General features: G+C 51.5%; 29 protein-coding genes across 29 annotated transcripts; 15 read left to right on the plus strand and 14 right to left on the minus strand.

Annotated features, from left to right (window-relative positions):
- Positions 1-1,537: 1,537 nt before the first annotated feature.
- Positions 1,538-3,324, minus strand: UCRPA7_5380 (putative acetyl-coenzyme a transporter 1 protein; the record flags this gene model as incomplete). The annotated part of the gene is made up of 2 exons (XM_007917927.1): positions 1,538-1,871; positions 1,925-3,324. The coding sequence occupies 2 exons, from the start codon at positions 3,322-3,324 to the stop codon at positions 1,538-1,540; spliced, it is 1,734 nt and encodes a 577-aa protein (XP_007916118.1).
- A 901-nt stretch (positions 3,325-4,225) lies between these two features.
- On the plus strand, positions 4,226-5,135 carry UCRPA7_5381 (putative cenp-o kinetochore centromere component protein; the record flags this gene model as incomplete). Its single annotated transcript, XM_007917928.1, has 2 exons — positions 4,226-4,274; positions 4,333-5,135. The coding sequence occupies 2 exons, from the start codon at positions 4,226-4,228 to the stop codon at positions 5,133-5,135; spliced, it is 852 nt and encodes a 283-aa protein (XP_007916119.1).
- Positions 5,136-6,432: 1,297 nt separating this feature from the next.
- UCRPA7_5382 (hypothetical protein) lies at positions 6,433-7,173 on the minus strand (the record flags this gene model as incomplete). Its single annotated transcript, XM_007917929.1, has 1 exon — positions 6,433-7,173. One exon carries the CDS (start codon positions 7,171-7,173, stop codon positions 6,433-6,435), a length of 741 nt encoding a protein of 246 aa, XP_007916120.1.
- Positions 7,174-10,048: 2,875 nt separating this feature from the next.
- UCRPA7_5383 (putative myosin class ii heavy chain protein) lies at positions 10,049-15,277 on the minus strand (the record flags this gene model as incomplete). The annotated part of the gene is made up of 1 exon (XM_007917930.1): positions 10,049-15,277. The coding sequence occupies one exon, from the start codon at positions 15,275-15,277 to the stop codon at positions 10,049-10,051; it is 5,229 nt and encodes a 1,742-aa protein (XP_007916121.1).
- A 3,636-nt stretch (positions 15,278-18,913) lies between these two features.
- On the minus strand, positions 18,914-19,463 carry UCRPA7_5384 (putative neurofilament medium polypeptide protein; the record flags this gene model as incomplete). The annotated part of the gene is made up of 2 exons (XM_007917931.1): positions 18,914-19,008; positions 19,109-19,463. The coding sequence occupies 2 exons, from the start codon at positions 19,461-19,463 to the stop codon at positions 18,914-18,916; spliced, it is 450 nt and encodes a 149-aa protein (XP_007916122.1).
- Positions 19,464-20,593: 1,130 nt separating this feature from the next.
- On the minus strand, positions 20,594-21,418 carry UCRPA7_5385 (putative cell wall protein; the record flags this gene model as incomplete). Its single annotated transcript, XM_007917932.1, has 1 exon — positions 20,594-21,418. The coding sequence occupies one exon, from the start codon at positions 21,416-21,418 to the stop codon at positions 20,594-20,596; it is 825 nt and encodes a 274-aa protein (XP_007916123.1).
- A 3,051-nt stretch (positions 21,419-24,469) lies between these two features.
- UCRPA7_5386 (hypothetical protein) lies at positions 24,470-25,858 on the minus strand (the record flags this gene model as incomplete). Its single annotated transcript, XM_007917933.1, has 1 exon — positions 24,470-25,858. The coding sequence occupies one exon, from the start codon at positions 25,856-25,858 to the stop codon at positions 24,470-24,472; it is 1,389 nt and encodes a 462-aa protein (XP_007916124.1).
- A 9,421-nt stretch (positions 25,859-35,279) lies between these two features.
- UCRPA7_5387 (putative amidohydrolase domain containing protein) lies at positions 35,280-36,646 on the plus strand (the record flags this gene model as incomplete). Its single annotated transcript, XM_007917934.1, has 2 exons — positions 35,280-35,509; positions 35,572-36,646. The coding sequence occupies 2 exons, from the start codon at positions 35,280-35,282 to the stop codon at positions 36,644-36,646; spliced, it is 1,305 nt and encodes a 434-aa protein (XP_007916125.1).
- A 1,059-nt stretch (positions 36,647-37,705) lies between these two features.
- UCRPA7_5388 (putative glycoside hydrolase family 35 protein) lies at positions 37,706-40,821 on the plus strand (the record flags this gene model as incomplete). Its single annotated transcript, XM_007917935.1, has 5 exons — positions 37,706-37,848; positions 37,899-38,148; positions 38,560-38,688; positions 38,862-39,450; positions 39,506-40,821. 5 exons carry the CDS (start codon positions 37,706-37,708, stop codon positions 40,819-40,821), a joined length of 2,427 nt encoding a protein of 808 aa, XP_007916126.1.
- A 282-nt stretch (positions 40,822-41,103) lies between these two features.
- UCRPA7_5389 (hypothetical protein) lies at positions 41,104-41,654 on the minus strand (the record flags this gene model as incomplete). The annotated part of the gene is made up of 2 exons (XM_007917936.1): positions 41,104-41,345; positions 41,627-41,654. The coding sequence occupies 2 exons, from the start codon at positions 41,652-41,654 to the stop codon at positions 41,104-41,106; spliced, it is 270 nt and encodes an 89-aa protein (XP_007916127.1).
- Positions 41,655-50,225: 8,571 nt separating this feature from the next.
- UCRPA7_5390 (putative protein kinase rad3 protein) lies at positions 50,226-53,881 on the plus strand (the record flags this gene model as incomplete). Its single annotated transcript, XM_007917937.1, has 6 exons — positions 50,226-50,540; positions 50,590-51,073; positions 51,127-51,241; positions 51,587-51,607; positions 51,655-51,827; positions 51,879-53,881. The coding sequence occupies 6 exons, from the start codon at positions 50,226-50,228 to the stop codon at positions 53,879-53,881; spliced, it is 3,111 nt and encodes a 1,036-aa protein (XP_007916128.1).
- A 721-nt stretch (positions 53,882-54,602) lies between these two features.
- UCRPA7_5391 (putative protein kinase rad3 protein) lies at positions 54,603-55,833 on the plus strand (the record flags this gene model as incomplete). The annotated part of the gene is made up of 6 exons (XM_007917938.1): positions 54,603-54,618; positions 54,778-54,919; positions 55,044-55,091; positions 55,156-55,231; positions 55,283-55,773; positions 55,827-55,833. 6 exons carry the CDS (start codon positions 54,603-54,605, stop codon positions 55,831-55,833), a joined length of 780 nt encoding a protein of 259 aa, XP_007916129.1.
- A 3,341-nt stretch (positions 55,834-59,174) lies between these two features.
- UCRPA7_5392 (putative conserved glutamic acid rich protein) lies at positions 59,175-61,123 on the plus strand (the record flags this gene model as incomplete). The annotated part of the gene is made up of 3 exons (XM_007917939.1): positions 59,175-59,358; positions 59,964-60,835; positions 60,896-61,123. 3 exons carry the CDS (start codon positions 59,175-59,177, stop codon positions 61,121-61,123), a joined length of 1,284 nt encoding a protein of 427 aa, XP_007916130.1.
- An 853-nt stretch (positions 61,124-61,976) lies between these two features.
- On the minus strand, positions 61,977-63,806 carry UCRPA7_5393 (hypothetical protein; the record flags this gene model as incomplete). The annotated part of the gene is made up of 3 exons (XM_007917940.1): positions 61,977-62,947; positions 62,996-63,404; positions 63,513-63,806. 3 exons carry the CDS (start codon positions 63,804-63,806, stop codon positions 61,977-61,979), a joined length of 1,674 nt encoding a protein of 557 aa, XP_007916131.1.
- Positions 63,807-67,659: 3,853 nt separating this feature from the next.
- On the plus strand, positions 67,660-69,038 carry UCRPA7_5394 (hypothetical protein; the record flags this gene model as incomplete). Its single annotated transcript, XM_007917941.1, has 2 exons — positions 67,660-68,272; positions 68,371-69,038. 2 exons carry the CDS (start codon positions 67,660-67,662, stop codon positions 69,036-69,038), a joined length of 1,281 nt encoding a protein of 426 aa, XP_007916132.1.
- A 276-nt stretch (positions 69,039-69,314) lies between these two features.
- On the minus strand, positions 69,315-71,782 carry UCRPA7_5395 (putative 6-phosphofructokinase protein; the record flags this gene model as incomplete). Its single annotated transcript, XM_007917942.1, has 3 exons — positions 69,315-70,493; positions 70,545-71,012; positions 71,066-71,782. 3 exons carry the CDS (start codon positions 71,780-71,782, stop codon positions 69,315-69,317), a joined length of 2,364 nt encoding a protein of 787 aa, XP_007916133.1.
- A 1,207-nt stretch (positions 71,783-72,989) lies between these two features.
- UCRPA7_5396 (putative mediator of rna polymerase ii transcription subunit 17 protein) lies at positions 72,990-75,110 on the plus strand (the record flags this gene model as incomplete). Its single annotated transcript, XM_007917943.1, has 3 exons — positions 72,990-73,276; positions 73,343-73,711; positions 73,775-75,110. The coding sequence occupies 3 exons, from the start codon at positions 72,990-72,992 to the stop codon at positions 75,108-75,110; spliced, it is 1,992 nt and encodes a 663-aa protein (XP_007916134.1).
- Positions 75,111-75,939: 829 nt separating this feature from the next.
- On the minus strand, positions 75,940-78,424 carry UCRPA7_5397 (putative swi snf family dna-dependent atpase protein; the record flags this gene model as incomplete). Its single annotated transcript, XM_007917944.1, has 2 exons — positions 75,940-78,039; positions 78,101-78,424. The coding sequence occupies 2 exons, from the start codon at positions 78,422-78,424 to the stop codon at positions 75,940-75,942; spliced, it is 2,424 nt and encodes an 807-aa protein (XP_007916135.1).
- A 7,097-nt stretch (positions 78,425-85,521) lies between these two features.
- On the minus strand, positions 85,522-86,714 carry UCRPA7_5398 (putative ectonucleotide pyrophosphatase phosphodiesterase family member 1 protein; the record flags this gene model as incomplete). The annotated part of the gene is made up of 3 exons (XM_007917945.1): positions 85,522-85,576; positions 85,804-86,440; positions 86,513-86,714. The coding sequence occupies 3 exons, from the start codon at positions 86,712-86,714 to the stop codon at positions 85,522-85,524; spliced, it is 894 nt and encodes a 297-aa protein (XP_007916136.1).
- A 2,075-nt stretch (positions 86,715-88,789) lies between these two features.
- On the minus strand, positions 88,790-89,954 carry UCRPA7_5399 (putative zinc-binding oxidoreductase protein; the record flags this gene model as incomplete). The annotated part of the gene is made up of 2 exons (XM_007917946.1): positions 88,790-89,146; positions 89,205-89,954. 2 exons carry the CDS (start codon positions 89,952-89,954, stop codon positions 88,790-88,792), a joined length of 1,107 nt encoding a protein of 368 aa, XP_007916137.1.
- A 2,652-nt stretch (positions 89,955-92,606) lies between these two features.
- UCRPA7_5400 (putative ribosomal protein l14 protein) lies at positions 92,607-93,115 on the plus strand (the record flags this gene model as incomplete). Its single annotated transcript, XM_007917947.1, has 2 exons — positions 92,607-92,735; positions 92,801-93,115. 2 exons carry the CDS (start codon positions 92,607-92,609, stop codon positions 93,113-93,115), a joined length of 444 nt encoding a protein of 147 aa, XP_007916138.1.
- Positions 93,116-93,804: 689 nt separating this feature from the next.
- UCRPA7_5401 (putative nascent polypeptide-associated complex subunit alpha protein) lies at positions 93,805-94,539 on the plus strand (the record flags this gene model as incomplete). Its single annotated transcript, XM_007917948.1, has 2 exons — positions 93,805-94,044; positions 94,168-94,539. The coding sequence occupies 2 exons, from the start codon at positions 93,805-93,807 to the stop codon at positions 94,537-94,539; spliced, it is 612 nt and encodes a 203-aa protein (XP_007916139.1).
- A 539-nt stretch (positions 94,540-95,078) lies between these two features.
- UCRPA7_5402 (putative atp synthase d mitochondrial protein) lies at positions 95,079-95,857 on the plus strand (the record flags this gene model as incomplete). Its single annotated transcript, XM_007917949.1, has 4 exons — positions 95,079-95,087; positions 95,222-95,617; positions 95,683-95,769; positions 95,828-95,857. The coding sequence occupies 4 exons, from the start codon at positions 95,079-95,081 to the stop codon at positions 95,855-95,857; spliced, it is 522 nt and encodes a 173-aa protein (XP_007916140.1).
- Positions 95,858-99,969: 4,112 nt separating this feature from the next.
- On the plus strand, positions 99,970-100,473 carry UCRPA7_5403 (putative rna recognition domain-containing protein; the record flags this gene model as incomplete). Its single annotated transcript, XM_007917950.1, has 4 exons — positions 99,970-100,144; positions 100,192-100,241; positions 100,349-100,400; positions 100,451-100,473. The coding sequence occupies 4 exons, from the start codon at positions 99,970-99,972 to the stop codon at positions 100,471-100,473; spliced, it is 300 nt and encodes a 99-aa protein (XP_007916141.1).
- A 639-nt stretch (positions 100,474-101,112) lies between these two features.
- On the minus strand, positions 101,113-102,039 carry UCRPA7_5404 (putative beta-lactamase-like protein; the record flags this gene model as incomplete). The annotated part of the gene is made up of 1 exon (XM_007917951.1): positions 101,113-102,039. The coding sequence occupies one exon, from the start codon at positions 102,037-102,039 to the stop codon at positions 101,113-101,115; it is 927 nt and encodes a 308-aa protein (XP_007916142.1).
- Positions 102,040-112,402: 10,363 nt separating this feature from the next.
- Positions 112,403-113,281, plus strand: UCRPA7_5405 (putative fmn-binding split barrel-related protein; the record flags this gene model as incomplete). Its single annotated transcript, XM_007917952.1, has 1 exon — positions 112,403-113,281. The coding sequence occupies one exon, from the start codon at positions 112,403-112,405 to the stop codon at positions 113,279-113,281; it is 879 nt and encodes a 292-aa protein (XP_007916143.1).
- A 5,838-nt stretch (positions 113,282-119,119) lies between these two features.
- UCRPA7_5406 (hypothetical protein) lies at positions 119,120-119,645 on the minus strand (the record flags this gene model as incomplete). Its single annotated transcript, XM_007917953.1, has 3 exons — positions 119,120-119,224; positions 119,283-119,570; positions 119,628-119,645. 3 exons carry the CDS (start codon positions 119,643-119,645, stop codon positions 119,120-119,122), a joined length of 411 nt encoding a protein of 136 aa, XP_007916144.1.
- A 206-nt stretch (positions 119,646-119,851) lies between these two features.
- Positions 119,852-121,073, plus strand: UCRPA7_5407 (putative pre-rrna-processing protein ipi1 protein; the record flags this gene model as incomplete). Its single annotated transcript, XM_007917954.1, has 4 exons — positions 119,852-119,865; positions 119,947-119,983; positions 120,043-120,115; positions 120,166-121,073. 4 exons carry the CDS (start codon positions 119,852-119,854, stop codon positions 121,071-121,073), a joined length of 1,032 nt encoding a protein of 343 aa, XP_007916145.1.
- A 1,636-nt stretch (positions 121,074-122,709) lies between these two features.
- On the plus strand, positions 122,710-124,900 carry UCRPA7_5408 (putative atp-dependent rna helicase ded1 protein; the record flags this gene model as incomplete). Its single annotated transcript, XM_007917955.1, has 5 exons — positions 122,710-123,077; positions 123,129-123,322; positions 123,380-123,817; positions 123,867-124,358; positions 124,407-124,900. The coding sequence occupies 5 exons, from the start codon at positions 122,710-122,712 to the stop codon at positions 124,898-124,900; spliced, it is 1,986 nt and encodes a 661-aa protein (XP_007916146.1).
- Positions 124,901-128,969: the final 4,069 nt, after the last annotated feature.

Genomic DNA, 128,969 nt, shown 5'->3' on the forward strand with positions numbered 1-128,969 from the left:
GTCTCCTGCATTGCCCACGGCTCGGATGCCCCCGCCACCACCACCCCTACCGCCACCATCGAGATTCCTGAGACCAGCGTCTTACTACGGCAATACACTACCACCAAGAGTGCCGAGACCAGTCTCTTACTATGGCGATACACGACCACAACGGCGCACTTCGGTCAGCAACATGAGAGATGTTGTGACAGAAGTGGGGAGATCTCAAGGTTCCGAAGACACTCGAGACCGCAGAGAATTTCCAACTCCTTACGCATGGAGTGCAGCAGGTCCACCGTATCCGCCGCCGCCACCACCCACAATACCGAGAGCTGTAACGTACGGGAGACCAGCAACGTACAGCGATATACAGCCACGCCGGCACAACTCAGTGGACGATATCCGGGGTGCTGTGTCAGAAGTTGGAAGATCTCAAGCCACTAGAGACACTCGAAGCCAAAGACCACCTACATATTATCCCCCTCCACAACCTCATGACTGGGATACAGCCCAGGTGCCACCTCCGCTACGACCGCTGCGGAAATCAGTAGTGTTCGATGATGATCTGGAGCCCCAAAAGCGCCGGTCGGCTATCTCTCTGAACGAACTGTACTCATCGCTTGAGCCCGAGACAAAGGAAGCGAAATCCCCCTTACCGGCGCAAATTTCTGAAACAATGCCTGCCCCCCAGTCACTCAGCGAATATCAACGCCCACTACAATCGGACCTCATAGCCGGAGGCATACCGAGTTCGTCAACGGAGACTCTCCCCCTGACCGCGGAAGCGCTGCGGCAGTTCACCAGGAAGTATCACCACAACAAGAGCCGAACAAATCCCGTCGTCCATCAGGAGTCATCTCGGTCTAGCACGCGTGGAACGATCAATACAAGCTCATCGAGAGCGACAAGGACGTCGGCAACAACCGCGGCGACGACCCGGTCAGGCATTGGCGACGAGGACATCGCGATACGTGTGTCGGGGACCGGCGTGCTCCAGATAGGCGGTGCGGAGATTGCATACAAGGATGGCGAAGAAATCAACATCAGCCAAGCAAGAGCAAGTGGCGCAGTTGACGAGGAAGACGCCACTAGACCTGACGACCGACGAGTAGAACAGATGTTTTTGGACATGATGTGGAGACGTGGTTGGAACCATTTTCCCGAACGTGTTCGCCGACATATGCTCGCCTACCCGCCCGCAAGGAAATGGACGTTGATCAATGCGTATCGCCTTTCCCAGTCCCGACGACCGGCAGTGCGGCGGTTTGAACGAGCGCGACAAACCGCAACGGACGGCGATAATGTTGTCGAGGCACGAGTGATGATTGATGAACACAGTAATGACTATATGAAAAAGGTATCAGACAGGGGCTTGGACGATATGAAGTACAAATAAGTCTTGTGACAGCCTATCTAGTGTCCGATCAAGTCAGATGAATTTAAGTCTAGTTAACTACACCAACGTATACACATATCGATATGCTCAATGATATTTACATTTCGTATACATTATCTTATTTATACATGCTTTAGCTGCCACCTTGAGCGTATAGTAGCTTTACTTGGCCCCTGATAACCTCCATGCCCTCAGGGGCAGACTTTGTAGTTGTAGCACCTTCGGCTTGATGAACATCAGGAAGGTCACAACGCCAATGAGAACGCAGATGATGTTGACGGTGTAGTACCCGTCCCGAATCGTCTCGCATGTCCCGCCTCCGTTTATACATCTCTCCTTGTCAGCCTGAATGGCGCAAGAGAATGCCTCTGTTACAAGGGGCGCAGTCAGCTCCTTTGCGGGATCCGGTTTGCCAGGGTGGCAGGTCGCTGCTGTGAAAGCGTCCACCATTTTCAGCACAAAGAACCGCGGGAAAGTACCGCCAAGATTGGAGACGCTGCATACGGTTAGCATCTCGTCGTATGATTATGTAGAGGAAGTTAGACTTACGTTGCAAGCAAGGTCATGTAGGTGCCACCAATGACGGGATCTGCAATCCTAGCGTGGAAAGCCGCCACGGCGACGAACATGACCGTGTTCATGAAGGTGGAGAAGATGTGCTCGAGAATAACCACCACCAGATACCACGGCGTCACACCTTCAGCGGGGAAGATGATGACCGTGAACTGAGCAAAGAGCGCCGCTACCAGCCGTCCTGCAAAGCCCCAGCACCATAGCCGCATGGGCGTGTACTGCTGCGACCATTTGCCCGCATAGTAACCCAAACTCATCTCGAAGGGAAAGTCGATGAGAACCGTCAGCGCCATGTTATCCGTGCCAAAGCCCTTGTCGAGAAGTTTGAGATTTGTAACGCCGTCGTTTGCCTGGAAGCCGATCTTTGCAATAAGATGCACGATGATGATGGTTTGAATGTTCTTCAACTTCAAGACGCCCCACATGATCTTGTACACATCCCAGATACCGTCTTCGTTTCGAGTCTTTTCCTCACGCTTCATGATCGCCAAACCGATCGTCACGACGATGTACGCCCAGCCTGCAAAGGTCAGGTATCCACCCAGGCTGATCAGACCGTAATCCAAGGGTTCAGTGCGGAAATAGCGATTCGCAAAGTCTTTCGAGTTGAAAGCCAAGAAGATGGTATACGAGAGGAATTGACCAGCAGTCAGGCCAACAGTCTGCGCGGTGGAAGCATAGGAAATGTTACCCGGAGTCAAAAGAGTAAGAGCCCAGCCATCGACCGCGATATCCTGAGTGGCGCACATGAGCACCAGGAAGAACCACCAGCCCGTAAAGTTCCACACTGTTGGTCCACCCGGCTTGCCTACAGCAGCCATCATACCCTCTACCACAGACCCCAGGTAGAGCATCCCGATACCAGAGAGGAATTGAATTGGCAAAATCCAACTCTTCCGTCGACCGACCTTGGGGCTCCATATCGCATCCACAATGGGACTCCATAGAAGTTTTAATGAGTAAGGGTATGAAGCCAGACTGAAGACTCCAATCTCGCCGTAAGACATATGATTCTTAAGTAAAAATGGTACAGAGCCGGTCGCCAATCCCAGCGGTACACCTTGGAGGAAGTACAGCAGTACTAGCAGACCAAAATTCCTCTGGTCGTGTATCGGAAGGTCCCAGAAGCCATGGTTGTTCACCGTCGGCGTCTTCGGCACAGCGTCATCCAGACTGAAAGAATCTCGCGCCATGAGGTTCGCCGTGACCGTATCCGAGTCGTGCTGTGCGGCGCCCTTGCGTCGATATTCGATGTTGCTCATCTTGCCGTTTCCGTTGCCGTTGGCGTGGCCGTTCGCCTCGTCTCCTGGCGTGGAGATGGAGAGCGAGGTCCCGTTTTGCTTGGGGGATTTGGCACGTCGAGTTCGGACACCCATTAGGGTATTGTGAGGGTCGTCGTCGTCCGGGTCGGATGAAGCTTCGTCAAAGTCGTCAGCGCCGAGGAGGGCTCGCGTATCTTGCGGATCTGAAGAGAGCTTGGCTTTCTGCCGTGAGGTGGAGCTCTCGCCGTGGTTGAAGACAGGGTACAGATTATCGAGTTCTTGAGCTTCGCCCGAGTGAGTTGGGAGTATATTGTTGTTACTGCGTGAGAACGTCCTTGAATGAGCGACAAAGTTTTCGTTGAATGATGTAGGCATCCATGTAAGTCAAGGTCGCCGAGGTCAAGAGGTCTTGGTGGCCTCTTCAGATCGGCGAACGGAAGCTCAGGGCTAGAGAATATCGGAACAACTAAGGCGATGTCTGCCTCGTGATTGGGAAATGCACGGAGCCACACAGGTGTCGAGCAACAATAGGCAGTGACCGGGGACGGAAGCAAGCGAAGCTCTGTCGGGCGCGGGCAGGGATAGGGCTACCGTGGCCTTTTTGCGACCAGCCGAAGTGGCAAAACTTTGAACGAAGGGACGACACGAAAACGTCAATATCACAATAATCGGCGAACTGAAGAGCCCGCCAAGAATGGAAGAAAGTGAAGAAACGAAAATGCTCCTCCAAGGATTGTGACCGGAGCTCTCTGCGTTGAGATGAGCCTTTCCAGCACTTCTCGCAAATTATCAATCTGGCTTACTTCAGATCCGATCCCACCTTGATAACTTTAATGGTCCGGAGAAAAATACGCCGCCCTCCGCCCTGTCCTCACAGTCTCAGGGGCTTCCTTGTTAGCCAGGAACCAACCGAAAGGCGGGGTGTGCAGTGCAGCCGGGCTGGCGGTTGTTAGCGGCCTAAGCCTAGACGCGTCGAACGCGTCCCCTAGGCTTGCCAGATGCCACCAACACAATCATGGCATCGACAGACTTAGACGACGAAATCGCCGCGCTCGAGGCGCGAGGTAAGAGAAGATGACCAATTGAGAGATAGAGATAGCATCAATTGCTAATGCATCGCAGCCGAGACCCTCAAGAAGCAAGTCAAACTCGAGGCATCAACACTCCTATCAAACATCACCGCGAGCGAGCTCCTCAACGGTCTGTCAAAGCGTGCCCTCAGAGACCATAAGGATGTCCAGGCCTACGCACAGCAGCAGGAAGCCTACAAACAGCAGTGCCTCTACCGCGCATGCGCCAGCATCACCACCTTCAAGGTGCGCGACCCGGATCCGAACGCGGTGGACGGCGGCAAGGTGCTGGGCGTGCGCATCGAGGTCATGAACCGCGCAAAGTTCATCCGGCCTTACTATGTGCTCCTGAACCGACCGTACGGCGACAGTCGCGGCTTGCGTGTGCACAGGCACACAGTGCCGCCGTGCATTCCGCTCTCGGGACTCGCGGCGCGGTACCTGCCGCCTCCTGCGAGAGCGGATGATGGCGAGCAGCAACGGAGCGCAAAGAAGCAGGATCTCGCGCGGTTTGTGAGGACGCTGAGACGGGAGATTGTCAGATATCACAATCGCATTGCGGTCATTGCAGATCTCCGCAAGGCCGTTGGACTCGACGCCAAGAAGAAGAAGGGCAGGAAGAGCCTCGATGAGAGCCCATTGGTGGACATCAGCGCCGCAGACCCGGAGGCAAAGCAAATCAAGGTCGAGTGGAGAGACGGCCGGACAGGACGTCTCATTATCGGCGACGATGGAGAGGTTGTCAAGCTGCTCGTGTTTGAAGGACAAAGCCGTGATCGCGATGCAACACGGGAGCTGCTGGGCGAAGGCACAGCAAGGTTGGAGGACTTGGCCAAGAAGATGGGGGCTGTTTGAGAGGAATGATGTGCCAAACAGACCTCCCACGACATGGTAACGGATTCCTGTGCAAAGCACTGATAACGCGAGCATCTGTTCACTTACGGCTCCGAGCCATCCGACACCATTGGGCGCATCGGGTCCACAGGTTGAGAATCCAGGATATCAAGGGTCTCAGCATCAAAGCCAAGCATTTCGCCCGTGCTTTGGACGATCACCCGATAATTCCGACAATATCCCTACAACTAGGAGTGGTTTGACCGGCACAGGATCCTGGGGACATGGCTCACAGCCCATGACGACACATCCTGTGTACAAAACATCTGGCTCATGCTATATGCCATGCCGTCCAAGCTATAGCAACCGCGTAGGCGAGCTCAACAGGAGAAACGCGTGCGAGTCGTGCCCCATAGCTTAATATACCACGTCATGCGGTAATGCAGCGACCCACGACCCAGTGACGCGGCACACCACCACATCAGGGCCTCTGGAATGGCGGGGGCGGGTCGGGAGCGGACGGCGGATAAGTGTCTGAGGAGGGAGAGGCGGCGAAGCGAGATCAGCTCCCAGCGCGGCTATTCTTGCAGGATCGACCGCCGTCCAAACGAACGGACTCCCTCGCGTCACGATGTGTCATGTTTAATATCAATATTGAGAGCACGCAGACTCTTCAGTTCAGCCCCAAGCGATTCACACGTTCGGTGCGTCTGTAGTCAATGTATGTCTCCTGGGGAATTTGATGAACGCGCTTTCATTACACGATGCATTACTATTATTACAATGCCGAGCCTTCGAACCGACCAAGCAAGAGTCCCAGCTGGTGGGCCACCGATTCCTGTTGGCCCCCTGGATGTGCCTTTCCCGTCCCGTGCTCTCATATATCGTCACAGTCTGTTTTGTCCAACGCCTACCACCGACCATCCAACCAAGAGAATCATACACGCAACACCGATATATTATCCAAGTTAATTACAATCAGGCGAGGGCCCCATCAGACACCGTCCCGCATGGGACACAGGTCTCGCGGCACTCTCTCGCCTCACACCACTGGCCTGTCATCTTGCAAGGCAGCGGGTAGAAATCTGACAGAAATGGGAACAGCGTATGTCGATGCTCTTCGATCGGCTCACCGGTGTTTTCCCGGTGCCATGATGAAGCGAGAAGAAGAAAAAGGTGTGTGTAAATGGTGTGCACAAGATGAAGGGAAATGTGTGTGTGTGGTGTGTGTGTTTTGCTTTCCAGTGACCGAACCGGAAACCCATGCAATTTTTACCATCCCGTTATGCCCTTGGCTGCCTGAAGCCCCTGAATGGGTTTAGATCAGGGCAGCAACGAGCGCCGCAGCAGCAGCCAGCGCACCGCCGGCACGCTGAGCATTCAGCGCCGCACCGGCCGTGACGACGGCGCCCGTCGTGGTGGTGGGCGCAGCGCTGATGGTGCCGACCTCCGTGGTGGTAGGCACGGGCGTCGCCGTGATGACTGGCGGAGTGACGACGGTGGTGGCCGAGACGATCGGCACGCTGGACACGGGGGTCTCGATGCTCACGCTGACGACGGGCGAGCTCTCGACGGGCGGTAGCGAGTACGAGGGCACCTCTGACGACGAGGGCAGCGGGGCATATGTGGTGATCTCCTCTGCTGTCGTCGTCGGGGCCGGCGCCTCGGAGTAGCTGATGACGACGGTGGAGGTGGATGGGGCAGGGGTTGCGGTGACTGTCTCCTCTGTCTCTGTCTCTGTGACGGGGCAGATGGTGGTGCTGACGGGGACGACGACGGTGGTCAGGACTGTGCTGTGGGCGGGGCAGAGAGTCACGGTGGGTGCGCAGCTTGTGACGGTCTGGGTAGAAGTGGCATAGACGGTGCTGGTCGTCCACTTGGGCTTGTGGCCCCAGGTCTTGGTCTTCCAGACCTTTGTGGTGGTAGAGTCGCAATCCTCAGTCGGCTGCGACCAGGTAGGCCAGTGCTTTGGCTTGTGACCATCGTAGTCGTCGTCGTGATCACCGCCAGCCATGGCGAGCGCCGTGAAGGCGGTGAAGGCGAGGATTGTGGACTTCATGGTGATGATGTTGGAGCGTATGTATGATATTATTCTATGTAAGTGAGGTGTATGTCCGGTATGAGAGCAGTTATAATAGAGTTAAGAGATGATGATGCACGGGAAGTCTTCTTCTGTTTTCAGCGAGAGACGAGAACGAATGTGGTGGTATCAATGATACGTGAAGAGAGAGGAAGAAGAAGAAGGACCAGACCTGGTGTTGAAGAGGGCCGGGCTTCCTATTTGAGTGTTTCTTGATCCTCTTTCCTCTCTCCTCTCTGCATCCGCTGCCCACTGGGACAGGAACAGGAACAGGAGACACCGTTGAGCAGGTTGTGGCCATGCGGCCATGCTCTCCAGGCCAAGTCATGCAACGCCCGAACAGGACAGGGGTAGTGTACAAGATACGTACACCTTGCAGGCCACCCGGCTGAATGACGGCAAGGAGGAGGAGCCAAGGAGGGAGACCCCCAGCAGCCTTGTCCAGGGGATGGTGGAAGAAGGGGCATGTTTCCCTACTCGCCCACCAAACACCCACCGGTAGTCGATCAATGTGGTTGTACGCTGCTCCCGTTCTTGTCGTCCCCTGGGCACGAGCGACCACCGAGACAGATCTCAAAAATAGACCGAGGAAAAAGCAAGCGTTTACTCCTAGGAAGGAGGGGACCCTGCGAGCCGCCCGTCTTTCCATGGTGTTCCTCCTCGAACGGCTAAACAAAAGCTAGATGTGATTATTTAGTAGGGAGCAGTATAGCGTTCGATCCCTTGCTTGCCGCACGATCCCCCAGACACAGAGTCTAGATGAAGCTGCGGCTGGTCTCTGGCTGCCGTCACAGCGGCGGGCGGGAGAGAGACTCGTCTAATCCACTCCAGCTAAGACGTCAGTCAGTCTGTGGATCAGTCAGTCAACCTGCGGTATAGTACAATACCGGTATAGTAGAGCACGCCTGTTTCTCGCAAGCATCATCACAGGAGGAAGAGGAAGAGGACAGCGACATCGGTGTTTCGAAATGGGAGCACCGCCACCAGTGCCCTCCCTCCTTCCTTTGGGCTGTACCGGTACTCGAGTAAGGGTCCTCATCAGTGTTCCTGGCCTACGGTATGCGCTGGCCTGGCGGTGAGAGGGTTGATCAATGATCAACGATCAATGATCGGTGCATGGAGCATGGAGCATTGGTGATTCCCCCCTCGTCCCAATCCAAAAGGTGAGGATGCACGAGGCACCGCATCTTCAATGCGACCCCGCCGCGCGAAGAGTGACAAGCACCACCAACCAGCACCGCCCACCTCCCAAGACTCAAGACTCATGCAAAATGCAGAGCCCATGCACGCAACCGCATCGTCGATGGGTACCTGCATTGACGGCACCCCACCCAGCTCACCTTGCTTTATCTTACCTACTACGTACGGACCTTGCCTGCCTGCGCCCATCGCAAATCAGGGTTATCTTAGCGTCCTCTCTCCTTTCGATAGGGGGCCGTAGGGAGCCGTAGGGGGGTCTGCGATCGCAGCTAGAGTCGCTAGAACACAGCGACTCGACGCACCCTGCATAACACTAGCCCACCTTACGCAGTACTAGGCGGCACATATACAGCGAGGAGGCCCAGCACAGCACAGCCTCGGGGGTGCGTGTTTCAAAATCAAACCCAAACCCCAGGCTTGGCTTGGGAAAGTGACTCGCAACTTGCTTCTTTCTTTTCCTGCTCCTCCTTTTCTTGTGCCCAGCCAAGGACACCCTTACCGGTAAACTCGATGGCGATCCCGCCCACAGGAAAAGGAAACGCCGGCTCTTGCACCACCTTGCACCATCTTGGACCATCAACACACACAGACTTCCAAGGAAGGGGGTTTGAGTTGAGTCGGCCAAAGCAGTTCAGTGACACCACATCCCATTTCCTGTGGCCCCAATTGCCGGCGGGATCGCCCATGATGTCAGGAGCCAGGAGCTTTTGCTTGCTTGCCTGCCGTACGTAGATTGCCTCTCTGTCTACTTGACTGTACCTATACTGTATTTCCTTTTGGTCTTGGCCGATTTGCGGCACGAAACACCGGTGCACGGCAGAGCAGGGGGAGCAGAAGGTGAGTCGAGAGACCATTAAGATGGCCACTTAAGGGACAATCAACACCTTATTTTCCCTTGTGTGGTGCGGTGCGAGCTGGGTCTCGTTATTATCCTGAACCCCCGGTCCAACCGAACTTGTCGCCAAAACATCCCTCTTTCTGATTCCAGGTGCTACGTAATAGGGGGCGTCGTCGAAGATCTCGTCCCGTTTCCAAGATTTGGCATCTCACCCCTTCTGTGTTCGACAATTCATTGTTGTTGGGCAAGAACTGCTCGGCTGTCTCCCCATGTTACGACACACTGCATTGCTGTCGATTAAATATTCGCCACTACAACATGGGACAGGATCACGACATGCAGTATGAGGCACAACTGACTGAAACGAGTTTTTGACGATAATTTATTACATGCTATTAGATCTAGCTAGATAGACGGGCCTTCGACGCTTTCACACCAGCATCGAAGCACGGGTAAGAACGAGCGTAAAATCTTTTTCGAGTCCTCCCTCCTCCTTTTTTCCGCTATGCAAATGTGCGTCGTGACGACTTCTCTCAAAAAGACAAAGGAAATAATGGGTGGTTTAAATAGCTTTGTGGGTTCCAATCTTGTGTGGTCATTGGGTTGTGCTGAAAAAAGCAAACTGAATTGCTGAAGGGGGTATCATTCTAGTGCAGTGTCCTTGTGCAAAAGGTCGAAAAAATATTCAAGCAACATGTAATGCGTCGTGAGATCTGCCCCAATTCGCTTCTCATATAACAAAGGAAAATGGTGGCTCGGGTCGTCGCCCGAACCAGATATTCGAGCTCGTGTAAGTGCCAAGCTCGACAGTAGCACCTAGTCATCCTCGAAGAAACCAGCATCATCAAACTCCTCGGCGTGAGCATCAGAATCATAAGCCGAGGATCGCATCATCGGTGGAGTCGACGGCATGCCTCTGCTCTGCCGCCGAGGCGGTGTGCTACGAGAAGGCATCTTCTCCTGTTGTCTGAGGCTTGCAGAAGGGCCGCGCGGGCGGTTGGCAAGGTCCTGGGCTGTAAAGCGCCGGCCAGTGCTCGAGAACGCCGTCGGCTGACCCTGTGATGGCGGGGTTTGTCGTAGCCCGGAAGCGGGCGGCGTCAGTAGGCCACCGAGAAAGCTGCTCTGAGAGGCAGGGCTGTCTCTTCGAGGAGTCGAGTTCTTAGCCGGTGCGGGTGATGACAAGACACTAGAGATGTTTCCAAAAGTGCCTTGGTTGCCGCTCTTTCTCCAATTACCCCATGCAGCTGCAAGAGGTCCAACAGCTTGCGCAACTCTCGGTGTTGCGGCGTCACGGATTGTGGAAGCAATGTTGGGAAGGTTGATTGAGGAGCCGCCGTTCATAGCCCTCTCGCGCTCTTGCTCCTCCATTTGCAGATTGGCCTTCAGCCGGATAGCTGCGTCCTTGACAGCTTCCTTGTCAAAGTCCTCCCGAGCGAGGGCTGCAATTATGTCCTGAAGATCAGAGTGTCTCACATCGAGAAGCTCACGAAGCCAGATGATCTCATCATCACGCTTAGAGATCTTTGTCTCGGCGTCAGGATCAAGCTTGGCAATGAGTTGCTCAAGTTCCTCGATCTTCTGCTCACGCTCTTGCAGCTGCTCCTGTAGAACCATGATAGATTCTCGAAGAGCCTGTGGGGAGATCTTCTCCGGCAGTTCCATGGCCTTCGAAACAGCCTTAGGCTGGGCTAGAGCAGCGGTCTGAAGAGCAGCTTGAACCGGCGACACTGCCTTTGCAGCTAGTGCAGCTGCCCGTGCAGCTTCTTGAGCGATTTCGAGCTTCTCTTCAAGGTGAGCGACACGGTCCTGCAGGTGTTCCGACTTGGATGTCGAGATGCTCAAGCGCTCTAGGAGATTCTGCTCAGCTCGTTGAGCATCCTCGGCAGTGTTGCTAAGTTGGCGCTCATAACGAGCCTGTAGATCTTCCAGCTCGTTCTGATGCTTTCGAGCAAGGTCCTCAAGATCAGAGTTCTTTGTATTTTGCGCCTCTTCCAAAAGCATTTCGTGACGGGCCTTAGCCGTATCAGCATCGAGCTTCACCTGGTCGAGTTGCGAACGCAATTTCGAGATTTGGTCCTCAAGCTCCTCGCGAACGACATTGACTTCATGGTTAGCGTCTTCAAGCTCGGCTTGCATGGTATCACGTGTGCGTTGGACTTCTCGGGCGCCAGACTCTCTTGCTTCCTCGAACTCAGCTTGGTAGCGCAGAGCAGTCTGCTGTAGCTTATGGTTTTCTGTGCGAAGTTCTCCGAGAAGGTTCTCAAGTCTCTTGCTTTCATTAACAGCTCTCATGCCTTGACGTTCACCGTTCTCGAGCCTCTCAATCTCCTTTTCGAGACGCTCACGCGTAGCAGCTTCGGCTTGGAGCCTGGCATCAAGAACTTCCTGTCGTGCAAGCATAGCTTGTTCCTTCTTAGTACGACGGGCGTTCTCCTCGGTGATCTCCCGAGCAGCGCGGGATACGTCTTCCTGAACAGCAACGAGCTTGCTGCGATAGTTGTCACGCAGACGCTCGTTTTCTTGCAGCTGTGTGCCAAGAGTATCGATCAACTTCTTCATGTGCTTGTTCTCCTCAAGAGCCTGGGCGAGGTCATCACCCTGGCGACGAGACACATCAATGGCGCGCTCAGCTTCTGAGCGCCAGTGACGGGCTTCTTGGCGGGCGTCGCGGAGATCGACTTCAGTAACATTGACACGGTTTTGAAGGTCACTCTGTGTTTTCTGGGCGTTCGCAGCCGCTGCCTCCAGCAGTGACAAGCGCATCGTACTCTTGCCACGACCTTCTTCAGTCGACCTGAGCTTAGCCTCCTTCTCCTCGAGTGTCTCGCGAAGACGGTTTTCTTCTTCGGATGAGATTCGGAGAAGGCGTTGGACCTCCGAAAGCCTGTCTTCAGCTGTTCGACGGTTGCTCACCTCCTCCTCTGTCCGATCTTCTTGGTGCTTCAGTCTATCCTCAAGATCGGCAACCCGCTGATCGTAAGCGCTTCTGTTCATGATCTCAACCTCGATCCTTGTCTCGGCCATCTGCAATTTTCTTTCAAAGTCGGCAGCAAGGTCTTCAGCAGTTCTCCTGGATGATATTTCGGTCTCATTCTTGGACTCTTCAAGACGGAGACGCTGCTCAAGCTCGGCAAACTTAGCCTGTAGCTCATTGTATTTGTTGCTTAGATCCTCTTGGCCTTCCAACATGACTGGCTGGGGTGGAGTGGCAGGCATGCGCTTTTCAACAGCGTCTTCAACGATGTTGCGAAGATCCTCGCCTCGGAAATCAAGGTGCAGAGATTGGCTAAATTGCTCCTTCATCTCCTCCATAGCCTTCAGAAGTGGCGCTATGGATTCATTTGAGCCTGGTTGGGTAGCAACAGGTGCCGGCGCATTGCGCTGCTGGTTGGCAAATGCCTCCATGACAGCAACCCGGATTTGCTCCATTTTCTTGTCGCGCCGTGGGCTCATAGAACGACGTGGAACGGGCATCTCGTCGTCTTCATCATCCGCGTCACTATGTTGAAGCTCTGCCGACATGCTTCTTCGCTCACGTCGGCTTGAGGGTGTGCCTCGGGACATAGCAGCAAGCACATGCTGAATGCCATCCAAAGTTTTCTCCATGGGACCCAGTCGAGCAGCCAACAGTCCCCCGACGACTTCATTAACACGGCCATCAAAGAAGTTTGCGCGCGCATCAAGCTTGAGCTGTTCGTCATCACTGAAAGCGCCTTCCCAGTCACTAGGAGGTAGGCTCTCGCTGGTGTTAATGCGATTGACCCCGTTCTCAGAAAACTGAGCACTCTGTGGTGGATCGACAAAAGGGTCTTCGAGCTCTGTCGAAGGCATAGGCTGATGTATCTCTCCGGGCAAAGCGCGGTATTCTCGCGGCGGATGTAGTTGCAGATTCGCCTCGTTGGTGACGGCGGCAAGGGGAATATGGCGTGTAGGACTCGGCTGGTGCCAGCGAGGTGATGCCATAGTCTTATTGACTCCCATGGTTGGATCTTGCTCGTTAAGGTGCTGCATGATAGCATCGATTTCCTCGAAAGAAGGAGAGATATCTCTGCCAGGAGCATCTTCCCCTTCAACAGCCAGAGCTGGTGGTTCCTCAAATTGCGGAATACTGTCTTGTGTATTATCCAGCTCTTCGGTCTCGACAGGGGACACGATTGGTGCTTCTGCATCGCTCTGGTTCGAGATTTGCTCCTCCTCGGGCTCAGCCGGCGGTGATACAGCATATCGTGAGGCAGAAAGACCAGCCGGTGGAGGAGAAGGAGTAGCCGCGTATCTTGATGCTGACAGGCCCTTGGCGACAGGTGAAGGGGAAGCAGCAAATCTTGATGACGATAATCCGGGGGCAGGATCTGCGACTGGAGTTGCCACCCGAGGGGGTTCCGGCTCGTCATGCTGAACCACAACTTCCTCTTCGACCGGTTCCTCGATGGCCTCCTCAGTGGGCTCCTCGAAGGATGCTGGCACAGGAGTTTGTTCCTTCTCGTCCTCGGACTGGGCCCCGAAGAAGGATACCCCAGGCATGAATGGTTTAGCTGTTGCCGAAAGAGTCTTCTTGTGGCGTGGCTTAAACTTGTCTTCACCAAATGGTCTGGCGATATCAAAGTTTTGTACCTCAACTTCGGACTTGAGCTCGAACGGTGCCCAGTTCATAGTGCTCTGGTCAGGGGAAATCTCTGAAGGACTTGTAGTATCCTTGAGATCTGTAGACTCCGAAACCATGGTAGATGACAGTGCCATCTCGGGAGCAACATGTTCCTCCTCCTCTTCCTCTGCCGGTTTATCATCAGCGCTAGCTTGCTCAACTTCGATACTAGGCTCGGGCGTAGCTTCGGAGAAAGAAGGTTCCGGCGTTGGCTCGGCAAACATTGGCACGTCATCACCATCTGCGTTGTTGCCTCTGAATCTCTTGGCCCGAAATTCACCAATGATTCTTCCATTCTCGTCCTCTTGTAGGACTTCGACAGGAGGTGATTTCTCGCGGCTAGGCGGACGGACAATCGGGACAGCCTTGCTCTCCTTGGCAGGCTTGACGATATCTGGAAGGTTAAGGTCAATGTTGCCGAAGATTGAGCTTGCTCTGTTTCCAACACTTTCGCTTCCTGACTGAGGTGGTGTTGTTATAGAAGGCGTAAAGGCAGGGGCATCTGCACGGAACTTGGGACCCGATGCAGAGAAGTTGAAGTTTGTCTGGCCCGGTGAGAACGCAGGCGCATTGACATTGATCTTCGAGCTGGAAACTGTAGTAGGAATACTGAACTGGCTCGAATTGGCAGATAAGGGAGGTTGTGGCACTGATCCAGCCTGGAAAGGTTGAAAAGTGTTGCTCGAGAAAACAAACTGTGAGGGCTTGAAACTGCTTGTTGGGTTGAACTTGAACTCTGGAGCTTCCACATTCAGCTTAGATAGTGAAGGTTTGCTACCATGGCTGGGGCGTCGCGAACCGCCTGCAACGGAACCGCCTTCAGACCAAGGATTGCTCGTTGTCGAGAAAGATCTCTGATGTGGAAGCTTACTGAAGCTAGATGTGAGCACAGGCGTGCCTAGATTGCTGGGGTTTGTCTCGATTTCATCGTCCACTCTCGGAGAACCTCTCTCTTGCGCCGGCTTTGGCTTGTTGAAGCTTCCCTCGTCAGTGCTATCTCTCACTTCATCCTGGTCGAAATACTTCTGAGACAGCGAATGACCTCTACTGTGAGGCTGGGGGTGATGCAAGACCAGATCATCGCCAGCAGCATTAGTACGGTGCGGTAGTTCTGGCGCGAACTGAACAGAAGCTTCTCTGGCATGAACAGGCCCAGCATTCTCAGTTTCGTTGGGAGGGCTATAGTCCTCGTCATGGTCAATCTGAGATCGAATCTGTTCTTCGAGGTGATACTCGGCTTCGTCAATCTCCTTCTGCAGGCTAGCACTCGCGTTGTGGCTGACGAATCGAGGAGGCTCGGGAGTTTTGGATGGGCTCTTGCTTGGTGGTTCCTCTTCAACCTCTCGCAATTCCTGAAGACGAGGTGATGCCCTAGCAGATTGGAAGTGTTGGTGTGGCAGCATAGGATACTGGAGTGACTGGTGGCGCTGGTGCAAGTTCATTCCAGGTTGGAATCCATCCGGCGAGAATGGTGATGTAGGCGACATCATGGAGCTCAAATTAGCAAGAGACGGCGAGCCACCGCGGTGCATCGATTGTTGTTGAAGCAGCATTGCTTGAGGGGAGAAGGGGGAGGTCTGCTGTTCCGGGAAGCCAAAGGGGCTTTGGCCCGCTGAAATCGAAATAGATTGGCGGGGATTGTACTTTCCGTTGAAGGAAGCAGGCGAAGCAATCGAGGTGATCCCCGGGCTCTGAGTTGGGAAAGGGAACTGCTGGATGTGCGCGCTTGATGCGGATGATGTCGGGATCGGAGGTGAGAATGGCAGTGGAGGATACTGTGTGACCGAAGCCTGGCGGCTCATGGCTGATGTCGCTGGCGAGATAGATGGTGGTGGCGCTGGATCGTCATCGCCCATCGATACTCCAAGAGCTCGCAGCTTGGCCTCCAGGAGCTCATTTTGATAATCTTTCCATGCATTCAGATCCGGAAGCATGACCTTATATTTCCGCTCCGATCTTTCTCGTATCATATCTGTCATGCTAGGCCACTCATCTCTGCTCTGAGAGCGGTGCTCGATAGGGAGTGGTGAGTAACCGATCGGGGCATCCAGATCAAACCCATCAATGTTATAGCCCAGCTGCTCCCAGGATCTCAGCATGCTGGTGACAGCAGAAGAGTTAAGAGGCATCGGAGCCTTCCCCGGCCGTCCTCTTTCATCATCTCGTGGGAGCAAAACCAATATGTTCTTGCCTTTCCACGGTACCTTCTTCTTCAGACGCGGCGTTACAGCTGGTTCTTTCTTAACTGCCGCCTTTTGCGGTGTACTCGGTAGTGGTACATTGACGTCGGCGGAGCCATTCAATGAAGCATACTCCTTTTGGGGCGTTCCCGGGACTGCTACAGGAGCCTGGACAGATTCTCCAATACTCTGCTCCATTGCCACGTCAGTGTTAGCCTTCTCTACATCAGGGTTAGACATGTTTGCAACTGCTCTGTTTGACAGAGATGCAAGATTGCCTTGTTTGAGTGTTTCGGTGCTCGATCGTTTCCGCGGATGCCGTCGAGAAACGCGTCGAGAGTGAGCTGCCGAAACAAGTCTTGCTCTTGGAGTTCTAAGATCGTTCTCCTCAAGCCACGGGGCTTCGTCTCCTGAAATTGAGCCGCTCAGTGAAGAGTGCTCACTACCTGTGCCGTCGCTAAGCCAATGGCGACGTTCAGCGTTCTCGTCAGCGGCCGTGTGCTGACGGATCCAATCTTCCGTCAGTCCGCGTACCGGTCTTCGAGCGCGATTAGCAAGGACAGCCGCGCTAGTTAGAACCTGTGGTTGTTCCTCCGATTCCTCGTGGTCCAGCAATGGCGCAGGGCGAAGAAAAGGGGTGTGAAGTTCGAGACGATGAATAGGCGAGTCCTCCGATGGCTCACTACTAAAGCTCTGCCGACGAAGATGGCCTCTGTCAGATCGAGGATACGGAGATCCCCAGCTGGCAGTGACGTATGGGTTGTCTTCGTTCTCAGCCTCAGGGGGCGGTGTCCTCAGGAATTCCAACGCTCGCGCAGGCAACTGAGGCGCAGGGAGCGGCGGGAGAACTGGAGACTGCTCGCCGTCGTCTGCAGTGGATGTGGTTGACAGTGCCGGGGAGCTCGGCGGCGATTGGAGTTGAGACCGAGTCTCTTGAGGACCGTCCTGTGCAGATGCACGAGGAGGAAGTGGAGGCGACGAGTTGGGAGACGACGTTTTTACTTCAACCTTGATGGCGGCAGGGGTCAGTAAGGATGTGAGACAAAAATGCTGGGGTGCGGCCGGTGGTGCCAGACACGGACGGCACCAGCGCAACGATGGGTGAATTCTTACCACGAGGAGATCAGCGCAGACGAGAAACTCGCCGTCTGCAGCTAGATCTCTATTAAATCACGGTGCCCAAAGCTCTTTGCCGCCCCGAGAATATCTCTCTCGTTTTCGGGGAAGACAAAGGAGTTGTTGTCGTCGTCGCCGGGGCTGCCTTTTGGTCGCGATGCCGACGCGTTCCCAGTAAAACGGCGCGCGGGTGTCTGCGTGGCCCTTTTTGCTGGCGACGGAGCTGGTACGTAGACGTGCAAGTCTAGTGACCGCGGGGGTGTTGCATTAAAATAAAGGGGGGGAGAAGAAAGAAGAATTAAAGGAGCGACAGGAAGACAGAAAACGAACAACTCGTCGTAGCCGAAAACATCGGATCGCCGTTCGCGCTGCCAGAAAAGGGGAGACTTCGAGATGAGAGATACTGAAGAGGGCCTCGAAGGTCAGGCTCGGCAGGAGAAGACAGCGAGCGGAAAGACACGCGAAGGACAGCAGCACCAGGGTGGAGGAGGTAAGGTAAGGTTGAGAAGAGAGGTAGGGATCCGGTCGTGAGACAGAGGGAAGAAAAGAGTCGTGGGCCAGCTAATCTAATTATTTTTCTGCTGGGATGTCTGACTGAGAATGGCTGAGTGGCAGCTAGCAGCAGGTCGCTCTTTCTTCATTTGATCCATGCAGCGAGGAGGCGGCGGTACCTACCTTAGCAGTTAGACAGGCCAATTTGACGGGAGCCCTGCCTGCTGGTCGTGGCCAGCGCATTGGCCCAGGCAATCTCGCTCATTCGCCCGATGGAGAATACCCCTTGACCGATGCATGTGCAAGTAGACGACGCGCTCATTTCCGCGTCGAAGGATACCCCGCTCTCAAGTACCCTCTATCAAATGACTTGTTCCTACCCACCGATCCAAAAAAGACCTTCCAGAATCCTGCCATCGTTTGCTGTCATTTTAATAGAGCAGGGTAGCATCACAACCTTGAACGGTTTGCCTCCTTTGACTATACAGGCCCACCGGTTCATGTTCGCGATGCTGTCGGAGAATGACACGACACGACGACACGATAGAGAGACTCTCCAATTGCGGGGCCTTCCCAAGGGACCTCCCGACCTAGGCCGAGTCTAACGGACGGGGCCTAGGATAGACCCTTTCTTTTTGAGCGGTCCGTCTGTTGCTGCACGTGCGAAACGACTCTATTCAACGTTTACAAAGAAAGTTAAACTGACTTCACTTTGTCTACACTTCGTGTCAGCTTGGTCCATATGTTTATTGACATCTCATCCCCTCAAATGTATTCAATGCCATGGCAATTGATAACTTGACAATTTAGTGGGATGTCGAGAATGCTTCGTAGTGGGGCAGCGTAATTTGTCTCTGGTCCCCAGCCTTCCCCAGTCTGGCGGTCGCGTTCCTTGCTCCATATCAACCAAATCTCTTTGAACATAAGCTAAGTTAGCTCCTTAATTGACTTTCGGCCCGCCAGTTCATAAGAGCCCGGAGAACAACAACGCATTGCAATCGTAACTGTTAGATTTGGGTTTGCACAACTATTCAGTGTTTTTTTTTGACAGAATTCATACCTACTCCTCGACTACGAGGTAGTCTAGAAGGCCCACCGTCACTCATATCGCAGGCCTCCATGTTATGTCCCTCGCATTTTGCCAGAACCAAAGACGCTCCAAAACTCCAAGAATCACAACGTAGCCGCTCTTCAGCCAAACCGCAGGGCTCTGCCCTTCTGTATCCCTTTCATCTGACCATCGTGATAAAATTAACTCTCGCAGAAGAAGTCAAAGTCAGCATTCGAGCTAACAAGCGACGTAAACGCCGTCTCCGTCGAGCTCGTTGCCGCGCTCTTGCACTCCGCTATCAACGCACATCAGCCTTCCATCCATCCATCCATTGACCACAACCACAACCAAGATCCTCTCCCCCCCATCGAAACAAGAGACACAGGGAAACTTACTCGTCTGCTGGTCGCAATCACTGACGGGGAAGTCCGCCGTGCCATTGTTGCTCAGCTCCGCGCAGGCGTTGTGCTGGTTGTCGCACGCGCGGTTCGCCGCCGACTGGAAGTCGGTGAACGTGTCGCCGTCCACCTCGAACGGCCGCTGCGTGTCGCCGCTGTTGGTGATGGCCGACGCCTTGATCCCGCCCAGCGCCCCCGTGAAGCTCTGCAGGTTCGTGCTGCTGTCCGCCGACTGCCGCGGGTAGACCACGCCCGCCCCGAAGCCGCGCCGCACCTCCTGCGTGATGTCGAGGCTCCCGGCGTGCGCGGCGACGGCCGCGAGGGCGACGAGGAGGAGGTTGCTGCCGAGCATGATGGTGGTCTTTTTTTGGAGGTGAGGAATAGACTTGATATCCTGCGATCGACGTGTAGAGCCGTGTGAAGTTGTGGAGTCTGTGCAGTGCTATCTCCAGAGTCGGCGTATATTGATATCCAGTACTTCGATTTTTCAGAATCTCGTAGGGTCCGCAACTGTTCAATGAGTATGAAATCGGGGAAAATAAGAACATTGATTCCATTCAAAGTCTTTAATTGCCTTGTCTTGTTGTCGACGTCGAGTTTCTCGGCCGAGCGACCCTGAAACGCGCATCTTCGAGGGGTTCGGTAGAGGACCCGGCCGGTCTGAAACGGTGCTGAGACAACGGTCTCTGCCACCACCAAGCCTCTACTTATCCGCCAGGATAGATACTTGCTGGAGCATCAAAGATTATTGTGTTTTATTAACAAAGCTCTGCCATCTTCTACCAAGGTAGTAACAGTAACCCTCAGTGAGAAGATTATGCTACCCTGGTCGAACTGAAATATGTTATCCTGGCGAAGGAGTATCGCACCAATAAATTGGATGATATCCAGACTGAAAAATGCTTAATTGAGAACAGAGATTCAGATGACAAGTTGACAGGGATCTTTTGAGAATATTGTATTAAAATCATCATATTGGATGAATACAGTGATGTTAAGCTTGGTCTATCGACGCTCGAGGGCGCGGTGCGGTGCGTGGCCTTCAAAAATGACAAGAAATCGCCGTCTCACTCTCTCCTCCCATATCGTCCTCCTCCACTTAGAAATTTCCACCGAGAAAGGAGATCAAAATGTTTTCCTCTCGAGTCCACACGAACTGCTCAGCTGAAGACCAGCCACTGCATCGCGATTCTCATAGACAAGATACGCCTGGGATCCTCTAGTAGTAGCTAGCCGCCGAAGCAATGATTATGTTTAAGGAAAATGAGTCTCTATCCGTTACTTTGGGATATACCCCCAAAAGGTTGTTTTTGTGATACGATGCCATGCCATGCAAAGACTGGGTTTGCCGTCGAACGCCGGTTGACCGGAAAAAGAAAAAAGCAAGATATTGACAGATTGGTGTGATGGTGGAGGGTGGCCTATACACAGCGAAATCGACTATTGCCGGAGTCGAGGCTTCTCACGCTCGAACGACTCGAACTAGAAATTGGACGACGCGTTCACCTGGGTAGGTGCGTGATAGCTCTCGAGCGTGCTCTGGAAGGGTGATCGACCGTTACCGGGGGAGCCGCCAGCGTCGCTCTTCTGCTCGGGCTGACCGAAGCCGTTGTTGTAGCCCATCAGATCATCGTTCTCATCGGCACTCTTCTTGCGGCCCCAGATTCTCCAGGCGAAGAGACCACCGACGGCCAGGATGATCGCACCACCAACACCCACGACGACTCCGATAATGGTGTTCTTAGTCTTGGTCGACATACCCTTGTCATTGTCGCTGCCGTTGCTTGAAAGACTGGCAGTAGGGGTCGTGACAGACTCGGAGGTGTAGGACGAAGTAGACCCATCAGAAGCGGTAGTCATGACCACTACAGTCTTAGTGGATAGTGGGACAGACGTGGTCTTGGAGGTTGATGAAGACTCCTCGGATGATGTGGTGGAGGATGACTCGGAGGTGCTAGTTGGCTCGTCCGAGGAGGTTGAGGAAGGCGTCGAGGTTGTGCGAGGAGTTGTGCTCGTCGTGCGCGGCGTGGTAGACGTAAAGATCGTCGATGAAGGCTCTGCAGAGGTGGTCGTCTCGACGCTGACGATGCTACTGGTTGGTGTGGCATCATCGTCAGTTGCTGTCGCTGATGTAACGGCGGCTCCCGTAGCGCTGGCATCGTCCTGGTCGTCATCTCCGCCTGCTTGCCTCTCCATGATCTCGAAGCTTGCCTTGCCAATGGCGTCCGCGTCGATCATGAATGTGTGGGCGACATGAAGAAAGGAGAGTGCTACGATGAGTAGCTGGAATAATCGTGTCGAGTACATGATGACTGTGTGGTGAGGGTTGATGGGGGTGAAAGGTTGATAGATGGATCACGCTTCCGACGTCGAAGACGATGCCCGAAGGGATTGGAAACTCAATGTCCTCGACAAAGAATTATATTGAGACGACCCAAGCTGGCCAGTCAGTCAGATGCAGACTGCGTTGGCAGAGCAGAATGCTAATACGCGACAGGGACTGTGTCACGTAGAGGTCGTACGGGCGGCAGGAGCAGCCAAATGAAAGGGGGCCCTGTCGAGTTTCGAATCAAATCGACACGGCAACACTAGAAAGCCGACAATACCGTGTCTCTGGGTCGGTCGCAGTCGGTAGTCGTCACGGTCGAGATAATGGAAAGAAACAGTCGTGTATCCGGAGCAGAAAGGCGTCGAAATATGGAGAAGGGAATAAAGAAGCGAGCGTCGAGGTTGGGTGTGTGGTGTGTTGACTGGAGAGGTCAGATTATTAAAAGAGAGTGAAGCAAAGTGTGAGGTGAGCTGGTTGTGGTTGCGTGTTCGAGGGGGGGACGGAAGTACCGTCACACACACACACACACACCAGAAACAAAAGGCCTAGACAGCGACTGCATGGCACCAGCAAAACACACGCAACGTCCTACGACCAAGATACTGGCACTAACGCAAAACAATGACGCATTGTATGCACTTATGTCAACACTCCTACCAAACGGACCCTCAGTCTAGACTGCGGCAGGAAAAGAAACGGTGCAGCAGGTGACAATGCTGCAGGCCTCTCTCGGCTCTACTCGTACTGTACTGTCTAAGCCTTCCTCAGCGCTCACTCACCCACTCACTCACTCGCGGTACAGCACTGAGCCGAGCGCGCAGGAAGCAAAAAGTTCTTGTTAGCGGGAAAGGGGACTCGTATTCAGAACCCACAATGCCCACCTTGGTGCCACCTCCCAGCGAATTACTGCATGGTAGTGCCCGTCAACGACCCACTCAGGGTCCACCGCCCACTGAATGTCTTGGCCCGTCTTTGCCTCGAGCCTCTGTGTGGTCGCTGCCCGTCAACTCAACTGTCCATGCGTGTGTTTCTGCTCGATGTTCAACTCAATGCCTGAGGAACGATGGTCTTGGTCTTGGTCTTGGTCTTGTATCCAAAATTAATCAATCAGCAACGCCCCTGGTCCCTGGACCACCTCCTGGCCGCATCCCGACACCTCAGCATGGCTGCCATGGCTACTGATTGGCTGCTCCTGGTTCTCCATGGAGACCACCATCAAGGGTCATGTACATGTCCTGTATGTTGTGCTGTCAGCGCCGCTGATGAACAGTTGCAGAAGCCTCTTATGCCAGTGGGTAGTCTCTACCAGCTCCCAGCGAGTCCTCCGTCGAAGCCTTGGAAGCCTTGGAAGCCTTGGAAGCCTTCGAGATCTTCACCATCTCGGGCGGCTGCGCCTACTCTGGGGAATTACAGTCTCCCGTGCGCTGTTATGCAGCCCGTACGCATGAAATAGCAGTGGCACCAGCTCAAGACCCCAAAATACGGATGCGCAACCGATCAACACGGGGTAGAGACACCGTCATGCCTCTCGACAGGCTTCTCTCCTGGTGATCCCTTACCCCGAACAACCTCTCCGTCAGAACACAAAACCAAGAATGGCGCACGCGATGATCGCCGTCAACGATGTTTCGGGCGTTGATTGCGAAATAGGAAAAACCAGGTTTCTGCAAATAGTTTCCTGCCCCAGAAAGAAAGGGGTCAAAGAACAGACGTCGGTACAGTATCGTCATCGCCGGCCTGGCATGCCGAAACCGGTTTTCTACCGTCCCTCGCCTATCTGGTCGCCGTAGCTCATTTTGAGTGCACGATTTGCGTCTCTGATGATACCTTACCGCAGAGGTCCTAGAGGCCTCATGCGGAATGACATCGCCAAACGTGCGGCGCCGGTCCCCTCTGCTCTTCGGTAGAAAAAGGTGGAGGGGCAACATGGCTGACATCTGCCGGGCCAGTGACGTGACGTACGCCAGCTGAAAGAGGCCAACCACTCCCCAGGCATCGTGACCTTCCTACAGCGACACTTGAAACAGCAGCTTACACCGCAGTCAGCCAATCGCCAGCATCTGTTGACTTACTGGGACGACCAGCTATATCGGTGAAGCTATATGTTGAAACATGACACTCGCAGCCTTTTTGACTTTGGTTGCAGCTTTGCTCTGTTCGTCGGTGTCCTCAAGACTTGACTGACACAACGAAGCCACTGCCGACTAGACGACGCCATCCACCCACTAAGGGTTTTTCGGCTTGCTCGATGTCTTTGATGCTGCTATTTTGGTCGCGCTAGTGGCTCTGATCGATTCTTCCCGCATTCCATACATTCCTCACACTGTCGAGCAAGCAAAACGCGTAAATGCTTGATGTTAGAGTTACAGTATCGTTGTCTCAATACAATGGAATGCCACGCGTGTGGCGCGAGCATTCTATAGAAGATGCAGTGGTCCCACGTCTTTATTTGTGCTCCCATTCTTTCTAAAAACGGCCAGACAGCAACTCGATGCCTGACTAACTCCCTTCTTACGGTCTGGGACAACGATAAGTAAAGCCAATGAGTTGGTTAGTTAACATCCTCGAAGGATCCAGGGAAGCCCAGACTTCAGCCTCCTCCATGGTCGAAATACCACGACTTTTACCCTTTCAGTTGAGCCGTGGAGAATGGCTCAAGCACCAGCAACCTATAGGGAACGGCGCCGGACCAGAATGGTGGTTGCGCTGCTGCGAGCAAACAGGCTTAAGCTTACTGACGAACCTTAACGTTACACCCATAGCCCCCATAGCCTACTTAACGTTGTCTTATCCTTCGCAAGGCTGAGCATTTCGCACGTTTATGTGAGATTACCTGTTGATGTTGTCCCGAGAGTGCCGAATTGACCATCCTTCGAATCCCACCACGGGGAGTGAAGTGAGCACCATTGGGAGGCAGCATGAGACTTGGAGCCCACGAGTCTCAAATCATGTCATGAGATTATCCAAACATTTGCACACTATGAGCCAGTACCTAGAAAAGACCGAGAGCCTGAAGACTGTGTCCGCAATCAAAACCTGAGGTGTTGCCTTAAGTTGCGACTACCCTCAGGGCAGTCCGACATCACATGGCCGGCACCAGTCTTACCGCAAGTAGGGCAAAACAACTCCGCCTCTCCATGCGCATAAGTGCAGTGCTTGCTGCCCTTCGTGCACTCCTTGAAAGCGCATAATTTGATCTTGTTCGCTTTCTGGTGGCCATAAACCTTGAAGTAGTCCTCTTCTTCTTTCGTATGACCAAACTTGCAACTAAGTTCGCGGGTGCAATACTTTCTCCACTGGCATCGCACCCGGATCTTCTCCTCGTCCCTCTTGAGATGTCTCAGTTTCTGCTCTGAGCGATAGTTCACCTTGGTGAAACCATCAGTGTCGACGCCGCAGTGGTCATCGACGAGGAGGTCATCGTCGTAATCGCCGTCATCCTCGTTGAAAACACGAACCTCCCCCTCTGGTAGCTCCTTGAACCGTTCAGAGATGGCAAGCTCGGCTTTGAGGTCGCCGACGCGTTGGCTGTACTCGAAATAGCTCAGCACGCTAAGCCCCTGCTTCTCGAGCTTCACCTTGCACTCCCTGAACAGACTCTCAAGCTCCTTGTATTCCATGTATCGTGCGAATGCCGGGATGATGACTAAGTCCTGGCTGGATGCCTCGGGACGCACATGAGCGCAGACGTATCGATATACCGGGGTCTTCATACTGGAGATGAACTGATCGATCGCATCGGCCTTGGTTAAGGGGTCGAGCACAACGGTGCTGTGGGCGTTGATGATGTTTCGGTCGACGCGGAAGGTAGTCTCACAGAATCCAATCTGCTCGAGGTAGTCGTCGAGCAGCTTCACTTGGACGAGTTCTCTGCCTTGTGGCTGCATGTAGATGCTAGCCAGGCAATTCTTCCATGACCAAACATGGACAGAGAAGCCGTATTTGTCGCGAATCTTCCTGATAGCCGACAGCAAGTCTCGGTCTCCGGAAACCATAATGAAGGTGCTCGGCATCTGATCACGGTACGCTTCGGACGCCTCGTCCACGGAGTCGGCAACGATTTCCGCATCCACCTCCTTCTCCCGGCCGGTCCACGAGCTCCGTGCGAAGGTGCTAACTTTCACATTGTGGGACTCGATGGCCCTCCACACCGTGTCGACCGGTGGAGGCGTCGATCCATACAAGTTGACTCGTATGTCAAAAGTCTTCTCGTCCGCTCCCAACTCAGAATTCTCCGTGAGGATGTCCTTCAGACGGCCGACGTCGAACCGCCATGTCGGATCCCACTGCACTTTGAGACCTCTCTTCTGGGCATAGGTCTTCTGTCCTTGGATCCACAGATTGGAGTTATCAATGTATATGTGAATATTGCCAAAGCTCCGTTCCCCAGCATGCCCTCTTGTGGCGGCGTTTTGCATGTCGTCAGGTAATATTCTAGCCTGATGGTATGCTTGTAGGACAGCTAGGTCTGGATGTCGTAGCTAAGTGAAAACGAAGTTGGTGGAACATTGACTTAGAGTGCTTGACATCAGGTTTGATGGCTTGCACTTTCGTTTGCTATAGCACATGAAACAAAGAGAAGGGTACTTGCAGGATTCCAGACCTCAGAATGGCCGTTTTCTTTCAAGTGAATGAAAACTGTGTGATGTATCACACGCGCATCTTGGTGCTATTCTTCTTTTCGGAGGACTTTCAATGGCTTCGCGCCATTAAGGTATCCAATGCCATGTGATTGCTGCCCAGTCGTGCAAGCGTCGAACCTCTTGGGTGGCAGCCTCACATTTTGACCCATCTTCCTACGTAGTAAACGCCAGGTGACTGGTCTACAGCACATCATACATATTTTCGTTTTTACCCAATCGATTGTGCAGTAAGCAACCCAATCAGCCACCTAAACCTGCTTAAAACGATGCGTGATTGATATGTTGGTGATACAAATACCCTTTGCTCATAGAGCCTACTATGTATCTGCTGGTGCACCAAGCTTTCGCCGCCGATCAGCATGGGGAAGCAATGCTTGTGATAATTGAGCACAGTATAATCCTGTCGACCTAAGTTTATGCCTTTTCTAGGAGATCTCGGATTTCATCCAACCAAGCCAAATCGAGCGGGCGCAGCCCTCTTCTCTCCCTGAGAGTGAGATCTGCGCCTTCTTTCAAAAACAACTTGACAATACTAATATGACCTTTCCATGCGGCAAGGTGCAGTGGTGTGTTGCCATTGTAGTCCTGTGCATTGATATCTGCGCCGTTCCGCAGTAGTAGCTTTGCGTTTGCAAGGGAAACGTCGGGGTCATATGCATGTATCTGAAGTGAGTCGTAGCTATACAGAACATGGTGCAAAGGGGTCATATCGGAGTCGTCTCGATCGCTAGGAGATAGCCCGTGGTGAATGAGGAAGTTTAGAGTCTGCGGAGAGTCTGGTCCTGTAGCCCCGGCGGCCGTATGAAGTACCGTACGGCACTGCTCGTCTCTTCTGTGAATATCTGCTCCATTGTCGAGCAGCCACTCAACTGTAGTAAGATATCCAGTAGCGGTAGCAATGTGAAGTGGTGTGATGCCGTCGTTCACTGGGAGATTGATGTTCGCGGAATCCCCAAGAAGCCTACGGAGAATGATTTTATGATTTCGAAGCTTCGGGTTTCGTAGGGCACAGTGGAAGGGTCGATAGCCTTGAACATCTTGGATCGAAATATCAGCGCCTCGATCCAGTAGTAACTCGATATAGGTACTGGAGCCAGATGATAACGCTGCTAGGTGTAGTGCGGTGCTTCCCTTGCTGTCCAGTGCGTCCACTTCTAACCCCTTTGCGAGCAGATAGGACAGGACAGAGGTCGAGCTGTTGTAGACCGCAGAATGCAACAATGTGCCGCCATTGCCTCCAATACATGGATTTGTCAAGTCCGTATCATTCTCAACAAGATATCGCACGGAAGCAAGGGATCCCGAGGAACACGCCAACTCGAGAGCATATGCATTACGGTAACGCGTGCTGGAGAATCCTTCGTCCATCTCCACAATCGCTTTCAGCGTAGTCTCTGAGCAGCCTGTGAGAAACCATATGCTACACTGTATTTTGAACCCAAATGCGCCTGCTTTGACTTCCATATCCATTGAGACTAACTGAAATACTCTAGCGAGGTTGTTCTGGAGTTGACGAAACTCCCATAGCCGAGGATCGAGCTGTTGAGAATTAACCTCTTCTATGAAGCGGGTCATCTATGAGTTTTTGGAGTCAGCAACTGTCTTTACTACAAAAGGAGTCTAGAAAGGCTGATGTTGAATATAAATCCAGAATAGTAAACAACTAGGAACATATCCTTTGCATTTATTACTCAAATGAGAGGTACAGTGGAGGGAAAAGGGGAACATGAACGCAGCAATTGCTTACCAGGCCCCATATGATACTTATACGGCTCCACCAAGTTGACATGACAGCCGGGTCGTGATTCAGTATAGTCCGAACAATATCAATATTGCCCGAGTATCCAACAGCAACAAGCACAGAGTCCAGCCACATATCCGGGCCCACCTCCCAAGTGGTCGTCTCGCTCAGGTCTGCCCCAGAATTGAGAAGCATCTGGACCAAATCTGTGTTTCCACTCACGCAAGCCATTGTGAGGGGCGGAACTGATTTGCTGTCCCGAATGCCACAGGCAGCTCCATAGTCCAGCAGGACCTGGGCAGTCTCCTTGCTTTCGTACTCCACGGCGAGCTGTAGGTAACTTCCATGTTTTCTGATCCATTGATTGACGTCGAGATCACCTTTCTCGCAACGATACCTAACAAGGCTTGTTAAGTTATGTTCCACCGCAAGTTCTGTTAAGCCGTAATCCTCTCGAAGCATGCCGTTCGGCACGAGGCAATTGTAGATATGTCGCCAGCATTCGAACGTTCCGCTCTCACGACCAAGTATATCCTCAATGAGATCTACTTGGGGCATACTAAGCTTTTCGGCGCTATGGCAATGGAAGATCCAGTTTTTGACCGCATAACTAAGGAACGGGAGCTCGGCGAGGATTAAAGGTTCCTTTATACCCACAGTCCAGCGCTGCGGGAGGTCTCGCACCTCAGTAAGTCGCAAATATTGAAGGCACGCTTTCGCTAGGATGGCGTGCCCCTCTGCCGTGAGTTTATCGGGATGATAGACGCGGGACTTCGATTCTTCACTACTAGTAGATAGAAAGTCTTTAACGGATTGGTGGATGAACTGAATGATCCCTTCGGATGGGTTCGAAACTCCTAAATTCTCATCCTGAGCCTCAACATCAGGATTAGTACGGACCTCCAGAAGCCCACCACATCTGCTCCGAATTCTTCTTGCTATCATGGTCCCCTCACGGACCACGTTTCGTGACATATCAAGATCCAGCTGGGAAGAGTATTGCGTTTCTCCGCAAAGAGCTGCTATAATGCGGAACTCCTGTAATGTGAGAGGTCGTGCGGCGGTAAGAACTACTGAAAGCATCATATTTGACTCATTGATATACCGTGCATCAATCTGCTTCAAGAGCATATCAAATATACCCTCTAGTTGATTTGGGATGTCGCTGATGATCTCTCTGAGCTCTGCAATAGTGGCTCCGTCCAGGATAGAGGTAACTACCCGTTCTAAGGCGAGTCTAGCCCATAGAAAGATACCATCGGCTTTCTCAATAAGCTCGCTCTTTAGTTGGTTCATTTCCTCGCCAGAATCTTCGTCCAATCTTGCTTGCGTCCACTGGTCGCAAATAAAGCTGGATATGTCGGACTCGTTCTTCTCTTGCAGCTTGAAGCTACCATAGAGACTAGGGAGACGAATATCAGGTAAATCGCGGCAAGAAAAGCAAATCCGTAGATTGGATGGTTGACTACTGTTGCTGAGATCGTTAAGGAAGTGCACTAGATAATTCACTCCAAGCTCGATCTGGCACTCATCAAGAGCGTCCACAAACAGGTATATTTTGAATGATTTTGATCCTTCGCCTAAGACGGCCCGAACCGCTTGTTTCAGTCTTGTCAGGGGCCACTGAGCTTCGGCCAGCGACTGAGCTGCTCTCTCAGCAATGCAATCGGGGTCGCCACAGAAATGAACCTCTCTCGCGACAAGCCATTCGTCTGCAATGAACTGCGACATACTAGGCTCCTGCTGAAGTGCCTGGATCAGGATAGATCGGAGGAATCCTTCCAGGGAGTATTCAAGTGGCTGCCCTCGTTGGTTGAAGAAATGATGGATGACGAGTGAGTGGCTGTCAACGTCCTTCCTCGCTCGTGTAGTGATCGCGTTAAGCAAGACGGATTTGCCACTCCCTGGCTTTCCGGACACACAGAATAGGCCACTGCCGTTTGCAAACCATTGAGAATAGTCGCTTTTAATATCCCATAGCCACCCAAGAGTCTTTCCATGTGGTTCATCGCACCTGTCAATAGGACTAGGAAGGCATGGATCTACCAAGCTCTCGAGACATTCTTGCTTCCTCTTGAACATGGCTTCTCTGTCTCTTGCCTCTTCGATCTCTTGTAGAACGGTATTTATCTTCCTACGAAGAGTCTCATATAGCACCCTGTACGCATCGTCTTCGGGGCCGTCGAAGCGAGCGATTGTGCGGTGATCTCTTGCAATAGGGACGTTCTCCGCCAGCTCACTGTCGAACACAGCTGAGTCCTTGTCAACAACCAAATCTCCAAGTCCGGGCAGCAAGACCTGTTCGTAGAAATTCACAATGGAAATTTGACCCTTGATCTTCATGAAATCGGAGTTGGCGACGAAAGATTCGCTTGCTCGCGGCTGTAGCATAGATTTGACGTTGACAGGAACCTCCCGATTCGCAATCTTGCCAACCTTGATCCCCAGTTGAGGTAAAGCCTTGTCAAGAACATGGCTTCCACGATGGGGGGTTCCCAGGAAGAATACAGCTTTTGTTGACTGCAGGCAGTGCTCATCGACCTTTCGCCGAGAGCTAATTACAAGCGTCTACTAACTGTCAGACTACTATGGTATTATGATATGTTAATTGAGGCCAGTGAGATAGGCAGTAAAAGCATTGCGAGCATGCAGTAACTGTAAACGAAAGCCAAGTGAGAGTGGTGCCCATATTTTGGCTTTCTCGCATAGTAGTTCATTGAAGTGTAGACTAATGCGCCTGACTTGTAAATACTGACCTGTTTGATGATTAGCCCACCCAGGCTATGTCCGACGAAGACAAGAGGTCTAGTGGACTGAAGAGAGAATAAGCCCTTGAAAATCCGCATACGAGGTCGAAAGCACATACCAGAGGCCCCTGCCGATGGTTCTTCAGGTGAAGTAATAGACTTTCGGCATGTTGATACACTCCTTGAGAGTTGGTTGAACCTGAAGAAACATCTGCAATGTAGCCAAACACCGCGATTCGTGCTTGAGGGATGAAGCGTTGAATATCGTTTGGCCAGTAGAACCCTGTTTCCTCATTATGAAATGTTCGATAGGGACTACCATTTAGCCCATGGATGATGACTACGCTAAAACACCATCATTTAGATTTATCGAGACACATGAAAAGACAATACGACTTACTCAACTCTCGCACGTGGCGGTTCATGAAGAAACGTCAAACCCTCCCTATGGAAGTTTTCAGGCTGATCCTTGGACTTCGGCATGGTTGATTTTGTGATGATGTTGCTGCCAGATCGGCGTGGTTGATGCTGAACACATTAAAACCGGCGATGGATAGGACCTACGACGAGGCTCCCAAGTGGTTGGTTCAGGTTTATTCTTCGGTGTAAGCAGTCCTTATTGAGGCAGCCATGTCTTTCTAGACTTGTTCAGGCGAACGCTTCAGCGTGCATCCGGAAAGCCGCGCGTTTGGGATGAGGCAGTGTGGCGATGGATGCACAGCCCTCCTGGAGATACCTATAGGTATGCCTTGGCCATTCCTTCTGCTGCAGCCGCAAACAGGGAGTACGACAAACCTCCCAAGAAGACCAGCAAAATGAGAGGGCGCAGATGCCACTTGAATGCGACTTCGTCATAATATGACAGGAAAAGCATGGGCCACATATGCTGCCTTAGAAAAACCCGGGTTTATCGCAACGAGTTCAACTTGTGTATGCCCAATTGACGCCACTGTCACAAAGAGTTACCAGCCGAGCCACTTGAGCTGAGCAACCTCGAAGCAAAGCCTCGCGCAGGGCTTCCCAATAAATAAGGTAGCTGACCAGCAGTGTTCCCGATATCGTGTTACTGCGATAACTACCTTGGTGATCTCCGTTTGTGCACTCTGCTGTCAACGGTAGGTAGTACGCATTGATTGTGTTCTGCTATTGTTCGACTGTATCGAATTTCCTGTGAAGAGGAAATCCAACTATTAATTGCAAGTTATGGGTATGAACCTCTCTTTTGAATCTAAATCGTTGCAACACTGAGTCTCAAGGAAATGCTGATTTTGGTACAGAGGCAAGCTCGCCAAAAACAGAATTGGTGACAAAAAGACACTTCTTCCGGCGACTGCGCGCACCTAAGCAAGATGTTGAGCATGTGGGCAAGGTGGCAACAGTACAGACCTTCTACGAAGGTCCTTTCCAGGAAGATGATCCCGATAACATCAATTGGGTTGAGTGGGCACCGCCATCGCTACCTGCACCGAAAAGGAAGAAATTCGAGGGTGCTGCAGTTCAAGTGTACAAGCGTTTGAGCAGTAATAAAGTCACTGGAGTGACGGAGTCTCGAAGCTTTTACACCTACATGATCCGCCTCCAGAGCCCCTTCATTCGCGAGGTCTTCCAAGAAAAGTTCAGACTGCAAGGTCTTAATTACGATTCCTGGGACTGCGCCGACTCATTAAGGAATCACCGAGCTCTATTCCATGCACGAGAGGAGATCGCCGAAGTCGCCAAAACTAGCGATGATGAGTTGACTCAAAGTCATTGTGAGATACTGTGCGAAGTCATTGAACAGAATCTTGCCAATACGCTGGACGGCTACGAATCCTATGAGAAAGATCAGATGATAAGCTATCAACATCTATGGACTCTCTTCCCTAATGGAGGTGTTTTCGCGACCTATTATGATAGTCAACTGCGTGCCTTTCGAGTGAGATCATCAACTGAAGACTTCCCGCTCTTTGTTGAGTGTGAGGAAATTCGCTTTGATGGCTCCCGATATGGTTACGACAAAATCCTGCTTGAGTTCCCAGAGTTTGAAGGGAAAGTACATGTCTCAAAACTTGTACCATTTCCGTTTATTGATTTAAATCGCAACCCAGCGATCAAAAGCCAGCTTTTGGAACGTAATCGAAAAGTTCTTGAGTATCAATCGCCCCAGTATCTAGCTCACGTCCCGCTCAAGCAGAAGTTCATAGAGAGCCAGAATGTTGTGGCTTGGTATGCAGACGAGGTACGTGAATGTATCACGATGGGGCTCTTGCCCTGTCTACTCACATCTCCACCATACGCTGATCGTCTTATAGGAGGATGAAAGAGTGATGATAGATCCTTGGCTGCATGGGACGGTCACAAAGAAATATCTGGATCCGTTACCAGGCTATTTCAAAGAGGGAACCTCGAGCCCGGAAGCACCAGTCACTACATCTGATAACGATGGTTCGTACATCTTCTCCTACATAGTCTCTTGTATATCAGCTTCTATGACTGACACCTGGCTGAAGGCAAAGACAAAAAGCCACGTCTCACACGCCCCACCGAGGAAGATATTAAAAAGAACTTGGGAATTGTCTTAGAGGAGGAGGAAAACCTCCTGCTGCTTTGTCCCATGCTCGATGGTTACTCATTAAGGGAGGACAAGTGGAGTAAGGAATTGCTATACTGTCACAAGTCAATCATGACTGACATTTGATAGACTCTTATTCCGTTACCGAGCTACAACCGTTAAAACTCGATAGGACGGTATTCGACAAAGTGGTGTTTGATGAGAAGAAAAAGGAGCTGGTTCGCTGTTTGACTGAGCTCTATGTAGACTCGAATATTGCTTTCAACGATCTTATCGCTGGAAAAGGTACTCAGAGTGGTCTCTTTCTGAACGTCACGCGATAGAGTGCTAACAAATATATTCATGCTAGGTCAATGTCTACTTATTCTCTTGAGCGGAGATCCAGGAACGGGAAAGACGCTGATGGCTGAGTCTTGTGAGTCAAATGCCCCTATATACGGTGTGCACAACTAATCCAGTAGTGGCCGATCATCTAGAACGTCCTCTACTCAGAATCGGCTCCATAGACGATAAGTTGAACGAGGACTCTAGTCGTGGATCCGAATTCAAATCCAAAATAGACAAAGCAACCGAATGGGGAGGATTGGTGCTCTTTGACGGTAAGTCAGAATGTAGAGACCTTAGTGATATCGCCCGAAATTGACCGTGTGGTAGAGGCAAACTTCTTGGTGCAGGAGAGAAAAGGGGTAGAGAACTTCATATCAGGTTTGACTTCTCACCACAGCCTTGTCAAATTTTCTCTAATGTATGGAGCAGCATTCATACGGCATATCGAATACTTCAAAGGTAAGTGACCTGGACAATCCTCCCATATAAGAAAGGAAAATCCCTGACAAGTTGACAAGGCATCGTATTTTTGACAACGAATTCGACCGAGGCCATAGATGCCGCACTTCTGTCGCGCGTACAGATTCATCTTACTTTTCCGTCCCTGACAGCACCAAGGCGGATTCGTGTCTGGAATAATTTTGTGAAACGATTACCAGAGGAGATCGGCTCTCTCTTTCCTTCTGATGTCGAAAGACTGTCAAAATGGAAGATGAATGGCCGAGACATCAAGAATGCGATCAACATGGCAGTTGCATGGTGTCAGAAGAAGAACATTCCCCTGACTGCCGACGCTGTGGAAGATCTAATAATGCTTGTGAACCCGTTTGCGAGTAAGGAACTCATATCCGCAAATGGAAAGCCTGACAAGAATGGAGTCAAAATCTCGGCAATAGAAGAGTTAAACAGTAGTCTTTTGGACTTTTAGAGGCGGATCTCGTTCATCATTGTAGAGCGATGGCAATGTTGATTGGAGGGGCATAGAACGGCGGTGGTGGGTGCGCATACTATCTACAAGAAGAGCAGTCTATGGCTGCGATTTCATAAGAATTGGACCTGTTGATGGATCAGTAAAGACTCCTTACGATCATGTCCGATTGATACATACAACGTACATATCATTATCTCGATTTATATACAACCATAAAAGTTAGCCAAGTCTATTCTCTACCCATTGAATTGAAGATTGTATGAGCTCATATCCGTATAGTCTAGGTAAGGGTTGCCCCGAGCGTAAGACAACGCCCTGTACCGGTTAGGTGTTTTGGTTGTTACAGCGCGTACCTGCCTGAACTGCTTAGGTTGAGTCGTCCAAATTCCCGTCGCACAGTAGGCTTTCAACCAAGCAGTTGCACTATGGTTTCGAAGGAGGATAGGTCCGTATGCAATTGAGCAAAAGCTCCGGCTTGATTTTCGTAGGATTTCCAGCTTGCGTAAGGGTGATTGTCTTTATACTACATAGAGGCTCCTTCGTTTGTTGCGTCACATGCAGAGAGCGTCGTCACCAACCACCTGGAAATGCTCAATTTGGTGTTTGATAGGCGCTAAAAACATTTCGCCATTGTAAGCTTTGTCTGAACCGCATCTAAGCATCTCAATGTGGTGAAGCCGCTATCTTCCAAAAGAGGCAGGAGCAATCAAGCGGAACTGCTGTGTTGCGTAAGATGGCGAGTTGGCGCAAACATAAACATGGTCAAACAGACATTTGAAGATAGAAAACTGAGGAGGCGACAATGCAAGGTTTAGAGGGAACATTTTGAGCTACCACGAACACCAAACCTTTGCCATGAAACACCATCCGTCTAAGGTATTCGAATGACAGACCACAACATGCTGCGCAAAACTTTGACAGTTCATTCTTCGCTACTCTTCGACCCGAAGAAAAAGGCATTTGTTAAGAATATTTCAATCCAAGTTGACTGCCAAAATGGCTCCATTGCCAACGTCTTTCAAAGGAAGTCTGACGATGAGATCCAAGATGATGACATTGACCTGAGGGGAAAAGTGGTGATGCCTGGATTTGTTGATAGCCACACTCACATCTTTCTACATTCTTACACGTAAGTTGGAAGCCGTACTTTCAACCAAAGTAGAGTCTGACTGACCATTATTTCCCCTTCAGCGAGCGCTCGTCCACTGAGCAGATGCGAGATGAGAGCATCGTAGAGAGAATTGTGCGGGCGACAAATCATGTTCGAGAAGCTCTGCTCGCAGGCTACACCACCTACCGGGATCTTGGGACGGAAGCTATGGAGAACTTTGATGCAAATTTTCGCGACTGCATCAACCGCGGGCTTCTCCCCGGTCCAAGACTCTTCGTCGCGACCCATGCCTTGGCCAGTACCTCATCTTACGCGATCCGGTCCGAGAATAGACAGAACGGCTTGGTGCTACCGCAGGCTTCGGATGCCGGAGACGGACCAGACGGGGTTAGAAGGGCGGTTCGACGGCGAGTAGGAGATGGCGCCGATATCATCAAATTCTACGCCGACTATCGACGCAAGATCATGAGATTTCCTCCGTTGCCGTCTCATGTAAAGGGAGGTATCGAGTTCCTTCCACCTGTCCCGAACCCAGCTATTCCGCTGTTCAACCAGGAGGAGATGATTGCGATTGTGGAAGAGGCGAAGCTGTCTGAACTGCCTGTCGCGGCACACGCTGGTTCTTTCAAGGGAGCTATGATGGCTGTGAAAGCTGGCGTGACGTCTATCGAGCACGGCAATGAAATCACAGAAGAGCTGTGCCAGGAGATGGTCAAGCGCGGATGCATATTCGTTCCTACCCTAGCCGTCTTCGAGGCTGAAGCAAAATCTATACTTCCTGAATTCCTCACGCGCTGCAAAAAGGCTCACGATCTAGGCGTCAGATTGGCCGCTGGCGGCGACACTGGAGCTTTCCCTCATGGTGAGAGTGCTCGAGAGTTGGAACTCATGATTGAAGCAGGCATCCCGTTAGAAGACGTTCTTGAGGCGTGCTTTATCGGAGGTTGGGAAGCCTGTGGAAAAGACAAATGCGGGTATCGCTTTGGCTGGTTCGAGAAAGGAAACAGAGCAGATATAATCGCGCTAGATACAGATCCTCGGGATGATCCGAAGGCGTTGCGTAAGGTCAATTTCGTTATGAAGGATGGGCGGGTTTGGAAGAAAGAGGGTGCTGCGGTTAACATGGCTCTCGAACATACGTGGACGAATCCATAGAGGAATTGGGATGGCTCCTTGAGACCTTCCCATCAATTATGTCATATGAAGCTGAGATATGTGTCGCTCGCTTATACACATTGCCAGAAGCTAGATGTCATGATCCCATCGCCAGATGCCATCCTTCTCCACACAACCATGCCCCCATGTTTGCGATGCAATGTAACAGTAACAACCCAACTTTCCCCTCATTCCCCTCCAGACTTTGAGGAGACCAAGTGGATTTTAAACATATGGTCCGAAACGGACCGAGACGATCGTCACAACTTGCATCCACAAAGGTCGGCACAGTGCAGGCAATCTCGGCATTCGCCATCCTTGCATGGAACCGTCATTTGCCATGAAGCTTGTGTCGACACACCGCGCCTCCACAGTAGCGATTCACCTGCCCGCTTCTCAACCCATCCATGCCTAAATTCCACGAACCACAGCATCCAGGTTAATTGCGAAAATGTGACTTCAACTGCAGTGCGCTTCGCAATTCGGGGTATTGCTCGGAACCTTCTCCAACATCTCCAACTCGGTGTACATTGGTAGATAAGGTATATTAATTAGCAAGGTAGATATCATTGACGCGCAAGTATGTGTATCATTTCCTACCTCCTCACCTTGTAGCCGTTTTTGCTACTGTCTTGGGATCATGAGACTGTCTACTTGTCTTACTCTTGCGGCTTCGGCTTTTCAGGGATGCAATGCACTTGCTCTCGGAGGCCGTCCTAATGCACTCATCCGGAGCAATCCGGAGACGAGAGCTTTGCTGCAGGATATCGTGACATGGGACGAACACTCACTGTTCATCAATGGAGAGAGGGTAATGATCTTTAGTGGAGAGTTTCACCCCTTTAGACTTCCCGTCCCATCTTTATGGTTAGATGTCTTTCAGAAAATCAAAGCTTTAGGTCTGAATGCAGTTTCTTTCTACGTTCATTGGGGCGCTCTCGAGGGCAAGTCTGGCGATTTCTCGTCAGAAGGTGTCTTTGATTTGAAGCCATTCTTTGAAGCAGCAACGCAAGCCGGGATATACTTGATAGCTAGACCGGGCCCCTACATCAGTACGTAATGCTGCAACCTCGTTCCCTACATCATGATGCTGATCACTCCGAAGACGCTGAAGCGACTGGCGGTGGGTTCCCAGGTTGGCTACAGCGTATACAAGGCAAGTTGAGGACTTCGGCTGAAGATTATTTAAATGCCACGGACAAGTATGCGGCTCTAGCCCTTGCAAAGGACATAGGTATTGACCTCGTGAAAGCTACATGGCAAATATCGGCAAAATCATTGCGGACGCACAGATCACAAACGGCGGCCCTGTCATTCTTGTTCAGCCTGAGAATGAGTACACCGGCGCTGTTAGTGGAGTGCTCTTCCCCGATCCAGCATACATGCAATATGTTGAAGATCAGCTCCGTGATGCTGGGATTGTTGTGCCGCTTATCAGCAATGACGCCTCCGCGAGTGGTCATAATGCTCCTGGGACTGGAGAAGGTGAAGTGGACATTTATGTAAGTACCGTCGTAAGCGACTAAAAACCGAGCATCACTGTCGGCTCTTCATCACCGACACTTACTTTCACCATATCGTCTGTCGAATAGCTAATCTGCTGGCGTTCCTTACCTGTTATGCAACAGTCATTCTTCAATTTCCAATCACGCAAACCTAACCTGAAATAGGGGCATGATGGGTATCCTCTAGGCTTCGACTGCGCCAACCCATATACTTGGCCGGCTAACAGTCTTCCAACTTCTTGGCGCGCAACTCATTTACTTCAGAGTCCTACAACGCCATACAGTATTCCCGAGGTAATAACCAGAATAAACGCGGATCACTTTGCAATTGCTAACTTTAAGTAGTTCCAAGTGAGAAGTCGTCAATCGAGCGGTTCCAATAAGGAATTTGTCTAACCAATATAATAGGGCGGCTCCTTCGATCCTCCTGGCGGCCTGGGCTTTGACCAGTGTGCTGTTCTCTTGAACAACGAGTTCGAAAGAGTCTTCTACAAGAATGACTACAGTTTTGGGGTTACAATATTCAATCTCTACATGGTGAGTTATCATTTTGAAACCTGTAACTCGTTCTCATACCAATTACAGATATTCGGCGGGACAAACTGGGGCAACATTGGCCATCCGGGTGGTTATACATCCTACGATTACGGCGCCGTGAGATTCTTCTTTTCCGATCCTAACCACCTAATATATCGCTGACTTGAAAATAGTCAATCAAAGAAGATCGCACGGTCACGAGAGAGAAATATTCCGAGCTCAAGCTAGAGGCTCAGTTCCTAAAAGTGTCTCCTGGATATCTTGTCGCAACCCCAGGAAATCGTACAACCACCACATACAGCAACAACGCTGATATAACAATCACGCCGCTGATCGGAAGCAACGGCTCCTACTTTGTGGCAAGACATACTGCGTATAACTCACTTGACTCGACGACCTACAAACTCATAGTACCTACTTCCCTTGGCAGCCTTAGCATCCCGCAGATCTGCGGCTCGCTCACCTTGAACGGCCGTGATTCGAAAATACATGTCACAGACTATCCCGTTGGTGACTACACCATTTTATACTCTACTGCTGAGGTCTTCACGTGGAAAATATTCGATGAACGAACGATACTATTTGTCTACGGTGGTCCCGGTGAGAGACATGAGTTGGCAGTTAAGAACGCCGCATCTGGGAAGCTTCTAGAAGGAAGCAGTGTTATTCTAAAACCCTCGAACGGCTCTTTAATTGCCCATTGGCGAACGGGTACGGAAAGGCGAATTCTCCAAGTTGGCAATCTGTATATCTACATTCTTGGTAAGATTTTATCCCCTAGGTCTACGATAATAAACAAACCCTAACCTTGCCACAGATAGAAACTCAGCGTACGAATATTGGGTGCCCGAGTTATCAAGCGGCTCTGATGCCTCTTCCTTAATTATAAAGGGCCCATATCTTGTGCGCAGTGCCTCTATTGATGGTAGCGTCGTCAATATCAAGGCCGACTTCAATAAGACTTCAACTGTCGAGATAATCGGGGTTCCATCAGGCGCGTCGAAACTACAAATCAATGGGAAGAGCGTCCAATATACGACCGATAGTCAGGGAACATGGTTGGCCGATGGTAGTTATTCGGAGCCCAGTGCTGCCATCCCGGACTTGTCCAGTCTGGAGTGGAAGTATATCGATTCGCTGCCAGAGATTCAGTCACTTTACGACGATTCTGAGTGGGTTGACGCGGATCACACAACGACGAATAATCCAGTTGCTCCACTCCTTACGCCAGTGTCTTTATATGGCTCGGATTATGGCTTCAACACTGGCTCTCTCCTGTTACGCGGGCACTTCGAGTCTGTCGATGGTTCTGAGAAGACGTTGGCTCTCTGGACCCAGGGTGGTCAAGCTTTTGGCTTCTCAGCCTGGCTAGACTCGACGTTTCTCGGGTCCTGGGCAGGAATTGACGCAGACTCGGACAACAATTCTACCTTCGCACTGCCAAATCTTACAGCAAGTAAATCATATGTTCTCACAATTCTTATCGACAATATGGGCTTAGACGAAGACTGGACTGTGGGCTCTGACCAGATGAAGGAGCCTCGAGGTATCCTAGATTACTCTTTCTCTTCCGGCTCCGGATCGGTGGCCACTCCCGTCACTTGGAAGATCACTGGAAACTTGGGCGGTGAAGACTATACCGACCGCGTTCGCGGGCCCTTGAATGAGGGCGGGCTCTTCATCGAACGCCAGGGCTACCACCAGCCTTCACCGCCGTTAGACGAGTTCTCTACCGGAAGCCCATTTGACGGAATCACTTCGGCGGGTGTGGCATACTACACCACCAAGCTGACGCTCGATTTGCCCTCTGATGAATATGATATCCCGCTCTCTTTCACTTTTGTCAACAACACAGCTGTCTCCGGGACATACCGCGCACTTTTGTTCGTCAACGGCTACCAATTTGGCCGATATACTAGTAATATTGGCCCACAGACGGACTTTCCTGTTCCTGAGGGTATCTTGAATTATCAAGGAGATAACTGGATTGGGTTGACGCTGTGGGCTTTAGACAGTGGAGGTGCAAAGGTCCCGGGATTCAGTTTGACGGCGGGGGTGCCAGTTCTGACCTCGAGACAGGTTGTCAAGCTGGTGGAGGCGCCGGCTTGGGAACAGAGACAAGGTGCATACTGAGCAGTATCACTTGTCCATAAGTCATTATAGTGGATGCACAATCGTGATAATAACACCGTTTACAGACATGGCCGCAAGTCAGGGACAGATTGCGGAGAAAGTACCCAGTTTTGACTCAATGTAGTCCTCTGCCAGAGCCAGCTAGCTGACCGTTTCTTGCTGCCCTTCCCCTAATGGCCGTTCGTGACATGCATCAGGCCGTGACTTATAACCCAATCACCATGCTTATCAACTTAGAGCCTGAAATCCAAGAAGGTTGACTGGCCTTGCTTGCTCCATCGCTCATTTCCTCTTATCGACAGGCTTGCCTTTCTTGCCAGCATCTGAGCCAGAGACGGCGTCCACCTTGTGGTAGCCTTGTATTATGGCCTTGCGCTCCTCGAATCTGTCCGGGTCGAACTTGAGACCGTGGGACGCCATGAAGTTGCGATCGCCACCCCAGGCGTCCTTGACAATCTTGTTGTCAGAGGATTGAGAAGCTTTCTCGCCGAAGCCAGTATCGGCGTTGGATTTGTTGTTGTATGCTATCGTTAAGGGGAAAGCGTGGATGATCAGATCTTCACAGTTGTAATGATCTGTAGTATTAGAGATCGAGACATTGTCGATAATGATTAAGAACTGACGAATGCTAAATGGAGATGTCTGAAGGTTTTATAGATATTTATCTGAACAATTGACGGTTTGACATAGCTGTTTGCGTCAATAGAGCTAAGTAAACTTTCTGTCGCAATCAATCGGAAAGACCATCATGGTCAACTACAGCTGAGCCCAAGCATGGGATATGTTTGCTTTGCCCACAAAATACCTTTGGTTACGTGATTGGCTTCAAACATGTACTAATAACGAATGCAAATCATGATTGCATTTCCTTTGCGGGCATATCCCTCTTCTTAACGGCGTACACACACGAGTAATCAATAGCGATGTGTCTGCATCTTTTTATCATATTTGCTATGATTGTTTCATTGAACTAGCGTACGTCTGCATTTCTTCCACTTGTGATGACACTTCACTTCCAGCAGTACACTTCACAAACTACAACGATTTGGCCGCATTAAGATGAAATGAGCCAACCTCGTGTGGCAAAATGCCGAATTTTTACCATCCCTGCGAGGCAACTTCGCACGCCTATCGAAGCGCTGAATACCCGACTCATCCGGCGTGAATTACGTACATGTCAAAATAAAATGAAATCACTCAATTAATTATACAGTGTCATGTGAGGAATTGATTTTACATTATTTCTACCTAAGTGTGTGGTGTTTGTTGGAGGAATCAAATCACCAGAACGCCGAGTGTCTGCGACACAAGTTGCCTGTCCCGATCCCATGGGTCTTATCCGTTGCCCATCCCAATTTTGGGAATTCTAAAATAAAATAAAAAACGCTTGACGCTAATTTCCAGATACGCCGTGCTTGTTGAAAAAAAGAAGAATCCAATCCCATAGTAACACAAATGATCTTCTCCAGGAAGATCAAGGAAGATCAAGGAAGATCGAAGGCATCGTCCTCCTTCAGATAGACCTCCTCGGTGTGGCCGCCGAAGATAATTCCTCTTCGCTTCCATCCACCTCGCTTGATGAAGTAATCGGGCCCATCAAGCGTGCCGGCCTGCGGCCTCCGACGAGGAGAAGGCGAGTTCCATGGATCTCGCTTCACGTCTCCGTCGTCAACATCCCATTCGGACGCTGCGGTCGAGGTTGGTGAGGGCCAGTCTCCAAGATGATGCTCGTCATGGTGCCTGTCCGGCGTGTTTTGGACAGGCTTCTCTCCAAAACCAAAATCGAAGCCATCGTAAATCTCCGACCGAGGTGACTGGTAATTCCTAGGTCTGTGGAGCTCATGTCCGGCAAATGATCGTTTGTTTCGAAGTGTCCGCTCCGTCCGCTCCCGGAAGCTATCATGGTGCCTCGACGGGGCGACGGCGGGGACTTGTGGGACCGGATTTAATCTCAACGGATCCCATTCAACTGAAGGAAAATGGCTTTGGCGGTAGGCATCTGAGTCTGTGGAAGGTCTTGACCCAGAGCTGGAGACACTGGTTTGTCTCTGATGTAGTGGTTGTTGCCCATCTGATCTGAGCTTCTTGTGGCTGCGTACTCGGTTGAGTATCCGGGCTGGGCCGGAAGGCGAGGATGGACACAGCATGGTGACGTGAGATAAGGAAAGGAAAGACTGAGTGAGACGTCTTCGGTGTCACCTGCGAGGAGGAGGAACTCCAACCTAGTGGAGGTAAGGTGAGAATATCAAGGGTTCTTGACCAGGCCAGGGAGGCAGAAGTGCCGGAGGTCGGGGATGGGGGAGCTTGCATCTTGATATATCTGCAGGTTCATGGCAGGCCGGCCAATCCGGCTGGTGTGCCTTGCAGACTGCAGCTAAGAGCAGAAAATAGCTTACCTGCGAACCACCGATCATGATGCCACATCGAGTCGAACACGCGAAAAAGCGAGCCGATGTCCGCACTAGAACGACACACCGCCGCCTGGACCATGGCAGACTGGCAGACGAGCAAGACCCCGCCATCGATGCGCCCGGCTAGCGTCGTCCTTCTGCGTCACCCGATGTCATCGGGGTGCGCATCCTCTTCGGATGGGGTGGAGGTGTGCCACACATCAGCTTGTCACAAGCCGATCATAGGACCATCGCTTGTTTCAGTCATCACACCTCAGCCATGCTTAGGAGGGGCCGCTCTCGTACTACCAGCTGCTAAAAGATGTTAGAATAGACACGAGCCACACGCCAGCAAGGCTGCGACCAAATCTGGTTCTGCTATTGTATGCTATACATTGGCTGGCGTGGAAAAAAACCAAGAACAAATCCTTGGAAGGCCCGGCCTTGGACGGATAGCCAGGGGGTGGCCAAATTTTTCTGAGCAAATGTTCCGGATCGCAACCTGATGATTGGCGTGATAAGCCAAAAATCAGGAACAACCTGACGACACACACGGCTCGCTGTTTCCAACTGTGTGGTTGATCCCGCAGATCAATCAGCGAACGTCACTCCTGATTCCAGGCGACCATAAAGTGCTTGCGTCGGCCACGCGCAAGAATTCACGCAGCCTCTGCGCACCGCAAACCGGGCAAGATGTAGCATTGGCGGCGTGCAGACTCACTCGGAGTAGTGCCCGGGTTGTGCAGCGCGGGCGTGCATTGTCCGGTACCTTGCATCATTCATTCTGTAAGTAAAAAAGGGATGCAAGGTACGGTGCAGGACAAGCCACCAAAGTGGGATTGGCAAAGCTGAAGCATCACACCCAGCCGACCCAGCTGATCATGTTTTTCGCGGCTATCGAAGATTATTCTGCTAGATCTTGAGCAGAGGCCAGTCTCGCCCCAATGCAGGTACAACTGTAATTTCAACAAGAAGCGGTGAACTTGCTTTTTGGACCGTCTTAGCCTTGTTCTCGCCCGGCTATCGTGCACACCGACGAAGACCTGGCCCAGCGGGTTGCCCCTCATTGCTGCAAGCCTGGAAAAGGCTGGCCTTGGTCGCTAGTGCCGGGCTTCGAGTCCATTAACAAGACGCTGATATCGCGGCTTTCTTCGGTAATGGTGTGCAGCTTGTATACTGCCTCGCAAGTAATTCACACATTCCGTGTCAGAAGACCACGGAGAATTGCCGGAACGAGATGACTGATAAGGCGAGTGGCACGAGTTTGCTGGTAACGAACCGCCGCTCGATGTTGCAATATCGCACACCTGCGGGCTTACTAAATTGCGGTGGTGGTTCGGGTGAGTCGCAGATGTGGGAACACAACCTTGCACAGCTGCATCGTGCGGGGGATATCTGTGCGATATCATTGACTGTCAGCTCACCTGAGCCTAAGTTAGCGTCTCATCGACAAGACGCCATCGTCAGTTGGGCCAAGATAGTCGAGCAATCGCATTGCCCAATCGAGGCACACTGTTAGGCAAGAACCGGATCACGAAAGCCTGGTATCATCGAGAATTACAAGTTTGCACCTATCCCACCCCCACCAACATTGAATTCACCCGGACGGACATGGACTGCTTTGAGGTAAGCCGAGGTTGCCGCGATCGATTGATTTAAGCTATTTGCACAAGACGAGCCTGAAACCCCCATGATCTGAGATATCTAGCTTTGGCAGCACTGTTTCGTTTGATTTCAAGACGTGCGGCGGCGTTGAAACAATGTTGGGCATTGCCACGCAACTCTTCGACTGTTGACCAGGTGATTAATCCTGGTCTCTGAGGCCATCCACTTTTGTGGTTGTGGTGGGGATAAAACATCGATAGATTGATTTGACCTGTCCAACTTTGCCGCCGTCATCAACTTTCCCACTGTGCCAAGAACAATTGTCTTGAGTCGAGATTGCGAAGAAGAGGTCCTAGAACCCAATATTTGAATATCATCTCCCCCGGTCAGCCCGGCCGCCAGACTGCATCTAATTGTAAAAGAGCTGAAAGTCTAGCTGGGGTGCTTGGCAATAGCACCGGTGTTCGGGGATGATCTCGGGATCCGTTTTAACGTGAAATTCAGCTTACACTGCACAGCGGAGCCCTCGCCGGCCGGGAGGCTGAGCGCAAACCAAATTGCCGTTTGCCAAATGATCCGTCCAATACGAGCCCACCTCTTCGTATCAGCATTCGGCTTAATGCTCGCACAACTTCGTCTTCCGGCTCTGACTCGCAATCATTGCAATCTGGAGCGGACCTTGTCCAAGTCGTAGATTTTATCAGCAATGGCCTCTGACTCGTGATGCAGGGGTAGGATATAGATTTCGAAGCTGAGCTGATCGACTTGCGTTCGAGACCAGGAGCTCTCTACAGAACACCATCGTTCTCCCCGGGTAGACGTTCAACACGTTTCTGTTCCCAATTATCGATATCTTTCGCTGCAAGTCTCTGTGAAGCCAAGGTGTCAGTCCGAAACCCAAGGCTATCCTGGTAAGATGTAGCCTACGTAGTATTCTTCTCGTATGTCGACCTTCCGGCGCTGCTTGCCAACACCCAGCTCCTCTTCCTTTGACATCTGCCGGACCTTCCTATCATATCGCTCGTATCTAATTGCGGTCGCTGGCGTCAGGACAAAAGAACCTCCAATGATGACTGCCATGAATGGCAACCCAAAGAGCAGAAATGGGTGCTTCGCCATTAGAGCTCGATACTTCACAGCGAAGGTGTTGGTGTTCACCGACGAGGGATACTGCTTCTTCGAAAACACCGTCATATTGATGGATAGCTGCCTGTTCTTGCTTCTGCCAGTCGCTTTGCGCTTCCGTAGAGTAATTGAGACCTAGAGTGTTGATGTAAATTTGTCGTATGATGCGTGCAGAGCTTCTCGGTACGGAGCTTAGCTCACCTGTTGCCCCACTGGCTCTTAATGGGCGACCCAGGGCACGTGCTGGGTCACAGGATCACGCGATGGTCTCTTGCGACGCGTCCAAGCTGCAACTTCTGAATTGGATATCTATCTCATCATCAACGCTGGGAAATAGCTCAACGCCACGAGATGTGGACAGAACCATGGCTCCGGAGTCGTACGGCAGAGCTGGTCGTTCTGGTCATACCGGCTTTGCGCCTGGACCTGCCAACGGGGGACCTCCTCCTTCGACCCTAGCAGCGCAGCTCGTTGAGAATGTCTCAGCGACCGCAAAGTCGTCCCGCTCCGACGAGACGGGTGAGCTAAAACGGCTCTTCAGCGTGATCGAGAGAGTCAAGAACCAGCCCGATTTGCTTAAAACTGCCGATGAGCGCGTTGAGCACAATCATATGCTAATCTATGTCTACGCCCGAGTTGTCCTGGAGGGCCTTAAGTGGGACGATCCGTTCGCCGACCGAGAGCAGCTCAGAACCGAAGCATTGAAAGCAATCAACTTTTTGAAGGTGACGATCAAGGAAACGCCGAACGTTCTGAGCTATTGCACAGATGAACATGCGTTTCTCTTTCGCGGAAAGGAGCCTTTGTGGCTGTGGCTCTTTCCAAAAATCCTCAAGATGCTGGGCCATAACCACTGTATTCCACTTAAATCTGCAATTGAGGCCTTTTGTACCTTCTTGTTGAACACTACGAGTCTTTCTGGAGGCTTGTGGCACTGTCGTGCTTCCTTCGCTCAGTATCTGCAGGGCATCTTTGAAGGTAGACGGTCTATATATGTGGCAATGTTTTAGCATTCACTGACAGTTTGTAGAAGTTCTTGCATACCTCAATGGGCTCAACTCGACTAGAAGAGAGGCTATCGAGGTTGAGTTGCCGTCGAAGCTCTTGCTGGATCATTTCCACCATTCAGCTGGCTCCGTAGTACGCGGCTGTTTCTACAACATATACAGCGTCACCCATGCATTCAGGCATGCCCTCGGCCTTCTGAGAATTATGTCAACTGTCTCCTTGCCGAGCGAATACCAATCGGATTTCTCTTTCACAGAACAAATCCCATGGATACTCGATTCACTACTTGTGCTGAATGAGGAACGACGCCGACGATATGATTTCCTCCAGGAAACGCCATTTACTATTTTGGACCCACTTGTCCGACTAACGTTGAGATTGTCAGACCTGGCCGGCATCGAACGGGCACTGTATTACAAGGCCCATGTCACGATGGTTCTTCTTTGTCAAGATGTACTGGTGCAATGGCCCGAATTGCAAGAGGACGACGAGACTTCCCAGGCGGCAACGGATACCTTCTGTCTATCACTTATATCTCTTTCCGATGCAAGCATCAAGTACAAGCCTATTGTCAGGCTCGTCGCATCACAACTTCACCCCTTGCTGGAGAACCTCTTGCCGGAACCTGATACTGATCTTTCAGTGGGTATATCCCTTCCGTTGTAGACTATACGCCCAGCTGACTTTCGTTAGCGATGTGTTCAACTTATACGTGAGGTGGTAGCGGTATTGTCGCTCCCAACACTCAAGCCCCTGAGCAATGAAATACAGTCCGATAAGTTCAGAAATTCCCAATTTCGACTACTGGTTAGAGACATTCAACTCAGATTCAACCCTGCTCCTGTCGGCGAGCCGCCTGCGAAACGGAGAAAAGTTGCTATTACTCCGTCAACATTGCCTACCGTCATCCACTCCTTGGCTAAAGTGCTTGATTCAATGTCAGACACTCTGGAGGACTTAGAGTCGACTGTTTTGGAGCAATTTCCTCGTCTAAAAGACGCTGAACGCTGCCATGTTATCGACTTACTGGCACATATCGTATGTGCAGCTGACGATACACTTGCACCCATTGCCTCGCGATCGATGAACGGGTTGCGTTGCTCTTACTGCTCCGCGGCAGAAGAGGGCGAGGAGCAGCCAACATCTCGAGATGCCGGGACCAAATTGGCAGCTGTGCAGATTTTCATGAAGCTCTTACGGTTACCAAGCTTTCTCGAATCCCGGCGTCCGCGTGTCGCGGCAATGGTGGCTCTGAAACGACTCATTTTGCACTCCACAGATCCTGAACTTCTTGATCTGGAGAAATCTGGCCCTGGACAGTGGTGTCTACAGTCTCTGCAAAGTTCTCTTCGAGAGCTCCGAATCGCAGCTGGAAGAACATTAGCCACTTTTCTTAGAGCAGAAGTCGGGGTATCAACAGAGCGCGATATCCTAAGGCGTAACAAGGCAAACGCTTTGGGAATACTCAAATCGATCTCGGACAAGAACGTGACCCATCTGCATGAAAGTTGTATCATGGCATGGGGCCAAGTTGGAAGAGTAGTGTCAGATGAGGAGCTCGCCCTCGTTCTTGCGAAGCTCCTTGATTATTTCGGTCATCGGAATGTCATGGTGTCTGCATTCTCCTTCAACGAGACCTTGAACTTGGCAAATTCTAGGCGCACAAACACCCGAAGACTATTCGAACCATTCTGGCGCAGTCTAGCATACAGTGCTGTAAAAGACATGATCTCTCGGCCACAGACTGCCAGACTGCTCGCGGAATTACTCAAAATGAGTGTCAACGACCTGCTTCTACTGCTTCAAACACATGCTTTGCCTTATCTCGTTTTGACCAAGAAACGTGAAGTCATCCAGAGGATTGCAGAAGCAAGAGGAGAGAAGGAACCATGGCAGCCTTGTCTTGACGCCGCCAATATGAGTTCTATCATGGCTCTGCTGCTTATCCAGGAGGTTTCCGATGTTGAAGAGTTCTCTTTATCCTTGCTCCGACACGTGTCTCCGCATTTCAATAGTATAAGTCTCATGGAAATCTTGACCACAGAACCTGTTCCGACAGCGTTGGAGCTATTGAAGGTCAGCGGAGAAGTGAGCGAATCACGAAAGCAGCTTGTACGGGCTGCCCTGACGATGGTGGCTGGAATGCTCTTGAATGGAACAAGGGACGTGAGGAAGAAAGCATCTCATGTTGTTGGGAAATTCTTCGAACAGCATGCATTGGGGTTGACAGCCCGCTTGGTTGAGGTCATCAATGACACGCTCACCGCTCACCCTCCTATCCAAGAGCAGAGGCGATGTATCGCAGCAATGGAGGAAATGATCAAACTCGGCAAGTATCACGTCCGGATTGCCAGACCCCAAATCTCGGCCTGTCTACTCTCAGCTCTCACATACGACGAGCTAAGACGAGCTGCTTTTTCGTGCTGGTCGGCTCTGCTCACGCATATGGAGGAGGAAGATGTGGAGGTGCTTATAGAGACGACCTTCTTCATTATCGGACACTACTGGCAATCCCTTGATGATCACACCAAAGATGCAAGCAGGGAACTGATCGTCTATCTGCTGAGCAATCACCAGACAATTCTCAAGGAGACGGTCAACAAATTGCCATCGGTGGCGCACATTGGCGAGCTTGCCGACTTGGAAGCTAAGCTAAATCGCCTTCGGAAGCCTTTGGATAATAGAGCTGCGTTTAACTTATTCGCCGAGCGACTCAGCCATGAAAACTCTGGTGTTGTTCAACAAGCCTTACAGGAACTTTCGGACTATCTCCAGCAAAATCAGAGCTATTTGCAAGCTGCTGCCATCAGTGAGCAGCCTGACTCAATCGTCACTTTCTTGTACAGGACGCTCTTGGACTGCTCATCCAAATACAATGGAGTACAAACAGACATTAGCCGCCTCTGTGCCGAATGCATTGGGCTTGTCGGGTGCTTGGACTCTAACCGGATAGAGACGGTCAGAGAACAAAAGACCTTTGTGGTTCTTCACAACTTCGATAACTCGGAAGAAACTACTGATTTTGTTCTGTTCGTATTGTCAGAGGTCCTGGTGAAATCATTCTTGTCAGCGACAGACACGAGTGTTCAAGGCTTTCTTTCTTATGCCATGCAGGAACTCTTGGATAGATGTGACTTCAAGATGGCCGTGGCTCAACAGGGTCGAGAAGGACCGAGTGTCTACAGGAAATGGTTGGGCCTTCCGGAGACTACACGAGAGGTTCTAACGCCTTTCATGACTTCACGATACAAGCTCAACCCTATGACGCAACCCCAGATGGAGTATCCGATATTCCGCTCAGGGAAACCATACGCCAATTGGATGAGACATTTTGTGTTAGACTTGTTGCAAAAGGGACAAAACGTCTTCGCACAGATCATTTTTGAGCCTCTATGTCGTGTGATCCGGGTCAAGGACGTGTCGGTTGCCGAGTTCCTGTTACCTTATCTTGTGATCCACATCACCGTGGCGGAAGACAGTTCATCAGTCGACCGAGAAAACGCACTGAATGAGTTGTTGAGTATCCTAAAGCAAGAACTTCCAAAAAACGCATCGTACATCGAGCGTGAAGAGATGAAGCTCTTTTCTGAAGTGAGTAGAGGTTGACGCTTTTGTGCCACACCTACTAACATATCTCTAGGCTGTTTTCCGAGTCTTGGATTACGCCATGAGGTGGCTGCAGCTGAAGAAGTCCCTTCCTACGAGAACTAAGCGGGACGAACTCCAGGTTCAACGAGTTCAGCAGGTGCTTAATGCCATTCCCGCCATGATGATCACCCAAAGGGCAATTGAATGCAATCAGTATGCCCGAGCTCTGTTCCATCTGGAGCCTGAGATTCTGGCACGGGATGAAGCAGGTCTAGCGGGAACCGACCCAAATGGAGACATGATGGCATTGGAGGCACTACAACACGTTTATACTCAGATTGACGAGCCAGACGGTTTAGAAGGCGTGTCTGCAAATCTCAATGTCATCGACCTCAACCAACAAATTCTCAGTCACAGAAAAGCAGGAAGGTGGACAGCTGTGCAGACCTGGTATGAAGTTCGATTAGCAGAGTATCCGGATAACATCAATGTCCAGCTCGACCTCCTCACCTGTCTGAAGGAGTCTGGACAATACGGTAAGCTGCATTCGAAAGGAGACCACATAGTCATTTGCTAATAGTACCTCCAGACGTGCTTCTCAACTACGTAGAGGGTATGAACACGACTCCTGCCACGATCAACCAAATAGTCCCATTTGCTGTGGAAGCATCATGGGCGACTGGCAGATGGCAAACACTCCAAAAGTATCTCGGATCGTACAACGCCGGAAATCATCTTGAAGTTTTCAATTTGGGCATTGGGTCAGCCCTCCTTGCTCTAAAGGACGGCAAACTAGATCAATTCAAGGCGTTCATACAGGAGCTTCGAGACAAGGCCGCATCGTCGATGTCGTATTCAGCCACGGTATCATTGCAATCTTGCCATGATGCTATGCTCAAGTGCCACGTTCTCACAGACCTTGAGCTCATTGCAGACAATGCAGTTGAAGATAACGGAGACCAACAAGAGACCCAAACCCTTTTAAATCGACGACTGGAGGTGATCGGAGCGTATGTCAGCGACAAACAATATTTGCTGGGGATACGCAGAGCTGCGATGGAACTGATGCGGTACGTCCAACAATCACTTGTTCACGACTGTGTGCTAATTTGGATAGGCCTAAATTCGGCAACGGAGACATCTCGGCTCTATGGCTTTCGAGTGCTCGATTAGCTAGGAAAGCCAATTCTATGCATCAGTCCTTCAATGCAGTCCTTCATGCATCTCAACTTGGTGACGGATCTGCCACCATTGAGAACGCCCGCCTCCTATGGAAAGAAGGTCATAACCGTAAGGCGATCCAGATTCTTGAGAATGCTATTCGCAGCAATTCATTCATAGGATTCAACCTCGTCCCTGAAATTCCAACTTCCAGCAAAAATCCCGAATCACAACGTAATTTGCTCACTGCACGAGCTCATCTTCTTCTCGCAAAATGGCAGGACTCCGCCGGCCAGACCAATGCGAATGCTTTGCGCCAGCAGTATCAGAATGCTGCCAGAACTCATGCACAATGGGAGAAAGGTCACTATTACCTCGGCCGGCACTACAAGAAAATTCTAGAGTCTGAGAAAGCGTTGAAGCCGGATGAACAGACTGATGAATATCTCGGTGGTGAGACAGCAAAATTGGTCATCGAGAATTACCTGCGGTCCCTGAGATATGGAACTAAATATCTCTACCAGACCTTGCCCCGAGTTCTGACATTATGGCTGGAGCTTGGAGCTCAGGTTGACAGGGCGCCAGATGGCAAGGTCTCTTTGTCATCGGAGCTTTCGCAACGACGGAGGGCTGTCTTACGCGACCTCCATGGAAGCATCAAGGACAATATCAAACGTCTACCGTCGTATATTTTCTACACCGTTTTGCCCCAAATCGTCGCAAGAATAGGGCATTCAAACATTGAAGTTTTCGGAATACTGGAGACCATTATTCTGAAGGTTGTTGAGGCTTATCCCCGTCAGGCCTTGTGGAGTCTCTGCTCGATCATGACGACAAAGAAACATTCAGAACGTGGAACCCGAGAGCAACAGATCTTGCAGAAGCTTCGCTTTGCCAGTAGCAAGGTTGAGGGCGGTTCCTATGATTTGAAGCAACTGGTGAGGATGGGCGAGAAATTGGCTCACCAGCTGCTTCAGGCTTGCAATAATGGTGATTTCCAAAGCAACCGAACCACTGTCGCAAGCATCACACGAGATCTCAATTTCAAGCACAACTGCACTCCTTGTCCGCTAGTCGTACCGGTTGAGGCATGCTTGGCTGCCACACTGCCTACATTAACGGACAACACCAAGAAGCACAAAGCTTTCTCACGAGATGTCATCACTATCTCGTCATTCCTCGACGAGGTTCTCGTCCTTGGGTCGTTAGCGAAGCCAAGACGATTGACCGCGCGTGGAAGCGATGGCAAATCCTACAATTTGTTGATCAAGCCGAAAGATGATCTTCGGACAGATCAGCGCCTCATGGAGTTCAACAGCATGATCAACAGATCACTGAAAAGAGATGCCGAGTCAAGTCGACGGCAACTCTACATAAAGACGTACGCCGTCACACCGCTAAATGAAGAGTGCGGTATCATTGAATGGGTCGACGGACTTAAGACACTCCGCGACATCCTCCTGGGTATCTACAAGACCCGCGGCGTAGCCCCTAACTACGGTCAGATCGCGAGCATGATGAAGGAGGCGTGCGTGTCGAGAAATTACAGCATCTTTACGAAGGATGTCCTGAACCAGTTTCCGCCTGTGCTGCCCAGCTGGTTCATCTCGCAATTTCCCAACCCATCCGCCTGGTTCGCCGCTCGTCTCAAGTACACACGCTCATGTGCAGTCATGTCCATGGTGGGAACGATCCTGGGTTTGGGCGATAGGCATGGCGAAAATGTTCTCCTGGAAGAAGGCAACGGCGGCGTCTTCCACGTAGACTTCAATTGCCTGTTCGACAAAGGCAAGACATTTGCGCAACCGGAAATGGTGCCTTTCCGCCTCACGCACAACATGGTCCAAGCCATGGGCATCTACGGCTATGAAGGGCCGTTCAGACAGTGCAGCGAGCTCACGTTGAGTATTCTCAGGCAACAAGAGGAGACGTTGATGTCGATTTTGGAGGCATTCATCTACGATCCGACACTAGACTTACAGAAGGACAAGAAGAGGAAGAGTGATGCTATCAAGCTTAGTCCTACCAGTGTGGTAGAGACCATCAAGCGCAAGGTTAAGGGGTTACCAAAAGGCGAAAGTATACCCTTGGGCGTGGAGGGCCAGGTGGATGCACTGATAAAGGAGGCGACGGACCCTAAGAACTTGGCTGCTATGTACATTGGCTGGTGCCCGTTCTTGTAGGGGCTATAGATTTATAGATGCTATGAAATTATGACTCAAATGTGCTATGATGATTTTGCTGCCCCTGGAGGGTAGAGCGCCTCTTTTTGCGCACCTGCTCCGAAAGTGCAAGAGACGGCACTGATACTTAGCATACTACAAGGGAAGGAGCGAGAGATGCAAGCTGTAGAAGGGAATGCATTCAAAAGCCACCGAGGAGCCGTACCTAGATCGTGGCCTATAATTTGTTTTTTACCATTGGCAATGATTGGCCGACTATGAAGTAGCATTGAATTCGATACAAACGGTTTTCGAAGCAATTGAGGCATTCTTGGAATAAGTGGTTGTCGTTGAGAGCTAAGTTTAGTGCTGTTGGTCCAGGCATCCGTGCGACAAAAGAATAAAACAGTCCGGGCAGTCAGTCTAGGTACCACGCGCGAACCTGACCAGCCTCTTCATTTCTATCTCCTCTTTCCGCCATCAACACGATCTTGTTGCAACCGAATATTTGAAGACTCAAAGATTTGAGGACTTGAGACCTTCATATAGATACGATTATATTTCTTCTAAGCACCTGCCCGTTCACGCGAGGTTTGGTCACCTTGCGCGTCGTTGTTGCGCGTCCGTGCAAGCGAGCTGCACGCCAATCTCCCTAACGTCATTCGAGTTTTCCGTCTTTACAAAACATCTTCGGTCTCACAACACATATTTCAACACCAAAACCAGACATCCATTGCCCAAGATGTCTTATCGTGTTGGTAAGATGATTCCTTCTTATTCTTCTCGTTTTTGAGACTGGTGTGCCGTGTGCCGTGGACGGGCGCATGCTAAACGGTCGCACCTGCCTCGCGCGCCCTTTGACGCTATAACCTCGCTTACATCACATCATACGCCTGTGATACTGACATCTCATGCAGAGGTCTCCCCGAACAACCGCGCCGGCTGCAATGATAGTGTCTGCAAGTCAGAGGGCGTGAAGATCACCAAGGGTGAGCTGCGCTTCGGCACTTGGGTCACCATGCCTGATGGCGAGCATGGCAGCTGGAAGTGGAAGCACTGGTAAGCTCAACAATTGACGCTAAACAGCTGTTGTCCTCCTCTTGATGTCTAATTCTAATGGTCCGGGCGGCAGGGGTTGCGTCTCCGGCGCTCAGATAGAGCACCTTCGTAACGCTGTTGATAGGGACGGCACGTACATGTGGGACTTCCTCGACGGCTACGATGACATGAAGTAAGCATCCCCTTTCCATCTCATGCTGTCATTTCTTCCAATGATCAACCTAACAAATTCGTAGCGAGCATCCCGAGTTGCAGGAGAAAATCCGCCGCGTCATCACCCAGGGTCATATCGATGCCGAGGACTTCAAAGGCGTAAGTTTACCTCATGATCAGCGTTGTCCTGTTTAACTAACGCCATCCTAGGATCCGGAGTTCAACAAGCTGGGTGCGCGCGGTATCCGCGGCCGCAAGAAGAAGGTGAAGCCTGAGGATGAGGACGGCGAGGAGGGTGAGAAGACGCCCGCCAAGAAGACCCCTGCCAAGCGTGGCCGCAAGAAGGTCGACGATGACGATGATGAGGCCTCACCACCGACTAAGAAGACCAAGACCGCTAAGGCCGGCAAGAAGGCCAAGGCCGAGCCGGAGCCGGAGCCCGCCCCTGATCCGGCCAAGAAGAAGGGAGGCCGAAAGAGCAAGGCTGTCAAACAGCCCACCCCCGAGCCTGCGCCCGAGCCGGTTGCCAAGAAGGTTGCGAAGGGCAAGAAGGGCGGCAAGAAGGCTGCTGCTGAGCCCGGACCCGAGCCCGAGCCTGAGGTCGAGGAGAAGCCTAAGAAGCGCGCCCGCAAGAGCAAGGGCGCTGCTGAGGAGGAGGCGCCTGCTGCTCCAGTCCCTGCTAAGAAGCGAGGAAGAAAGAGGTAAGACCCCAACGGCGTCTAATCAATATGAAAGTTCACTAACAGTTGAGTAGTACCTAAGCACTCCAAGTGGCATTCTACATCTTCCGTCTGCCCATATCTAGAGTTGAACGACAATCAGGCGACAATACCACAAATGGTATATTGAGCGCGCCTGTGATTTCCCAAGAGGATCTGTTTATTACCTTTTATCTTTCTCCTTGATCTGCTTAGCTGTCTATCATTTCATTGTACGAAAGTTTTAAGATTTGGAGCCCCCGGGCAGTATTGCTCTGTACTTTAGCTAGTTTATTTGAGAATGAGAGGAATCAATTGCCTGTTACTTTAATGGTGATTGGTGACCAGAAATGCGTGGGTTACTGAGTCAGACTCGTAGGGCAAAGATCACGGTCAGGAAGGACCACCAAATCCATCCTGGGCGGAGGGTCTAAACCCATTGCTTCAAGTGGTCCGTGTGGGCATGTAGTCTTTTAGGAATAGTTTGGGGCAGCAATATGTTCGCTGCAATCCCTTTGGATCTTGCCTACCTCCTACCCACCTCTTTCTGATTTTAGGAGGTGGTAAGGTAACTTTACTTCTGCTATTACTCTGAGACTTACTTCTGCCTCAACTTACACTCTCCAACTTCAATGATTCCCTAACTGTTAGAGCAATTTCTTCTTTCAATCACATCTCAGCTTATTGTCCAGTTGTGGTTACAAGCCCTTCCCTTGATTACTAGCGGCCAACTCAATCAACTATGAGGCGCGCAATAAGACTTAAGGATAACTGGAGTGGCATTGTAGGTGTACTTCACTTCTGTCATCAACAGTGGATTCCAAACCACTGATTTCGTCAATGAAATCAATGAGCTGGAATTCCATAGGAAGGCGTTTTGAGCAAGGTACTACACCAGCTCCTCTCACTGGCTGCAAGTCTTACTATCGTGGCCTAGTAAAACTAAAGTACTACTGACTTGATTATGTCCTCGAAATGGCTTCAAAGGTGTCGGTCCCATTTTCATTGCACTGACATTATTCTGTTTTTCTTTAAGTGAGAGGTATGGGATTTGACAAGATTGATACGTAGTATTTGCAAGTTTGAAGATGATTTGTCCAACCATGGGAACTGCCTGAGTCACGGGATCGGAAAGGCAGTACAGGATCATCCTCTGGAATAGGATCGCCGAGTCCATCCTGGGAGCCGGATTTACAGTATTACTGCTCTACTAGGGTAGTAAATGATGTCCGGCAACGGTATTGTCGCAGCTTTGATAAGTGATTCCTGCCTTTGTAAAAGTTCCTCAGGCTATAGTAATAGAGAGATCTTCTATGATTCCACGGGGATTATGAATTTCGTCATTTGCACTGAGTTCGACTGGTTGCAAGTCTTTGTAATGGCAGAGAACTAACTCAATCAATTGCGAGGTGCGCAAAGGGAGTCAATGACGGATCAAGTGACATTGCGGATGGAGCCTGTTTGTCTTTGCCGTTGACTGACCTCCTCGGAGCGTTTTCCGTGCCAGTTTTCCAATTACGATTAAAGAGAGACAGAAAAGGGTCCAGCCAAGATCGGGACGATGAGGAAGCGGAACGGCAGTGGTATTATAGTTCAGGGGCAGCTATAATCCTAGCCCAGATTTTGGGATGGTTCTGGGGTGCGAAACTGCGGGAGCTCCATTTGTGCAGCTGCATAATTGCGTCACAGCTGTCCCCAATTCTTCGACTCTGCAACACTCTTCAGGTTTGAAAACTCGAAAGTTGGCCACGGTCGTTCCTTTCAGAGAAATCAGACGAGAGAGGCCGCGTTTGTCTCCGTTTTGAGAATACGGCATCAGAGATGGTACGAGACAAAGCTCCACATAATTTCTGCAGCTCAGCATCACATTCTGGCTTTGTCGCAGCGAGATGGGAAGACTGTCGCATTACGTGTGAGCTGCAGTTGGTCTTATGAACGAGTCGGTGTGTCATCATCGAGCTGCCCCTCCCCCCGCGGCTCCAGCTGCGCCGGCTCCGAGATGCCAGCCTTTGCTCGCTATTGGAGTGTCGCCTGAGTGCGAAGAGGCTTTTTTGGCATGTGCCTGTGCGAAAGATGGTGGGCAGAGCTTTCTGTTCCCATGTCTCTCGAGTCTAGCAAATCTGGGCCAGAAAGAGGCGCCTAGGCGTGTGGAACGAATCTTGGATCGGGGCCTCCTGGGTCGTGACTGCCCTTTCTCAAGATTAGTCGACACATCAGAATCAAGCAAGAGCAGGCGCTGCTGACAGAGCCTTCTCTTCCTCCCTCACTCCTTCCCTCCCATCCATCCATCTGCCGTCCTCGTGTTCAAACTGTGACTGTCTACCCTTTATGAGGCTCCCTCAACAAAATCCCCTCATCAAATCATCAAACCTCCAATACAACACGAAGAGAGGCAGCCGTGCAGGCTCCCCGGCCCGCTCATTTGTTCCGTTTGGCCCGGCTCTAATCCATAAGCAAGCTGTGCAGTGGCTGTTCAATTGCTGCACTTCACAACAAGCAAGCAGAAGTCCGTTTGACAGACATTGCTTGAGGTGAGCCTCGCTTGCTTCTTCACTCCGAGTACTCATTCGAGGCACCCGGGCACGCAGATCACTCAGCCTCTGGCCTCTCTATTCTTGATTGACAGCCCCCCTCCCAGCGTGACCAGCACCCACACGGGCAGCAACTCAATCTGGCACTTGGAGAGACTAACAAGGGCCCCCGTTTTCTCTATCCGTCCCGCTTCCCGCTCTCGCTCTACCGGCCGGTGCACCAGCTCACCTACTACCTACCTTCAACGGATACCCATACCATTCCATAATTACCACCCTAGCACAGCCTGGACCTCGAGACTAAGAAACCCTGGCAAACGGGCAGCAGCCCAAAACGTGGACTAAAGAGCCCCTCCCGTACCCAACCAAGGCTACCGACCCAGCCCCTCATATTATCGCGCGCCTACTAAGAAAACCAAGGCCTCTCTTCACCTGTAGGATGACGACGTTGTTGGTTGCCAGTCCAAATTAAATCCCGTCCGCCTGGCCCTTTCCAACTCCCGCGGGACCCCAAAGATCACACACAAAGGCAGACCCTGAAACTGGTTCCTGGTCACCCTTAGCTACCCTGTCCTGGACTTCTCATTTACCGAGCGTCTGCTGTGAATTCTCTCTTCACTTTTGTTTTCTGTAACCTTCTGTCTTTGAGTGTTTGGCATCTTCGCATCAGAAGTACTCCAGTTGGTGGATACTTCAGCGTTTGTTGTAGCTGTTACAGCTGCCACCATTCTTACCCCACCATCGTCAGCAAGCCACGAGGCAACGGATCTGGTCATACCAAAACCGCTACCCAGAAGCACGACTGTCCTACTCAAGAATTAAGCCATCGTTGTTGAAAAGAGGGGATCTGAAGAGTTGCATAACGCTTTCATCATGGCTTCCTACCGTCGCTCCGACTTTGAGGAGCGAGACACTTACTATTCTGACCGTCCACCCCGCCGAGGCGGTCGTGATGTCGACAATGTTGAAATCTACGAACGCGAACGCCGTGAGGAGCGTCGATCACCTCCACGACGCCCCGTCAACGTCGATGAGCTCGACGTACGTGTCCGGGACAGTGAGTCCCGTGTCCCCAACTTCATGCGTGAGGATCGCCGGCCTGTCGAGTCGGGTCAATTGGTCCTTCGCCAGCGAGAAGTTGAGACTGTCGATCGACGACGGCCCCGTAGCCCTAGCCCTCCACCTCCGGTGCAGTATCGTGAACGGATCGTCAGGAGGGCTCGCAGTGTCAGTCCTGGCCCGCCTCCACCTCCTCCTGAGGTTCATGAGAGGGAAGAATTCAGAACCAGGATCGTCGAACGCGAACGAGATCGTGTTCGTAGTCCGAGCCGAGGACCACCCATGGAGCGGATGCGTCCACGATTCGTAGAAAGGAGTCCAAGCCCTCCTATGGAGAGGGTGAGGACAAGAATCGTTGAAAGAGAGCGGGAGCGAGAGAGGTCGCCTAGTCCGCCTGAGATGGAGAGAAGCCGATTGAGGATCATTGAACATGAGAGGGAACGCTATCCCTCCCCGAGTCCCTCACCACCGCCACCTCCCCCGGATCCGCCTGTTATCAGAGGTCCTACTATTGAGAGAGAGGTCATTACTCATTATCGAGACATTGATCATGGTAAGTGGCATGACCCTCTTCGCAGCACAGTCAATACTAATAAAACACAGGTGTTATCGTGGCCCGTCCCCCCACACCGCCTCCACCACCACCGGCGCCTCGCCGTACACGCGACACTGAGATTGATATTTACACATCACGCAATGAGACTGAGGTTGATATTCACAAGACGACCTCGCATTCGCACAGTCGTACACGAGGTCGCTCCCAGTCTCGCGACCGTCTGCCGGTTTCCAGACCCACCTATAATCATCAACACTACCACGATGACGAGATTCTAGTACGTTCAGAACGAGATCGACTCCGTGTAGATATTGATGAGCGACGTGGGATGGCTGGCCACCGTCGCGCACATTCCGCGGCCCCGGAGCGCGTTGACTACAGTGATGAGGCTGAGTACATCACCTCGAAGATTGATAGCCGAGGCCGTATGGGCGAAGCCTGGCACGGAGCAACACGGGACTGGACCATCGTTGATGTGCCGCCTGGAACGGAACGCGTTAAGATGGACGGCGTCGGTGGTGGCGGTGCCGAGGTAACTTGGCAGCGGTATAACGGTGTGCGGCGAGCCAAGTTCATCCCGGAGCGTGAGTCCAGCGGCGCGCTCGTGCCGCTCCAAACGTCACCCAACACGTCCTCCACGACCATCATATCAGAACGTGATCGCATAGCTCCCTCGCCTCGGGATGCCGAGCGAGACCGTCTCAGCGTACAGATTTACGATAAGAACCGTGAGATCGACGTTGAAAAGGTGACGGATCGCAGGATCAGCCTCCGGCCATCGGCTCCGGCACCAGTCAAGCGCAGTGATATGTGGACAGAGATTACTAAAGATCTCGTCGTCCGTGAGGCCATCGAAGAAATGGGATATGAGTACGAAGAGACTGAATTTTTCTACTACGTCATGCAATACCTACGCTATGTAAGCTCATCCTGGACTTGAACTCCTCCCACAAGACTTACATACTAACAAAATCCACAGGAGGATGTCCTTCAGCTCGTGCAGATGTCTGACAACATCCGCCGCCGCCGAAAGGATCGCGTTCGTGAAATCCAATGGGAACGCGAGTATCGTGACGAATGGGAGCGGGAGAGGCACCATCATCATCACCACAGTCATAGCCGTCACAGACGACCAAAGTGGGACGAGGACGAACGCATCGTGGAACGCGAGGTCATCTACGATCGCGCGCCTAGATACCTGCGTTAGGGTCTTCATCGAGGGCTGAGTCGGTCTTTCTTTTGAATCACGACACGCTTATGACATAGACGACAGTTTCATGTTGGTTGGCTTCATGAGATTTACGACAAGTTGGCATATTTGATGCGTTTGATACCATCTCGGGGCACAAGATGCTCACGAGCGTCATGCGAGTATGAGTTGGTGGGAGAGACTGTGTCAGAAGCGTTGACTTCAGAACGTCAACGTGTTGGATTTCCTTGCCATATGCCATTGTTTTCTTGGATATTTTACGACCATCAGTGTAATGAGATTATGATCTAGCCATTTATATCTCATCATAGCGAATGGAGAAAGGGCAATCAGTCAGGTATACTCTCGGGGGCGTTCATACTGTACAAAGGATATAGGATCATATGCAAATTTAACGATTCATGACCAGATTGCTTCCATCTTGTATGTATACTCGATCATCTACTAACTAATGTTTAAGACTCTGGCGAAGGACTCCTGACGTTTTGTGACAAGCTTGTTCATGCGGAGTGATGCAGATGCTTTCAAATCGTTTATACACGTCACGAGCCATTTGTACACCGGTGATAAGCCTTGGTAACAAATACTGTTGGTATCGGTGTACTCCTGCTGATAGACGGGCTGGTATTCCGTCCACCACTTGCTAATTATTGAATATGTACGCCTAAGCTTACACTGTCCGGAACAGCTTAACAAATTGCGAAGTCGCTTGCTTTTTGTGCAATGTACGCTTGAGAAGTGAAAGACACAAAATCTTCCCAGAAAGTTTTTTCCAGAAAATTAGACCTGAACTCCTCTGGGTGTGTTCCCCATAATGCCCTTCATTCCGTAATCTTCACCTGGCTTCTCGTCACCTCCGCACCTCGTTCGCCGGCATCTCCGTCCGTTGTGAGTCGCCCACCAGCTCGTGGCTGTAGTGCTGGTCCGCCATCTCGTACATGGGCCTCGGCCCTTCGAGTTCCTGCGGCGGCGGCGGCGTCTGCACCGCGTACGGGTACTGATAGCCCGCTGGGTACCCCTGCTTGTTGTCGCCCGTCCATTGCTGCTGCATCTGCGGCTGCCCGTATGCGCTGTTCGTGTAGTCGGTGTACTGGGACGGCGACACGGACTGCTGCGGCGGGCTGCCGTACGGCGTCGACGCGTAGTCCTGGTACTGCCCGCCTGCACCTCCCGCTCCTGCTGCGGCCAGCGCGCCCGGCGCGTGCGGGCTCATCGTCGCCTGCGGGTGGGCGTGGCGCATCCTGCGCCGCAGGCAGAGCCACACGCCCAGGAGGCCGGCGATGGCGATGACGCCGAGCGAGACGCCGACGCCGATGCCGGCTTTCGCGCCCGTCGACAGCCCGCTGCTGGCGCCCGCGGACGAGGAGGGGCTGGCCGTGGGGCTGGTGGTCGGCTTGGCGGTGGTGTTCTTGACGGCCAGCGCGGCGGCCGTCTTCCAGGAGCCGTCGCCGTCGAAGTTGACCTCGGTGATGCGGTCGCTGACGTAGTAGTAGACGCGGACCTCGCTGCTGGCGTAGTCGCTGGCGAGGGCGAAGTCGGCGTTGGGTACGTCCGCGAGCGGCCACTGCGCGCGGCTCTGGTTGGCCATGAGGCGCCACACGAAGTTGACGTTGGAGGCCTGGTACAGCGCGCGGTCGGTGCCGATGTAGTATACGGAGCGCGTGAAGGCATGGTCGATGGCCACGCCGAGGGAGCCTGCGGTGCCGTCCCACGCGGGCAGCGTGAAGTTCACGTTGGCGTCCGTGTCGAGCGTGATGGATGTTGAGTTAGTCTTGTTGGTGACGAGGGAGCTTGTTAGGGGACGGGGAAAGGTTGCTAAAGCTGTGTAAGTGCTGTCTTCAGATGTATAGTATGAGCTCAAAGACTTACATAGATGCCACGTCTTATCCGAGTTGAGACGTGAGACCTCGATATTCTGGGCATCCTTCGGCGAGGCGACCGAGATGTTGCCGCTGCCTGTGAACTGAGCATGAATAGCCCGGCTGAATGCCGGAGCTTGAGAAACACCCCCAGAGTAATGCCAATTGGTCTCTGTGGTGTAAGAAATCTCATGAATGTGCATGTTCGCGTCATGATAGTATACACGATACCCTTCCGTGTCGCCTAGCACGAGAGACGCCAGCCCCGTCTCGTTGCTGATCGATTGCTGGTCGTCCACCTGGGGTACGCCGTCCGAAATCACCCAGCTGCCCTGGTTCTCGAACTTGCCCGTGTCCATGTCACAGTAGAATAGTGAGTTGATGAGGTCGCCATTCTGCGCTTGGTAGAACATGGATGTCTGCAGAGACAAGATGTGTCAGTCCAAACCACCTCTCAATGAAACACAATGGTCTCTCCCATATACGGATTCTCTCCTCGCCCGTCAACTATCAACTCAGTCACTCACCGTAGTCTTAGTGTTATCCCACCAGCCCGTACCAGCCACTGCCGTCCCGTTCCGCGGCTGATATGTGAGCGACAGCAGATTCGGCGGGTCGTTTGGAAATATCGGCGTGGTATAGCTGTTGCACGAGCTATACATTATCCCACCGGTCGTGAGATTCTGGACCAAGATCTGGGGGCCGATCGTAGTGAACCATGCCGCCATCTTGCCGGCGCTCGAGGTGGCGGCCCATGTCGTCTGGGCCGCGCCGAGCAGCAGCACAAGCTGCGTCGGCAGCGAGCATATTGAGAACTGCATTATATCGGTGTGTGATGAGTGCAAAATCGGCAGCAAATGCGCTCGCTCGGTCGGCTTTGCGGTTGCGCTACTTCAGAGACGCAGGCCGTCTTCTTCCGCCGTACGCACGCCGGCGGATTTGCTCCTTAAGACAAGGCAAAGGATGAGGTGGGATTCTCGGTGGTCGCACACCAATCTGAAGAGAGAAACAATGTGCTGTGCTACTTAGCACAGACCAGACATTTGACGATGATCCGCCTCGCCTTCCAAAGAACACCAGATTACCGCCCGCGTAGACTCAAGGAATTAGCGACCGGATGTTGTCAAGACAAGCAATGGGAAGGCAATGTAAGAAGTAAGAGGGTAGGAGGGGAGCGGAAGTCGGTACGGTGCGGCAGGGAATGAATGGGATGGTGAGCTGTTGTCAGCAGCAGCACCGGCAGCAACAGAAGCGATCGGGGTGCATTTGAGAGAAAATGAGCGCAGCTGATGGCGATTCCAATTGATTGATTAGTTGGAGGGCCGATTGATTGCCTGCCCTGTCCGCATCCACAGCCTTCTCTGTTGGTTGCACGGATTGTCGCGACCTGGTACCGCACACTGCATTGCAACCGTACTCCCGTGCCGAGTCCAGAGAGCGAGCGAGCGGATTATTGCTGCAGAATACAAGGCCCCGATCTCACCTGCGTTAGCGAGCTGGGTCCTATCCAGACCCATCACTACTCGAGCCATTCTCTTGCACCATCAGCACCCCCTTGTAACTAGGCCGATCTTGTCTTTCGGCCGCTCGCGACGGAGGACCCTGGGCGCTGGGTGCTGACACACATTGCACTAGTTCAGGCGGGACTCCGTTGACAAGTCGATGATTGTCATGGCGTCCCCGACATTTGCTACTTGGGGGTGTGCTCCCAGTTGCATGATTCTGCTCGAGTACATAATGATCAGCGGCCCTGTCGAAAGTCGCTACGTTAGCCTCTTGAGGACCTTTTCCCTCTTGGTACTTTATGGACGAGAAGGGGCCCAGCACATTAGGAAGACTTCACATTTGAAAAGCCTCGAGATAGACCTTTTGAGAGCTGGAAGAGTTCACGTCAAACGCCATTGGGGTGTGCACTGGACTTACAACGGTTGCTACCGCGAGGCGCACGCAGGCGGCACAGAACTTACCTACTCTAGAACAGAACGGCCACTAGCCCCAGTGGCTGCTGCTCGTCGCCTCCTCGCTCTTGAAGAAAGCATTCTGGCACTCATTCGTTGGTGCAGGTTACGAGCAGCAAAAGCAAAACGAGGTCGCACGAAAAGGGCATAGCATCAGCCAAGCCCCCGCCAGATCGGGGGGTCCTTGTGTGTACGAGGAGAACTAATTCCACCGCCGACCTCCGTCGTCCAATTGACTTGAGCAGCAGCCGTGGTGAGCGTGGCTCTGTCCATTTCGGATGACAGTCAGTTGTCGGTGACAGGTCAATCGCCGTACGAGATGCCCTAATTGGGCCCAAGCTGCCCTGGATCAGGGACTTTCAGACCTGCAATAGAGTCCTACAGATCTCACCGTAAGGCTGAATGGTGAAGATAGAATGGTCAGGCTCCTAACCAAGGCTGTAGATGGTCATATTCGTTATGACGGTGCACGAGCATGCTTGAAGGGGCCATAGATAGTGGTGAGAGTTGCCCGGTTGTACGATGAACACCAGGAGCGTGCTGGAATGCTCTAAGCGCTACACTGGTCAAGGCATGATGATCAAATCCCGAAGATGACACACAAGTTGAGGAATCATTGCCTCCTGATCATAAAAATGGTTGTGAGCCCCCCGTCAGCTTATGTGTGGGCCTCCAGCGCTACATAAGAACCACAACAAGGCGAAGATTTGGGCAGTGCCCCGTCCCCGATGATACCAGGGTGGACAGCGTTGCAGGCCTAAAATAAAGGCACCAGCTTGCGGCACAGATCAGGAGCAAGAAGCTTAAAAAATTCAAGCCGATGGAAGGATGCCCTTATTATTAGTGGTAGGATTAGCTGGGGAACATGAGGAATCAGCGACGCCAATGTTCCCAGCTTGCTTAAGTAAGGCAGGTGTTGAAATATCGACCATTGATAATCTGACCAAACTGGGCCAAGTTGTCTAAGACGGTAGTCTCGCGTCCAGCCATAATAAAGGGACCTCGCAAGCTGAAGCTGGTCAATACGGACTTCCACCCTTTGTCACTCTATCCAGCTTGCTATTCGGTGGGATGGATTCAAACGAGCCAGACTGCTTTGGTCTTTTGTTCAGAGTTTCCCGTGCTGCGTTGAACGAGTTGCAGCGGCAGTGCGAGCGTTTGACCCCGTCTCCATAACCCGGGATGCCGGCTCATCTCTTGTGTCAAGGAGTCGGCATTCATCTGATCCAACACAAGACATGAGCACTTTATCTCAAAACTCTGCTCTCGTCGTACAGCGCTTGGCACCGGATCCTCGATAAAAGTCGGGCAGTGTCTGGGACAGAATTGTATTATTGTGGCGCTTGGATTCATCTCATTCACCTTGATATAGATGAAGTCACAAAACACATGTGCAGAAGTCTTGCCAGGAGAAGCCAGCAGCATCATAAGATCTCGTTCGAAGCCGAGTGAGCCGTTCTGTCACAATTGACAGACTGTGTTGGTGGTCACTGAATATATATTTCATTGTCGCCGAGTGTTCTCGGCGCTCGACGTGTCTCAGTCGCGTGGTACGGGAGTGTCCTGTGGAAGTCCTGATTTGCCTCGATTCGTGATTTCTCGCCTCCTCTGATGACCCGCTCTCGGCGACTGCCAGCCGGATGACAGAATCGATCTGCATCGAGATCAGAAGGGGGTGCTGGTGTTGAGACTGTCTCGGGTGGTCGCAGTATGGCATGCCACGTGGTAGAGGAGGACGCGCATATGAACAAGATTTTCTCAGGTATTAATGGTGACGACGACTTTGCTCAGATGAGCAACTCGAGGAGATATGAAAGACGGTGCAGCGTTATACTTTCACAAGAAAGATCCAATCCTAGGTGTAGTTTCTTCGCCAATCCGGAACGAAAACCAGACATGCTCGTGAGAGATGTCAAACTTTACTTTTCCCAACGCAACCAACACGACCTCACCGAGACTACAATGCAGCCTCGACGATATACAGGACCCCGACGTTACGGGCTTAGGGGTAAGACAACTCGCTGCAGTGACATTTCCAGCTCCAGAAACTCCGAATTTGGAGCTGAAGAGAATCGAAGCTGATCATCTCCAAGGTCGTTATATCGTTCCTTCTGTCTGTCATTATGACGCTCGGAGCCATCATATGGGCATACATCTGGCAAGCGCTGCCTAGAGAGCGTTACAATGCTGCCGATGAACTCTTTCTTCGGTCGATCGCCTGTTTCTTCCGACCCAACAAGAAACGCCAATTCAACGTCCTCGATGATGGACGACGGACATCCCGTACGGCGGCAGTCCAAGCATTCGTGCTTGCTATGGTAGGCCCTGCAAGACAAGACTCAGACTTCACTACCATAGGTGGTATCTCTAGGTCTTTTGCGAGAACTATACTCTGACGAATAATAGAGTGATCAACAGTTAGTCACCGGCATCGCCCTCATCCTGGTGACGTCGTGGATTCTACTTGGAGTGGGCGACCTCCGGTCGACATGGAGCGTGTATGCCTATCAGATCGCCTTGGCGTCGAGCTTCTTCAGTTGCATCACCCATCTCTCCTCGCTGACCGTGCTGCGCTGTTATCTTCGCGCACATCGGCATCTGTGCGCTGCGCGTGTCATTGCTGTGAGTATATCTCTCAGGCTATCGAGCATAACAGGGGTTGTCGTGACCGACGCCCACCCAGGGATAAATACTAACTCAGAGTTTTCGTGTCTAGATGACACTCTTCTTCATGATTCTTCTCCCCCATCTCGTCATCGGCAACAGCAACACCTTCAGTGACAGCCGCAACTGGCACATCAGCGTCGAGTGCGCCATCCGTCGCTTCGAGTTCATCTACCCGACCGGCCTGCGCGCCAACGTCTACCCAGCGACCGTCATCTTCGGCATGGCCTTCTTCGTCGCGCTGCTGCTCGGCGAGTACAAGGAGCGCCTCGAGGACATCTACGAGGCCGACTGGCTGCTGAGCTTCGGGCTCGCCGTGCTCCACGTGGTCACGGGCCGCGGGCGCCGCGTCGGCCGGCAGACGCGGTGGTACCACGCGATGCTGAAGCGGGTCGAGGCGCGGCGCAAGCTGCACACGGCGCTCAAGATCCTCGAGCACAAGTGCCGCTACTACCGGCTGTACTTTGTCATAGTGGACGAGGTCGGCGAGTCGTTTGCGCTGCAGCTCGTCTGGCTGCTCTTCTACTTCAGCTTCGGCACCGGCCAGCTGTTTGCGGTGCTGCGCAACCAGCACGAGGCCATGTCGTTTGGCTTCAGCTTCGGGCAGCTGATGCCGCTGCTTCTGTTCATGTTGCCTATCCTCGCGGGACTCGAGATCTTCGCAGGTGAGATTCTTTACCCGTCTATTCGACATGTCTCAATGTGATGTTTGAAGAAGAAGACTGATATGTGCCCCTTTACAAATGAGCAGACCTCGACTCAGACGAGTCCGAAATGCGCACCATCATCGAGCAGGACTCAACCAACCCCAACTGCAACGACGTGACGCCCGAGCTAAACCACGAGCTAATCCACGCCCGCAAGAACTCAATCTACGAGACGATACGCATGGAGGCTCTCCAGGAGGACCGGCGCGACCGCGGCGAGCGGCGCTACTCGGCCGAGCTGTGCGTGGGCGAGATCCGCGCCTCGCTCGACTGGCTTCTGGACCAGCGCCACGACGAGGGCTGCTGCGAGGGCAACCTGGTGAGTAAGGCGGCCGTTGACGACCTGTCGCTGGAGGAGGCCACGTGTGGCTCATGTGCTATACAGAACTTTCCCTTGGTGTACTCTCCCGACTTCCTTGAGAACCTGGCCGGACGAGTCAACTTGTTCGAGCTCACGCGCCGCATGTACAATCCCGCTGCCGTGACGGCCGGCATGCATTTATATCTTTTGTCGTCTTTCCTCATGACGGAGATCTGGGTCATCTTTTTCTATGTTCCCATATATAGCTGGAACGTCGGTTCGATGACTGCCTCCCTTATCGCTACTTTCGTCATTACATTTGGGGCTTTCATGATGGTCATTCTAAATTGGTTAATTTCACTTGCTAGATATTATAGGAATATCGTCATGCTGCATAGGGAGGAAGACTTTGTTTCGAAATGATACCGGCATGTGCCTAGGTGTTTGGGAAGTAATGGTTACAATCAAGCATTAGAGCGTTGTTAAGGCGGACGCATAGAAATCTGATACAAGGATGCAATGCTTTGAATTATGATGCGGTCTGTAATCAAAACGAGAATAATCCAGGTTTCCTGATTTCGCCTTTTGCTCACTGACCAGCCAAGCCCGTATGTCCGCCTCCAAGTCCACGAGAAACCGTTACACCATGCCAGTTCACCTGCCCGTCCAGCCTGCCCAACGATACGGTCGAGGCGATGTCTAATCCTCCGGACCGATTCCACGCTTGGCATCCTTTGCAGCGAGACCGATGAGGTTCTTTTGGGGTTTGGGATAGTGGGGCCTACCTCCAAGGATATCAACGGTATCCTTCATCTCGCTCCAGAAATTGTGAATCGGTCGTCGGTTTGGCCAGTCTGTCTCCTTCTCCTCCAGCTCCTGCATTGGTGTAAACACTACGCTCGCCCCCTTGATGCCAATGACTGCCGCACTCATCGGATCCTTCTTAACGCGATTGTGTGCATTCTTGCCGAAGCCCTCCAAATGTTGAATGCATTTGATGGCCAGACGGACAGCTCGACACCGGTCCATGGGAGACGGTACTCCACCTTGTTGCACGTGTCCAGGAATACTGTCACGCGATTCAAAGCGGTCATGTGCCTCCTCACGGATAATATCCGCAATCAACTTCGCATTGTAAACTTTGCTGGCTTTCTCGTTGATGAGAATGAGACGGCCAGCGCGGGACTGGCCCTTGTCATGTGCGAAAACATCTTTCAGGTGCCTGACATCCGCAGCAAGCATGTCGAGGCTGATACCCTCTTCAGGAGTGTACACGGCACTGGCACCGACGCCCAGACCTCCTAAGGTTGCGACATAACCTGAACGCCCACCTTGGGTCTCAATGACGAATACTCGTCGGCGAGTGGCGGAAGCTGACTGCTTGATCTTGTCGCAATAGTTCACGAGCTCGTTTAAACAGGTGTCTGAGCCGACGGAGTACTCGGTTCCGGGCACGTTGTTGGAGATTGTAGCAGGAAGAAGAGCGATGGGGATGCAAAGTGATGGGAATTCCGCTCTCGCCTTGCGAAGCTGAGAGATGGCGTGGAAAGCCTCAAATCCACCCACAAGGAATAGAGCATCGAACTCATATGATTCAACCAGGTCGGCAATAGTCGACATTCCGGACTCGCTCGGGAGCTCTCGGTTCGTGCCAATCTCGGAACCGCCCTTGCTTGCCCACCCATCAACCTCTAGCCAGTCGAATGGTCGAACTGAGCCCATGGGCTGGTCATCATGGTGTCGCGTAAAGCCTGCAAATCCGTTGTGAATGGCGACTGCTTCATGCCCACGGGACATGCAGTATGCAACAGCAGCTCTTACGGCAGCGTTCATACCACCAGCCGGAGCACCGACATTAATAAAGCCAATCTTCATGCGCTACGATATGTTAGTTGGGTCCAAGGCACCAGCACAGAGATCGTTGCTTACAGATTTTTGTGGTAGGACCATGTCTTGGTCCAATTGCACAGTAGTGGTCAGCATATAAGACTTGTACTGGTCTGAAAACTCGGTATCGCGGAGAGACATGGCTTTGTCAAAGTCGTGCTCGTCAATAGCGGCAGCAACCGACTTGGTATCCATGACGGCTTGCATAAGAGGCTTTCGGACAATCTTGTTCTCAGTAATAGCGATGAAGCAAGTTTCGGTCTCTGGAGTCGCCTCAAGAACAGCATTGACAGCTTCAACGCCCTGAAGCGTTGCCAGCATTCGGTCGTAAGCAACGGCAGTACCGCCGCGTTGTACATGGCCGAGGGTGGTAATGCGGGTATCGAGAGCAAGCCCTTTTGGATCCGCCAGGAGTTCTTTGACCATTCCGGGGCTGATCTTGTTGCCGTGCCTATCGTGTGCTCCTTCTGCAATAATGACAATCGTCTTTCTCTTGCCTAGTTTTCGGTGCTGCATTTCTGTCAACAGAGTTCGACTCCTTTCTTGGGATTGGGCTCATATACCTTTTGTACGATTGCACACATCTCCTCCTTCCAATTGTCCTCCCGAGGCTTTTCAGGGATGAATATGAAGTCGGCGCCAGTAGCGACACCAGCCATGAGGGCCAGCCAACCACAATGTCTTCCCATGACTTCGATGACGAATGCGCGGGAATGAGAGGAAGCAGTAGCTTCGATGTAGTCGACCATTTCTGATATGCGGGACAGGGCTGAGTACGCGCCGATTGTGGCGTCCGTGCCAGACATATCATTATCAATGGAGCCGACGAGACCGACAATGTTGAGGTGCCTGTACGGCTTGACCTGCTCGGCTGTCAACTGGCCGGTAGCCACCAACTCCTCAACCAACGAAGGCCATTCGGCACGGAACTTGTCGGCACCAGTTAGCGATCCGTCTCCACCGCAGATGATCAAGGCGTCAATGCCATTCAGGATCATGTTCTTGGCTCCGAGGAGTCGGCCAGGTCGCTCGTAGAAGGCCATGCATCGAGCCGTGCCGATGAGGGTACCACCCTCGGACAGCCACCCACGAACGTCATGCCACTCCATCTTGCGTATAAGATCACCACCCTGCACAAGGCCCTCGTAGCCTTCATATACACAGAAAGCGTCGCAGCCCATATGAATGGCCATTCGAACGACGGCTCGGACGGCAGCGTTCATGCCCGGGGAGTCTCCACCGGAGGTCATGACGGCGATCTTCTTCTTTGGCGCCGCCATGGTGGGATCGAAAGTCGAGGACGAGGAGAGGATCGCAGGTTTCGATTGGGAGGAAAGGCCGGAAGCGGCTGCACGTAGGATGAAGTTATAGATATCTCGAAGAGGGTATAGAAGAATATGGAGAGGTTTTAGGAAGTAGTCGAGGTATTTAATAGGCATGCATAGGGAGCAGGTATGTAGAGCAGGCCAGCCACACCTTGAGGATGGAGGGGTAAAGTTGGAAGAGAGGGAATAATTGAAGCTACAACAGTGAAGAGACAAGAATGTAGTTCCAAGAAATGGGAATAGGACAAGAGACTTGGCGGGCTTGTCAAGGTTTCACACAGCTCGACAACCGAGGAAGCCGTTGCGAGTCGAACCTTCCCCCTCTCTCTCTCTCTTGCTCTTGCTTTAATTAAACGTTGAAAAACAGCAGGAAAAGAAAGCTGGGCGGCGGGCTGACGTTTTGGAGCAAACCTAAAAGTAAGAAAAAACCGCTTGACTCGGGGATGGAGCTCTTATCGTTATCGGGCCTTCCAATTCACTCACAAGTGGGCAGCGCGCGGGGCACCCTTCGTCACTGCCCTCTATGATCCCCCTAGCCACTGACTGGTAATAAGAGGCAATTCCCTGTGCTCCCGTAGGCCACTTCCACTGGCACACCCACTGAACCATTCAGGGTTGGGGCATGTGAATGGGAGGACAGAGGACACCCTCCTGTGACCTCATTGTCGAGATTTGTCTTAATTCCCTCAGGATCTCAACCAGTGAGGGGTCAAGCTGCTGGCACATCCAATTGGGGCCAGACCAGATCTCAGTAGCTGCAGCTACAAAGAAATTCCTGCAGGTCACCAAGAAGACTCCCCAGCATGCATTCATTCATTCAATTTGCTTCTGGTCAAACCATCTTGAAATGCCTCAGTGCTATACCGGTACTTAGCTTAGCTGGTTCTTTATAACCTACCTGGCTAGTACCTACAGAAGTAGTGAGGGGTTTCCCAGGTGGCTTGTGGCTTGCTGCCAGTTCATGATCACTGCTGGCCCGAGCGTCATTTCAACAGTACCTATATGGTACTATGTAGCGAGCTCCACACCATCCCTTCCAGCCACAAGCGGCAGCAGCCTGCATTTCAGCCTTGTGAGATGCCACCAAATCGAATCTGAGCTTTGGCAACCTTGAGCTTCAAGGCGCGTTCCCTACGAGGCCACCCAACCCTCGCGCTTCAACATGGCATCAGCTCCCCAGAAACCCTTCTCTCTGCGACCATGGCCCCATGGAGACCGCAAGCCCAAGAATCTCGGCGAGTTCATCGCTCGCGTCAATGCCGAGCGAGGCGGCTTCCGAACCGTCACCGAGGAAAGCTTGCGGAAGGAGATTGAGGCGCAGGAGAATGGGGTCGACGAGACAAACGGCGCCGATGAGATGGACCTTGACTCTGAGGACGAGGCCGAATCGACCAATATCAAGCTCGAGGATATTGTGGAGGCGCGCAATGAGGTGATCAAGAACGCAGAGTATGCTCAACCTGGTCTGCATGGCCAGTCTCCTGGAACTTGAAAATGTGGCTAATCCTTGAGTAGAGTTGCCCACCAGAACGCCATGCTGGCCCTCGACTTCGTTTCGCTGCTTCTGACCAAGGAGATACCGAACCAAGCTAGGACAACACTCTCGAACGCTCTGAGAGATCATGTAGGGCTGGGCACATTAGGAGCAACAAAGCTGGCCACCTCGAACCTCTCCGAAGCTCGACTTCAAGATAACAAGATGGTGTCGACCGGTTGGAAGTTCACCGACATCGATAGGACAGTGAATTCGGTCCTGACCTCCGCATCAAGACTGCAAAAGGAGATCAGCCTGGAGACAAAGTACTGGGCCGAAGTCTTGGCTGTTAGTGACAGCGGCTGGGCCGTGTCTCGCGTCCCGAATGAGCGACACACATTGGGAGTCCGGTATGGCTTCTCTGAGGCCGCGGCGACATTTCGCAACACTAGTCTTGCTGCTATGCGTCGCAGCGAGGAGGGCACCGTTGATCTCGACTGTGGGCGGACTATCGGCGAATCGCAGAGATTACTTGTTACCATTGAGAAGAATGGAAAAGTAGTTGGTCGATCTTCTCTACCCAAGCCGCTCCCTTCCGACGCGGCTCTGCAGGATCGTGTCTTAGAAGCACGCGATACGATTTTCAACCAAGAGCTGTGGCATGAGATCAACCGAGAGGGCCGATCACTGCTATCATACAACGTACGCCTCGAAGAGTCATCCATAACCTACGACATGGAGGAAGATACAAAGGTCATCTTCAGTCTCCAGGCCTTGGGGGACGAGATGGACCACTCCCAGGACAAACACTCGGAAGATGGCCAAGCAGCATCGATCAGCGTGATGCTCAATCTGCTTCTTAGCTATGCGCACGAGCAGAACAACCACAGAAGATCTCAGCCCTCTGCTATTGCCAGATTTCAGTCCAGTATCCCACCACCATACGCGCTGTTGCGCCCCATCATCGCTCATCTGCAACACGGGCGGACCCTTGCGAAGGCTACAAAATTTATATCCGACTTGACCACCATCCTACAATCAGCAGGCATCTCTACTGCCCACTACAAACTCACCGAACCTCCCATCTCACCTTCCATGGCCCGCAACACGCCGGGGAGCCGCAGTCTTCCCTCTGAGGCTCTCATCCATACGCTGCTTGAGCCTCTTAAATTCCAATTCCAGCTGGTCATCACCCCTGAGGCGCAGCTTCTCATCCATGGGCAGACCACCTTCTTCCCTATCGTCACGACAATGTACCAGATCCGACTGCTACCTCCCTCCGTACCCTCGAACCAGGACGCCAGCCCCAGCTATAACACGCTCGCGTCATCCTTCCCGCCAACGGACGCCCGCGAGGGCTACCCCGACCTGCGCGACGTCATATACTACGTCCGCCAAGCAACAGCGCGCGCTCTGACGGATCACCTAGAAGCCAGCGTCTACGAATGGACATCGGCCGCCGACGGCACCGCAGAAGAGACTAAGGATGAAGACACCGACGACGGGGCAAGGGACGAGCCGAAAACGTGGATCAAGACGATCAAGGGCACGGTGTTACAGAACCCGGCCAAGACACACGAATTGATTGTCGAGGTCGCCAACGAGGGCGATGAGGACCTGGTGGATGAGCCGGCGCCAGAGACCGACGATTTGCAGCCCCTGGAGCTGCGGCTCTATGGGGTATGGCAGGCTGGCGGAAAGGCGAACAAGAAGAAGTGGGCATGGAATATCAAGGATGCTAGCAAGAGCGCAGAGCAAAAGAATCTAGTTGATGCCGCCAAGGCAGTGGTAAAAGGCCAAGTGGATTGATGGATTTCGCCATCAGCCCTGGTAGGCTAAACTGGTGCTAGGAAACCATCTGAATAGGAGGTTTGCTTGGAGACGACATCACCCAAACAGCTAAAATTTGACAATACACTCAAGATAGCTTGATAATGGAAGTATCCTTTACGGCAAAGCCGAGATTTATCTATGACTCAACTCCATTTATATCCGCTCTTTATGACAAGCAAATATGGCTATTTCTCTACAAGCTTTGGTCGGGCAGTAGCAATTTGCTTCGTTGTCCTAGCCTTATCACACCTTTCGCAGGACCCTGCCCTGACTGAGGCTTAAAATTGCAGTGAAACAGGTCGATTACTTCTGGCTTGCATAGAGCTAGTCTCTGAAAGGTCATAGTGTCGAGTGATCGAGTAATATATGACCTGCGAAGGACAGAATGAGGATGGCAATGATAGAGGTAGTTGTCGAGGACAGATTTTCCTTTTTTAAGGCATCATGATAATCTTAAGCTAAGTGATACACTACACTCGGGTGAATTGCCCCTGACACTGTCCACACTAAACGCCTTAACCTTTCCCCTTTGCACATCTACAGATGTCCGTGCCAGTAGCTCCATGCCGTGAAGCAAAAGCCATATATAGGTATCATAAGGGTGCTCACCCGTGATTGAATTCAGTAACTCCGTTTCTCTCTGCCTTTTTAGCACATAGAGTATAAGCAAATTCCCACTGTTACGTATGATACGCAACCCTAGGTGTTGACAAGAAGGCAAAAAGTCCAGATGAAATGACCTGGACGAGACTAGTATAACTTTCGTATTTGCGTGCTAGACGGCCCACGAGAAGTGCCGTCATAATTAGGTGCGAGAGGAAACACCGAAAAGGTAGGCGAGCTCGCGGGTGGTGAGTCTGCCCACATTGCGGCTCTCGCCTTCATCAAGCGCGGCATCGACAAGTGCTCGCTTCTTCTCTTGTAGTTCGACAATACGATCCTCAACGGTCTCCTGAATGAGTATGCGGTGGACTTGAACCGGCTTCTGTTGACCGATTCGATGGGCTCGATCAACGGCTTGCATCTCAATATACGGATTCCAGAAAGGGTCCATGATGATGACATGGGACGCGGCAGTCAGGTTCAAACCAGCATTGCCAGCTTTCAATGAAACCAGCATGACACTCGTGCGAGACGCTGGATCCTGGAAATCAGTTGCAGCGACATCGCGCTGGTTGCGCGACATGCCTCCGTCATAGCGGACATACTTGAGACCAAGTTCATGCTTTATCGGGATTTCGAGAAGATCCAGCAGCAGAGTGAACTGGGAGAAAACGATTGTTTTTTCGCCCGTCTCCTGGATCTTCTTGAGAAGCTCGCAGCATTCGGTAACCTTTGCAGAAGTCTGCCAATTCTTGCGAAGGTAGCGCATATATCGACGATATGCATCCTTGTTCTTCCTCGCTTCGAGACGAAGCGTCTTAAGCATGTGGGGCTTGATTTCCTCGGCCTTCTCTTTTCCTTTGCGGCTCTTCGACTTGCCCTTGCGCTTGGATTTGCTCTTCTTTGGCTTCTTCTCCTTCTTTCTGGAAGTCACAGCCACAAAATCGTCATCGTCATCGTCAGCTTCTGAAGCTGTTTCAATGTCATCGTCATTAACAATGAAATCTTTGAGATTCCCATTCCGATCGATATCACCCTCGTCTTCAGAGTCGGTTTCAGACTCGCTGGCAGTCGAGTCGTCATCTGAGGCTGTCTCATCATCATCATCATCATCTTCTTCCTCGTCCTCTTCGGATGGCGTGCTCATATGGACCTGTTTGAAAGTCGAGTAATTGATGATCTTGTTGGTGTGGATCGGTCCACGACATTGAGGACACTTCGCTCCACTACCTTCGTCACCAGCCCGGAGATTGTTCTCGGCCGATCTCTCTGTGAGCGTTGTCAAACACTCCGAACAGGTGTCATGACCACAGGGTATAACGATGGATGGGTCGGCGACGGCGTCATAACAGATAGGACACTCAAATGCCTCGACTTCCTTCAAGCGTGTAACAACGGCGGGAGATAAATCCTTGGCCAGCTTCACCATGTCGTCAACAGTCAACTCGCTATTAGCTACATATTCCACGTCAAGATTGAGATGAGGATGACAGCAGGCTTGTCGAAGACGCAGTAGGAGAACCAAAACGTTGGAATAGTTCTTGCCAACCGTGCCAGCTCGCAGATACTTGTTGAACTGCGTTTGTGTTTTCGTCTGAAGATCAGTGTAAAAGCTACGCTCATCCTCTGAAAAGACCGAATGGACAACCTCTTCAGTTTTGGCAGGCAAATTCAAGATCGGCTTGCCATCTATCTCCGAGTTCTTCATCCTGCGGAGCATGATAGCCTTTAATAAGACCCGAAGTTTGCCCATTGCCGCGTCTCTCGATATTTCACCAGAATTTTTTCCGACCCGGCTAGGGGCAAGACTTCCGAAAGTTTTGGTGAACTCCTTGTGTATATTATATGGCTTGATTCTCAGGAAGTGAATCAGGGAGTATAACTCCTGAACACCGTTCATCATGGGCGTGCCAGTAAGACACCAGCGGTATTGAGTATTCACGGTGCAAGCTGCCTTTGCACCTAGCGTGTCCTTGTTCTTGATGCACTGAGCTTCGTCCAAGATCACACGGTAGAACCTGGACTTAGGATGGACCAAAGGATACTTTTTTGCCAAGTCGGCTTCAGCCGCGGGGTCAGCACCTGGATGCTGCTGCTGCCAATCCGCATAACGTTTGAATTGCTGGCCTAGCTTTCCGTATGTCGTCAGAACAACATCGTAGGTGCGTAGGTCTGAATATGGTGTATTTTTCCCAGTGCCATGATAAAGATAGACGCTCAGGCTATGTTTAGGCTTGATCTTCTTCCTGATTTCACTTTCCCATTGTTTAATCAAAGCAACAGGGCCTACTATAAGATTTGTCTGTTACAAAGATCAGCAAATTGGGCTACAGCATGAAAGGGATGGATAAATCGAAGCTTACCTTGACTCTATCAGACGGGGGTCGATTAAGTAGGAGGGCGAGTGTTGATATTGTTTTGCCAAGGCCCATGTCATCTGCTAAGATGCCACCTTTGTTGCTGCCCTCTTCCATCTTCATCATCCATTGGAGGGCCAACCGCTGATGAGTGTAGAGTGGATATCGTAGCCCTTCAGGTGTACCAATACGGTCTTCTTCGGAGAACTCCTCATCTGGGCGAATGTTTTGAAGGAGATCCTTAATCTCCTTTTCTGTCTGAGCTGGGTTCTCATCCTCAAATATGCGTCTATATCGATCATCAAGAGGGAAGCCTCCGTTGGTCAGCATATTACTATAATCAAAGTTGCTCGTGAGATCAATGAGCGTAGCCAGAGAATCACCAGGGCGGTTCCCGGAGCCAGAGCCGACATCCTGAAATGGGTTGTAAGAACCACCTTGGAGGACACCTGGACGAGACGGATCGAGCGTTAGTGCCTGTGGTCGACTATAGACCGATTGGTACGCTGATCCGGCCGCGGGACCATAGGGAGGCAAGATCGGTGATGGAGACGGCACACTTCCGAACGCCCACATGTTAGCATCACTCCAGAACAGTTGCGGGCCGGGAAAAGAGCCATACCCTTGCATTCGAGCAAGTGCAGCTCGTCGAGCCATTTCCGCGGAGGGAACGCCTGGCGCGAAATTTATCGAGGAACTTAGACCAAATCCTGTCCTATGGGTTGGAGGGGCTGGCCTCGATGGTGTGTTCCAAGAGCCTGCAGGCAAGCTGTTCACGAACTCCTCTGGCTGCAGCTCTGAAACCTCGTCGTCGCTATCGATGAAGGCTCCAGGCACATGGCCAGAGCCAGTATTGGCCGTAGTGGGTTGATCCGACTGTGAAGAAACACCTTGGCTCGACGTCAGCTGGCTCGCTTGGTGAGAACGTCCAAGAATCCTGTCGAAGGCATTCGGTCCAGACGGTCCGGCGCCGGGAGAAGACGGTTCAGAGACATAGCCACTATTTTGTGCTATCAAACGTGCATACTCTGCGTCTTGTTGTGCCTGGAGCCTTCTGCGATGCAGCCGTTCTTCCTCTTCTCTTTGGTTCTTCAGAAACTGCTCGATATCCGCATCATCCCTGCGCATGTTAGTATTCGCCCTGGATTTCGAAATAGCATCATGAATGTGACCCCTCGGCCTCCCGCCTAGATTGCTGTGTTACATACCCAGTAAGGTCGATGATAGAATCCACGTCATCTCCGAAGCCCATGTCAAAATCATCGCCCGTTGACGGCGTTGTTAGCGCTGTGGCTAGGGGGCTTGGAGTGGCTCTTCTGGACTTATTAGCCCGTCGCGGATCCTCCCTGCCCTCAAGATGAGTGCTGTAATCGCGCTTTCGGTTCTGATTTATGTTGCTGGAACTAGAGGCACTGGACATGGACATGCCAGTTGGAGTAGAGACGCCGGAAAAGGAAAAGGAGTCTGGTATCAGGTCAGTCATCCGTCCAAAGTCATGACCGTATATCGGGAGAGAAGCGGAGGACTTACTCCCGAGGACCTGGTCATTCCAGCTATTCATCTTGCCCTTATTCTTCTGAGAAGCTGGTCTGGAAGGAAATGTCAAGGTATGGCTCTGACCGCGTGCCTTTGCAAGCTCCTTCTGAATTCTTCCCAGTTCTGCTCGAGCTTCCGCGATCAGGACAGCCGCTTCGCCTTCTTCGGGTAAATCTCGAAGAGACTCTAGGATGGTCTTCTGAACAACTAAATCTTCGGATAGTTCATTGATTCTGGCAGAGTTTTCGGCAGATCTAGGGGCAGGCGGCTCTTCTGAGCTGTCTCGTGGCGGTGCCATGTTGCAGCCTCTGCCCAACCGAGCAGGCAAACGAGGCGAGCGACAGGTAATATGAGCGACTGTTTCACCGGGTTGGTTGGCTGCAGGCTGTGCCACCTTGTGTTTTGGGCGAAATACCTACATACACAGAAAGTGACGAATTGTACCGGCGGGAGTTATGTATCGGACAGGATCACCAAATAGCGCGGCATCCACCATTCGTCGCAGTGCACCTCAACCAACCTAAAATCGGTATTGCAGTCCTATAGGAGAGGCTCGACGGAGCGGTGGTTGCCTCTAGGGGCTGTCGCCTAGCAGGTATGCTTGTGTGAGCGTCTGATATCCGGTCGCCTGGTTGGCCTGTGTTATGTTGGTTGGTATGACTGCGAGGCTCCGATGAGCGGTACTTCGCAGCGTCGAGCCGGGCGACGCAGGTTGCTACTGCAGCCTCGCGAGGAGTAATTAAATGTCAGCCGCCCGCAGCTCTAGTCCGGCGCAGTGCTGACCTGACCGAGAAAAATCGAAGATCGCAGTGATGTGATGTGATGTCGAAGGAAGAATCTGAGGGAGTGGCGAGAGACGGTTGAGGTTTGGCGGCGATTATTGACTTTGCGAACTTTCGCTGATGGTTTGGAAGGGGCGCTCCGTCCTTAAAGTCATCGCGTCAGGCGCGTCACAGCACCTTCCCGGTAGACAAAGCCTGCCTGGTCCCTGCCGAAAAAAAAAACTTTGTGGGGATGCCGCCTACTGCACCAACAGGGCCCCATATCACTCAAGTCAAACGCCACTAGCAGAGCAATTAGAGAGAGCTAAACTAAATGAGGCAAGATAGGAACGATGAGATAGAGCAGTAAATGATGGTTCTACAGATGAGTATCTACATTGTACTTCAAATCACAGTAAAGCTTCATTAACGCTATGCCAGGGTGGATCCTAACACTCGATTATGAAGATAGAATATGTTCGAGGCTTTGATCATAGTTACTCCTTTCTTCACTATCCTAGAGCTTTTTGTTGGCTGCCCCTCTCCTGCACCCAGACCGCAGGCGGCATTCACCTGCTTTGTTTCGCACTCGGAGATGACCGGGTAACCAAGCCTCTTCATGACACGCTTATGTATCACTTTTCAAGTATATTTCACCAGTTACACAACTAATAGCTTTGATCCTGAATAACTGCTGCCTGGCTGTTGAAGTGCTGTAATTGGACGGGTACTCTCTAGGTGGTGAGATGATACCCTAGAAACTGGCGGCCGGTCCCAGGATCTTTAGACTCCTCCCCCGCAATCCACCCCTGTGCCACCTGTAGATCATTGAGAAAGCCATTGGCTGCAACATTTTGCAGGCACAAGCTCGACGGCCGTGCATCAGCAATGAAATAAAGAAAGATCAATCTCCAAAAATGGATCAAACGGAGCTATTTGGAACTGCCTGCAAAACATGTCGCCGCCGTGGAAGGAAATGTGATCGAAGCCTCCCCACCTGTACAAGCTGCAGACAAAGGGGCGTTCATTGTGAGGGTTACATCTTACGTTGGGTTGGTCTGGCCGCACGCGGGCGTTCTGCGAACCAGACACATACGGCAAATCTACATGAAGCTGCCTTTGTGCCCGCGGGGAGGCGACAGCCTTCAAGAAAAGGAGGAGAATCGATTGACAACGTAGAAAGTGCTCGACAGGCTGAGAACGGTCGAGCTAGGGTCGCATCAACACTTGAATCGCCCAAGGTTGGGACACCGAATCCAGGCAATATTGCTCATGCACAAGAAACTGGCTCTCAAGATAACACCATCCTACGGCAACAAGCGTTGTCTCTTTCCAATATCGTGGAAACAAACGACGATAATCTCCAAGTCCTGGTAGAATATTGTATGGAATACCTAAGATAGAGAGTTGTTGAGTGCTGCTAATCGCTCTTAGATAGTGAGGAACTCAGTTCAGCCTTCTACCTCGGAAATGGCCCTGCAGAAACTCCATTCTCTATTCATATTCGATCTTTGACGCAAAGAATGCCGTCTGTGAGGTGCGCCGTAGCGGCGTTGGCATCGTGCCACATAGCCAATCGAGTCGACAATGACCGACTGAAGAGACAAAGCCTTCAACTGCGGCTCAAAGCCACACAGTCACTCAGAAATGATTTGAATGGCAGTATGCATGGGCCAGATCTAGGGAGCCTAGCTTGTATACTGCTACTCGCGCAAATTGATGTAAGTATTCGCCGGCACTTTTTGACGTGATATCTCGCTGAGAGCTGTTGTAGTTATGCTCTGGTGACTGTATCGAATTTGGCACCCATCTTGATGCTGCAAGCAAGTTTGTCCATTCACGTGGGTCTGATGGGACAGAGCGAGCATATTTCGAACAACGGCTCGCGTGGTATGTACCTTGACAGCACACATTTACTGGAACTCACAGTGTGATAGGCTCGACATTCTCAGCGCAACTACTACCTCGAGAGTGCCGCACTGGACCTCTACCGAGATCAAGGCAACACTAAATAGGTTTAGAACGCCATCGGGTCGAAAATGGGGGTTTGATGTGTTCTATTGCCCTATCGATCTCCTCGAATATCTCGCCGACATCACCATCTTGTATAAAGCACAACCTGATATCCCGAAAATTGGTCCGCATGTTTTTCAGAAAGCTATAATACTGGGCCATGCTCTCACAAACTGGTTTGCAGCACCATGTGAATCTGACTCCCGCTCCCACATCATTGAGGTATGGCGACTAGGAATTTTACTCTATCTTATCCGAATTTTTCAAGTCCACAACGGTATTTTCGACACTCAAGGCTTGATGGAGAGCATACTTGATCATGCGCGTGCAATTCCGGTCAGGACAGGCTGGAATATCTCAATAACTTGGCCCTTATTCCAGGCTGGGCTACTCCTTTCACGCAAAGACAACGAGGCCAAGGCCTGGATACGGAAAGAATTACTCATGAACTTCCAAAACCTCGGCTGTTTCAATCTATATCGTGCGGTCGAATTGCTAGAAAACATCTGGCAACTGAACGATGATGAGTCGTATGACTTCTTTACTTTCGGTTACCCGCAGCACCAGCTTGTATTATAACTAGAGATCGTGTTATCTAAATTTCCACAATGGATGGAATTCAACCTTAGATAGAATCTTTTAGCTTGATGGCACCTTTCAGGGGCTTTCCAAACTGAAAATGTCTGATATTATGGAGAGGTAATCCTGAATTCAAGTTCCTTAGATGCGGATTCTATAGAAATCTAGAAATCAATTACTCAATCGCCAGAGTCATCCCTTGAAAATGCAGATCAACATTCACTGGTGGCCTCACTGATGCGATAGTGTAGTTTGGTCCAACCACACCCAATCATACTGTCAAATAGACTGGAGGAATAGAGCCTGAATGGAAGAAATACTGCATTCTTAACATATTAAAGATTTGGATGAAACTTATTGCGCACCATATCGATCTCTTGAAGGATCTCCTCTTTGACTGATTGCGTCGCCCAAGATATATTGATGGCGTTTCGAGCCAGAACAACAACATCTTCATCAGTAAACCCACACAAATGTTTCGCAACTAACATATTATGCAAGATCCAGCAGTCCTCCATATATGCTGGATCATCGCTGTTAATGCTTATCTTGATTCCTGCATCGAACAGAGTCTTGATCCTCGGCCCGAGTTCCGCATATGTCGTGTGCCGCAGATAAGACCATGGACAAATTGTCATACCCAGATCACGCTTGAGAATTAGGTTCAGCAAAGCCGGCTCGTCAGCAGCATTAAGTCCATGGTCAATACGGTCGGTTCCTTCGCCTGCAATAACGGATGCAACTTGTCTAATGTGCTCTGGAGTATCCTTTTGATCGACGTCACAGTGCATGGTAAGTTTGAAGCCATCACGCCGGGCAAGTGTAAAAAGCTCGTCGAAAAGCAACGGAGGTCGATCTTCTTCACACGAATCAAGACCAATGCCTGCAATCATGTCTTTGTACGGTAGGGCAGCTTTGTAATGTTCCATGGCTGACTCGGGAGACAGGTCGCGGAGGAAGCACATAATCCATCTTGATTTGACCTGCAAGAGAGTCAGTCGCTCATTTCTGGTAACTTAGTGGAGGTTGTTCACGTACATTAAGTCTTCTCTCTGCCTCTAGCTGGGCTTCCCTGAAGCCATCCATCATCTCATTCCAGGACACTCCGCGGCTAGTGTGGCCCTGGGGATCGAAGAAAGGTTCACAGTACCGAACATTCATTGAGGCCGCTTGCTCAAAGTAGTTCATAGCTAGGTCGTAATAATCTTCCTTGACTTTCAATGCTTGAAATCCTTCAAAATAAGATTCAAAAAATATGTCCCGTTCTTCACCGTCGTTCATACGACTAGCCTCTGGCATGATCGACTCCAATGCAGCATGAAGCTCTTCCAAACTCTTGAGTACCGGTCCATTTGGAACAAGTCTGAGAGGAGTTTCGTTCCGTTGAGTCAACTTCCATCTCAAATCGAGAGTCAACGTCCCTTCAATGTGTACATGAAGCTCAACTTTAGGGATCTCAAAGACGAACTTGTCATTGGTCGCTATTAGATCCTCTCTTAACTTCTGTCGAAGCTCATGTGAAAGCGCTTCATCGATACCCATGGTTGATAAAGGTAAATGATTTGATTCCAGAGTATTTCTCTAAGACAATAATATTGGTGCCGAGCTCACAGAGGCCATTATTTATATCAATGAATGTTACCCTGGTTTCTATGTGAGTCAACGCCGACAAGATCTTAGCACATAGTGTGGAGGTAATGAAATTGATGCTGACAGGGGGAAGGCGAAGTCCGCCGCGAAACTTGTTCAGAAACTGATTGCAATCCTACCGCACTTCATTAGAGACAGTGATCGAGGTAATGCTTTCAACAAACCACATCATCGCCGAACTCGTTAGGTTGGCCACAGTCTCAGCCTAAGCTGCTTACTGCATATCGCAGGCAAATCTTAGCTGCAAGACTAAGTCGAAACAGGCCACTATTTCAGTTATAACGCTAAGCTCAAACAGGTCAATATCTCAGTCTCTTTCGCTCACGTTTCAATGCACAATGTTGGTTTTCGAGGTGGTCTCTGGCTTCAGAACAAGGCGGCGACTCGTCGTCTTTATTGGACAAATTATCCAGTTTCACCGAGCTGATTAAACTGAAAATCTGAAAATGATAAGAACATGCCGCTCCGTATATAGCAAAATTATAAAAACAACCCATAGTGAAACCTCGTCCCTGACATCTGCAGGATGAATAACACCTAAACTCCGTACCCATGATATCATACACGTACAAATAGAGGCCCGTTAAGAGGAAGATCCTGTCTTTTCAGACTCAGAGCCCTTAGATCCACTGATCTTATCCCACACTTTATGCCATTTATCCGTTACCCAGTCCCAGAACTCGTGAACTTTTGAACCACTCCCACCTTGTTCGTCGCCTGGAGCAGGTTCTTCTGTCGGCTTAGACTTTGGTGGGTCGACCCCGATGGCTTTCGAAGAAGTCGGCGATGCATCGACAGGATCAACACCAACCGGTTGAGAAACGGATGCGGTGGCTACTACAGGTGTTTCAGACGGCGAAAGAGCAGTTGTTGTAACAGTATAGCTTGTTACTGGATCTTGAGGCGTGTCAAGTTCAGCGCCGGGTTCATGTAATCCGACTGGCTTCATCGGGAGGCGATAAGTGCCATTGTTGGGCATTGGTACCATACCGATGGAATCACAGAGGATGTTATAAACCTCAATGTTTTCTAGACGAGTTAGCAGAGGAAAAGGGGAGTAGAGATTTCTGACACATACGGAATACATCGAGTCGACTGTTGGGCTCGTGGGGAAAGGCTGGACCACGGGCAATGAATATCGCCCGCATCAACGGGTGCTCATGGTCATACCCATGAAGCCCACGAGGATGATACACGAGGTCATTCGCCTTGGCCTCTTCTATATTGAACTCCTCTTTCGTCACAATGGCCCAACCGGTTTTGGGTACGATCCACAATGGTGCAATGCGGTGATTCTTCGAGAAATGATATCTCTCGGGCATATTAACGTCTCGCAAGTAAACATCGAAATTGGGGTTTGTCTTGGCCTTATCCACTAGTCCATCATACAGCCCTTGCAGCTCTCTCGGATTCTTAGGTCTTAGTCCAACAAGCGGCCATCCGTCGGTATGAGCGATCTTGTCGAGGTCGATAAGATCCTCCATTTGGATAAGCCGCGTGATATCGGTAGTGGCCATTCCATGATCCGACACGATGATGACGTTGACAATGTTCGTCAAGTTTCTCTGCTCGAAGCCCTTGAACATATCGTCGAGCATCTTGTCCACGTTTCTAATAGTGCTGCGGATCTCGGTACTGTTGGGCCCATATTTGTGTCCATCAGCGTCGACATTTGGTACGTACGCCGCGATGAGTTGAGGTCTCATCTCTTTGACGGCAACGTTTGGTGACTCCATGCCGGGCCTGTCAAGGAACTCGAAGATTCTATCGACTTTCCTCGACAGCTTTTCTTTTCCGTTGTACTTGTCTAGAAAACTTGGCTCAACATGGCCGATGTGTGCTTCGCTTCCCGGCCACATGTGCACTGCCGTACGTATACCTTGCTTCTCTGCTGTTACCCAGAAGGGCTCTCCATTCCACCACTTCGGGTCCATACTTCTTGATGGATCGGTGTAGTAAAACTCGGCTTGCAAGTTAGGATCCCAGAAAGTATTGCCAACGACTCCATGTGCTTCTGGATAGAGGCCAGTTGCGAGCGTATAGTGATTCGGGAATGTGACACTCGGAAACGAAGGAAGCATGTACAACGGTGACACACCCTCCCTCACGAATGCATTGAGCCTCGGCGTGAGACCCCGTTGGAGGAAATCTGCCCTGAATCCATCTAAGCTGATAATGATCGTTGTTGGTGCAAATAGAGCCGTGCCGTTGGTGACATAACCTTGTTTCGCCGAAACACTTTTCTTCTTAATGGACAGCTTCCAGGCAAGTAGCACGAGAATCGTAAACGCTATCGCAATGAGCGTGTGGATGAACAGCCACCGACAACATGATCGCCTTCGCTTGGACTTTGTATCGGCCAGGTGTTGCAACGCGCGACGGTCGACTTCGTCACTGTCCTCTCGATCGCTGCTTCCCGTAGAGCTACCCTCTTTCATGCCCCCCTCTTCCATCTCATACATCAGCTCTCCATCTTCGCCATGCTGTGCCTCAGCCAGCAGCTTGTGTTTCTTCTGCCGGCGCCGCTCTCGGCGTTGTTTTCTCTTCTCGGAAGTGAGGTCTTCTGTCAATTCGATCTCCCTCCCAGATGGGCTTCGCGATCGGCTGCCATCGCTGTATCGTCGAGCTAGAAATCGGAGGGGATTCGGAAGTGGGAGATTCGATCCGCGCCTTTCTCGTTCCTGTCGTCTGCGAGCCTCAATCACCAATTGGTCTGTCTCCTCCTCTTCCATCAAGACGATGCGATCGTGCGCTCGGAGCTCACGGCTGTTCCTCGCCCTCATTTGCCTCTCGTCATCATCACTGTCGCTGTCTTGGTCGCTCCTGATTGATACCGCATCGGCGTCGTAGTCGACGGGCGATAAGAGGGAATGATCCGTTTCGGAGGGGATGCTCAATGGCTGAAGAGGCATCTTCGCTGACTTGCTCTGGGCTCCAGACAGAACCAGGAATGAAGAGACCGTCAATTTATTGATTCATGACAAGATAGAGATATTTGCTGACTCCTGCTGGCGCCGGATTACATCCGCGACTGCCTATCAAGATGGACAGAAAACATGGGATGTGGTTTGAGACGCCAAACTATCAGGGTCCACAAGTGTCAAGTAAGCATGGACTAGGCCCTGCAGGACTATGCTCCCGCCCGCCACTAGGAACACGCCGGGCTTTAAGGTTTTGGTTCATTTCCCACATGCCGGGACCCCTAGGACACATACTGAGTTCCAATGTTTACAAGATAAATGACATTTCGATTCTTAGTAACGAATGGCCTTACATTACGAAGATATCAATACCTTACGACGCCTTCGAGCTCATTAGAGCATTTGCCGTAGACGGGCGTTGGGACCTTTTGATCACTCGCCCGGTCAACTTCCTCGAATAATTGATTGGTTGGCTTGAATATCAAGAATATCTACTTCGGTCATTCACACTGCAATTTCTAAACTACCTGAGATCTTTTCATAGGACAGGCTAAGTGTATTTTATCTTCAATGAGAAGTATGTGTTTACAAATATGCACCGTCTCGTTCCAATAAAGTCGCGACGAGTGGGAGCTTGTATCAAGCTACACAAGATATCAACATCTGAAGAGCCACTTGCCAGGGCTATGTAGACCAGATTCATTGAGAAAACCAGCATGTACGACCATACCCAGCAGAAAATTCGGCATCCCGTCCGCTCTGCCCGAGACAAGCTGCTGAGGGCTGAACCAGTAGTTGGGTCGGTGACGACCAGCGAATCCTCAGTGTTGTACATTTCTTTCTTTTTTGGGGTTCTTTTCTTCTGCTCCGCTTCAGTGCTCTTTTGTTTTTGAATATGCATTGTTTCCTTCCGTCTGGTCCCCAACTGGCCGGATCTCCGAGCCGAAACAATTCAGAACCGGAGCCGAGATGGCATCCTTCTCTGCGGACATCGGTTTTCTGAAGGACGGGGATGAGTATCGCTGCCCTCGGAACCCCTGGGTTCCATATCAGAGTTTTTGATATCAAACGAAGCCAGGTGTAAATTGATAATCGTTTCCTCGACGGAATACGTCTTGGCCTCAGAACACCTTTCACCATCTTCGTATGCCTTATGTGTTATAACGCGCGAGATACTCGCTTGGAACCTCTCACAATGCGACACGGCCAGTCCTTTTTTATTTGTCAACGCTTACCTAAGGTTTCTCAACGACCAGCTTAATTGCTGATATCTTGTCTTCTTGCTTGCCTTCTTTGATGCGGTCGATAGTCTCCTTGCTCGCTTCCTGGCCCTTCTCGGTGACGACTCGCATCAGGTCGACAGCGTCCTGGATGCCTTCTAGACCCTTTCTGTTGACGACTAATGGTGGGGGAGCGGCCTTGTAGGCTCCCTTGGCCAGAGCCTCGGGCAGATATCCCCCAAAGGTAGCAGGTGTCGTCTCAAACCAACAGTCGGGGAATGGTTTGAAATTCTCAGGCGTTGGCTGCTTGACATCCACCCCCTCTGGTACATCCTCCAAGTTACCGATGAAATTGGACGATGCAAGATTGAGCTAGCAGGAACCGTGTCAGCTTTTCATATATTAGAAAAGGGGCAAGATGTCTGAATACCTTCTGCTTGGACGCTGCCGCAACTTTGTATGCCGCGACATTCCCCTCCTTCAACCCGGCCGCCATGAAGATACCAGCACATTCGCCTTTGTCGAGCTCTGCAGCGATAATTTTGGTCACATCGGCATCTTTATAGTCGAAGACTTGGGTGGCGCCAAGGCCCTTAACGTAGTCGAAGTTCTTCTTCGAACAAGTGGCGATTACATCATAGCCTGCAGCCGTGACTAGCTGTACAGCATTGCTACCAACAGCAGAGCTGCCTCCCCAAATCAAGACGGACTTCCCCTTTTTGAGTGCCCCTAGTTTGGGGTAGTCGAGGTTAAGATAGTCCTTTCCGAACAGGAACAGGGCGCTGGTGGCGCTGCAAAGGCCAAGAACGACAGCTTCGCGGTACGGCATGTCGCCTGGGATTCGAGCCATCAATCTGTTGTCCAAGGAAACAAAGTCCTGAAAGCCGTTGTTGGCGCCGAAGCCAAAGACCCGGTCGCCGACGCGGAACTGGGAGGCCGCGGTGGAGCCCGGAGCCACGGATTTGACGGTGCCGGCAATGTCGCAGCCCAAAATTATGGGATAATTGACCAGATTCCTGTCCTGGAGCATGTAGTCGCAGGGATTGATGGCCCAGGCATGCACTTTGACCAACACCTTGTGATCGCCAAGCTCATCGTTCGTAGGGAGCGAACTGTCGCGGATTGCGCCGGGAACGCCAACCGCGTCCTGCCAAACGGCGCGATTGATAGTGGTAGCCATGATTGATCGCCGTGCCGTTCAAAAAAGCATACACCTTGGGTGCGGATGTACAAATTTATAGCTCAGAAGGATCGAGCTATCTATCGACGGACTTAAACCCTTTTACACCCGAGTTATCTCATTTCTGGACGTTATATCCCTATTTCCGCAAAGGCTTCTATATTCAGAGGGCTCACAGGGAAGTTTAGCATCCCGTCCAAGAAGGTTTGTACAAATGAAGTACCTACCTAAGCTGTCAACACCAACAGTAGTACTCGTTGTCTTCCCACACAGTATCGTCAACTCCTCTCTCATGTTGCCATCTGAAGCTGGCTATACTACCAGTCCGCTCATCAAATATGATCTTCACGCTCTCTTCGTGAGAATTTCCGACCGCCTTAATTCCCTGTGTTGTGTCTTCGTCCGGATTCCAAACGACCACGTACTGAAGCTCCCATCTAGATGCTTCCTCAAGAGCCGCTTCAAGCAATACTGAAATATCCGAGAGCTTTTGTTCTTCTGACTCAGGGTCCGACGTAACGATGCGCATGATTTCGAGCTTCTGGTATCTCCAGTCATGATCCCAGTAGATCCAACTCTTCCCATCAACGGTTACGGCTCCTCTCCATTCGATGTCCTTTTTGTACAAAATCTGGGTCATAAAATCTTCTCGCGCAAGCTGCCATGCAATCTGGTCATAGCTAGGGCTAAAGGCGATGTGCACCCTCCTGTCTGAACCGAGTGCTTCGAATTTCTTCTCCATAGCGGCCACATCTCGGTCACATAATGGCTCAAGCTCCTCCTTCTGAAGATATTTTGTTCGGTGCGGTTGTGTAGGTTTGAAATCCTGGCCAGGAAGAAGATGCAATGTCGCCTGATCCGATGGGAATACCGGCCATCCTAGCTGGGCGTAGTATATCTTCCCGATATCGCTGTACAGAGCGCTGAAAGCACCATCCTGGTCGATCTGCTCCTGAAGTTTGCGTAACATAAATCCTGCCATCCCAAGTCGGCGATACTTTGGATTCGTGTAGACGCTCGCAATGCCATAGCCAATTGCTTTCGCGAAGCCTTGCCCGCCGCCGGCGATGAGCACCGTCTTCCTTATGCTTTCACAGCTGGCGATGATGTGCTTGGGGTCATCTTTGCGATGTAACACCCAGTACTTGCATCCGCCGCCCTTTGAAAGGCCTTGCCGCGACAGGTAAATTTCACGAGCAATGTAATCTTCTAGTTCCATGGGCGCTGCCCATGCCGCACCATTGAGCTGCCATGCTATCTTCTGTAGCTCTGGTGTTGCTTCAGTAAATACAGCATCCTCTGTAGTAATAGCATGGTCTTCAAGTTCTGTCATTCTACCAGGGCCAAGGCTGTCAACTAGATCCTACGCAGTGATTCTTACTGGAAGACTCGATACTGTTCGGGTGTGTTTGGTTTTGTTTCAGGTGCAAAAGGGTGTGAATGATGATTTAGATGAGATCGGGATGATATATCTCGGCACTCGCAATTAATGCTATGACTTTCCTTTATCAGAGTTTGCTTCTTAAGGTATGTTGTACCGAGGGCCCACGATCTACCAAGATTAGAATCGTCGTCATAGGTCCCGTGGGGCGGGCAAGCCGGCGCGGCAGGCTCCTGTAAGACAGAGATGCGCCATTTCCGGGACTTCGGTGCGTTTCTGGTTAGCCTACTTACAGCGTCGGAAGCCGTCAATTCGGCAGACGGAGACCCGGTGGCATTGTTTGAATGAGGACTCAGCATGTGAGGTCACAAATCGCGGAGAGCCGATCTCTCCAAAAATTGGTTGAGTTGCTACGCTTGCTGTGGTGGGATCTCTTCACTTGCACGTCGATCTATCTAGACATGCAAGGGAAAATGTAGTTAATTGAAAGCCAGAGGGACATTTGGCAAAACTCAGTATCATTCCTGCGTGGGGAACAGCCAATAAGGGGTCAGATGTTTACCTATTTGTCTCTTGTACAAAAGACGATATCATCGACGCACTACCCTTCACGTAGGGTAAGAAGAGCTTGACAGTAAGCTGGCGATTTAATAATCTTGTAAACATGATGTACGTAGTCGATGCAGAAGTTCTCGGATGCAGCATTACTGTAGCAGTGGCAACACATACATGATAAATATTCACGACAGACCAGAACTTCATGATCCTATCAGAGCATTTTACATAACACCTTGATCAAACACCTCATGCGGCAGATTTCAAGTCACTTAATGCAAGCCTGTCTCAGATATGGCATTGCGCAGATTGACTGTATGTTTCTGAGGCTTCCGTAGTGATCTCGATTTGCTGATGTGCGGGTGGATGGTCCAGTGTGGAAGATGCAGGTGGGCGAACAAAATCGACTAATCCTAGCAAGGATAGTGGCTTATGCATCTACGCAAGACTTTGCAGCAAAGAGAAAGCGCCACACTACAAAGGTGGCTGACCCCCACCTGGAAAAACACAGGCTCCGAAATTTTTTTGGTGGGCAGGTAAAATCATTCGGGACCTAATCAAAAATCCTAGCGGAGTTCAGGGCTTGGATCTTCAACTCCAACACGACACTCCGACAACCGACACCCAATAACGACCTCAGGTACGCGACAATTTGAGGATTTCCCGGTTCAGTCCTCAATTCTAATCAATCGCTTTACCAGCAGATCACCGACACAATGGGCGAGGCAAGCATCGTCGCTTCCAACTGGCGCCTCGTGGAGGTCGGCCGCGTCGTCCTCCTCCAGGGTGACAGCCCGTACGCCGGCCGTCTGGCAGCTATTGTCGAGATCATCGACCACAAGCGCGTATGTGAAGGAACTGCCACGGCTATGAAGTGAGAAAGAACAGAAGTGATTGACTAGATTCGCAGGCTCTCGTGGATGGTCCCGCCTCAGACTCCAAGCTCGCCGTTCCCCGGCAAGCAATCTCCCTGTCCGAAGTTCTCCTCTCCGACTTCGTTATCGCCAAGCTGCCCCGTGGTGCGCGCACAGGAACCGTCAAGAAGGCTTGGGAGAAGGCCGAGATCGACTCAAAGTGGAAGGAGTCCAACTGGGCCAAGAAGCAGCTGCAGAAGGAGCGACGGGCGCAGCTGACCGACTTCGACCGATTCAAGGTCCTCCGCCTCAAGAAGCAAAGGCGATTCGAGCAGCGAAAGGCTCTGGCGAAGGTTAAGGCTTCAGCATAAGCATGAACAGGGGATGGGTGTTGGGCTCGGCGGCCCGGGGTTCTCTAGAGGGTGACGGTATTCTGGACGGCACTGCATGAAACCATCAGCATTTAGGGTCGCTGGATTTCTTTGCTTCGTTTTAGGAAGGCCTGTACGTCACATCATCATTCGTGACCGGCGTCAAATGATAGGGAAATTCAGAAACCAAAATCAAGCAAAATCAAGATCACTCAAAAAGGCATTATGAAGGCACTGTGTGTGATTGGAAATATTGAACTTAATCATGGTATTACAAGATTGTATGAATACGCTATTCCCTCAGTTCAATGTGCTTCCCCTATTGAATGTCCCGTAAATCGTAAATTCTTATGAATCAGAAGCGTCAAACCTACTGCAAAATATCTGGGGGATTCGATGATTACCTAATTGGGTTTAGTGGCATGGTTCAATCAAGCCCTACTGGAGTTTTTCGAACTTCGACAATTCTTCACGCAACCAACCTACCCCCCTCTAAGACCACCCTTATCGAGACATTAGTGGCCGTTTCAAGTAGGTAAGTAATTGAATTCCTCACTGAAGCTCTGCCTTCGATTATTCATTACTTCCGACCGAAGTTCGCTACCTGCAGCAAGCTCTACCTCACCGTCGTGGGGTTGCAAAGTGTGTGTAGCCTCAGCTAACTTCAAGCTGCGATTTAGTTGCCCAGCATGGCGAACCCCAGAGTTGAAGAGCTTCCGGATGACGAGCCGAAGAAGGTCACCGTCGAAGAGCAGGATGATGACAGCAGCTCCGACTCCGAGATCGAGGCTGGCGACTCCAGCCTGCCCACTGGCTCCAATGCCGTCATCTACTCCCGCAACGAGAAGAAGGCCCGCAAGGCCATGGAGAAGCTCCATTTGACCCGCGTCCAGGGCATCACTCGTGTCACCCTACGACGACCCAAGAACGTGAGTAGTTTTCCTCATGTTTGGTTGCATGCAGTGCGCCGGGAATCGAAAACTCCAACTTCATGCTTCCCAGCCTTCTCTGATGATGACTTCAGCTCTTGGAAATTTGCTAACGATCTCCAGATCCTCTTCGTCATCAACAACCCCGAGGTTTACAAGTCCCCCAACAGCAACACCTACATTGTCTTTGGTGAGGCTAAGATCGAGGACCTCAACGCCTCCGCACAGGCTGCTGCTGCCCAGCAGCTCGCCAGCCAAGGCGGTGACCACGACCACGCCGATCACGACCACTCCGGCCACGACCACGGCAAGGCTGTCGAGGCCAAGAAGGATGATGATGACGATGATGGCGAGGAGGTTGATGCTGAGGGAATTGAGGACAAGGATATCGAGCTCGTCATGACCCAGGCTGGTGTGTCACGCAAGAAGGCTATCAAGGCACTGAAGGAGAACGACAATGATATTGTCAACTCCATCATGGCTCTGAGCGTCTAAAAGCACACCCTCACGTCTATCCTTCACCATTTCCGGGCTTGCACAAGCAGGTCCCTCGTTGCGATTATAGCGGCACATCTTTGCATGGGAACTGGAAAGAATGGTCGGCGACCTCTGTATCAACTTGCTGGAATTAGCCATTTCTTCTAAAAGGTTAGGAGCAATTAAAAGTCCCAAGCTCTCATCGAGGCAAATATGATACAATGCATGACCGGAAGTGCTTCTTATTTCGTCGTAACCATCCATCTCCCTCCGTATCGCCGTTCATGACTGCGTTTCCTCCTAAAGCCATATAACACTACAATATATATGCATTTAAAAGTCTGTCTACACCTCGAATAGTAAAATCTCAAGTCATTTCTGCCAATTGGCCTGTTGTCGCCTTCTGAAGCTGCGTTGTATTCGCGCATCGAAGTCACGTGCCTTTCTCACGTGACTTTCCGCAACGGCGCTCCATCCTTCAAGTTTGCCGAAGCCGATAAACGAGCATCGCGAGTGTCAGTTTTCCCTTCCTCGGATACCTCACATCAATCACAACCATGGCCGCAGTAAGTGTATTCCCATCAATTGATGACCGCAGCTGCTACATCAAAACATTCTGAACGTATTCTCTCGCGATTGGCGTGCTGTTGCTCACGGGGGAGCTCCCGGAACTTGAGCTAATTTTCTTCCTCTTCCGTAGCGATCCGCAGCTCTCAAGCTTGACTGGGCCAAAGTCACCACCTCTCTGGGTCTGCGCGGCCAGACGGTTGCATCTCTGCAGGCCTTCAAGAAGCGCAACGACGACGCCCGCCGCAAGTTCCAGCAGCTGTCCGAGGAGCCGACCACCGTCGACTTCGCTCACTACCGCAGCGTCCTCAAGAACCAGGCTATCGTCGACGAGATCGAGAAGCGCTTCAATGCCTTCAAGCCCGCCTCCTACGACCTCGACCGCCAGCTGAAGGCCATCTCTGCCTTCGAGGTTGAGGCTGTCAAGAATGCTGAGGCTACCAAGAGCAAGGTTGACCTTGAGCTGAAGGACCTGGAGAAGACCCTGAAGAACATCGAGGACGCGAGACCATTCGAGGAGCTCACTGTGGTAAGCATATACACGCCGTCTCGATTATCGAGTGGAATCATGCAGAAACTGATCAAATGCAATAGGACGAGGTTGCTGCTGCCGAGCCTTCAATCGATGAGAAGACTTCCAAGCTCGTGTCCAAGGGTCGCTGGTCAGTCCCTGGTTACAAGGTATGCGATCACCAACAAATTTTATTCGCGGCCGTTCATTCGCTAATACCTCCGTTAGGAAAAATTCGGCGATCTCTCCGTACTATAGACAACCTAACAGCTTTGTTTCCTTGGTGTACTCTAGCATTGTAGATATCAGAGAGGAAGAAGTGGAGCGGGTGGAATGTGAATACATTGACCAAGCATCTCATACAAACGCTTTCGAGACGGGAAGAATTAGGCCTTGTTCCTGTCTAACGTGCCCTCTACAACACTATTGACTCATCCTCGCCAGCAACCCATGCTAATCCCTTCAGCATCGCCTTGTCGGCCGCAAGGGCCTGTGGAAGCTGAGGGGCCTTCAGCCAGAATGTATGTGGCCAGCCCTTGACGACCTCGAGCTTGACGTCCACCCCAGCATCTTGAAGTGCTTTGGCATAGCAAAGCCCGTCTGAGTACAGCATATCATTCGAGCACACTTGGATCCAGGTCCGTGGTAGACCTTGAAGCTGCTCCTCAGGTGCCTCCAAGGGCATGCGTTCCAGGCCGTCCCGAGGGATTTCGCGCGTCATCACTGTCAAAAGGCTGGTTGAGAAGGACATGTCCCATGCGCTAGTGTGTAGAGGACGCAGCTTCTCTGGGACATACTCTGGCCCCTTGAATGCATCGCTTGTGACAGGGCATCGAAGTACCAGCCCGTGAATGCTCCCCTTGGGCGCAGCCTGTGATACAAGGGCAGCCAACTCTCCACCACTCGAGCTGCCTACAATCAGGTATCTAGGGCCCCAGCGCTCCCTCAATTTCCCATTGGAATCCACGATCCAGTTGAAAGCATCCATGCAGTCAGCCACTGCAAGGCTCGCCGTGTATTTGGGCTTGAGGCGGTAGCCAACAGAATAAAGGGTAATATTTTGCAAGCCAGATTCCTTCAGGATGCGCCGACACTGTAGGTCCTCACTGTCCGCCTCGCCTACATGGAGCCCACCGCCGTGATAATATATGATGATGTACCAAGGTTTGTCTGCCAGTTCTGGCTTTTCAGTCAGCTCATATTTCAAGACAGGTATGAGCCAACCGTCGCCCCCTGTGACAGTGAGTTCGGTCCTAGTAATCCCTTGGGATAGATGATGGTATGGAGCCCCTGGGGCCATCATGCTGCCGTCGAGTTCCCTGCATTGCGCTGCGTAAATCGGCTGGCGCTCGAGTTGCCCAATGACTGGCCGCGGTGCCAGGAGATTTGCCTCGGACTCATACTGAAGCCACGCGGGATCTAGCGGCGGTGCTTTCTGGAGGACCAGAGATTCCATCTTTCCGTTTCAATTAACCGGCCAAAGAATACACTCATCAATGTATAGACTGTCAGCTCTCACGGCTCTATCTAGACAGGATAATGAGATCACCACGTCAGGTTTCCTGGAGGGCGTCACGTAAAAGCAGAATCATCAATGTCTCCCCAAGCCATACCTGGGCATGGACTCACATATAACCATTTCCCGTTCAACTACGCGGGAGACGCTATGCTCATTCATGTGGTATTATTCGTGGAGAGACGGAACCGCCGTAGTGTGGGGTGCGCTTCTGGCCCCAGTGTACTAGCTCCACTTGAGTGCTCCACCAATACAAAGTAGGCAATCCAATCCACGGATGCCATCCATGGATGGCTTTCAGCCTCCTTGAGCCCCTTATTGAAACTACCATGACACCTTAAACCAGAATTGATAACATATGCTCATATATGCCGAGGTGCAGAGCGCTTGCAGCTTAATAGATGACGAGAAACCAAGCCCCAATACATCATAAAAGTGATTTTCTTTCATAGTCATAGACTTGCATAGCAAGGCAAAGAAGAATGTAACATGCAGATAGATATCTTTCACTTATAAGGTACATTGGTACATTTAGCAAACTATCAATGGTGCTTTAGAACACTAAGCAAGGGCTCATGTACAGCAAGATTTCCATTGGTACATACCTTAGGTAAGCTTTGCATTGTTATGATTTGGACGCACAGGAGTAAATAGATGTGGTCTTCTGGAGCACCTTCCCCAACTACTTAAGCTTTCACGCGCTAATGCGCCTGATGTTAGGCAACTCTTGAGCTTATTTCCTTGGACTGGACGCGAACTTGATGGAATATAAAACCATCTAGGTGTGAGAACCACCAAATAGGTTTTTGAGCCTCCTTGCCTTGTGATTCCAGAACCGTCGTCTGCCTGCGAGACTTCACCTCATTGACTCATAGCTCGTAGATTCTGTAGGTTCTAGGACCTTCGAGGGCAGTTAACCTCAGGTGTCAACGTGAAGCAGGATATTCACTGTCTGCGTGTAGAAATATAAATACCCGGCACCTCCCACCTCTCTGTCGTCAAACCTTTCCTTGTATTCTTCGTCTTTCATCTACTTTTTTTCACGTCCCTCCAAATCCCACGATTTCCCCGGCATCATCAGCCGGTATCATGTGTTGATTACCTTTAACCTCACCGAGGATAACCGGGCAAAGAGCCCCAGAGTCGTCTCCAAGAATATAGGTACAGTCTCCATCTCTTCAGCTTCCTCTTCCGTCCTACCTTCCCTTCCACAAAGTCATCCTCCTGCTTCATACCTAGGTAGCTTCTCAAGACCACTGGAACCCCAATCTTGAAATCCACCGCACGTCTTCATCGCATTCATGCCTCAAACCCCTCCAAGAGCACCGCCTCTGCTGCCAGGCTCCTCGTTCCTGCACTAAGACTCTTCCTCTGGTCGTACACCTTGCCTCTGTCAATTATTCATCCGACTCCATCGCCTTAATGTATACGTTATGGCTTTGTGTGTTCTGTAGACTGACCCTTTGCTGGCCATAGCAGAGAAGCTGAGATAAGTAGGAGCTCTCACAGAGCCCTTGTCCTACCAGGCTCGCAAGCCCGGGCTAGAAGAATGTGACCTGAGGCATTGGTCTTTCGCCAAGAGAGTATTTGGTGCGGTCTCTTCACAGATCTATACCCGCGACGAACAGGGCCGTGCTCATCTCCCCGCTACAGTCCGCCAATGGCACCAGGGCCATCATGATGGGTGTAGCTCTACGCTACACCGCGATTGATGGATCCTGGGTAAGACCAGCCCTGTTACCAGCCCTCCTATCCACACCCTTCCTGCAAATCTGCCAAAATCATGACAGATGCAGTCACTGGACAGTCCCGTGGAGACGGCTTTGTTCGCTTCGCCGAGGAAGGCGACCAGCAGCCTGCCCTCGCCGAGATGCAGGGCGTCTACTGTGGTAATCACCTGTGCGCACCTCGACCGCAACTCCGAAGACTAGGTTCGTTTCTGCCTTCACCAGATCCTCAGTCACCTTTGGGTATCATTTTACTGAGTTTCTTTTTTAGAAGTCATCGCTATACATAATTTCAAGTTGTACGGCAATGCCGGAATGATCCAGGCGCCGCCGATGCAGCAAGGAGGCATGAACTAGGGGCATGCAGCCTTGTTGCGACGGGGATGTTCCAAAGCCGTTTTCATAACGCCGACGACTTCAGTAACTTGACAACCGTCTAATGCGAATCTCCACCGCTACGCCCAAGACTAGGAGCCACCATGGCTGTTGTTCATCCGTAACCTGGAAGAAAGGGGGTCGATAACCCGTGTCCGCCGATCCCGCCCATTTCACGGTGGAGGACGCGGACACGGGGGCTGAAGGCCAGTCTCGTTTGTTGTCTGGAGAGATGGTTCCTCCATCATCATGTATACCGGCTGCAGCCATGCCTCCTTGCCCAGGCCCTCCACCACCGCAGGATGTAGCTCTACGCTACATCAAAGGTGTGGTGGCTCCTGGTCAGGGTCGTATAGCTGGGCGCGGTAGACTTGGTGGTTGGGGGGCGATCCACTCCGACTTCAAAGATGCTTGGCCTTTGCCTTTGTTCACGACCGTTGGGGATGTTTGATCCCTCTCGGGATCTTCACCCGGTATGAGTTCCTGATATTTCTCATTTAATCCAGTGCTAATATTAGTGTTGTGTCAGGTGCTTAGCTGTTGGTCATACCATGGAGCAAGACCCGCTGGGGCAACCAGCATATGACGACCGCTCTCTTGAGGCTGCGGTGACTCTTGAAGTCAGCAAGTACGTCACTGTGTTTGTCAAGATTCGTCGAGATAATCGACACAAGTCGAATCTTGACAAACACAGTGCCGTTCGCCTTCTGCCAATATACGGTAAGCTGTTTTCTGACTTATAGGTCACATCCATGTCTATTAACGCACCACAGCGGGATGAGGACGCCAAGGCTGCCATGGAGCATGGCAAGGGCACAATGACCCTCACACCACAGCGGGATGAGGACGCGAAGGCTGCCATGGAGCATGGCAAGGGCACTATGATTCTTGGTCGTGCCTGCCGGACCGAAATGGTCAAGGTTAATCGTATGTTATCTCTTTCTCCCATCCTGGCGCAACTAACCTGGTGAAAGGAATTTTCGTGACCTACAAGGTCACCAATGATGACATCACTGCCGAGGAGGTGCGTGCTCTTCTGGCTCAGTACGGACCTATGAGCAAGTGTGAGCCGTTGTTGTTTGTTGTCGAGGGAGTGTATCATGTTCAGAAGTTCTGTAACTTCTTGAGCAGGGGCGGTTGGCCATGTGTACTTCACTTGTACCAACTTATGTACCTGATATCTGTAAGTTTGTCCGTTATGGCTTTCAGCTTTGTGACATTTTGACGTTGCAGTTGATGAGAATGATCCATGCTAACTATTTTAGCTTTCACTTCAATATTTTCATCAGGGTAGAGGGCAGCGCGCGAAGATGCCGTCCGAGACAATGACGGTCGGTGCGGTGTGTCGTTCTGGTCATTATCGAGATATATACAATTAGCACACCGAGTACAAGCCTGTAAAAACATCCTTTATCCTCCAGCAAGTCATTACGCATACACAGAAGTCTATTTACTCTGTCCAGTCTACTATTTGCAGTATCTGGAAAGTGGGCAACGCACATATATCTTGGTTGTCGAAGAGTTAAGTGGCTGGGCACTGGGAGAAGTGGTCGTGTTTTGGAGGAATTCTCGGAAGGATCGATCATAGGGTTTTCCTTGGTGGAGCATGTTGATTAGAGCCACCTGACTATCATCTCACTCTTATTTATGGATGGTTATAGCTCAGCTTTGTGATTAAACATGTGAATGCTTTACAAGATATCCTAACCTTCCATTTGCCTTTATGAATCGTTCCGAAAGTAGCACCATGACGTTCACAAACTCCTCATCCAGGTCATTACTACTATATTGGAAGTCGATCGTGCTATTTTAACAAGCAGAATCTTCGAGGCTTTCAACAAGCTCTATTGACAACAATCATCCAATAGAGATCAAGGCCATCAGCCATTGTTTCGTCATTTGGTCGACGTTGTCGAGTCTTTCGGCTTGTACACCACCCTCTCTTTCAACAACCTCGGCGTCTCCGGGTCATGGCTTGGTAAGACGACGACATCCGTCTGGCCAGCAAACTCCTTGATCAGCTTCAGGCTCTGCAGCGCCGTCACAGGATCGTCGTTGATGCCGTCGGGCTCCTCCCTGTCCAACAGATCGATGCCGTACGTCGCGTCACCAGGTAAGAAGTATGTCGTCGACGAATCCCCCTCCTGGCCATAGACAATCATCGAGATGTGGCCGGGCACATGGCCGGGGGTGTGGATGACAACGACCTTTCCATCAGCCGTCACCTTGTGTGACTGTTTCCACGGCCCAACGGGCCCATCAGCAAACGGCAGGATCTTAGGGTCGAAGCCTACAGGCCAGTGCTGTGGCGTGCAGCCTTCAATCTTGGCGCGCAGCGGGTGCTTTCCGAATGCCTCCCAGTGCTCGCCGCTCACAAAGACCGGCACGTTTGGTGCGGCCGCGGCCAAGTCTTTGAGCCCTCCGGCATGATCGCCGTGTAGATGGCTCAGCACGATAGCCTGCAGGGTCGTCGGATCGACGTCATGTGCCCGCAGCTGCGAAAGAATGCCGTCGTCGGGCCCTATGGTGACATGGCTGAAGAACTTGGTCGGGCTCCACGCCGGCAGGTAGCCAGGCGTGCCCCAGAGCGGCGAGTCGCCGGTATCAAACAGGATCGGCCCGTCGGGGTGCGAGACAATGAAGACGCCAATGGGGAGCTCCTCCGTCCACTGGCGGTCCATCAAGGACGTTAGACGTCGCAGGATGACAGTCTTTGTGGTGATAGGCTGGCCCTTCATCGACTGCCGGATGCGGACGGTGCCGGTCGATATGAAGGTCAGGCCGACGGACGGGCCTGCTGCCCTTGGCGCGGCTTCAGCCATTGCTTATAGCAAGCAGCCCGATACTTGGACGTGTATAAGACGCTGCTAAGGTTTTCTATGGCTCACTTAGCCAGTGTACACAGATGATGCAGCTTGCCTCATCCAAGGATGATGGCCGCGCCGGAAGATAAGAGTTCTGAAGTGAAAATGGCCGAGTCAGTCGAGAGCAGATGGTGTGGAGCCCGGGACCTGTGGCGGCGCACGGCGCGGTCAATCAGTCTCCCAACGGACCCTGCATTGTGCCGTCTCGGGCACTACCGTAGATTTGTAGTGCATTCGGTACAGCGAATTGTGCGGAGGATCGGGAGCCGAAGCACCGTGAGCCAATGCACCAATCGCAAGGCCGATCCCATCGGGGATATCTCCAGATTTGACAATTTGACAGACTTTGAGCTCGTTTTCGTGGGCATTGACAACTATTTCTCTCTGGTCACCGGTATCACCAACGGCAGTAGTGGGCAGACACGGTGCATTTCACATGTCAGGTAGCCCCTCCGGCTATCGACCTACAGTGGGGATGTAAAGATGTGCACGAATCTTCAGCTGCAGGGCTCCACCAAGCTTCCAGCACGGACAGCTATATTCTCAACTTGGAATCGGCACACTCGGCAGAAGCTACCAGGAGGGCCGAGAAGAGATTTTGTAGCGTTGTGACGGGAGTGCAACACATCGGCATCGGCATCGATATTCGTCTCGTCCACCTTGGTAGAGGCACGGGCCATCGAAAATTACCCGATTGGGATCTATCAGACTGCTGATTGGCCCTGAGCGAAGTGGGCTCTTCCCCAAATGCAAATGCTAGGTCTTCGAGCTTGGCATCAAAAGCCTCCTTCCCAAGACTGTAGTTCTATTGTAGTGCTATTCAAATGCGGCATGGTAACGAGGCATTGGGCTATTGAAATGCAGGAAAATATCAATGCTCATTTACATTGACGAGTGGCTTATGATCTTCTATTTTCTCGACTCTTTCTGTCTAGCTGCCACGAGAAGGACGCTGCTGTCCTGGCTCTTAGTGTTTGATCGAAGAGTCTCTTTCATCCAACACGCTGCGAGACTTTCATTTAGGATGGCCCGACCTTGCTTCAGTCAGCTATCAAGCAGTGTAACATGGTATGGGACGACACACCTGCCAAACGTTCAGTTGCACTCCTCCACTCAGCCGTCCTCCTCTGGCATACCCAACGACATTATTCAACCATGCATACTTCTTATGGCCTGTCTCAAATGTGTGGTGCACATTATCACCCTGTCCCTTTGCAATGACGTAGATGTTGGCGCCGTCAGTCGTCTGAAGGAACATCACTGTGTCTTCGCGGAATAGGCCGGTTGTGTCAGTCAGCCCCCAGTCTAGACCATAGGCTACAGTGCCTGTGTGCGATCCTGGTTAGACGATGGCGTCCCAAGTCCAAAAAGTCAAAGCAACTGACCATTCATCTTTGGTCCAGAGAATGTGCCGCCCGTTATAGCCCAAACACCTCGACGCCCCAATGGAGTCGTGCCCATCTGCAGACTCACGTTGGAGGGAATGGTCAGGTTGACGGTATACAGGTAGGTCAGAGGCGGTGGCTGCGGATCGCCTCGACTCGTCGCTGCGAAAGAGAGCGCAAGAATAGAAGAAAGCAGCATCTTGGCCATGAAGGACAAGAAATTGTCATCATAAAACTCAAGATAGCGGAGCAGCTGGATTACTGTATACCACCCTTTATGTCTGTGACTTCATTCATTGCTGATCTCTTCGGCTTGACATCGGACTTAAAAGTCTTGTATTGACGGGCATTTTGCCTATACATGCCCCCACGCACAATATGTGATATCTCCAGGAACCAGGGAGCTTATCATCGCTGCACGGCTTGATGGCGGCTAAAGAGGCTCAACCACGGAATCCATGAAAGGTCTCGGATATCTCGGTGGCGACCCCCGGCCGAACACATCAAGATATCATGAATCGCAATAACCTCACGCAAGAGTTCAAGGCTTTTCGCATACATCAGGGCGGAGATGTGACCACTTGATAGCACAAAGTGCACAGCGCCGGCAAAAGTCATGCAGTAATATTCAGAGCAATGTATCCATGGTTTCAATCCCATAGCCTGTGATGTAAGTCATGATATGCAAAGTGAATTGAATTACTAGCTGCAGTCCGATGATTCCCGAGCCGGCCAATGCTTTGTCTGCCGCAGCAAGTATCAAGCCCTACAGATGTACTGGATCTGCGCCATTCAAGGTGACTTGTCAGACGCTCTATAGTCATCAACAGTGGTTGACCAAGCGCCAACCGCGCCCAACGACCAAGATAAAGACTTGGGCTACTGAAGGACGACCTCAAGGTTATAAAACGATAGATGCTTTGATTATTACCTTGAGGATATCCTTCATTGGCACAGACTTGCGGGGGAATAAGCAAATCATCTGCGGGGCATCTAGACCTGTCGGGACACTTCCTTAGCGGTGTCGGAATGATTCCGATGCCTACAGCAAGCAGTAACACACACCTCCAAAACACACTTCGACGTATGACATCAACTTCGGAGCAGATCCGTTTAAAGTATCTAGGTTGTAGCACAACAGCTCCCGCGGACAATCCTCACGAAGAGCGTGGAAACATGTCTTCGGGATTGAATTAGTATCTAGATCTTTGCGGAAATGAACATTACCCCTGAGCAATTTCCAAGAGGATCTGGGCTTTGGCGATGCTTGTTGTTTAGTCCCTTGAAAATTGACAGCAGCTATGTTCGCGAGCCGCTCCTCAGTCTACTTCGCCATCGCGGCAGTACCCGTCCTCTTCCTCGCTATGGGACCCGCCTACAAGATCTTGTGCCAACTGGCGGCATTCGTCACGGTGGTCTTGAGGAGCAGCGGCCACGTCGACACGCACTTCCATGCTCTGCCTCCGGCATATCTGGCTGCTGTTGAAGCCGATGGGGGTGATCCGTCGGGATATACTAGCCCCGAATGGAGCTTGGCTGCCGCTGTCAAGTCCATGGACGCCGTTGGGACATCGACAGGTATGCCAAGGCTGAAGCAGTGGCGATGTTTCCAATATAGCTGACTCGCAATAGGCATCCTCTCCGTATCATCCCCATCGAGGGGACGGGCGAAGCGGGCAGAAATCTGACCCGACTCCTGAACGAAAATCTTGCCGAATATGCCACGCATAGCCAGTATGCCGGTCGCATCGGTTTCTTTGGCGTCCTGCCCGACTGGCAAGATGTGAATGGTCCTATGGCAGAGCTTGACTTCCTGTATAGCCAGCAAAAGCTCTGCAGCGGCGTAACAGTATACACCAGCTATGGCGGCAAGCTCCTCAGCGACCCTTTGTTCGTCCCCATTTGGTTGAAGCTGCAAACCTACAAGGCACTCATCTTCCTACACCCCTCGGTCCTAGAGGTAGGGCCTTTCTTCATCGGTCCGGCCATTCCCTCAGCCCATCGTGGACTACCCCCTCGCCACCACCCGCGCGGCAGTCGACCTCGTGATGACAGGGACGATCCGCGCCTGTCCATCCGTCGATATCATCTTGTCCCACGCAGGCGGCACCATTCCCTTCATCGCCGGCCGAGCTATCAATAGTCTTGCCTTCCCCGCCGTCTCGAGCCTTGCGAAGGTGAACATCTCGCAGGCAAAAACCGATTTTGCGCGTTTCTATTACGACATTGCGCTCAGCACCAGCGTGGCCCAGCTGGATGGGCTGTTGGATTTTGCCGACGCCGAACACGTCCTGTTCGGGTCGGATTTCCCATACGCTCCGCAATTCGGTATCGATGTAGTGGTGCTGATGTATGCGAAATATGTTGCCACAAACTCAAGGGGGTAGGAGATCAGGCCCGAGGTCCTGAGAAGCATGCTCAGGGTATTGTATTTAGCTGAAAGTACCGCATGACGCAGTCCCAGGTCCTTGGCGTGTATAATAGTAAAAATATTTGAGTGTATGTAGAATCTTGAATATATTATGGAGTAGAGGGCATGAAGTCAAAGTTTGGATCCCAAGTGAACATGTGCCCCATCATGTAGGCCTCCTCTAGACCTGGTGCGCTCGGGTCCAGGTGGAACATCATGTCAATCTGGCCCGGAAACTGCCCTTGTACGTCCGCCAAAATTTCGCTCTGATCTTGCAGAGGTCTATTGCCTTCGGGAGCGATCCCATTTTCCCTAGCTGTATGGTTTGTTAGCGAGGGCAAAGACGGAAGAAATAGAATGCTGCTGGAGCCCACCCGTCTCTTTTAATATTACATGCTCGTTGACTTTGACGAGCAGATCGAGGGACTTGCGAGCAGAGACACTGAAGGAGGTCAAGTGTTGCAGGATAGATTGGCATTGGTCCCACAATGTATCGATTTCCGTCTGGTCCAATGTCTTCCATAGATCGGGGCATAAACGCGCGACAATCAAAACGAGCCCGGCGGTAGATGTATCTGAGAGTATCATTAGAATGACATACAGTCAATATAATGCATCAGCACTCTTACATAAGGCGTTCCACCACCACGCGCCACACGTATCCGCCAAATACACTTCATTCATCAGGCGGATCAGCCTCTTCGCCGCTTCAACGCATGACTTCCCACACTCAAGGGCAAATGAATTGCGCAGTCCGTCACTGGACAACAGTGCGCCGCCGATAATCGTATCATTGTTGCCACGAGGCTCAGTGGGTTCTGGAACGGAAAGCTGCGTCAAGATGGGGCGGTGTAGTATTAGCAGCATGTAGATAAACCTATATGATCATTAGCCATGTGAATTTTGATGTTAAAGTCATAAATAGGGCAATAAATGGACGCTCACCTAGCATGCAACACATTCCTTTGAATCTCAAGAAGCGTTTTGTCCTCAGCGGCCACACCATTGGGTGTTGTTGGGGACACCCAAGATAGGCAAGGTGTAACAGATTGCTCGAATCCATAAAGCTGAGCTTGAAGTTCGACCACAGCATCTAGGCTGTGATGGATGTTCAACCCAGCAGGCACGGATCCGTCAACGCTGGTGTCCCGGTTAAGCCATGGCTGGTATATCTTCTGCAAAATCCCTTCGAGGATGACTCCCAACCGAAGGCTCTCCTTGTAAAACAGCAACCTAAGCTGTTCAGGGTCACCATTTGTGATGGAAGGCGGAGTGATGTCTAGTGTCCCCGGGAGTATGGAAAGACTAGAGGTCATCGTTGGGCGGCCAAATGTCATGCTCACAAGCCTGTTTGTGCAATTAGTATTCATGATTGACCGCATATTAGGAGAAGGTATAACCGGCGTCATACATGTCCATAACAACGCATCCATGCCACGTTCGTCTCCGGACCTCCTTTTCACGGGCGTCTCTTGAATGGCGACCGCCTTCCGTATGTAGTCCCAGCCCCTGTCCTAATCGGCAGGCAACACCGACAGCACTCCAGCAGCGATTTGGAAACGGCGTGCCTTGGAGGATCAGCGCAACAACGAGAAGAGCTTGAACAACGCCAAGATTGTTCTGATCAAGGAGATCCAGACCAACAAATCCTTTCGACCGATGAAAGAAGACTTCTATGGCGGCTGACTTTTCTTGGCTAGAGAGATCAGAGAAACAACAGCCCAGCGCAAAGACAGCATTCAGAGCGCAGTGGAAAACGATGGAGCTGGCATCTGCTTCGGCACCTCCAAGACCGAGGCCGCGCAGCAGCAGGGGTTCCTTTGACTTCTCGCTTTCTGACTTCCATAGACTCTGATACGCTTGCTCAAATGCAACCCTGTCAAAGAAGGGGTAGAGATAATAGACCCTCTGCCAATATCTTTGCATGAAATGGTCGGCAAGCGTTCGAGGGGGCAGAACGAACTTGTCAATGTCGGCCATCTTAGAGAAAGTGCCGGGCTTCAAGGCGCCTGTCTGGACACGAGGGATCTGTCTCGTCGGGCTATCGAGCTCACGTCGCATCGAACCAGTAGCCTCTTTCAAGAACGAGGCTGCAGAGGACCGGCCATAGAAGTCGTCCATTGCGCGGGCCGACTCGTCCAAGTCTTCTTCTGACAGGACCGTGCCCATTGCGGTGAGGCCGCTTGCATTTTCGGCCGCGTCAACTGCATCTGGTGAGCTGCTAGATGAGGTCTTATGCTGTTCTGAGCGCCTGTCAAGAATGGCTAACACCGATGGGCTGCGACCATTCGGCGAGTTTTTTCTGTTGACGTCCTGATGCGCTGCCAAATGGACGGATGTTGCTGGCCCAGCTCCCTCAATGAAGCTAATATCAACGCCAGCCATGGCACATGCATGCTCCAACTTGCGAATGCGCTCATGTAGCGCTTTTGTGTAGCTAAAGCCGAATTAGCGAGGAGTGAGATCTAAGTCTCAGGGGATTGAGTGGCTATACTCATCACTGCAGGCGGTTCGAGCATTGCCGACCTTGTAGATGCACTGTTCAAGGCCGAGCGAGCGGTGTTCGCATGTGGAGCAGATGGGCTTTCTGCCATCGCAACGCGATTTACGCTCCCTGCAGGGCTCACATGCGAGGGTGATCTTGCGGCGCCGTTGACGCTCGCGGTTTTCGGATGCCATCGCGGCGGTTCACAGCGTGTATAGCGTGGGCGATCCTCTTCATGCCTCCTCGTGCTAAATGAAGTCCAGCGCAGCTCAGGTCAGATCAATCGTTGCATGTGAATGTGCGTATTGTCGAGAATAGAGAATATGTATGGGTGACGAGTCGGCGGTCGGAGGACGGAGGACGGAGGACGGGCACGGATGCGACGGGGAGGATTTCTGGCAGTGGAGCCAATCATGTTACTGGTAAACCTGCAACGACTCAAGCGGCAGGGGGATCAGGTGTTTAGCGGCCTTCCCCTGTAGACAACAGCCGAGGCTCCTTTGAATGCTCCAGAGAGTTCCTGAACAGCAAGGACGTACAAAGCAAGCCAGTGCTTCAAGTTTTGAACTCTTGTGGCCGTGCTAGTTCTTATCGATTGTTTTATGAAACATGTAAATTACACTAAATACTCTCGAGAAGGTTGAATATCCCTTTGAAACTATGTATCACTGTTTTCCATTGTCGAGACTAATCATCCAAGCCAACCTCTTCTCAACTCACGGCTTATACAATCGCAAGTCCCCCGAGTATCTCGACAGCAGAAACAGCAAGACTGCCTCATCATCCTTCCCAACATACCAGCTCGAGCATCCTGAATTCCATACCGTCTTAGCCAAGTCATCTTGGACGCGAGAAACGTAGCGCTCTTCCGCCTCCCGTCTGAGCTGAAGAGTTTTGGCATGTCCATCGAGAATTGGCTTGATCACACGAAGTGCGTAGTTGATGGAATTCTCGGCCGCCATCATTGCAGTGGTGTGTCCCGTGGCAGCGTTGGGACCTTGTAGACAAGAGATATTCAGCTTAGATAGTACTGAAGAAAAGTAGACAACGCAATACTTACCAAGCAGAATGAAGAAATTAGGGAAGCCGCTCATGACAGAGCAATTGTATGCTTCGGCACCATCAAACGACTTCCAGTGATCTGTGGGGGCCCTTCACGTCCGACAACATCAATATTGGTGAGGAATTCATTCGTCACATAGCCATTAGCAAGAATAATAACATCAGTCTAGATGATGCCGCTCTTCGTTCGAATACCTGCAGGTATAATGCCTTCGGCATGCTATTTCGAAAAGCTACAAATTTCTTAGCCGACTTTCAAGCAATAGGGGCGGTATCATATCTGACAAGCTCGTGTCCTGAATCATGACGGCCTTGTTTCAAGGCCATTAGATTTCCAAGGATGGGCAAGCCACGAGGCCCCGGACGAAGCCGTGGAGGCTTTCCATTCTTCCCCGTCAGTTTACCTACAGACTTGAAGTATTCGGCAATGGCTCCCAGGAGAATTAATAAAATGATGAAAACAACAAACGCTGTTGACAAGAATGGATGGTGTTTTGAAACTGTGGCAGTAGCTTCCTCGATTTGGGTGATCATGGTGAGAGACGCGGCAAGAATTCTAGCAGTGAATGTCGTCTAAGAACATCTCAAACTATGTGAGTAGAATCCATTATTGGCGGCAGATATCATCTTTAAAAAAAAATTGAAGTCACTTGACAAAGCATCTTGGAGTTCGTTGAGGTTTCGGAACCATACCGTAGACGACGGAGGCCGTAAAAGCGGATGACGCTATTCGCTACAAACAGGTATCGGAACAATCCCGTGCTGGCTTACAGTAACATTCATCATGGCTCTTACATCGCACAATACACATATGATGTATCATGCCAGTATAGGAACCTGGTTGTAGACGCTCGAGTTTTCATTGGTCAATTCTAGGATTTTCCACAAGGAGATCGTCATGCTGGGGTCGTCTGTGGTTCACGATACCTTGTTATCTAATTGATGGGATCTTCCTTTACTCGGAGAAATTGTGCCTATGTGTCTTTCTTGACCTGATAATGCTTCAAATTAAACAGCATAATATCTAAGAGGAACGTACAGCATGTTCAAGTGGCTTTTGTAGTTGAGTTCCACGGCCTTCAGTAGCGTATGTCATCATCACGAAAAGGCGCTGATTAGACTTTGGAGTTCTCTTGGTATTTTGGATCTATAATTCTGAAACAGCTTGCAAGCTATAATTGAGCTCTTTTTCAGTGCACTTATATATCCCTTTCACTTTAATGTGTGACCTTCCTTTGTTTTAGTCGCACTCGAGCAGAGCAGGTTGTCAGTCGATAGATACGTGAAGTGATCTGAGATCTCCGTAAGGATTGTTGTGGTCATATGTTTGGCGTATAAGATGGCGGAAGGTCCTTTGGTGATGGAGCGTTCGCATGGTGTGTCGAGGCCTGGCGGTCGTGTACCGGCAAAGGACTTGCCAGCTCAAGCTCGATGTTGGAGGACTCGTTTCGTTCCACGTCTTCACTAGCTGATTTCTCCTTCGGGCGGGGATTAACCAGTCGTTCAATGATGATACCGAATGGAACGAGGGGAAGAACGGTGAGTCCGACGGCGAGTCCGACGGGCCATAAGAGTGCGGCGAGGACGCATGGAATCGACCACATAAATCTTCGGCAAGGACTTGTCACCACATCTCGCTTCTCCAAAGATTTCATGAGCCAATCAACCATACCATAGATGCCGGCGATATAGAAGTACCCAGCCACAATGCCGAAGATGACACAGATGGAAAGGTCGGTAGAGTTCATGTTGAGAGATGGCTGCCAGAAGGGAACGTGAGGTGAGGTGTCTTGATGTGTGTGGCGCTCGAATTGATAGACTTTGCAACAAAATCTTGATGCCCTTCAAGGTCATTGATAGAGTATTCTTCCGCAGGCTACTCATGGACCCCTTTATAGCAGCAATATGGCCTAATCGTTGTGTTGTTTCGGAGATGCCGTGTGGTTCATTACATTTCCTTAATTGTTGCCCTGGTCCATGAAGGCGTAGTTGGTGCCAGAAAACACCGACCATGTCTTCCTCGAAGTGTATCTAGAACACCGCCACAGACGTGGAACACATGACTGCATATCAATGTTTAAATGATTGATAACCAATACGTTTCAAAGCTAGATTAGATTATCTCGAAGTAGAGGCACACGAAGTTGCATGAATATTAGGTCTCACGATATGGTGGTCTAGCATGTCCATACTCGCAAGGATCAAAAACACCCCAGTAAGCCGAACACCTGGCGAAATCCTGCTCAAAGAGGACTTCGTCATTATTGCTTCAAGTAAGAAATGTTAGTTAGCGAAGGATACTCTCCTTGTTAAAGGAGTGAATATTCTTGGTCGAGTTTGTGGAGTTATAGCAAGTGAGGAGGAGAATCCGCATGGCTGTAAAGGATTATCATGCTAGTGACAGCGTCGTGCAGTACCTTCACCCCTTACGAACGAACGTTCAGGATGTTGAGGGAGGATTTTAGCGAAGACTCTTCTACCCTGGAAACTTGGAAAAATTATTAGGCAAAGAGCCTAAAGCTCGGCCTCTTACTTGACGAGCTTCATCGCCAAGTCATCGGATTCCGAGAAGGTCTCCGCGGGCATGGCTGGACCGATCACGGTAGCAGAAATCGTCAGTTAATTATGGAAGCCGTCTGCTAATTAGGTGAGAAAATCACCAAAATCCCCTCATGGCTCCTCTTTGCTCCTCTTTGCTCCTCTTGGTATTGGCCTAGTGCATGTGAATATCGATTCACCGTGAACCCAAGCGGGCGTAGCGCCGGATCGCCTGGGATCATGTGCGGGTCTGTGGCTTCCCGTAGCCTGTCCGGTCGTCGGATCCATCTATTTATTATCTTATCAGATCATCTTGCATCCCCCTCAGGTCCAGGTTCCAGGTTGCTCTCTCCACCCGTGGTGACACCCCAGTCGTCCTTCTGTCTGTCTGTTTCGTGTCTCGTCTTACCTCAAACAACTCTGCTTACGCAGTACTCCAAGATGAAGGCCTCCGCCCTCTCAGCGCTGATCATCTCCTCGGCCACCAGCATAGGCTATGCAACCGCCGCAGCTGTAGGCCGTGCACCATCGGCCCAGGATGGTAACCCGCACCACCACCACGCTGGTGCAGCAGTCGCCCGCATCCCGACCTCGTACGAGTCTGCGGTGCAGGCTCGCCGCATCCTCGCAAAGACACCGCTCGCGACACTGTCGACCGTCTTCCCTCACTCCTCACACTCGTCCGACGACGACGACGAGAATGAGCATCATGTCCACCACTTCGAGCGCCGCCCCACCGGTCTTGAAGACGTCCCCATTGGGCTGATGGACTACATCGCCGACTGCGAGGACAGCGGCAACCCGACGATCCTGGCCATCCGCATCGCCACAACCTTCAAGAACGTCGCGGCGGGTAGCAACATCAGCGTGGCCCTGCAGTGGACGCCGCCCCACCCGCCCGCGAAGCGCATCGAGTCCTCCTCCTCCTTCCTGTCCCGCGTCTCCGAGCACATCTTCGGCCCCGCTGCCGAAGAGGAGGAGTACGACCCGGTGCCCTACAGCGCGGCAAACCTCCCCCGCTTCTCGCTGCTCGGCTACCTGGAGCCCATCGAGAGCAGCGATGACGACACTGAGCTGCGCAGCTGCTTCGTCGACGCGCACCCGGACGCCAAGTACTGGCTGCCGGGCAACAGAATCCACAGCTCCGAGTTCGTGCGCGTGGTCGTGACCCAGATCTATTGGATCGGCGGCTTTGGTGACAGGGCATACATCGGCTGGATTCCCGTCGAGGAGTGGCAGAACGTCACCCGCCAGGAGTGGGAGGATATTCGCCTTCCCGGCGAGAAGAAGGGCTGGAAGGAGTGGAGTGCGGACTTGTAGAGGACAATCATTATGTGTATGAGACGTGGAATTGCAACGCTATTTACGAAAGAATGAGAGGAGGCAAGATCGTGTATTGAGAATCTACGCAGCATATTTCCCATTTTGGAGATGAGAACCGTCACTTTTTACTCCATGTTACTCGCTCAGGGTATCTAGTCAGCCATTTATACATACACGAACTTGAACCAGTACCTCTATTTGATCATCGCTCTCTCATATATGACTTTCCCGCTCCAATTATTGTATGCTTCATGAATCGTCCATTTCTTGCCAACACCCGCCCTTACTCCGTTCCAGAATTTCGAACCGTTTTACTCCACTCGAATGACGACCTTCCAACCCAAGGCACCTGCCTCCCGGATGGCACAGGCTAGACAGCCTCGACGTCGTCGACTGATGACTGCATTCCAGCCCTTCTCAGCACAGAACGCCCGCACGAGGATCTCCATATCGGAGCCAAATTGTCGAGCACGGCTTTCCGAGTGCATGTTGTGTTCAGTCCCACTCTTCTCACCAATATCTTCAGAGCTCGCGTTACTTAGACCCGTGTTCGTGCGGCTCGACACCGGGCTTAGCGGGATCTCATGTGCTTGCGGCTGCGGAAGGAAGCCAGTGATGCAGTCGACGACGAGTACCTTCGGCGACTTCCCCGTGGTCGCCGGAGTCAAGCTTGGTATCGGGGTAGTCGAAGAATAATTAGACAAAAAATCCTCGAGCGAAAAGTCCTTCTTCGCTAGCAACTCAGACAAGTGTAGTGAGGTGTAAGTATAATTCTTGTGTAGAGGATGGCCTACAACGCAGTTAGCACAATACTGGTCAGACTATTGGTGAAGATGGCCTTACCTGTCACATTGACAGTGTTGGACGGCTTGCCTGATATCCCAGAATCCGAAACATCGATTTGCTGAACTGTGGGACTGGAGGGCGATTTGAGGATTCTGACATGATGAGAAGGTACACATGGGTGTGCCGTGACAAAATAGACGTCGCTCGAAAGGGCAAAAGTGTATTGCTGCTCTACGCCTTCGTCCAATGAAACTCCAAAGGTGATCGCAGCTGGGTAGCTGTGGATCTCAGGGGCGACGGTGGCCTCGGTGAAAGGGGTGAAAGCCTCCTCGGTAGGTGTTGTATGGACCGAGTCCACTGGAGCAAATAAGTTCAGAGCCTTGAGCTCCACACTCACCGTGGGTGGCTGTTCGCTATACTTGTTCTCGAAGGGAATGATAAAATCGGCAGGAAGAACCGAAGATGGATCTGCACTCCCGAGCACTGAAGAGTCTCGCTCAATGGCTGTCTTGCCCCACAGTCGCGCTTGTTTGCCGACGTGCTTTGCATCCTCTAGTTGCAAGATCAATAGCTGCTCGGCATAGTAAATTTAGCTTTCGGCGCGCTTACCTGGGATTTCCTCAACCTCGATATTGAGCCAACCATCGCCAAGTCCTTGAGGAGTAATATCACTGGAGATCCAGCCCATGCACTCCGCAGAGCCCTTGCCAGCTGCCAACACCCGACCTACGACACAGGCAGTGCTCCAGAAACTCTTTCCTGAGTACACAAACCCACCACAAAGATTTGCCATCGGACCTAGCCTCTTCATTGCTTCTGCGTCATTTTCAAGCAGTGTTGACATGAGAAAATGATACAATCCTTCTCCGGGAAGCATCAGACCAGAAATGTAGCTCTTGGATAACCAGCCGGAAGGATGCAGAGCCGCGCCGAGCTTTCGTCGTCGAGAGGGTTTCCGAGTAAGACTGGCGGTGCCACCAAAGTACGACGATCGACGTGTATCAGTGTCGGTCGTCAACGGTGTCGCCAGTGGCGTGTTCAGAGGTGTGCCTTCTGTCACAGCTCGACAATTTTCAGAAATCGTACTCGCGTACGTTTCGATGTCTGGCCACCTGAGCTTCCTGGCGAAGTGTGTCAGACCGTCTACCTGCCTCTGCCAATGCATTCCTTTCATGGCGTAAACATGGTGTTCTTTATGGGAATGGTGGTGGTTAGAGTGGGAATATGTTCCATGATCATTCGTCAGAGACAGACGTTTGGTCAGCAGCGCCAGCAATCCTTTTTGAGGCTTATCCTGTTGTCCTAAGTCCAAAGCCTTTGACCTGGTAACTTCAATATTTTCCAGCCATGCTCTCGCAAGGTGCAAAGACCACTTGACAGACCTATTAGCATCCTTCTCGAAGCGATGCACCTCCGCGGGCTTGATATTCTCCATGCCAAGCTCATCTCCTTCTGTGATGGCGTCTAAGCGGATGAGAAGTTCACATGCCAGCATAATCTGCAGAAGGAGCCAATATCTCTCTTCTTGCACATCCACCATAGTGTCAGCATCCTTGATTGAAGCACCATCTTCAACATCATCCTCGGATGGATTGCCCCACAAAATCTGGCCAAGCCGTATCCGCCACTCGACATGGGAGAAATCAATCCACACATTTGGCGTCGCCAACACCTTCAACAACGCTTTGATCTGAACCGAGAGACTGTAAGGATCGCTGTGATCTAGCACCCGGCTCGGAGGATGCAAAATTAAAAGGAAAAGCTCCTTGTATAGTTCATTGGTCATGGTCCTGTTTCTCAGGTGCTTCTCCGAGTACCTCTGACCATTTTTGATTAATTGATCCAAGATCTTATTCTCCTCCATGTGCCGCAAGCCGTCTTTTGATAGCAGCAACTCTTGTCGAGCTTCGACGATGACATGAGCTTTCGTGCCAAGGCTATCAAAACCAAATTGCTCTTCCTGGAGAGCATCAGCAACGCCGAGCTCTAAAATAGCTTGGTAACCCATTGTCCCCTTCTCCAGACCCTGCATGCTGAGCATGCTGGGCCGCTCGCGACAGCGCGGGTAGAAGTGTGCCCGTCTCTTCTCGGCAACTTTCTTGGAGACAGCGGCAGACGGACCACGGTGGACATCGCGAGTAATGTGGGGCCATGCTGTAAGGTAATTCCATGCCTGGTCCTCTATCTGGACATGGTCAGTGAGATCTCGAATCTCCAGTTCTTCATCCCACGGAAACGCCACAGACGGGTGCGGCGCCCCAGTGAAGTGCCCCTCTGAGCGGGCGAAGAACTGCGGGGCACCTGAGAAGAGGGCCTCGAGGTCTTCTTCGGTCAGAGGAGCCATGATTCTCTCGAGTTTGAGAACTGGCTTCGGCGGAGGCCCGGTCGCTTGCTCACTGCCAGGCGGAGGGGGAGACGGCAGCGGCTTGTTTGAATTGACAGGCGACTTTGGGGAAAGAGGAGAATCCGTAGAGAGAGGTGGTGACGAGGAGGAGGTCTGCACATTCAAAAACAGGTGTAAGTCAGCTGCAATGGCCTAGCTTGCCAGTTTTCAACGATGCACTTGGGAGCAAGATTCAATAAGAGCGTTTGAGCGCCTAAAGGAGGCCAGCCAAGGCGTGTGGAGTTATGGGTATTTAAGTGGTGAGCTGCTTCTCGTATGATGTACGGAGGTGCGCAGACGCAAAACCCAACTGATCACGCGAGGGCCCAGAAGCGCAAGGGCAATGGCTGATCACGCTTGTAAATGCAGCCCCAAAACGATCCCAAGACAGACGGTATGCTGCAGTCTGGGGTAGCCAAGCTTGCATATATCTGCAGGCCCGCATGAAGTAAGGCGCCCGAGGAGAAGACGTTGAAGAGGAGGGTGTTTCGTTGAATTCGATCATAGAATCGATGAGTAAGATAATACTTACCGCTGTGCTTCGCTGTTTCACCAGTTTCGCGGGCGAACTTGACTCTGAGTTTCCCCGCTGAGGGGTCAAGGTTGAGGCCGAGGCGGTGCTCGAATCCGACGTAGATCCAGACCTACTGCTGGTTCCGCGAATTGACCGGCTGAGAAAGTCGTGGAGAATGTCTCGCTTGGAGAACCGACGCTCCCTTGGACTGCTGGGAGCGACGGCGCTGACGCCCGTGGTGCTGGTGTTGGTACTGTTATTATTGCTTGGACTCGTGCTGAAGAAGCTGGTGCCAGCACTTGTTACTCCCTGAGAATCTATTGCAGGCGACGGTGCTGGTGCTATTGTTGCTGGTCCAAGATGCGCGCCATTGCTTTTGTCGATGCCCTCGCCTTGGGTCGGTGTCGTTGTGACGTCGCCATTGTGCTGCAGCTTCCGTGCATCGCTGCTGCGTGGTGACTTCCTCAGTAAGGAACCGAGTGACGGCATGTCTCCTGCCTTCCTTTTGCTCGGCGCCGGGAAGCTACCTTCGGCGAAGTAGGCGGGGAGTGGGATCACTCATCAACCAGGACAGTCCAGCTCAGTGCAGCGCTTCTATCGTCTCGCTTCGTCAGACGTTGCCCGCGCTGACTGCAATATAATGTCGATTATTGAGCGGCAGCCCAGATACCCAGATACCACCTGCGACGGGAACCGGCAGCAGCATGCAGCGAAGGGGCAGACAACGCAGAGGGAGCCTTCGTTTGGGAGAGGCAACGTCATAAACGGATTGTGGCGAGAGCACTTGGATGCGACATTCGAAGGAAAGCCTTCGAGATCATGCGAATTCAGCTGCAAAGTATAAATGGGAAAGCCAAAAGGCACCACTGTTCTAGGGAACAGCCGTCTCAGATCTAACACTTATATGATCCTCGATCCAGCCCGTCTCATGCCAGTCGAATTGTGGAATCTACCTACCAAGCCAGCTATCTCGCGACTTGGTAGGGCAGAGCAAGGTACCTGACTGATATCAGGTTTCTTATTCAACCCCCATTACAAGCTTGGTTATAGACATGCCGCGCTTGCGATAAGTGCGCAATAATGGTAGGTGGTGCCCGGGTGCCTCACCCACCCCAGGAGGAGTCACTTCAGCTAATGAGACGCGATGCCTTGCTCACTCTCCCGGAGTGATTTAGCGAGCATGCCACGCATCTCTCACTTGATTTTGGCTCTGTTTCGAGTGGGTGGAATGGGTCACGCCCTGCAGGCTGAAAGCAAGCTAGTTGGTCTGCAGGTTGTCCAGGCCTCATCCAGCCAGAACCTGACGCAATTCACACGGTATCACTACCGTAAGTGTGCAGCTAGGCGATCGATACGATGCAACAGACGGTCAGCAAGTTTCCTGAGCGTACAATGCACAGAGGAACCAGGCAAACAACTGATGGAGGCGAGTATGACTGGAAATATTCTCTCTCATTGACGAACCAGAGGCTGGCTCTTTTCAGTTGATACTGTAGCCTTTGATGATTAGCGTTTATTACCCTGGTGGAGCAGACCTGTATGATGCCCTGTCTACGACATTCTGCTAAGAGGAGCCATTTGCCGCCGCGGACGTTTCGATTTCCAGCATCGACGATCAGTCCACCACACTAAGCCAGCTGCCAAGACATCTTAGAAGGACGTTGGAAACACCAGTCTCGCTTCGTGTATGGGTGGTGGTGCGTGGACGTGGGACAGGAATAACTCAGCATTGTCCGCTCATTTCGGTGCACCGATAGGCTGAATTGTCCTTCCTTGAAACAGCGGACGCCATCCCACCGCCGTTTTGCGTCTCCGCCTACATGATAATATCTCGCGCTCCCACATCCCTCGGGGCAGATTACCGGAAGAACATTGCTGGTTTGAGTCTTATTAGGAGGCGTTCACATGATTGACGGTCCCAGGCGACAGGATGCCCTTTTTGGCCGAGTTCCTGAATATTTGCAATTTGGGGTATCAAATTCCTCTACGCCAATGAATCCATCCGCATACTTGCTCGGTCTTATTCGAGCCCCTTTCGCCCGCATCTAGGTCCTTTTACTTTGCATTAGATGTCATCAGCCCAGCGCACACCGCTGAGCCGGTAAGAGCCAATCGCAGAATCAACGGCCATCTACCTCATTTGATAGTGTACTCATGCCGGCGGCGTGTCGTGAATTACGATCAAGAGATATTTCGAATCGGGAACGATGACGAGCTCCTGCTTCTTCGTCCGTAGCCTTAGCAGCTTTAGCTCATCCTGCAATCCTGTCAGCCATATTCATGCACCCGTAGAAATAATATCGCCAAAGTCGCACCTCTGAATCGAGCTCTTGTACCAGACTACCTGCCGTACTGACAAATGTCCATACCATCGCCGCGAGCTCCTCGGCGCCTTGCGTCTCGCTAGGTTGTCCTGTCGCTGCGTCGGTCGCAAAAGAACCAGTACCTTGCGCGGCTTGTGGCTTCGATGTGCGAATCGAGGATATCTGGCCGCTCGTCTTGAGAATCGCGCCTGAAGCTCGGTCCAGAGCAATCGCGGCTTTCACGCCGGGTTTCTTGAGAAGCCGGCCGAGCGTCTCTTCCAACGCGTCGGCGCCGTTTGACTGTAGCCATCCGTGAGCTTGAAGATTGAATTGCAGACCATCAAATTGTATACTCACAGTTGTCTGGTCAGACATCGTGTTCGGCGATTACCGAGCAACAATTGCCCGTTGTAACTTGGCAAATTGTAGCTAGCTACCTAGGTAGTCATCGATGGCAGCTTGGTTGTACCTACCTAATGATGGGGAGCACATGGAAGGCCACCCGCCAATGATCAAATTCTGCCTTTCGACACCGCTAAAAAGTTTCCCCACTACAGCCCAGAGCATCAAGCCTTGAACTCATGATGAGAGGAGTGTCTGCCGTGATGATCCTTACTTCGTGCTCGGAAGGCATTTAGTCATTTGTGATCGCAAATGATTTCACAATGGGGTCCAGTGCCAAGAAAAAGAAGGAGAAGAAGAAGGACTTCCAGGTGCGAAGATGCTAGCCCCTCCACTCTGTTTCGAGGATATTTCACTAATTGGACTGTAGAAAACCAAGCTGAAAGTCGGCAAGGCAAAGGCAAAGGCCGCAAACTTCACAGACACAAGCTTCAAGTCAAAGTGTAAGCATCATAACTTCCACAGTCATTCTAGATACTTACACGCTTGGCAGCCATCGTACTCAACCAACAGTCTCTAGCGACTGATGCTCCCGACCCAGCAGAGCAGTTCAAGCATAACTTGTCGTTAGCGACGTCTCGGACGGATAGCCAGAGGCGAGATGCATTGTCCTATCTTACTGGCCAACTATCAACAAACCCTCCCAACAACCCAGTGGGAACCTGGGCTGTGCTGGAGAAGCTACTACCACTGATCGCTGACACTTCCGGAGGTGTGCGGAGTCGGCTGTTGAAGCTATTCCGCACCCTGCCCGCCGTTGAAGTCCGGCCACACGCCGAGAAAGTCATCAAATGGGTTCGCATGGGGATGACCAATCTCTCGGCCGAGGTACGCGATGACGCACTCAACATGATGGAGTGGCTTCTCGACATCGCCGCCGAGGAGGTGGTGGCTTGCTCAGGCGGGTGGGTCAAGACCCTCGACACCTTCGCCGCGATGCTCGGCTGGAAATCTCTCGTTCCAGTCTCGGGCAAGAAAGACGGCTGGTCCTCGGCTCCGAAGACCACTTTTGGGGCAGCAAAAGGCGGTGCCTCGTACGCTCACCAGATCAGCGTGCTTGCACGATTTCTCGACGCCGGCTTCCGGCGTGAAGAGGTCCAGTCTTGGAGATACCGAGACTATTGGGACAACCTATACCGCATCCCCAAGGGCACAACTCCGTTTGCTTACCTGGGGCTTTTTGGTCCGCCTCGCGACAAGGACGGAGAAATGTGCCCCGATCGGGAGGAGCGCCAACGGGCGTTCTACAAATGGAGCGCTGCCATAACGAAAGGCACTGATGAGGCGAAGAAGGAGGGCGGGGCCGTTGGAAGGGCAGCAGCAGCCTTGGATCAGGTTCTCAAAGACGGTATGGAAGATTATGAGCATGTCGAAGAACTGAACGAGGTCATGGGTATATAGGTCTGTGGGTTTTGGCGTTCTGGCGCTAGGTTACCATCTTCATGTCACTGTACATTACGAAGCAGGTATGAAATCTAATGAGACTAGCTAACTGTTATCGTCACCTATGGTCCCTCAATGTACGGCTAAGACAGTGTCCTATCATTTCTTCATGCATAGAATTCAAGTGATTCAATCTCCAAGCCTAGACTTCTAAAATATCGGACGACATGATCCGTGCTAGGCCTTCCAAAAGAGTGGTAGCTGGGATTTCAGTCCATTTATTTTGAGGCTCAATTAGTAGCATGCTGCCTTGACGGCGAACTAGATGAAAGGACTCGTTTATTCATATTTAAGATGGAAGGGATATTATCTTATGCTCTTGATAGTCACTGCTGTGTCTCTACACATACAGGGGCAGATACGTATAGAAATCATCGATTTCTTACTCCCTGTGGTACTCAATATAAAGTGGTGCCAATCGAAGCGTTTACATAAGGCTTTAGCTCTTACTTCTCAGTTTAGAGTTGGTCATTCCAAGACAAGTACACACTTTGATATTATATTGAGGGACTGTCGACCAAAGAGAATTATCTACTAAGGCTCTTCTTCAGGGTCAAACCATCATCAAAAGCACACCTTCCATACAGTTCTGTCAAACCAGTGGGCTCCTTCCCAGATCGTTATATTAACCACTGCCTTCCACTCCTCCTTCCCCTAGAATAAATACCTTGCACCCTTTCCACCTCATCCTCTCCTTCTTCTTCTCACCATCAAACTTGAGGAAGCCTTTTACGTACGCTTCTTCTCTTTCGTGATCTCAACCAAATGCAAGGTTGATATCAACGAAGATCAGGTACGTAGTCATCACCCAATTATTTACCACCTTCCTCATCACCTCTCTTCCTTATCTTCAGTTGGTCTCGTGCGCTTCCATTATCCTCCCCATCACATCAGCCCGCGAAGAGATCTCCACGTGAAGCCAGCCCGTCGCTATATATGTGTCTGCCTCCCTGGTGACCGCCTCCATCTGCCCTAACCCAAGTCTCATCAAGATCGTGTCTCTATTATTCCGTTCCTTGGCTTCCTCATCTCCAACCGCAACGATCTTCTACTGCCACAAACTTCGTCTCGCGATTTTCTTTCGAGAAATAACGCGGAGAATCACAGCGCAGCTCCAGTTGAGTACTCCCCGTTGTCACATCCACAAACATAGGCACCTGTCAGCATATATATCTTTCCTTTGGCATCAACATTGCATACTTTTATCGTTTCTTTCCTCCACCCCTTTAAGGGAGGTTTTCACTTCAAGCTCGCCGTTGAGGGCAAGCGCAACTTCCCCGGCTGTCATTTTTTTTTTTACTTATTCGCCGCCCAGGTGAGCGGCCATCAACTAACGCCAGACAGTTCTGTCCAGATTTTCTCGTCTGGATCTCATCTCACGGATTCTTCCTTAACGTCGTCTTGTCGAGCAAGGTACGCGTTTTCCTTTCACTTGTTCATCTTCCATGACAATCACACGAAGTAGCACCTAAACGCAATCGCATACCTGTGTCATCTCAATCAACCCCTATCTCACACTTGAGTGATCTCTTACGTTTCGTCTCAGATACTCACAAGTTCCGTCCACAGAGATCTCCGAACTTCAATCGACAACATGTCAGGTTGGGGCGCTCCCACTCCGGCCACCAACGACGCCCCTGTTGGTGGCCAGGGTGATGACACTTGGAGAACTTCCGACATGGCTGCTGCCCTGCCTGATGCCCAGGGCGGCGCCAATGAGAAAACCTCTGATGGTGTGAAGATTGGTGATGGTGGCAATGAGAACTCTGGCTGGGCTGAGCGCCGTGCCTACGACTATGACAATCTCGGTCGTCCCGGCGACGGTGACTGGGATGGAAACGCTCGTATCTACGAGTGGGATGGTGAGGAAGGCGAGATTGGTCCCGAGCACCCGGAGTTGGAGCTCATGCTCTTTGGACCCTCTGATCGTCGTGAGCCGACTCAGGGCATTGACTTCTCCAAGTAAGTTCATAATGGAATTATCCTCATAAACATCCACTAATGGTCTACTAGGATTGCTGAGATTCAGCTGTATCAAGAGGGCCCTGAGCGTGTCGAGCCTATCTACAAGTTCGATGATGCTGGCCTCCATCCTGCCATGCGCAAGAACGTTGATTTGGCTGGCTACAAGGCGCCGACTCCTATTCAGAAGTACTGCATTCCTGCGATTACTCTGGGTTACGATGTCATCGCAATCGCTCAAACCGGTAATACTATCCTATACCCCCAACATGACTATGGACTTAGGGACTGACCTAACGAAGGATCTGGCAAGACAGCCGCATATCTCATCCCCATCCTGAACAAGTTGATGGGAAAGGCGAGAAAGCTCGCAGCTCCACGTCCAAACCCTGCCACCTTCGTGAGCGGCATTGACTTTGCTCGTGCCGAACCCCTGGTTGTCATTGTTGCCCCGACTCGTGAGCTTGCGGTCCAGATCTTCTCTGAGGCGCGCAAATTCTGTTACCGCTCCATGCTTCGTCCTGCCGTCCTCTACGGTGGCATTTCGGTTCGTGAGCAGATCAAGATGCTCGAGAAGGGTTGTGATATTCTGGTTGCTACTCCTGGACGCCTGATCGACTTTATGAATCGTCCGGCCAACTTGACTCTCCGTCGTCTTCGTTACATGGTCATTGATGAGGCTGATGAGATGTTGCATTCTGATTGGGAGGAAGATCTTCAGAAGATCCTTGGTGGAGGAGGTAAGTCCACCCTGCTCAATGACTGAATCGTCACTTACACACTTCATAGAGCAAGAGGAGGGCAATGTGAAATACATGCTATTTTCCGCTACCTTCCCCAAGAAGATCCGTGATCTCGCAAAGACGCATCTTGCTGAGACTCATGTCCGCTTCCGCGTCGGCCGTGCTGGCAGTACACATGAGAACATCAAGCAGCAGATTGTGTTTACTGATCCAGCCATGAAGAAGCAGGCGCTATTCGATCTTCTGAGCTCTATGCCCCCTGCCCGCACGATCATCTTTGTGAATTATAAGCCCATGGTGGACGAGTTGGATGATTTCTTATTCAACAAGGGCTTGCCGTGCACTGGCATCCACTCCGATCGTACTCAGCGAGAGCGTGAGGACTCCCTGCGTGCCTTCCGCGCTGGCAAGGCTCCAATCTTGATAGCCACCGGTGTTTCTTCCAGGGGAATAGATGTGAGAAACGTCATGCACGTCGTCAACTACGACCTTCCTTCATTGGATCACGGCGGCATTGAGGAGTACACCCATCGCATCGGTAGGTTCGAGTATTGCAATATTGATTCATGATACTAACAACTATAAGGTCGCACCGGTCGCATCGGACATCGTGGTCTTGCCACGTCTTTCTATACTGATAGAGACGAGCCCATGGCGAGCGTTCTCACACGCACCCTTCTCGAGACAAAGCAGGAAATTCCTGAGTTCCTGCAGTCTTATGTTCCTGAGGGAGAGGCTCGCGAGAAGCTCAAGTTTGAGGCGGACTCTGACTGGGAGGACGAGATGGGCGGAGGTGATGCCTGGGGTGAGGCAGCAGCTGCTGGCGGTGCTGGTGATGCTGGCGATGCTTGGGGCGGTGGCGGTGACAACGCTGGCGATGCTTGGGGTGCATCTGGTGATGCATCTAAAGATACTACCGGTGGTGGTGATGCTGGTTCCAAAGCTTCTGGTGCTTGGGGCGGTGATTCTGCACCCAACGGTGGTCAGCCTTCTTCTGGTGCCTGGGGCGGTCACGGTGGTGACTCCAAGGAGTCCAAGCCCGAGAAAGACGCTTGGGGTAATGCAGCTGTGGGCTGGTGAACATACTCACCGGTCTCTTCCAGATCTCCCGGTCTTGCTTTTTGGTCCCTTTCATTGACAATCAGGTCGAGTTGCTATTGATGATGATGATGGATGCACCTCTGGTCATTAAAGTTTCTGACAACTGAAGTTCGGCATGTCTTCGAGCAACATGTTCGTCAGATCTTGTGACATATACAGATAGTTATCTCTCATCAGGAAATTGAACGTTAATCCCGAATACTGGCTCTTCTTGAGTACCTGTGATATGAGATTGCGGATGGGTAATCAGACGTCTCAGTGAATGAAGAGCGTTCAAAGCATCAACTGCGCATACACGAACACTAGAATAATGGGTTTAATTTACTCATACTGTCAACCAGATGACCAGGAGAAAAGGAGCATTGTAATGTCTTGCCACTAACATCATCTATTGCCACTATCTGCTTCCTACCAAGTCGTGGGACGAAATAACAGCCCGCCTACTGGTGAAAGTACACCAACATCAACCAGAGTTTTCCTATTTACTACCAGTGTTTACTATCAGCTGAGTACCAGACTTGTCAGTGTTAGTGCATTTCATTTGGAAGATGGGACTAGTATTTCTTCCGGCATCTTGCCTACCTACATGCAAATATTAGTTTGTCCCAAAGCACACGAGCAAGCTCCAGCACTGCCAGCGAACTTTGCGTGCTCTCTACAGAGTAAAAGGCAATAACCTCCAGTAGAACCCCTAGCAGCCACCTAGACGAGAGAATAAAAGGTATCGACGTTAGGCCAGGCCGGAACGAGATAACTCCCCCGAACGACTCTAGATCACTTGAATGATACGAGACACACGAGACACTAGCCGTCCATTGAATGCAGCAATGCTATCTATAGAGAGGCAACATTGTCCCCAAGGAGGCAAGTGAACGTCTCTGGCTTGCGGCTGAGATCTACGAGCAGGAACCAACTCGTCCAGGAGACTGGAAGAAGTCACACTGTCGATGACTTCGTACCTCTACCTCGACGTTGGATCCTCAGGGGCGGTGAAAGAGCAGCATCCTTAGCGGCGAGGAAAAGGGGCTAGGGCTACGGTAGTGGCCGTGAGAGCTGGCATCTGGCCACGGCCGTCGGGTGTCTACGACCAAGACAGGGCTAGATAGGACAACAGAGCAGGAACACTGCAGCGGAGCATACACCTGCCAACCCTGGACGAGCCCAACGCAGAAGCGAGTCCATCCATCCCACGACTCGCCTCCTCACCCAACGGCCTGGGAACCGACCAAGCGGTCCGGGCTGACCATTTCCGTCCCCCAGAGCGCGTGGTCCCGCAACGCATTGAGCCTGTAGATCACTTGATCAGAAGACGTGCCGCGCTGGATTCTTTTGCTTTGTCTGGGGTTAACGAACAGCCAGCGCATCCACCGCCCCAAAGGCCCTGTCAGGCGGGAAAAGCAAAAAGCTTGGTCAGGGTAAATCTGAAAGTTGGCCCAATATGGACTTGGCATCAGAGGTTGACCTACCTGGCCGCTGTTGATGATCAGAAAAACATTATGCTTTGTCTGCTATTGTTCAACCCAAAACTCCCTATAATGTGCCGCATCCGATCCTTCGTCAGGGCATTGTATTGGCTGACCGGGCGCCAGCAAAGACTTTCTCCTGCATCCACTTGAAGCTGGGAAAAAAGGGGGTGTGGGCGTTAGACGCGCCGGCCCTTACAGACAGATGAGGACAATCATCAATGATGCTACACCGTGGTCAAATGATGATCACTCAGGCCCTCCCAATGAGCTTCCAAGACCGCGTCGTCCCGAGCCCCCGTGGCCGCTCTCCTGGGAGGAGGTGTGTGGGTCGACAAGTCGGGCTGTCGCCGGTTTGGGGAAGGAGGCATGTCCTCGAAAAGGGGATTTGCCCATCGTGGACGAAGGCGAGGTTGCCAAGAGCAACAGTATCCTGCAGCCTGACGAGAATAGAATTCTGCATTCTGCCCGAGGTTGTTCCTGACTATCATCAACATCCGCATCGTCGTCCAACCTCCAGAGCATTGGGAGCAACAGCATCAACCCGTTTCTAGGCAAGGGTCCCGGTGCGGATGATCCGCGGGGAGGACACGTCTGGGTCTAATTGGACGGTCGGGAGTCTTCCTCCAGATTGATTCGCTTTATGACACTCTGAATAATCATGAACCCTTGCAGTTGCCTCGCTCTCTGCCGAAGTAGTCGTGGCGATTAAGGGGATATCAACGGGAGATGATCATGGTGTCTGTCTCAAGTTGGCAAGGCTAGAGCAAGTGTCAGCCTCTTGAGGCGACACATGCCCCTGGATTCCTTCGCATTCGTGTTCGGTACCACATTACTACCTCGAAGTCGACATTTACAGAGAGCACTCGCTCTTACCGAAGCATGTCGTCAAGCAGCTGAAGAACCACTTTGGCAGACATCGCTTAGAAGCCCCAAGGCCAATTGAGGAAACACTGTCGTCGGATTCTCTAAGAGCCGCGGTGATCTGAAGCCACGTTGTGGCAATAAGTCATCTACGAATGGCGGTGCGTTGTTCCTCGAAAAGATGGCCCGTTTGGGTGAAGATCACCATCGCCGCATGAGTTTGTTTCGCCTCGCAGCCTGCAGACAGGAGACTGGCCTTGCCGCATTCGCACAACGCCCCCAGAATCCCAAACAGATTTTAAATTTAGAAACATATAGACAGCTCCTTGAGTAGATCTTCCTCGCCGAACTGTCTGATAGGAACATATCGGTATCGCAGAACGGCATCCGACGAAGTGATAACCTTACTGTCAAGACGTTCGAGGTTGGACTATCGAAGTGGCAAAAACCCCACAAAGAGCCTCTTGGAGGCTGTGCAAATGGTTATAGATCGCATCCTCCACTGTCAATGGTTGAATGGCTCTCAGAGCTGCCAGAACTTGCATGGTAAAATCACCCAAATTAGGACAGTCAAGCTTCAAGTCGCCTTCCATGATCCACTTCAACTCAGCTCGCGAATTCGGTAACAACGGTCATGATCCTTCTGCCGAGGAACCCAAGGTCGGACAAAGCACACGAGGTTACCTAGAAATGATTACAGGAGGCGAATCTCACCGCGGGCTCAAGGAACACTCCACAGCGACTGGAGCCTGACATATCTATTTCGCCGTAGGGGATGACTAGGAGACGAAGCGGTTGCCGTTTCTGAACGAGACAAGCCTCCACTGATAGTATTCTATGGTTCCCGGCGACATGGGTCTGTCTTGTCGAATGTGTTGGGTTGGGTTGACGTGCAGATAAGCGATGCAGATTGAAGGCCGTGTTCGAAACGTCTGTGTTCGTAGACCTCGCAAGGCAACGTCGACAATCCTGGATATAGCAAACCTTCAAAACGGCAATTCACCGCCAGCCTATGAGATCACAAAGATGCTCCAAGACCTGTAAGTGGAAATGGCAACATCACCGTTAGTCTACCCGGAACCCCAGAGAGCCGTTTGTAGACGTCTTCCCGACTTGGTAGCATCGCGCCTTGCAAGATGTCAGGCACGCCAGGCACGGAAGCATTGGCCGTCTGTCGTCCGGAGAATTTGCGCCGCCCTGGTCGGTTTTTAAGATGACGGGAGGCTGCCAAATCTTAGGTGCGTATGTCGGCCATATTGGACCGCTTGCCTTGGACCAACCATGCCATTGGCACGGAGAATTCTTACGCTGAGTTACATCTGCACCCTGGAAAGGGTCTCCTTTCTATGCGGCCTTCTGGAAGCCGGGATAACAAAAGTGCCTGGCAGAAGCAGTTGAATGGTGAAGCGGCAGTCCCACGATCGCGAGTGAAGAGGCTCGCATCGATAGCCGCAGTGAGCGTCTGCTAAATTAGAGCCTGCGACAACGCGTGGGCCAGTGGAGGCCAGTGGATGCCATCCCCCAGACCCGCAGTGAAGCAAGGCCTGTTCAGACCAGGGTTCCCAGCGCGCGGGATGGGAAACAGGCCACTGCGACGTTGAAGAGGACCGTCGAGCAATTGGAGCATGGTGATTCGCCAATTGCTCTCTTCTCAAAGATTCTGATCCTCAACCAGGTCAACCCACAAGCCGGCGGAGAGCGAAAGAGGGGCGTTTATCGAT

The sequence above is a fragment of the Phaeoacremonium minimum genome (assembly GCF_000392275.1).
Source record: "Phaeoacremonium minimum UCRPA7 unplaced genomic scaffold PA7_03_scaffold_413, whole genome shotgun sequence".
NCBI lineage: Eukaryota > Fungi > Ascomycota > Sordariomycetes > Togniniales > Togniniaceae > Phaeoacremonium > Phaeoacremonium minimum.